The sequence below is a fragment of the Clytia hemisphaerica genome, unplaced genomic scaffold, assembly GCF_902728285.1.
Source record: "Clytia hemisphaerica strain Z4C2 unplaced genomic scaffold, Clytia hemisphaerica genome assembly, whole genome shotgun sequence".
Taxonomy (NCBI): Eukaryota; Metazoa; Cnidaria; class Hydrozoa; order Leptothecata; family Clytiidae; genus Clytia; species Clytia hemisphaerica.
Window position 1 is genome coordinate 449,851 of NW_027104615.1, and position 142,345 is coordinate 592,195.

Below are 142,345 nucleotides of genomic sequence, written 5' to 3' on the forward strand. Positions count from 1 at the left end.
AAATTTCTTGGAAGGGTAAGCCACATGACCAGTATGCAATGAATAGCTACTTTCCTCAGCTTAACCATCAAAGCAATCCTACGTGTAAGCCACATAATGATCTCAAGTTATGGTCAATTTAGTGACTGGCAATAAAAAGGTCACAAAAAGGGGTTTATTTTTTATTGGGATCCAACCCAAACGCTATTAAGGCTCCAATGACAAATAGACATAGGCGTTTCCCTCTAGTTTTTTAAGAATTTATGATTGTCATGAAGAGAAGGTGATCTATTTTCTCTGCCATTGTTGTAGCGGTACATCTTGGTGCTAAAACTGAAAATTGAGATTGCAGAGATTGTCGGTACTCTAATAGAAATTAGATCTGGTATAGAGGGATCCTCAAGTTGTGAATTATTTTTCTCGAGCAAGGAATGAGTAGTAGAAAGAGGTAGATATGAATTCTTGAGTGTTGAAGTGTGTTAGGAGTAGAGATTATTATACTCAATGAAATACGTGACTTTAAAGATTGGAAGGATTCATAAAAAGTCTAGTCATGTGGGTTTGTGTTGGAACGTTGGAACAGTGTTATAGTGATAATAGCATACGAAATGATAGAATTGTTTTAAATTTAGCTGGAATGTTGTTATTATAATTTAGTGTTTCAAGTGTTAAACTTTTTAAAATATATATTAAACTTTTTAAAGTTTTTTAAATAGTCACGTAGCAAAATGTTGTATGCTGCTTGATTTAATTTGTGTCAGTTTGTGTTGTATTATCTTGTTGATGTATTTTAGAGAATCATTGCGTTCTTTCAGCTTGTTAAAAAAAGGTGAGGGAGTGGTCGTCAGATTTTCTTTGGAGGTAGATTGTGGTGTGTAAATGTTGGATTTGGTATTGGTCGTTGGCTGACTGGAGGTTGCCATAGTATCTATTTCTGGTGTTCGCTGGTCAATGGGGGTTTGGACTGTCATTTTCTAGGATTGTTGCAATTTGAGATAGTGGGTTCTTGTATAGTGTTTTGGATTTCGTCTTTTGCGTGTTGGTTGTTGAGTTGTGGCTGAGGGTTGCTATATTGAGCCATGTATTGTCGATTTTTGTTTTTTTCTGAGGATTGTGTGGTATGGATCTTCGTTTAAGTGGGTATTGTCATGGCTCCCTTCTCCTTTCTTTTGAGGTAGATTGTGGTTGTGGTAGATTGTGGATGTATTGGTTCTTTATGTGGCTGTCTCCTCTTCATTTTGAATTGAATTTGGATTTGGATTTGATCCTGGTCAAAAATAGTGTGACATTTTTTTTATTTATAAAAAGTGTCAAATTTCAAGTTTTGCCAATATCTTTTTTTCTACCGCTTCTTTTGTCTTGATATTTTAGGAGGCTGTAGGGCTTGGGGCTGGGAACCCGTCAATATAACTATTTGTGTTATATGAGCCATATTTGAGGTTGACAGGGCAAAAATGACTCTTTTCAGAAAATGTCATCCTCAAAAATAGGACTTAACAAGAGAAAGCGGAAAATGCTGAAAAAAAGCCGCCGAAAGGTTGCTCCTAGTAAAAAGTGTTAAAGGTACAAGGTTCACTTGTTATATGAACCTGTTTTGAGGTTGACAAATTGACGATATTTCAAAATGAATTTTGCAGTTTCTTGTCCTGTTAACCTCATAAATGCCTTTTTATACTTTCAAAATGGGATTCTATGTTTGCTATGTAATTTCGAAGGGTTACAAATCTGCGTAGCAGGTTAAAGGAGCCAATTTTGAGGTTGACATTGCTCTAAAATCAGAAAACATATCATGTGGGCAAAAGTAATTACAAATCGATGATGATTGGTTTTCATATTGCACAGAAAGATTCTTTAACTAATAATAAGATATAATTAAATGTTAACAAAACATTTTTGAGGTTGACATCCTCAAAATAACCTAAAAATGATCAAGTATCTCCAAAACATTGACATATATAATGAAAATGCACTATCAAAATATTATGAAATAACATACTTAGGAACAGAGTGCAAGTACAAAATGAACTTGAAAACTTATGCTAGTAAAAACTATTGAACTTAGGAATTAAACTTTCAAGACTAGTCACCATAAAGTTTTTGAGGTTGACAAGATCAGTAACAAATAGCAGCGTCTGATGTCCTTAAACTGGCAACAAATATTTTCACTACTATTGAAAAAATGCGGAAAATTATCCAAAATAAACAAAATGTTTTAACTATTGGAAAATAAGATAAAGCAGTAGGAACTATTGGTCTGTAATCTAAAACAAATCAAAGACTAAAAAGCAGAACATACTATCTGGAAATACCCCAAAAACACTAAATGAAATATTGCTACAGTACAGATTTTTAAGTTGTTTTAATCCGATCCATATAGTACAAGATATCTGTCAAGTCTTTGTTTTCCAATCTAAAGCCTTTCTTTGTCTCCTGAAATGGAACAAATGGATAGACAACACTCTCTCGATAAAAGTATGTTATTGTTTTGGAAAGTTTAAACAACTGACAGTTTTTATTTGTAAATTGACGTTCAAGGAAATGTCCCTGGAGATGTTCCATACCAGCAGGAATTGTATTTCCATAGTTGTCAGAAATATTATAATCAGTTACTGCACTTTCAACAACCTTGATGAACCAGACAATGTCATCAGACTTCTCACTAGCAGCAACTGCAACAACTGAACCCTCTGGCATAAAATCTTCCAAATCTTCTCCGTCCCCGTCACCACCATCATCATCATCTTCTTCAGCTCTCTCATCATCAAGATCATCATCTACTATTTCAGGAGCATTTTTTGATCGAAGAATTCGCGGATAGATTTCACTTGCAGATATAGTAAATTCTCGAAAGAGAGCACATGATCCAATCTCAAGCTCACATTCCTTGCAAATACAAAGCCTGTCAGCTGCTTTGAAATATCCAAGACCTTAGGATCAACTTCTTCAATCATGTAAGGAACTGATGTGGAATCATCGAACTTCTCATGCAAAAAATTGATAATATCATTTGTGTCAAGGATAACTCGTCCAGCTGCTATTTCCCTTCTAACTGCAACCTTCACGATCCCACCGACATGGTCCACTTCCCCCTTGCCGTGTCCCGAAACGCTATAGATTCTGATGACCATAGTGTTTAGTTTTGTTGCTAGCTGCTGCAGGTCATAGACATGTTTATTCGATTTGTATTGACAACGACAATTATCACTCTCGATGATGATTACTTTGTTTCTTAGATCTATCCCATCGATCATTTTGTCAATGCAAAGTTTGACAAAAACTTGATCATGTTTGCGGTTGTCGGAAAAGTATGGATGGTATGTCTTTTCTCCTTCAGCCCAAACAATTCCAGAATGGACTGTTACCTGCGTATAGGACCAGTGCAGGGATTGTGCTTGGTATTTCACAGGGAGTGTCAGATTTTCACTAAAATCGATGTCAAGGTCAACTGAGTCGAACATACTGTAAAAATCTTTAATTGTTGACCGGTAATTTTTCAGTTGATTTCTATGATGTATAAAATGAATAAGCATTTTATCCATAAACTTTATCAAGTATTCTGCATTGGAAGGTGTCTGGACAGTTTTTAAATGCTCTTTTATCTCCCCACGTTTGTTTTTAACCTCAACCTTCTGAAAATGCATGAAGGGAATCGTTGTATCAAGATCACAATCCTTGAAGCAGGCTTTGATACCATTCCATTTGTTGAGGATTTCAGCACACACAGATTTTTCATTCGGAGTACAGTCCCAGGATATGTATGTTGTGGTCTCCTTTTTGCAATCAGCATAAAGGTGTTCAAAAAAAGAATCGTAACCATCAAATGGAACTGAAATTTTCAATTTACCAGCCAAATCAGCAATAGCTTTCACACACCACCTACCATGCAAATGGTATTTACAACAGCACATTTGGAGATCCTTGCTTGTGGTGTGTCTTACATAGAAAGGTTTTAAAGCAAAGAAGGTCCCATAGGACACCGTTGGGTTACCTTCCCTGAGGTATTTGAGGTATAGATCTTTGAATGGCTTTTCTGCAATACGATGAATGCACTGGTAAAAGTTTCGATTTCTCTGCTGGATTATGATGACACTGGACGGAAGCTTCTTATCAAAGGAGAAAATGGACTAACAGCAGACCCAAAGGAACAAAGTGAAATAATAGCTACATACTTCAAAGGAATTTTCTTCAAAAATCAAGAACAACCAACAATCGTACCACCAGCACCTATGCTAGCACCGTTCACGTCAGTCGAAATCAACAAAGCTGTTAAGAAAATGAAACGAAACAGAAGCCCAGGATGAAATACCAATTGAACTGATAAAATTTGCTCCAGAAACTATCCACCAACAGATAGCCAACATCTATAACAACATAGCCGAAACAGGGAACATACCAAAAGAGATCACGTACGGTATCCTTAAACCCCTGCAAAAACCCAACAAAGCAAAAGGACCACCATCAAACTTACGACCAATCGTTCTACTTTCATCACTACGAAAAATCCTTGCAGCTTGCATTATCAACCGAATCAGAGACCGACTTGACGCAGAAATACCACTCTCTCAAGCAGCCTACCGAGCGAACAGATCCACAACCGAGCACGTCTTCGCGGCAAAACTTGTAATTGAACGGACTATAACATCAAAATGTGAAGCCGTTCACTTAATACTTCTTGATATGAGCAAAGCGTTCGACAGTCTTAATAGAAACAAACTGCTGCATGACTTGCAATCTACCATCTCACCAGACGAACTCCACATTATCGCAGTCCTCCTTAATGTATCGCTCAGCGTCAAATGCAACCAAACTCTAAGCTCTGAGTTCGCAACTGACACCAGAGCACCACAAGGAGACTGTGTAAGTGCTAACGAATTTACGTACTACCTAGCAAAAGCACTACACCCGATGAAAAACCACCAAATACCCAACCATCCTGATGCACTTCCTACTGTACCATCCATTCCTGTTGACCATCTAACAGACCACAATTACGCCATTGTCACAGAAAAAGAACAAATCGATATTGAAATGGAGTATGCTGACGATATCGGGAAAGTAACTTCAGACTATCGCGCACTGCAAAAGTTTAAGCAGACCGTCCCAACAGAACTAGAAAAACGAGATCTAGTAATAAATCAGGACAAAACGGAACAATTTACCATCACAAGAAATAACAACGAATGGAAAAAGTGCAAATATCTCGGCAGTATGCTTTATACATCAGAAGACATCAAAAGAAGAAAAGGAATATCGATTTCAGCTGCCAACAAATTACGAACGTTGTTCTGTCATAAAAAGTTGACTACACAAACAAAAATGTCAGCATTCACGACCTACATCGAACCGATATTTCTGTATAACTGCGAGCTGTGGAGTTTAACAACCTGCCAAGCCGAAAATTCCATTGATGCATTCCAAAGAAGATTGTTGCGAACTTTCGTGCTAAATGTGAGCTGGCCAGAAATCGTGAAGAATGCCGAAGTGTATCAAAAGACCAACGCGGTAAAGTGGAGCAAACGTATCAAAAGTAGAAGACTGAAGTGGCTGGGAACTGTATTACGAGCAAATAGTTCAACACCTATGAAAAAAGCACTCGAATATGCCAACACTAAGTACCAAAGACCGCGAGGGAAACCAACTACAACTTGGCTCAGTGTTGTCAAAAATGACCTTAAAACATTAAATATTGAATGGGACGACGCAATAGAAATTGCAAAAAACACTAAGGAGTGGAACATTATCATAAATCGTTGATAGTTATACAACTTTTTTCTACTGCTTCTTTTCGATAATTATCGACAAAGCTGATAATGCCTCAATTCCTTTCGTCGGGAGATATTTTATTATATATTTTTATTCTTTGTACCTACCGGTAATGTAATCGTTTTTTACGGAAAGACCGAATTGAATTGAATGAATTGGACGGAAATTCTAGACCATTTTGCACTCTTGGTTTCTCGTTTAATCTTAACTTTGAAGTTTGATTAGAGTTGGTGGATTGAATAGTATTCTCATGCCAAAATTTCCAAACATTTTCTCTGGTTTCTAATGGGAGAAGCTTTCTACCAGCTGATGTAGGTTTCCTTGTGAAACGAAATTGGTCAAGGATATTGAGTTTTCTCAAAGCAAGCTCAAGAACATCGACTTGATCACATTGCTCCAGTTCCATACTTTTGATGAATTCACTTACATCATCAGCCAGACGACTCTTTCTTTTTCGAGTTTTCGGGGTCATAGGGTCAGCAATAGTTGTATTGGAAGTATCTTTCGATGGTGTACCAGCGATGGATTGCTGTAGCAAAAGTTGAAATATGTCAGTGAGTATGGGTATTTAATTTAAAAAAGTAAGAGGTTTTATATTCTAGTGACCTTGGTTGAACGATACAAAAGCTGTGCGCCTCTCTTTAATTTTACTAATCAAATAAATGACAGCTAGTATATACTCCTGTAAAATCAAATTGTACCTTTTTTCTAAACCTGACTGGAGTTTCACAAGCTAACTCAACATCCTCAATGTTACTCGATTCCTCATCTGTTACATCCTGTAGAAATTAAAATTTGGTACTTAACTCAAAATACATGACAACGAAAATCTAGATAACTAGTGCCTTCTTAAATGTCTAAACATTTACCTGTCTTTCAAAATCGACTTGTTTGTTAGTATGCACGATAACACTCGACTCCTTGACTTGTTTATCCTGTAGAAATATGTAAAAAATTAGAGTTAAGCTGTAATGTAAAAAAGTACACTACTCTGAGTTTCGTGCTACCTGCATTTGTCAATTGTACAAAAAATTGATATCAAAATAACTATAGTGCCTATAATGAGTATAAATATTTACCTGACTTTCAAAATTGACTTGGTTCTCATTAGTTTGCTCAATAACACACGTCTCTTGAACTGATAAAACCTCATCCTAAAAATGAAAATATAAAGCTTTAACATACGGACAATTCTAAAAGATTGCTTACTAACGAGCTAACCAATAAATTACTTCACGATCATACCTCATTAACAGGAATAAATGCCATTGAAACATCTGCCAAAGAGTATTCTTCCTCAAGTTCGAGATTGTTCAAGTTGTTACCGTCTGTATAGTCTGTAATATTTATATTTAAGTTCGAAAATCCTTTCTTCTTGCATATCTTAACGTGTGCAATGAAATGATCAATACGCTGATATTTCTTGTTGCAAAACTGGCAAGAGTGGTCCATTTTCGCATGTGATTTTAGATGACGCTGGAGACCATTTTTCCTGTGGAATTCTTTGAAGCAAATATGACATATCAAACTTGTTTTTCGTACTTTCAATTCACAATTTCTAGTATGTCTATCATGGTTATCTTTCCTGCTACTCTCTTTTCCACAGTTTTCACAAATGAAGATCTTTTTGGAAATCCCACAAGAACTGTTAACATGTCTTGATTTGCTTGCCTTGTTTTAAAAGTTAATTTGCATTTGCCACATTTATACACTTTATTTTCTTCCTTTTTATTCATTTTACTGTATCTGAAAAAAGTAAAAAGATACCTCTGAAACAATACAAAATCTTAAAAATCAAAATCAGTCATTTCTGCAATAAAAGCAAAACTAGAATGATTGAATTGCTAAATCTTTTGAAAACATTTAAAAAGCTGCACTACAACGACTTCTATTGAAAAACACTGCAATGACCTCCAAAAAAGAAAAAAACTGCAAACAATCTGAAGTAAAATCAAACTAAAAATTTGGTCCAGTGATAGCAATCAAAAACTTGGAAAAACTTCTTCTTTTAGCCTGAAAACTATTTTACCTTAGTAATCTGATAAGTCTTTTGTAAACCTCAAAAGTTGCTCATACAATAAAAGTTACCCTACTTACAGTTCAGGCACAACCCATACTTACCTTTTGAATCGAGAAAAACAATAACTTAATTCAAAAAGTCATTATTACAACCAAAAACTTGTGTAAACCTCATTTTTGGGCCTCTTAACTAGAGTCAACCTCAAAATAGCACCTGTAATAGCAAACAGCAATCTTTCAATAATATTGATTGACTATTAGTAGTGTTTACTTTCAATCAAAACTTGACTCAAAGAATTATAAAAAACATTGTTATTATCAAGATTGGAGACCTTTTAATTGATATTGTCTTACCTACCTAATAAGTCTTGGTAAACCTCAAAAGTTGCTCCCATAATAAGTGTTACCCTATTTACAGTTCAGGAACAACCCATACTTACCTTTTAAATCAAAAAAAACAATAACTTAATTCAAAAAGTCAATATTGCAACCAAAAACTTGTGTAAACCTCATTTTTGGGCCTCTTAACTAGAGTCAACCTCAAAATAATATCCATAATCAAAAAATTTGATCTTTTAGGAGTATTTTAGGAGCTTTCAAAAATCCAAAAGTTCTACCCAAGCTTGACTTACAAGGCGCTGAAGAATCCTAGTAGTGTCAACCTCAAGCCATGTCAACCTCATATTTTGCTCCTACTTCAAAAATGGATATCTCAAGTTTGTGTAAACCTCAAAAAAAGATACTTATATCGGTGGAAAGGAAATTTACTCAGCCTAATCATAGCAAAATTTTAGTTGTAAACCTCAAATCTTGCACACTCTACGGAGCTAAGAGTAAACCTCAACAAAAATGTCACAAAACCCCCCTCTATTTTTGACCAGGATCATTTGGATTGGGGTTTGATTTGGGTTGGACAAGTTTGGCCTTCTTTATGCAAATAAAATTTTTAATTGCTTCTACTCCATTTTTAAGATTCAGTACCAGATGTTTGATCTCTTCGTTTGATTTCTTAAAAAAGAAGTTAGCTCGTTGGTCCCACCATGAAGTTAAAAACGACGCGGACTTCATGGTCGGATTTGTTTTCGATTTTATAGTACTCTCCTTCAAATATTCAAAGGGTTGCTAAATTGATTGAAGTAGCGTAGCGATCGTAAAAATGACTCAGTATGAAATTAAACATGTTACAAAGGTGAGGCTCTGACCTGCCAAACTTACCTGCATGGAAGTGCAAGTCTTCGACACAACAAGCAAAAGAGCTCAACAATACTAGTGTGAATGTAGGCTGGCCTAGGCCAGTGATCAAAGTTCTTCCGTCTCAGACGGATTTCCGTCTCACAGAAAATTTTGTAAAAGTTTTCCGTCTCAGTTATAGCAAGAAAAAGTGATTTTATTCTCTGGAATTATTCCATCAGAAAGAAAGAAAAAAGAGTTGTTTTTAATTAACAAATTTTAGTGGGGCCTGCGGGTGTCACTGTATACTAAAATATCTCTATCAAGAAATTTTCCGTCTCACAGAAAAAAACTGCTTTGACCACTGCTAGGCAAAATCACCTCATCGTCAAGCCCAAGCATGGCAGCAATCCTTAGCATATCCCTCTTTCGGAATCTGCAGTCCACCCAGCATTCTTTATCACTCCACAAGTCGAAATTGAAGTTTCCCCACCTAGCACCATAGTCCTTATCAACTGCACCTACAAAATTTACCTCTGTAACATCAGCCAGCATGAGGTATTCTTCATCAGAAATAACTCCATTTACATATGCATCTCTTCCAGCCATGATAACCTAATTAAAACTTTTCACTTACTGCTTTCAAAGTCGAAAGAATAAAGTCTCAAAGAAGAGGGAGGGAGGGTAAACAACTTGCTCTCAATGGGGTCACCCTGCGTGTTGCCTTCGGATCATAGAATTTCGACACCACCGAGGACGAAGAGTCTGGACGGCGTATTATAGCAATTCGAGGCAAGTGTTGCTATTGAGGGGCAGATGACTTTTACGTTGTGTAAGAATGCTTCACGGTTGAAATCCCGGTAAAATGTGTAAAATGGGAATAACTCGCGAAAAAAATAGATTGTCAAAAAAATGAAACTGAAGTTGAGAAATGTTTGAATGATCTTTTTTTGTGACTCTATCTCAAGAAATTATTTAAGGTCAAAGTATTAGGTTTGTGACACCTTGGCCAGGTGTTCTTCTTTAATTTTAACCCGTTATTCAAAAGTCTCTTAAAGGCGGAGATCTCTTAAAGGCGGAGATCTCTAATAAGCGGATACCTCTAATTAGCGGATACTAATATGACTCCCTGATGTTGTCCGTTGATTAGAGTCTCCACTGTAATTTATCTGCTACTTATTTCTTCTTTTTATCAGGCCTGCAAAAATTTGATCAAGAATTTTGAATGAAAATCATGGCATTCCTAATCTAAGGTCTAGCAAACTTCTTTCTAAATTGAAAAACCAGCTAAAGTGAATGAAACGGAACCAGTGCATTGTTTTGTTTAGCAAGTTGAAGAGTTTTCGTGGGGATTTATATTTTTGGAGTGACACCATAAATAAAGTTAAAATAAAATTATTTACTTATTTGATGATTTTTAGAAGTTTTCATTCCCTTAATTCCGTGGATGGGAAACGATGTCCATTCGGGAATTGATGATTTGAAGCGACGATCGTTTGACCATGATGATGGTTGTTAGTCTTTCTCAATATCTTTTCAACAAATTTTTGTTCGAGCAGAACATTTTCGTTGTTCAATTTTTGCAAATCTGCTTTTTGTCTTTTCATTAAAATATTGGCTTTGTTGATGTTATGTTCATCATATTGGTCTTTTCGTCGTTTGTTTCTTGGACAGAGGCCGGCATCTATGAGATAAAAATATATTATATATTTAGGAACAACTAGACGGTACCCGTCGTCGCAAACGCCGGTTAAGTGATTTAGATATCGTCTAGATCATTCGATATAGCTGACATTATAAGATGTTGACAAAAATAGATACCTCCACGTTGCTCTTCAACTATGTATGGCTGACATCAAATTTCATTTCCCAATTTCCATTGACGTTTCTGGTTATTTGAATATTTTTCTTATTATTTTTACTGAAAATGAAAATAGCATATAGAGTATGACATTAATTAAATCAACACAAATGTTTGTTCTTTTCTCGATCACTAGTCGTCATCCATTAATAATAGCAGTCACCATTATTTGTCATGAATTTCCGAAATTATAGAACGTGATGCCGAAAATTTTACCTAGTTCATCCAGCTTGCTCTATAAGTTTATACCTGGCCTAAATTTATGGAATCAGAAAATAACACAACATTGATTTAAGATTTTGATCATTTATTTTCTTTGTTCAATATTTACATCATACTGTAATCATTAATGCAGTAATCTAAAATAAATATCTTAAAATAACAGAACAGATTAAAAGACCAGATTTAAAGGTTTGTTTCCTCAGACAAAACTTTGTTATCACTGGAAATACTGAATAGAGTGGACTAAATTTTATGTGAAATATTCGAGAAAACCCCAGAAATCTTGTTCATCACTGGCTTCAGAGCTTTCTAATCTCAAAACGAATTAAATAAATTAAAAATCACAATGATAAATACACAAAATAAAAAATAATGTATACTTTTTCAAAGGGCCTTAAATTCTATAAGGCGATCGAAAAAGTGATTAAAAGACTGAATTGAACAAAGTGCTAAAAAAACTGAAACTTATGCTCACAAATCAAAGCTACTATCTTACGATTTTCTTCAAGAAATACACAATCATCACTAGGAAAATATAGTAGAGAGAAATGCTCTTACGTGGATAGGCGATTGTCGAATAATAAACAGTTGACGAGTGTGCAGCAACAGCAGCGAATAACGATATCAAAGAAAAATGTATAAAAACGACTGTATAAAAACGATTAGATTAGGTTATTTGTAAATGAATCAAATTTTTCCACTAGCTTTGGGTGCTCTTTGCAGGCTTTTTGATAAGCTGACTTTTTTGTTCGATTTTGAGCTTTTTCTCGTAAACTTCACCCTCGATCACCTTTTTTTCATCGTTCAGTGACAGTGAGTTTTGATGAATTGAACTATTACCTGTTCGCCATTCGCAAGGATTGAGTATATTTCAATAAGATATTATTATTATTATTAACATCTCTTTTATCACCATAAAGCTACGGTATATATATAAAGGTTTTTGAAGAAAAAAAAAAATATACATCGTTTTCGTTTTTCTTAGACAATATGTGATCCTTAATCAGTTTTGCACGCCGATCGTGCAGGGTAAGCTCCAAACGAGTCGCAATAAACTCAGTCTTTCTTTTTGCTTTTTGAGTTTCAATATGCTTTGAAAGCGAATGTTAATCTTCTCCAGCATGGAAATTTGGGAGATCAATCCCCAAAGATTTTTTGGATTTCTTCAGCATCAAGAAATAATAGTCAATAAATAATCTAGCCTAATTTAAATAATCTAGTTCACGCTGGATCATCTTCTTTTCATCTGTCAGATGGCTGACAGTGAGTTTTGAAGAATCGAGACACTCTAAACGCTTCCATAAGGTCTGTTTAAACCAGTTTGTTCTCTTCTCCGTCAAATCTTCGATGATAAAACTCGATACTGAAAGCTTCTGACGAAGGATATCGTGCGATAAATCTTCCATTGAAGTGTCATCAGAGCTTGCTTTGGGGAAGGTTCTTGGTGTTTGATTAGTCTCAAGGACACGATTGATGATCGAGTTTGTAGAAAGAAATTAAAGATTTTAGTTTGAAGGTTTTGCAAAGTTCATAGTTATGAATTTTTAGCCTTGAATCGTCCCTTTCAATAGAAGAATCAAGAAAGGATTCACCAACACAAAAAATATCAAACTTATGAACAATTTGATAAAGCCGTGATTTGAGGAATCTTATTTGATTCATCAACGCTATTAAGCTCTGCACAGTAAATTCAGAAAATCTTATTTTAAGAAGAAAAAAAATTTGTTTTGAGCCAAAAAATTCTAGCCAGAATAGTAAGAAATAGATGACTTGATAAGAATCTATTTTCTTAATTCAATTTTCTCGTTTCAAGAAATAAAAAGCTTGTTTTAAGATGTCGTTTTTATCTTTACACATAAAAGCTAAAAATATAAATCTAGGATAAAATATATACCGTTAAAATCTAGGATAAAATATGCTGCCGTTTTTAATGACATTTAAAAAAGAATGGTGTTAGCTAGCGGTACTCTCGGGTCCTTGATAAACATACAGGCGAGAAATCAGAGCTAAAATAAGTAAACGTACAGGCTAAAATAGGGGCCTGCCACACTTTTCAAAGCTTAAAACTTTGGAACTTTGATATGTTTTGATGAAGGCTCAAACGTTCGAGTTTATAGCAAATCGTTCAAATTTATATGTGTCTCATTTCGAAATCTCCCACAACACGTTTAAATGTAATTAATGGCCTTTCTGCACTCCTTGAATAAAAAATAACAATTTTTTCAGCAATAATATTGGGTCAAAATAGATTAACGTACAGGAGGGAATAAACGTAAAGGCGGGAAAATTCTTCAAAAAAAATTAGGCAACGTATAGACCCTAGTAAGGTGCGTACAGCAAGGGGGGGGGGATTTGACACGAAAAAAATAAACGTATACTTGTACGTTTATTAGGGACCCGAGACTATGTTGTTTGTAATATACAGTTTGTTACGAATGAAGTACACTCTTTTTTATTTATAAGCATAAAGTTTATAAGCACAATGAGGCTGAAAATTGGGTAAAAATGTGCTAAGCATACTACCAAAGCTAAGAATAAGAAATTTTGAACAACTTTAATTTCTTCCAGGGCACTTTCAAGTATAAAATTCCTGTATTTTGATTACCATTTTCAATGATATGGAAAACTTTGGGCAATTTTTTTTATTTTGATTAGATTTGCATCCACTTAAAATTCGAAATTTTCATGAAGTCTCCCTTAAGCATAAATTTAGGCTGAAAATAAATTTCTCTAATCATATTGAGCCTCGACCCAATTTTCCCGTATGCTTATAAATAAAAAAGACTGTAATCAGATTATACTTCTAAAAATAAAACAAAAGACGTTAACCAATCATACTAATTATTTCTCGCCCCAATGCGATTTAGTTTAAAGTGCGTGTATGCTTCCATAAATTTATCCAACTGACATTTAATTGCAGGGATGACCTTAGAGTCCCTGAAAATCGTGTAAGAGAGTAGGGAAAACGCCAGTTGCAATTGCGTGGGGTATTCAATGTCAAACAGATAGTAAAACCCTATTATTGTAATGATGGCTAATTCTAGGCGGCTCGACACACTTTCTGGAAAAGTGGCGAGCACTTTCCCATGCGCCAAAATTTGTGTCACAGTGTCACCATGGACTACGACTATTAAAGGATTGGAAGCCAACGACGATAGCTTTGCCTGGAAAATAAAACAAATACAAAGGATAAAGTAATGGTCGATGGTTTAACATATTTTCAGGTCACGTGGATTTTTTAATTTGAATACAGAATTTCTTTCATAAGATAGAAAAATTTTCAGCTTGATTTTAAGGGCTTTAGCAATACATTTATAAAAAATGTGTACCGAAAGAACGTTTTTCCTACCTTACTGCCTAAACTTATGTCGATTTTCTTTCTTCCACTGTTTGTAATTTGATTAAGTTTATTCATGGTGAATTTGATCTTCTCATCTGTAAAAATAAACAGAAATTTAAATATATTTAATAACCCAAATTTTCCAAAAAGGTTTTTAGGGTCTTACTCCTATGGGGCGCCGTTGTGGACAATATTAGGAACTGAAAATATTTATGCTAAACTTGAAAATATATATGCGGAGTTTATAAAGATATATGCTGAACTCCAATTTTTTCATGATAAGTTCAAAAAATATTTCTCGATTTTCAATTAGTATGGTGAACTCTAAAATACAGAAGCTCTTATAATTATTATATATGTTATATATATGCTCGCTTTCAAAAGGCTTAAAATATATATTACATAATGCATTGCGCGTGGTTATCCCCGATTTTCCCGACTTTCGCTCGGCCTACCGGGTACTTGTCCAAACAAAAAATGACGTAATCTTTGATTAACAACAAAATGGCGGAGGCAAATGCAGGAGATGCAGACCCACAGAACTTCTTTCAAAACCTCGTAAACTTTACACAGGAAATCATTAACCTTGATGACAATCTCGATTTGCTTGAGAATACTCTGTCGAAGTGTGAAGATTATTTTAAAGTATTGAACTTCATCAATGAAAATCTATTGCAAGCAGAAGATAATGAGGATCCTGAGGAACTACACCCAATTGCAGCAGGAGCGTTATTACAATGGACAAATCGAGCCAACGTCAATATTGTCACTTTTTTCACAGGATTTCTTCGCTTTTAAACGACCTCATTAACAATCATTTTGAAAGTGATGGGATGACTTGTCCTAAAGTATATACTGGAAACCCTGGTCAGCCAAAATACGAAATATCGAAAGAACAAATTGAATATCTCAGAGATCTTCATTTTTCTTGGACCAAGATAGCTGAGCTACTTGGTATTTCTCCTAAAACACTTTCAAGAAGAAGAAATGAACTTAGAATTCAAAATCACAGAGATTTTACTGATATAAATTATGAAAACCTTCGTGCTGAAATGGAAAGTATCAGAGAGCTTACACCTAATATTGGACAAACTAGAATGTTGGGGGCTTTAAGGGCGCGCGGTATTAATGTCCAAAGATGGAGAGTTCGAAATTTACTGAGAGACATTGACCCACAAGGAACAATAATGCGATGGAGGACTACAACTAAGAGGCGCAAGTATAACGTAAAATATCCAAATTCGCTGTGGCACATTGATGGCAACCACAAGATGATAAAATGGCGGTTTGTGGTACATGCTTGCATTGATGGTTTTTCCAGGTTGATACCATATTTGTATTGTGCAAATAACAACAAATCAGACACTGTATTAAATCTTTTCCAGGATGCATCTCAAAATTATGGGCTGCCGTCTAGAGTTCGAGCTGACTATGGTCTAGAAAACGTCGGTGTTGCAAGAATGATGGTGGAAACACGAGGCCCTAATAGAGGTAGTATGATCACTGGTAGCTCAGTTCATAACCAGAGAGTAGAACGTTTACATCGGGATGTAACTACTGGAGTTCTTCGAGCCTATATAAATTTGTTTCAAGATATGGAATCTGATGGAATTCTCGACCCACTAAATGAAATTCATATTTTTTGTTTACATTTGGTGTTTCACAATGAAATAAATAATAGATCATTGAGTGAATTTGTCCTTCAATGGAATCAGCATAGTCTTAGCACAGAACATAACAGTTCACCCTTGCAGCTCTGGACCGCCGGACTATTACGTAATTCCAGGGCTAGACATCAGATTTTGAATGACATTCCTGTTGAAGGTTTAATGCTATTTGGAACAGAAGGAGATGTTGATTCAGTCATTGAAGATGAAGATTATGAGGTTAATGTTCCAAGAATTAATTTGCCTTTGACTCATGATCAAATTCATCACATTATGGAAAATGTCCCGCAAAATATTCCAAGGAATGACAGGGTTCATGCTTACATTAACATTGTTCAAATGGTGGAAAATATGTTAATTTGAATTTTATCTTCTCTCAATTAAGTACTTTGATGTCAGTTTTCAGGCTTATTTCTTGGCAAAATTTAAATATAGTAGAAATGTCAATATCATAAGTCTTTAGTGCAAAATTGTATTTTATCAAAGGAGCGTTGTAGTAAAAATCACTTTTATACACCACAAATATATACATAATTTCCAGGTATTAAAAAAAATTAAAAATTCTAATATCTATTTGAAATTGCTGAGAATAGGAGTTTTTTAGAGATTGAAAGTTGATATTTGTTTTTCCATTTTTCCTGTAAAAAATGGTTTTGTATGACCAATGCTATATTGTCATTTTTGTGTGCTTTTACATTTTCATAGTAGTCCAGAAAAAACCAGAACAATCCATAATGGAGCTGTTTACTATCCTCTACATCTTTCAATAATAGATATGAAAGTCTCATTACTAATATTATGAAAGTCAGTAGCGTTCTCAGGGGTGCCGGAAAGAGTCTGAATGATCTACTTTTAGAAAAAAAAGCCAAGCGAGCGAAGAGAAAATTGTACCCGGCAAAGAATGGAACCGTCGACGCTAAAAGTGACACAGAGAGTGCAAGTACCGATAGTTCGAGCTCAAGCGAGTCTGAAGATGATAGCAAACTTGCCGAAAAGAGACATGGGGTTATACCGCCGACCCATTCTGTCAGCCAAAGAGAGGTGAGCGACCCGTTAATTGAAGATGGAATCGATGTCCAAGAGGTTGAGGTGGTAACGTCAAGCAACAAGAAGAAACGCAAGTCGAAGTCTAAAGAACCGTCCGTTGTCAGCAACAAGTCAAATGTTGAAGAATCTGGTGATATCGGGGAAAGCAAAGACGTCGAGGCTCTCATTAAGAAGAAAAAACGCCGGAAATCGAAGGCTGTTACGGTAGAAGACGAACCAGCTGCCGTGGAATCATCTAATGATGCCATCAATGCAACTGATAACAAAAAGAAGAAAAGAAAGTCGAAAAACTAACAATTGTTTATGAGACTCATCACAAGGTGACTACTCTTTATCGTCCATTTACGATTTAACAAACAGTCGCATTGCTAAAGTGAAAGAGAACGTAGAATACAGTTCTGTTTGATGAAGATGAAAGGAAAGTTTTTTGCCTGATAGACAGAACACTGTTCATAGATTGTACCACCGGGTGTCCTGTTTGCATTACACCCTTCTTTCGTTACGTATTTTTCATTTTTCTAGATTTATACGCGAGTGTAAGTTTAAACTTTTGTTTTATTTGTAGTTCTTTATTTAAGCAGGGATATGTTATAGCGTAGCTGGATAACGCACATTTGAAAAAGCCTTGTTCTATCTCTGTCCCTGACATTAACATTTGATATGGAATTAAACTTTTTTAATTACAAATTCGTGAAATTCGGATTTCTTTTTACCCAATGATTCTGCTGCCGTAATTATTGTTCACGATTAAAAACTTTTAATTATCAAGAGGGTCTGTAAAACATTGGTGAATGACAATTTAAAAAAATGAAAAACATTGTTTTCATTAGTAAAGTTATAAGAAATTTCTGCTGTAAGATTATAAATAGTACTTTTTCATTTGAAATACCGCGCTACACCGCGGGGTGCCTCACTTTCTAACTGATATTTTCAGATAGCAAGTCGGTATATCTGATTATGGAATAAAATTTAAGTCAATTGAAACAATATTTTTCAAAATATTTACATTCGAATTTTTTAAAGAGAAATCATGAAAGCTTCTCAAATTCATAACACACGCTGATAAAATTAGATTTCATTTACAAAGAAGCTTTTGGGGTATCTTTTGCAAATATTATTTTGATGAAAAGCGGAAACATCATAGCAAAATATATGCAAACGTACTGCATGAATACTTTGTCTGGTTCATTTTTCTTATAAAAACAGAACAGTTAAGGGGACAGAGATGGATTTCTATTATGAATAGTTTACAATAGAAAAGCAAAGGAGCAATCCGCTAAGGAATTCTCGTCCTTCATCCAGCTACGCTATAACATATCCCTGATTTAAGCACGCTCATTTCATTTAGTTGTCTTTAGCTGATCTTTTGTTCTCATTAAAGAAACTTACAGTTCTTCCGATGTTACAAACTTTCAATTAACTCTGCGACAAAAGATAAAATGCCCTCGTCTACCTCACAAATCCCCGAGAGCCCTACGAACACTTCGAACTTAGTGACCGAGTGGTCTAAGCGTCCGTGTAGCAAGCATGGGGTGCTGAGTTCGAGCCCATCCCATGGTTACATCATTTTTAACAATTTCACTATATTTCATGTTTTCGAGGGTGTAGAATGCAAAAATGGTGGTCTCCAGTCCTGAAAAAACTTTGAAAAGTTGCTAGAAGCCTTCCGAGGTCGAGTTTTAGGACTAACTGAGAAGGCGCCTGGCTATGGAGAAAAGGGTAGTTAGTTCAACCCCCCTCCCGGGCATAACTTTTTTCAATTTCGTTAAATTTTATGTTTTCGAGGATATTAAGTCCGAAAATAGTAATTCTGAGTAATGAAAAAGCCTGTAAAAACGTCTAGAAAAATCCATCAAACCAAATAAAGATGCAACTCTCTTATTTAAATTTTGGAACTGTTACAGCCTAGCTAGCAAACAATATTACTCATTGAGTGAGAATTTGGTATGCGTTTTCGGTTTTTATTTACAGATTTGAAAAAATATAAGATGTCTTTTTTTTATTTACAAACAGAAGAATTTTCTTTTGGGATCGTCATTCAAGTGGGAGTTAGAAGTCATCCACAAGATTAATGAAGTTGTCCAGCCAATCCTGGTTTTGTTCTTCCTGCATGGTTATTGTTTGGTGAAAAAAGTCTATAGTTATTATCGTCATCGTAATGATCGTGTTCACTTCCAAGCGTACAACATGTTCTGTAATCCACGTGACGGTGATCATAATTGAATTGGTTTATTAATTGCTAAATGATATAAACGAAGTTCAAATTAATCAATTGTAAAATCTGCACATATTTGGAGGTTTTGCTATGGACCATGGAAGGAATCTTTAGGCTGGATTTAAATATTTATCTGGTTATCCCTTTAATGTCAGAAATTTTCACGTCCAGAATAAAAAAAATTATCGAAGGTAATTGTTAAGCTTACCGAATCTAATCGAACTAATCGAATTTTCCAATTTTTTTTAAATCTCAATTAGATCGATTAGCCTTCGATTAGTTTGATTAATCGAAAACTAATTGCTTCAATTAAATTCGATGACTTCGGTAATCGAATTCTTCGATTACCCATAGTGTGCAGGGGGGTTCAAGGTCCCACCTAAAATTTCAGGTCCCACCACTCAAGAAATTCCCACCTGAAAGTTGACTTTCCGAGTCCCACCTAAAATAAGTATTAAGGATCGATTTTTTAATGAAAATATGAAATTTGGACACACGTCTTTTGCATCTTTCTCAGTTTGATTTCTTTTTAAAATATTAAAAAATAGATGCTTTTAATCACAATAAACCAAACAATGCAACAACTAATTAATTATCCACACACAAAATACATTATTTGCATTGCTTTCTGTCCAGGAGTTTGAATAATCAAAGTAAAAGATAAACTCAGGGTCAACCCCCTAAAGGATAGACCTGGGATCAACCCCTACTAAATAACTTTCAAAAAAATAATAACCCACCAAATAAACCTAACATAAGCATGCTTCCATTCTATGCACATGCCTTTTTCAGAGGAGAAAGAGTATTATTAATAAAATAGCTAGCAATTGGTTTGCAATTTCAAGTCTTTAGATGCACTTCATAGGAAGGGAATAAAAAGATAGCGCCGCAGGCGAAAATTTTTGATATATTGAAAGGCACCTTGATGATTTTGGAAGAAACAAGCCACATGCTGAATGGACCTACCTGACGATGAGAGTCAGATAAAAATAGAAAAAGTGCCAGAGAGTAAGAAAATGCAGTGAGCAGCTTGAATAGATGTAGGCATGAACATTTCAAGTCATAAACAGTTAGATAAAAAGTGAAAAGTAAAATTGTTCATTAAAAGTGTTAAGAAAAAAAAATAACCAATGAACGAACGAACGAGCAAAACTTCATGAATAAATATTGCGCTCAACTCGAGAAATTCAAGAAAACTCATTTTTCCGGGCATAATCGGCTGCTTCAGCGAATTTTAGAAGGTATTAGGAATTGAGAAAAAAGGCCAAAAATCCGGTTTTTCCGGCATTTTCGGCCGGAAAAATATGCTTTTCGAAAATCGGGTTCCGTCACATTTTAGGTATTGCCATTTTGCATCAGTGTGCAAAATTTCATGAAAAAATATAAAGTACAGCTCGAGAAATTCAAGAAATACCGTTTTTCCGGCGAAAATCGGCTGTTCCGGCGATTTTTAGAAAGTTCCGGCTTCAAAAAACAGTTTTATTGACAATTGAAACATGCTTGAAGGTGGGCATTTTTATTAATAGTATTTTTGTGTGAAAAAACAACGAAATATAAGGAAAAAGTCCAATAAAAATCTGCAAAAACGGCGATTTCCGGCATATTTCCCGCATTTTCGGCCGGAAAAAATTTTTTCTCAAAAATCGGACTCGGCCATGTTTTGGGCATTGTTAATACGCATCTTTGAGCAAAAAATCAGAAAAAACTAATGATGAAATCTCGAGAAAATCCAAAAAAACCGGTTTTTCCGGCATATTTTTTTTTCGAAAATCGGGCTCCGTCACATTTTGGGCATTGCCATTTTGCATCATTGTGCCAAAAATTAGAAAAAACTAATGAGCCAATCCTGAGAAAAGCTGGTAACAGACGGACGGACGAACGGACGAACGAACAGACGGACACCGGTTAATTTATAGGACCTCCGAGGTAGGTCCAAAAATGGAAACAGAAAAGTTTAGGAATATGAAATAATTCTTTCTTTGAAAAATCTCTGAAAGTCCCGCCTAAAGTTTTCTAGTCCCAGCTTAACCTATTTCCCCCACCTGAAAGTCCAAAATTTCGATGTCCCACACCTGATTGTTTTAGGCCCAAAAACCCCAAACCCCCCCCCCCCTGCAGAGTGGGGGGGGTGCACACTATGTACCTACGTCTGGATATTTTGACATGAACCAGGGTCTGTGAGAGCTGGTTTTTACATTTCCCCCCATTTTTGAAGGGATCCATAATTGGGGTCCATATTGGGGGGTCCAAGTTATGTATTCTCCCCCTGCCCTGAGGTGACACTTAGTCAAATGGGCTTACCAAGGGCCATCTTCAGGTTCCAGAAACCGAACAGAGAAGATTTTCAGATTTTTTCAATGTTTTTAACCCAGAAGAGGGTCGGCTTTTTACAGGTCGAGGGTCTGCTTTTTCTTGGGTCCGGGTCGAAGTCGAGTTTTTACAGACTGCTGTCCTTAACACCTGTTTGAGATGATGTGAACAGAACAATTTTTCGATGGTCATTTGAATAAAATTAAAAAAAGATATATAATTACCATCTTCTTCTTCACTTTGCGAAGTCTCTTCTTCATTCATTGACAGAAGTGGATTTTTTTCCAATGCACGGACATATAGAGCACCCTGTCCACTTAGATCAAGAACACATCTGGCATCATAAACTTCACCCATTGCTAAGTTTGGAACAATAATTCGACTGTAACAAGCCTTGACGTATTGGAAAGATGTCAAGTTCTTGTCTTTGAAAAGCGCAAGAATTGCCACTTTCATTTGCTGCTCATCCCATTGCCTTTCAACAGGATAACGGTGTACAACCATGGCTTGATTTTCCAGATTGATTCTGGCTTGATGTGTAGGGACAGCTTCACAACCATGTGGCAATAATACCACATCTTTGTGGGTTGTTATGATTTTTTCCTTTTTGCTAATTTTCTTCTTTTTACCTTTGGCTTTGTTTGCTCTTTCTGCGGTATTCACTAGGGTAGGGAAGAGGCTTTGCACTTCACGTGCTGCTGATGCTGAACCAGATCTGGCTGAACTTGTTGATGGTATTGACGGTCTCGTGCTTGTTGCTATGCTGGTTTGTGAATCTACTGGTGGTGGGGCCAACGACCTTGAAAGTTCGTTGGCCGAATTGGCCAATGCAGTCAAGTTTCTTCTGGTATTAGTATTCATCCTGAACACGATACTTCTTTATACTTAATAGCTGTTATCCGCTCTGTGTCCAAGCACGTTTTAAAAAATTTTTGGCGGGCAAGTCAGCCTTTGGCATCTTTTGCCTGAGCCAAAATTACGGGAACGAAGAAGATTTCATCAAAATCGGGAAAATCGGGGATATTTCCCGCGTATTTCCAGCGCAAAGCATTATGGAATATATACTTTGTCAAAAATAGGGCATAAAATATTTTTCAAAATCGCCATAAATAAAACAAAAAGTTTAGCATATATATTTCAAACTTAGCATATATATTTCAAACTTAGCATATATATTTCAAACTTAGCATATATATTTTGAAATTCAGCATATATATCTGAAAAAAGAGCATACATAATTATATTAGCATAAATATTTTCAGTTCCTAATATTGTCCACAACGGCGCCCCATATACTCCCATTTGCCAAAATTTATGCAAAAACATCCTCCCAGTAGAAAGGAAACTATAAAGGCCGGTGTTCAATTTCGTGCGAAGCGCGCAGCCATTGATTGGCTGTTGATGATGTAATGTTATCTTTGGTTGTCACAACTTTTTAATAGTTGTTGACAAAAGAGTCTTTATATGTTTTACGATGCTGCTTTCTGCGTCTTTGATATTTGAATTGAATTGATACGGTTAGAAAATTTATACGGCTTTGTAATTTTATTCCGTGGGGGCACTGGCCTTGACGAGCGACTGGACGTGCCACTGGAGGTTTAAAATGGACCCTAATTTTTGTCAAGATCTTTGCCAATTTCCTTAATTTTTGGACCCTGTCAGAGTCAAAATATCGAAAATATCAACCCTGCCAGAGCCATATCTTGAAATTTTGTGATTTTGGGACCCTGTCAGAGATTTCGAAAGGTTGAAGAAGAAGGGACCCTGCTCAGCAGCACGTCCATGTACCCATTTTTGCCTAAGTTCCTCCCCCCCCTTCCTGGGATTATATTCTGGAAACAAGGTTTTGAAAGAAATGTTAACCTCCGTTTTTTATACTCTAGAATGTAAAATTTTGAAATAAACATTTACCTGTTCGATCGGATGGTGGTAATACTTTGTAATTTGCAACACCATACATTGACAAATTTCCGAGTTCTTGCGTTAGCCTCGAGATTATTTCATCCAGAACAATTCCAGTAGAATTCGTTTGTCGCACAACTTCATCAATAACCTGCAATTATGATTTAAACATTTAAATAAGATAAAAGTCAAAATATGAACGTCCTTTTCAAAATTAAATTAATTAAAATCAATCGTAAAAGGGGTTACGCACGGAGAACGAGTCTCGTGTTCGCAAAGCGAAAGGGATTCATAGAGAGAGCCCACTGCATTAGTTATGTAAGAAGAGGTAAAGGCTATCAATCCGCTGCTCATAGGAATATCATACTTTTTTTTCTCGAAAATCCCAGATCCCAAAGAAATTCCGAAAATCTAAAATTCCATAAATCTAAATCTAAAAATTACAACTTCAAACGGATCAAAACTCAAAATACTGCGAATGTTGTGATGATGACGTCATTTTGGCCCTAAATGACGTCACCAGAAATTTTACGAGGCGAGCCTTTTTATTAGGCCAATCAGTGTAACGTAAAATTTAATAGATTTAATCTATTTACAGAAAGTTAATTAAATGAAGCCAAAATTCCCGAATTCAAAAAATAAAAATAACTCGGATAGTTAAAGGAAGCACAATTTCCCGAGTTAGAAAATCAACAATAACTCGGAAAGCTAAAGGAAGCAAAAATTCCAAAGTTATAAAAAATGAAAAATAACTTCCGGGTCTCTTTAATTTCGAATGTTTTTGTTCGAAAATCTTGCTAGATTCGAATTTTAAATTCGAACAAAAACATTCGACCGAAGTTCCCGCCGAGATTATGCACATCAAAATAAAGAAAGATTTTGTCAACCCAGAAGCTTCAAAATAAATGCAGCAGCTTTTTCAGAGATGTGAAATTATTATACATTACAGTATACACTGAAAAAGAAGATGTATTGTAGTTTTTCGATTGAGAAGAAATTTTTCATTATTGCGTTTCTCTATCAGATTGATAACACTTTTCGATGTTTTTGTTTTGATGCATAGATGAGAAAATGCATACTGGTTTAAGCTATGAATAGTCTGCTGAAACAACATTTTTGCAACAAAAACTAATTTGGGCGAATTTCTCAACTTTACAACTATCGTCAAGCTGTAAACGTGTCGAATTTTCGAAGTAAGAAGTGTTGATTGTTGAAGAATTGATGCTGAAAAGTCAAAGAGACAGTTTTGTGGAGGATTGGGAGAGACACAAGAGACTTTTTACAAAAACCCCTCGTTATCTGGTTTCATGCCTGGTTTAATCAAAAACATTGAAATTCCCTCGTTTTGTTATGGAAAATATTCTTGACAAGTATTAAAGAATTTCAAGTTTTTATACATGCATTGATAAAAAAACTGTTTGGTTTTCACGAACGTAAGTACCGATAGCTGAATTTATTTGCTATGGGTCGTGTCACGTGTGTGTCGAGTAGTTTTGTAATAATTTCTATATATTTCATCAGATTTAATTTCACTCACCTTTTGGAAAGAATGGAGTAAGAGCTCATCAAAAAATAGTTTTTTTTACGTTTTTCCATTATTTATTCCGAGAGTTCAGTTCTTTTCGGCTGTTTAGTTTTGACTTTCTCACGCTGCTTACCCAAATGTTAACCAATTTTTATTTAAAGTCGTCCTAAGGCCTCATAACACCCCTCTCTCATTGCATTCTCGATAAATTTTCCGATCCAAAGAGGGGTTAGCCATTTCCAAACTCCTTTCCAATCTCGAGTTATCGCATTTTTTTTGTTTTGATGACGTCATCAACTGAAAATGGCTAAAGATTCAGCCAAATTTGAAAATCGTGCTCAAGCGTTATAAACTCTTCAATCTCATTCACCATAAAATTCCCGATAGAATGAGGGGTCAACTACCTCCCAACTCCTTTCCAATCTCACGTTATCGCATTTTTTTGTTTTGATGACGTCATCAACTGAAAATGGCTAAAAATTCAGCCGAATTTCAAAGTCCTACTTAAGCCTTATAAACCTTCCCATCTCATTCCCCATAAAGTTATTGATCTAATGAGGGGTCAACGACCTCTCAACTCTTCTTCAGACTCGAGATATCGCATGTTTTCTATTTTGATGACGTCATCAACTGAAAATGGCCAAAATTCAGCCAAATTTGAAACTCCTACTCCAGCCTTATAAACCCTCCCATCTCATTCCCCATAAAATTCCCGATAGAATGAGGGGTCAACGACCTCCCAACTCCTCTTCAAACTCGAGATATCGCATTTTGAAGTTTTTCCCAAACCCGTGACGTCATTGGATCCCTTTACCCCTAATGTTATCAACGGTCAATTCGCAAATTTTGGAATTTTTGCGGTCAACAGGTACCTTGTGCCCCAAGGGTCCCAAAAAAACAAAAAACGTCAATTTTTTCCAAGGGAAAGTGGGTTTTTAAATTTGCGAAAGATTGACACTGCAACGACTTCTTCTCAAAAATCGCTAATTTTCACGAAATTTTCAAAGTTGAAACATTCCAGAGGCTAAACATGGTGGAATAGCGGCTAGACGAAAAAAAAGGTGAATTTCCATTTTTAGCGCCCGCATATCATTGAAATTTTGTAAATTTTGCTTACGCGCATGCGTTTGCCAAAAGAGTCGCACTCCGCTCGCTAACGCTCGCTCCGTGCGTAATGATTCTATAGACGCCTCAAGCCCACACTAGTTATGTAAGAAGAGGTGAAGGCTATCAATCCGCTGCTCAAAAGAATATCGTACGTACTCTTTTTCCGAAAATCCCAAACCCCAAACAAATTCCGAAAATCCAAAATTTCATAAATCTAAAAATTACAACTTGAAACGGATCAAATCAAAACTCAAAATACTGTGAATCTTGTGACGAGGACGTCATTTTGGCCCTAAATGTCGTCACCGCGAAAGGGTAATAAATTTTTAACTTTACTGAAATAAAATCGATTTCTAATTGATCCGATAGATTCTATCTATCGATGATTACCAATCCAATGAAGACTCAATAAGTAATAGTTATCGCATGACTTTGAGTGCAATACGAGAAATAATTTACGAGCGAGGCGAGCCTTTTTATTCAACGTAAAGTTTAATAGATTTAGTCTATTTACAGAAAGTTAAAAAAAGAAAAATAACTCGGATAGTTAAAGGAAGCACAATTTCCCGAGTTAGAAAATCAAAAATAACTCGGAAAGCTAAAGAAAGCAAAAATTCCAAAGTTAAAAAATGAAAAATCGAGTGAAAAATAACTCCCGGGTCTCTATAATTTCGAATGTTTATTTTGTTCGAAAATCTTGTTAGATTCGAATTTAAGCCTTAAGATTCGAACAAAAACATTCGACTGAAGTTCCCGCTGAAATTATGCACATCAAAATAAAGAAAAAGTTTGTCATCCAGAAGCTTCAAAATAAATGCAGCAGCTTTTTCAGAGATGTGAAATGATTATACATTACTATACACAGAAAAAGAAGATGTATTGTATTTTTTCGATTGAGAAGAAATTCTTCATTATTGCGTTTCTCTATCAGATTGATAACACTTTTCGATGTTTTTGTTTCGATGCATAGATGAGAAAATGCATACTGGTTTAAGCCATTAATAGTCTGAAACAACATTTTTGCAACAGAAACTAATTGGGGCGAACTTTTCGACTTTCAACTATCGTCAAGCTGTAAACGTGTCGAATTTTCGAAGTAATGAAGTGTTGATTGTTGAAGAATTGATGCTGAAAAGTCAAAGACACAGCTTCGTGGAGGATTGAGAGAGACACAAGGGATTTTTTACAAAAATCCTTCGTTGGTTACCTGGTTTAATCAAAGACATTGAAATTCCCTTATTTTGTTAAGGAAAATATTCTTGACAAGTATTAAAGAATTTCAAGTTTTTATGGCATGCATTGATAAAAAGAACTGTTTGGTTTTCACGAAACGAACGAAAGTGGCGAAAGCTGAATTTATTTGCTTTGGATCGTGTCACGCGTGTGTCGAGTAGTTTTGTAATAATTTCTATGTATTTCATCAGTTTTAATTTCACTGACTGTGACTTTTTGGAAAGAATGGAGTAAGAGCTCATCAAAAAATAGTTTTTTACGTTTTTCCATTATTTATTCCGAGAGTTCAGTTCTTTTCGGCTGTTTTGTTTTGATTTTTTCACGCTGCTTACCCAAATGTTAACCAATTTTTATTTAAAGTCGTCCTAAGGCCTCATAACACCCCTCTTTCATTGCATTCTTGATAAATTTTTCGATCCAAAGAGGGGTTAGCCATTTCCAAACTCCTTTCCAATCTCGAGTTATCGCATTTTTTTGTTTTGATGACGTCATCAACTGAAAATGGCTAAAGATTCAGCCAAATTTAAAAATCGTACTCAAGCCTTATAAACCCTCCCATCTTATTCACCATAAAATCCCCGATAGAATGAGGGGTCAACGACCTCCCAATTCCTTTCCAATCTCGAGTCATCGCATTTTTTTGTTTTGATGACGTCATCAGGTGAAAATGGCTAAAAATTCAGCCAAATTTTAGAATCCTACTTATGCCTTATAAACCTTTCGATTTCATTCCCCATAAAGTTCTCGATCTAACGAGGGGTCAACGACCTCCCAACTCCGTTTCAAACTCGAGATATCGCATGTTTTCTATTTTGATTACGTCATCAGCTGAAAATGGCTAAAAATTCAGCCAAATTTAAAAGTCCTACTCAAGCCTTATAAACCCTCTCATCTCATTCCCCATAAAATTCCCGATAGAATGAGGGGTCAACGAGCTCTCCACTCTTCTTCAAACTCGAGATATCGCATTTTGAAGTTTTTCCCAAACCCGTGACGTCATTGGGTCCCTTTACCCCTAATGTTGTCAACGGTCAATTCGCAAATTTTGAAAATTTTGCGGTCAACAGGTACCTTATGCCCCAAGGGTCCCAAAAAACTAAAAAACGTCAATTTTTTCCAAGGGAAAGTGGGTTTTTAAATTTGCGAAAGATTGACACTGCAACGACTTCTTCTTAAAAAACGCTAATTTTCACGAAATTTTTAAAGCTGAAACATTCCAGAGGCTAAACATGGTGGAATAGCGGCTAGACGAAAAAAATCGTGAAAAAAAACTGAATTTCCATTTTTAGTACCCGCATATCATTGAAATTTTGTAAATTTTGCTTACGCGCATGCGTTTGCCAAAAGAGTCGCACTCCGCTCGCTTACGCTCGCTCCGTGCGTAATTAATTTTTTCTCATAGGACCTAGCTCTTCAATGATTTACCAGACCTTTTGGAAAGGTTAAAAATACTCCTTTTTGTCAGCAACCCCAATTTTCAGTTCTGGGCTCGAATTTATTTTAAGCATTTATTGAAATAGGGCTTACATTGCTTGTAAGGTTGCTTATATAATTTTAGACAATGAAGCAAGGATATTTTGATAAAATTTCATCTTGTCTGTCACTTTGTTTTCTTTTTTCTTGGTTGAGTGCTACTATCCAGTCTTTTCTTGCCTGGAACTCCTGATCAAGCAAATCCTTTATGGCTTCATAGTTTGGTTTCGGTTTTGAGGATAGCTGTTGAATGGATTTTAACAACTTCTCGTTTATTGCTGAAAGATAAAACATAATTCAGAATAAAACAGTCCTTTGGCCAATACATATAATTTGCCGAGAATTAATTTTGGTGAACGACTAGAATATGGAAGAAAAGTGCAAATTTGGGGAGAATAACTTTGATGTGAGAAAAATTGGCAAAAATTTATTTCTTGGAAGAACAATTGTTGCTATCATTCAGTAGCTTGAAATTGTTTAAATGTATAAATGAAATGTTACCTTTGCTCAAAGCAACAGCTTGAGTACCTTAAAAGAAAAATTATCTCATTAAAAAATCACCTTATTAAAAGGTGCAAAAATATCAAAATGACCTTATTATTAAAAATCAACTTCCTCACTAACTTTCTTGGTATTGCCTCCCATCCCTCGTGTGCAAACAAATGGTAGAGACAATTTTTCAAATCACTCTGATATTCTTATAAAAGGTCTTGACCAATCTTATTTTGAGAAAAGGGATTTTGATTTCAAATCAAATTTTCTTGAATTAAACTTTAAATTTCTAATAGTTAAAGTTCCTTTCTTAAACAATCTTAAATTGAGAAAAACAGGGGAAAATTTTTCTCATTTCAAGAAAAAGATCTCTCAAATCTAGAAAATTTCAGCTTCTTAAGATTTTCTGAATTTGCTGTGTGGTTTAGTCGGCCCACTTTTCGCCCTGCCTATTTTAATTGCGAATTAAAGTTGGCAGAAAGTGGGCTGAAGGTGGGCTGTCTAAAATGAAATGTTATGTAAAGTCGACACGGTGCCGTCTTTTGATTCGCATCGAGTGGTTTTGCCGATCATAATCAAGAAAATAGGCAGAAAGCGGGCTCTCTTTAGACAGCCGTTTTTTGATCCACTTTTAGCCAACTTTTGTACGATTTCTTGTAAAAGTACACGAAACTTAAGTTGCTGCGCATGCTCAAATTGAATTTCCTATCATTGCATCTTTGGAAAGTATCTCATGACTGAGTCCTCCCATAATACTGTGACAATAGCATCACAAACTTCATTAATGATGACACACACAGTGGCCTCCCCATGTCCAACCATCTCCGATATAGTGAAGAGGTAATCCCCCTCTGGTTGGATTGGCTCCTCGGTCACGAACTGTTTTTGAAGTCTATCCCTAATTGCTTCCAAAATGTATAAAAATGTGGCCCTTGATATACGGAAAATTTGTTTAAAGCTTTTATCAGAATATGTAGATGACACTTTTTGCCACCACCCAGTGTTTCGCACGAAACGTTTGCAAGAACGAATTTGGGGTGGTGGCTCCTGAGACAATATAAATTGTACAAGGTTTCCAAGTAAAGTTTACCGTTGACATTATAATTTGACGTTTTTTCCTTAAATATTCTGTTAACGATCTCAAAAAAATCAGCCTTTTCTTGATTGTCTTCTTTTTAATAAAGTAAGGAGTAGAGCAGTATTATTCGGTCTCATACTTTCTGATGCCTCACGTGTACCGATTGATTAAAAAATGAATAAAAAATGAATGTCCCACTCTTTGTTGTTGTGTTGTGCGTACGTTGTCCTTGAATTATTTAAAAAAATGTCCAATGAAATAATGTAGAAGTTAATTTTTAGAAAAATGTCCAGGTGAGTATGTACGTTGAATTGTTGCCGTTTGACTGAGTTTAGATCAGGGGGGGCACGCAGTTACTACAAGACATTATGACACTTACTACCGTGGTGGTACTGTATTCAGAAGTTATGAAAACAGTTACTACACAGTGTAGTAACTGCTGTTTGGGGGTGGTGCCAAACACTAAAACTGGCACTTTTGGTGTAGTAAGTGCTTATATTTTAATTCTTTTTAAAGAACTTTCAAAATTTTTCACAAAAAATGAATTTTTTTGTGAAAAGATTCTTTGTTAAAAAAAATATTTTTTTTATAAATGGACGACCCATCTTTGAAATTATGCTTTCCCTAATTATCATTAAAATGTTCTTAACAGCTGTTAACCAAGTAAAATAAAAGAAAATCTAGCACAAAAATGGCTTTAGGTTGAAAAATAATCGCAATTTAGGGTAATTTAGAGCATGTTTTTGATGATATCACTCAAAAACAAGGGTGGTACTTGGAAATCTTTTCTGAAAACAGTTACTACCAAGGTGTAGTAACTGCAAAGGGTGGTGGTCCTGAAAAAAAGTGTTGAAAAAGCACTTACTACACATCATGTCTTGTAGTAACTGTGTGCCCCCCCCCCCTGTTTAGATTAGAAATTCCCTAACTCGCACAGCCTACAAAAATTATATAAAACCTTCTTGGCAATGATATCATCTACACGATGTGCGAAAATGCAGATTAGAGGTTAGTTGCCACATATGGTTGACATTTGAGTTTTCATGTTCTTCTCCTTCCTCTAATATCATATCTTCATTTTCATTTTCATCAATCTTATGAATCGTATATTATAATAGCAATTTGGCTTTACCGCACTCAACACATTCATATCACATTATCTTCTTTATTGAACTTGCGAAAGCAGAAGTGTGGTTTCTTGGAAAATAATGGGATTAGCTTTTTGAGTCTCATTATTTTCAGAATACTTTTGGTACTTAAGAAAAAATCATTTTCAAACATTGTCAATTGAGATGAAAAGATACCAGCTTGTGCTTCATAGTTTTTTTATCGAATTTTGTTGAACCACGTGCTGAAGGTTGTTTCGTCTCTACTAGAAAGGGACTTGCCATTGACATAAGTGACTTGCCATTGACATAAGTGACAGTTTTTAAACCAGATACGAACGTTTGGATAAGTAGCTTAGAAAACTCGTTTGAAGGTTAAATTTAAATTTTAAGATGATACACGGACCTTTATCCCATACACTCTTAAATTGTTGCGTCTGTTACGGTCTTTCAATGTTCTTGTTTTATTTTTGAAATAATCTCTTTCTTGTTTGGCAGAGTAGAGTACAATCTCTAAAGTTATTTACTTGTTGTTGGAGGTTGTTGGACCATTGCTTATCGAGGTCAGATACTTTCTTGTCGATTAAGTCTTGCGTAAATTCCAAAGACTGTTCAATTTCTGTGATTCTCAAACCCTGACTCCACGTTTGTAATTCTCTTTCCAATATCTTCGATAGATTGATTTATGCTATCAAGTCTTTTCTGGAGAACAATATCCATCGTCGACGTCAGAGTCATCTGACGTCATCGTCAGAGACAATGTCCATTGCCATCTCGTCTACCATATTGTCTATTATGATGTTGTTAATAATTACATTTTCTACCAACTCTTCATAAATAAGTTTTGAATTTGACGAAATAAATTTTTGTATGTTTTTATCATGCTCCTTCAGCGCCTCTTTAATAAAATTTTGCATTTCTCTTTTGACATTAGAATCCATAATCCAAGAACAAGACAAATTAACAGTAAACAAACAATAAACCATAATAAACAGCAACAAAATAAACTTTGCTTCACATACAGTCATGGACAAAAGGTTGTAGACAAATGAAATTTCAGTGAAAAATGATGAGAAATAGAGCAAAATGACTCTTCAATGTGTCTGAAAGGGGAGGGGAGTTAAGAAAAACACTTTTGAAGTCGTTGCATTGCTTTTGAATTGCTTTTGAGGGAACCACAAGCAAAAAATCAGCGTTTTGATACTGGTGTAAGCCAGTTAATCTAGCCCTTGTGGTTAGCCTGCAGTGGGTGACTTTGACGGACTTTGAACAGCTTTGGATGGGTTTGGAAAGCACCCAGAACCTCTTGAGAACTTGTTTTTGATCGATATTGAAGTATTTTGCAAATATTGCAGAAGTCTACAAACCTTTTGTCCATGATTGTAAATTGAATTGTCATACTTCAAATGAGAATGTTTGTATCATTTATGTACGTTCAAATGGTCATTCTTCATATAAATTTTTATTTTAAATAATATTTCGAGAGGCTCGGAAAACACGAGTTAAAAAACACGAGTTACAAAAAACACGAGTTACGTTAAATGTGACGTCATCGATGGGAAATTATGACGTCACAAGTAGATAATTTAACTCGTCAATTTATGGTGCACCTTAATCTTACGAGTTAATTAACTCGTCAATTTATGGTGCACCTTAAATTGACGAGTTAAATTTTCATGAAACCAAGTTGGTCAAAAATTCTAAAATGGTGGTTAAATCATTTTTTGTGCCTATTTTTAGTTTAAAACTATTGGAATGGTAATTTTCTCTCATAATATTCTATAGTCTTTAACTGAGACAGAAGTTGACAAAAAGTATTTAGGCTGGCTCAAATGCTAAGGGAGGGGTATATGTATAGAGTTTTGTTTCCTGTAGAGATTTAAAAATAAAATTACGAATTTTGAAGCTTAAAAAGAAAAATGTTATTTTTACTGATTTTTGGTCGACTTTAAATCTGGATCTAAGTGCCCATCTCCATTCCCCCATAAAAAACGGTCAATTTGAGCCGAATTACAGACGTGATTCTAAAAAGTTACTTTCAGGTGCCAAATAAACAGGGGGGGGTCGGAAAAATTTAATAAACAGGAGGGCCTAGTTACCGGGGGTTTGAAAATGTACCTCTAAAAACCCTAAGAAAGGATAAAAATAGACTAAATTTAGGCTTTTTATAGCAAAATGAGGAACTTTTCTTTTGGTAGCTGTGAATTTTTTGAAAAATCAATAAACGGGGGGGTCCTAATAAGGTCCGGGGGTTGGAAAAAAATCGAAGAATTTACAAGCGGGGGGGGGCGTTTACTCGGCACTAAATATTTGACAAATAAGACAATCATCGTATATAATTGAAAGGCCTTGAAATTCTTGTTTCAATGTGTTATATTTATAATACAAACACTAGATATGTATATAATGTTAAATGATTTCCTGAATAATACACGCTTAAATAGCACTAAAAGTGTCTAATGTTTACCTGCAGCAAGTTTCTGCAGTAGGTACAAAAGTTAAAACTAAATACTTCAAAATGACTCCAAAATTTGGCGATCATTAGATGAGGCCCCCTAGCTGAACCGCAATTCACGCATTCAGGCAACTTTCGAAATTCACGCATTCACGCAGATTTTTTTCCCAAATTCACGCAATTCCAATTTTTCTAGAAATCGGGAAAAATTTCGGGGAAAATCTGGTAAATAACTCAAAATCGGGGAAAAATGCCAATTTCACGCAAAGAATTTGGCGAATTCACGCATTCACGCAATGAAAAGATGGATTTTCACGTTTACGCAAAAATTTTAAATTCACGCATCTACGCAAGTAAAAAAGCCCATTCACGCATTTACGCAAACCCCTGGGGGCCTTAGATTTATGTAGGTATAGGTCCATAATTAAACATTCGTTAAAAACCCTTTCCGTGCCGATAATACTATCACGTAATATCAAGCAAAGTTCTCATCAAGATCACAAAAAGCGCAATATTTGATTCATCACCCAAATTTTAATTTTCTGGAGTAACCTACAAAGCAGCCTTACCTTCCCGCCAAAAAAATGCAAAATGTTTGGCCCGGAGGTATATATAAGCCTTTTACCGAAATGATAATCTTTTGTGCTGGCATGGAGCTACCACAGGCGCAACATTTCGCAATTTTCCTTTCCAATAATTTGCTAATATGCCATTCTTGAGACATTGCAAGTGGTTTTAATGCGTTTTTCGGATTGAAAATATGGGCAAGAACATGTTGGCGGGGTTTTGATGGTCACGATGTATTGTAAACTTTCGGTTGTTGTTATTGTATAAGCACCATCTCCACACTTCTCCCAAACAAAAAAACTCGATTTTGCCTTTGCCAAAATACTCTTAATACTAATAATTTTCAATTCAATAATATATTGAATGTATGCCTATTTTAATCTGAATTTTAGAATTTTTGACCAACTTGGTTTCATGAAAATTTAACTCGTCAATTTAAGGTGCACCATAAACTCGTTTAAAGTAACAGTTTCTAATTTCCAGGACGGCTTCGTTATTATCGCGCTCAGCTTAACCCGTTTCGGCGGGTGTGATGCCGGGTGATGGCGAAATTATAACTGTATCTACTTTTAAATAACTCAAATTCGATGGCAAGGAAGGATAAAAGAAAATCTACACACCACATCCTGTCAACTTCATCACAAACGTTGATATAGGCATAATGAGGCGAGAGTTCTTTGATGGATGATAAATTTTATTTTACTTACCATTAAGGGTCTTTTTTCGTCCATCAACTTTACTGGAAGGTCTTTAGCTGGTTTGGTTGATTTCAGTGGTTCGATTTCAACATTTTTCTTTTTCTCATCGACCTAAAAATGAGCTTTCTTCTAATTTGAACTTATGTAAAAATTGGGAGGTTATGAAAAACAAAAAAATCAATGAAATCCTATTAAGTGAGGCATGAAGAATTCTCTTCCAATGCAAATTTTGATCTATGATATTGAGTCTGTAATACGACTTAATAAAGGTATAATCAGATTCTTTGAGAGTTTTCATCTGTAAAATTCTGCTATAATTTTGAGTAAAAAGTAGTATTTTGGTACAATCTTTGTAGTAGTTGCGGTGATTGAAATAGTGAGTTCTTACACGGCTCTGACGTTAAAATTATTGTTATTTTACTTAAGTGAAAAATATGATAACTAACTGTATTAATTGAACATTTCGGCTTTTGAAAACTAATGAGAACATTTTTTCAAGGTTTCAATAGAAATAGAGTTTGGAGTTTACGAATACTTCAAAGAACTTCTTTACCTCTTCCAGTTTTAGCCAGGGATGCTTCAATATTTCTTGAAGAGAAGCTCTGGAATTATCCATAAAGTTGACATTTAACCCTGTGTCTGTTCTACCAACTCGTTTAGCTGTTTTAACAAGCCTCTCTTTAAAAACCCACTTTTCCCACGATAAAACCCAACGTTTTCAAGCCCTTCTTATTCATACTGGAAAACGGCGTGTAAAGATCGTCTTTAGTTGAAGTGTATGCGCTGTGTATATTCACTTGGTCTAGAGGCTTTGTCATGTCTGTTTCCACCTACAGATTTTCAATTTCAGCTTCAAAGGCTGCAGAAAATAATTTCAAGTGGTTTTCATTGTTGGTGTCAGTGTCAATTTTTTAGCATCAAAAGTGTGACAGCGAACAAAAAAACTCTTAACCTACAGATTTTCAATTTCAGCTTCAAAAGCAGGATGAGCCGTCCTTCTTCTATACCGTCGCATAATTCTAACTATCCTGCCAGACACATATTTGTTATCTTGCCAAAAACATCATAGGTCATTAACCTTGACGCTAGTCTTTGAGAAGGTGTTTGGGTATTACATTTCAAAATCAAATTACTCTCCAGCCGTAAATAAAGCCTTCTTTGCAAAAAAATAGTTTAACTTTCTGAGATTATATGTCCATATCCATAGACACGGTCTACTTTCAGTCAAATTTATACCCACGTCTCCGATTTTTCGATATGGAAGTCGATGTTAACAAAGTTCTTGTTTCTACATAAACTTCCAATGAGGAAAGCAGGGTAAATGATTCATAAATTCTCTGTACATTGTAGTTTTCAACATCGTCCACATAGTACATTTTTGGTTCGTCTGGCATGCTTTCATCTATGTCTTCACTTCTCATTCCAAAGAAGAACGAAACATTCTTTAATATCAACTACTTACCAATGTATTCGAGGACGAAACCCTCAATGAGAGAATCAACGATTCCAAGCTCTCGCATGCTGCTAACAACTTCGGTAATGTTTTTTGAAGATTATGTTGGCTGCAAAGGCATTAATTTTAGTTTGGACGAATAGATCCATTATTTTGGAGAGGGTTGTATGATAGTTGTAGCGGGTGTTGTGGCTTTCAACAGTCGAACAAAATATCTTGGACCGTTCATCAAAACTAATGATTAATTTGTGGTCGGATTCATCTTTGAATTTGCGACGCATCGCTTTTACGATTTCTTTTGTTTGTTTCAATTCTAGCCCAAATCGTTAAATTAGTGTTGATACCATCAAACTCTGAATCTACACATTTCCAAACTTTAGCCAAGTTTGCTGCTGCTTGCTTTGCACCTTTCTTTGTCTTGATCAATGTTACCCAAGTTATTCTTTTGTGAATTTTGTAAATGTTTTGAGAACCGTTCCACGCATATGTTGCATTTTTACAAACTTAAGGAAAGATTAAGTTTATTTTACAGTTTATATAATATTAATATGGTTTAAGTTTATTTTTCAGCAGATCATTTTTAGTTTATCGATCTCTTTCCTGTCTTCAATTACTTGTAGAGTTTAGAATGTTTGTCAAAAACATAGTCTGGACCTGATGGTGATAATCTTGAAAATAAGATCCCAGTGTTAAACCCTTTTCTCCATTAGTGATTGGGTTTCAAGATTTAGACGGTTTGAAATTAATAATTATCGGTTCAGTAATATTTTTCAAGCGTTCAATCTTTGTAACAACAGCATCATTATTTTAAATATTAGACGTCTCCTACTTTTGTTGGATTTTTCCCCATTTGCAACGTCAACATAATTATTAAGAAAAAATATAGGGTGGGTGTTAGTTTTCGTCGACATAACATCTGGAAAATGGATAAAGCAAATTCTGTACTGTTTGTGCATAATGACTATATTGCTTGGTTCTCTTCGATTAATCAATGCTTGCCGAATCACTCTTAATTCAAAATTTTCTCGTTCAGTAAGAAATGGAAACAACCTGTGGAGAAAACATGCATTTGGCCCGCAGTTGTTTCAAGGAAACAAAAGAGGCACTTTCATCCTGATTTAGTTTGTTCTGGGGTCACCAAACTGATAACCGTTAGGTTACTAAGTAAGCAAGGTAAATACAGATTACATCAGCCATTTTGTTTAAGTAACAGATCTCTTTTTTCGTGACTCCCCTCTCTCTTGAGAAAGCATCCTTCATTATTTATATTGGTCTTGTTGAAAAGATACCTCTGACAATCCACATATTCGTTACATCTCTATAAAATGCAATTTGTAACAAAAGAATTTGACACTTATCCTTATTTTCGTTAATGGAAACAGTTTCGACTTCCTGTTTCTGTTAGCTATGCCCTGCTTGAATTAGATTGTTAACTGCAAAGGCTTTCATTGGTGATAACCGTTTGATTTAGGGATGTTGGACTTGGAGATTTGGTTACCATCCGGATTTTTGTTGGCAATTTTTGGTGCTATTTTCTCTTTCATTTCAATCTTTTTGTTTTTGTTCCAACCTTTCTTAGAAATTAAAGCGTTTTTTTTACTCTGCATATTTGCCTTTCAAGGTGTCAAAGTCTTCATCAACCTTTTTGAAGATTTATTCAAAAACTTTTTCCTCGTGAATATCCTCAGGTGTAAAAGTGCTTTCTGGATGCATCCTTGCAAGCTTTGACAAATGTTTTAAATGAGAATTAAGAAAGTCTCTCAAATAATATTTTAAAGGTATGAATGATTTATTTCTTTGTCTTTTTATTAATATGATAAACGTTAAAATCAACCAAATCGTCCCTGCATCTTATAACTTCTTCGTGATTTAATTTTAATTGTGTCACTTCATATGACTGAATGAAACATATCATTGAATTCAAGTGTATGGAATATTTCAAGCTCAAAATATACCAAGTCAGAGATGACAAATATTTTCCTGATTTCGCCAAATACTGGTTCTTTGTTCGGTGTGACGTCAAATATAACGATAGCATGTTTTGAGTACCTTGTTCCGTGCAATTGGACCCAGTTAGCAGAGTGGAAAACTTCAATGTTGGTACCTGGAAGAATTCCCTTCCTTTTGATCTTTTGAATTTGCTCTTCCTTTTTAACAGAGGTTAAACGTTGTTGTGCGCAGATATGTAATTTTTGCGCAGATATGTAATTTCTGCGCAAATATGTAATTATTTTGCGCAGATATGTAATTTCTGCGCAAATATGTAATTATTTTGCGCAACTATGTAATTTTGAGCTGCGCAGATATGTAATTAAATTTCTGCGCAGATATGTAAAACACGATCTTTAAAATCAATGGTACCCTTGATAGCTTTTACCATCACTTTTACCTTTTTTCGAATTAAGGTATTTTAGCTAATTCCTATCAGATACAAGAAGTAATATCTTATAAGCATAAACTTTATAAGAAAATGATCTATAACTTTTCAACCACTAAGTTTTAGCTTTCGGTGATTGGTTCTTTCAAAGGAAACATGGAATAGCGCCTAAAATGAAAGTAATTATTTTTCTTATAAGAATCATCTTTATAAGAAAATGATCTATAACTTTTTAAGGACTAAGTTTTAGCTTTCGGTGATTGGTTCTTTTGAAGCAAACATGGATTAGCGCCTAAAATGAAAGTAATTATTTTTCTTATAAGAATCATCTTTATAAGAAAATTCTCTATAACTTTTCAACCTCTAAGTTTTAGCTTTCGGTAATTGGTTCTTTCAAAGGAAACATGGAATAGCGCCTAAAATGAAAGTAATTATTTTTCTTATAAGAATCATCTTTATAAGAAAATGATCCATAACTTTTCAACCTCTAAGTTTTAGCTTTCGGTGATTGGTTCTTTTGAAGCAAACATGGAATAGCGCCTAAAATGAAAGTAATTATTTTTCTTATAAGAATCATCGTTATAAGAAAATTCTCTATAACTTTTCAACCTCTAAGTTTTAGCTTTCGGTAATTGGTTCTTTCAAAGGAAACATGGAATAGCGCCTAAAATGAAAGTAATTATTTTTCTTATAAGAATCATCTTTATAAGAAAATTCTCTATAACTTTTTAACGACTATGTTTTAGCTTTCGGTGATTGGTTCTTTCAGAGGAAACATAGAATAGGGCCTTAAATGGATGTGACTATTTTTGTTATAAGCATCAGCTATATAAGAATTAAATCAATAACTCTAGATAGACGGTCATATACCTTTCGGTAATTAGTTCTTACAAAGTAAATAAGGGACTGCGCATAGTATGATCATATTTATTTTTCTTATAAGCAACTACTTTATAAGAATCAAATCAATAACTCTTGATAGACGGTGATATACCCTTCGGCTATTAGTTATTACAAAGTAAACAAGGGACGGCGCACAATATGAGCATATTAATTTTTCCTAAAAACAACTCTTGGTAGAATAGTATATACTTTTCCGTAATCACCGTATTCCTACGAATACACGCTCCTTCTCTAAGAAAAAAGACTCCCCTCAATGGTAGGTTTTAAAATTTTTAATTAACACCCTTTTCTTTAACACCCCTCCTGAAAGTCTTAAAATTACGCCCAAGGCGTTTATTCGAAGAAATACGGTAGTTTTTACAACCTAATAGAAAAGTACAAATGAGATCTTCGATAGAACCTCGACTCGAGATAGTCACACCTATGTAAACTTTATTGATTTTGTAGATATGGGTTGTATTTCTTTACATTACAGTGAGATAAAGTAAAATTCTATTGGTTGTCTTTACCAATACATGGACTATTTTATGATAAAAATCTCCCTTTTCCTTTTCATGGCTCGATCTACGAGCAAAGTCATTATATTTGATTGAATTATCCAATGAAATAGAGTGGGATTATCAAAGTTGTGATTTTCGCTCGAACTTTAAATGATGTAGAATGTTATACACTTCAGGGATATTTTGACACTGATTGTTAAAGATATCTAAAAAAATTAAATGTCTTTCTTATTTTCCCCTTACAAATTAAACTAAGGCAAAATATTTGACTTTAAGCCATCTAAAAGGAGACGAATTTAATTTTTTTAAAGTGGAATTGGCATTCACAATGACACAATGGCTATATCGAAAGAAATAGGGAATTTTGCCAAATCTAACATTAGTTTATTAGAATTTTATAAGAACAAGGTTTTTTTCTAAGTGGAATAGGCTTTCAGAGATTTGATTTATCAAACAAAAGCTAACAGTATTGTTTAGGAGTTATGAATTGTGTTCTTTTAAAGTTGATGCTTATAAGAAAAACAAAAATTCCTAGCTTAAGCACTATCCTATGTTTGCTTTGAAAGAACCGATCACCAAAAGCTAATATCTATTGGTTTGGGAGTTATGAATTGTGTTCTTATAAAGTTAATGCTTATAAGTAAAACAAAATTTTCTAGCGTAAGCACTATCCTATGTTTGCTTTGAAAGAACCGATCACCAAAAGCTAATATCTATTGGTTTGGGAGTTATGAATTGCGTTCTTATAAAGTTAATGCTTATAAGTAAAACAAAATTTTCTAGCGTAAGCACTATCCTATGTTTGCTTTGAAAGAACCGATCACCGAAAGCTAATATCTATTAATTTGAGAGTTATGAATTGTGTTCTTATAAAGTTGATGCTTATAAAAAAAAACTTTCTAGCTTAAGCACAATCCTATATATGCTTTGAAAAAATCAAACGCCGAAAGCTCATAATCATTGGTTTAAGAGTTATGAATTGTGTTCTTATAAAGTTGATGCTTATAAGAAAAACAAAATTTTCCAGCTTAAGCACTATCCTATGTTTGCTTTGAAAGAACCGATCACCAAAAGCTAATATCTATTGGTTTGGGAGTTATGAATTGTGTTCTTATAAAGTTAATGCTTATAAGAAAAATAAAATTTTCTAGCGTAAGCACTATCCTATGTTTGCTTTGAAAGAACCGATCACCAAAAGCTAATATCTATTGGTTTGGGAGTTATGAATTGTGTTCTTATAAAGTTAATGCTTATAAGTAAAACAAAATTTTCTAGCGTAAGCACTATCCTATGTTTGCTTTGAAAGAACCGATCACCAAAAGCTAATATCTATTGGTTTGGGAGTTATGAATTGTGTTCTTATAAAGTTAATGCTTATAAGTAAAACAAAATTTTCTAGCGTAAGCACTATCCTATTTGCTTTGAAAGAACCGATCACCGAAAGCTAATATCTATTAATTTGAGAGTTATGAATTGTGTTCTTATAAAGTTGATGCTTATAAAAAAAAACTTTCTAGCTTAAGCACAATCCTATATATGCTTTGAAAAAATCAAACGCCAAAAGCTCATAATCATTGGTTTAAGAGTTATGAATTGTGTTCTTATAAAGTTGATGCTTATAAGAAAAACAAAATTTTCCAGCTTAAGCACTATCCTATGTTTGCTTTGAAAGAACCGATCACCAAAAGCTAATATCTATTGGTTTGGGAGTTATGAATTGTGTTCTTATAAAGTTAATGCTTATAAGAAAAATAAATTTTTCTAGCTTAAGCACAATCCTATATTTGCTTTGAAAAAGCCAAACGCCGAAAGCTAATAATCATTGGTTTAAGAGTTATGAATTGTGTTCTTATAAAGTTGATGCTTACAAGAAAAATAAAAATTTCCTCATTAGCACAGTCCCCTAGTTGCTTTGATAGAACCAAACGCCGAAAGCCAATATCACTTTGATAAAAAGATATTGACTTGTTTCTTATAAAGATGATGCTTATAATAAAAACAACAATCGCCAAAAGTTTGCCTTAGTCCAAGAACAATGTTCAATGTTCAAAATTAATGTTAAAATCGAGCCAGTTTTTCAAAAAATAACCAAGTCCAAAAGGTCGTGTTTTACATATCTGCGCAGAAATTTAATTACATATCTGCGCAGCTCAAAATTACATAGTTGCGCAAAATAATTACATATTTGCGCAGAAATTACATATCTGCGCAAAATAATTACATATCTGCGCAGAAATTACATATCTGCGCAAAAATTACATATCTGCGCATAACAAACGTCCCAACTTCTATTGGATGCCCTTTTGGATTTTCTTCCGTTTCCGCGAAATTACATGTCTGTAAAAATTGGCTCTGTTTAGCTAGTGACTGTGAAATGTTTTTAAAGGCCACAATACCTCTACGATAAATCAATAACTTTTAGTCAGTTGTAGCAACTTCAAAAATACGAAAATTAAAACTAATCTTCATTCACTGTTGGTTGGAGGAACCAGATATATTAATTGAATTTGTTGTAGGTACATTAGATGAAATTTTTACGACGTGTTGTCCGGTAGCACAGTATCGGTATCGGTTATAATGGTGGTTATAGCTGGCCCCTTCTGTGTCTCGTTCACCTGTTGCACAGGGGAAGAACACCCTTGATCTGCTAACTACCCAAGCAGACTCTTTAGATGAAAGAACAATTCCGCGTAAGCGTTCGTGATTTCGTCATTTGATAATGTTCTTTTTGCCGTCAAGCTTTTCTTGTATTGATTAGAAAAGCGATCCAAATCACCACACAGTATTTTTGAGCAAAAAGGAACTCGGTCTAATAATCTGCGAAGATAAAGGAAAAATTTAGGTCTGTACTATTTATTTTGAGACGCTGTCGTGGATGTTAAGTTTTTGGTGGTTTTATTTGAATTGAATTGTGCGATTCCAATGTTCATGCCAATTTCCAGAATGGCCTGTTTCAGTCGAAAACCAGATTGTCGCTTTTTCGCTTAATGTTTTCCATTGTGATTCTATCATGTTGATTGTAGTGAGAGTTATTAGGTAAGCATTTGGTAATTATAATTGCATACTCGGTTTCGATACCGCTTGATTCGGGATCGAAATAGTCTTTCTTAATCCTTGATCGTATCTTTCAGAGGAATACGTCTTGCTTCAACTGTAAAAGCCACATTTTATATTTTGGTCAACAAATCGTAATTACATTGAAATGTCATGATGAAAATCAGCCATTTTACATTTGATTAATAAATCAAAAATGACCTGATCAACACAGTTTTCTATTGTCTTTCTATTGCTTTTTTTGAACAAGTTCACCAAAAATAATCCTTTCGCAGCAGATTTTTGCTTTACCAATGCAGTTTGTCATAAAAGCCTCATCATAGTATACCCTTTCTAAAAAGGTGTCTTCTGCAAATACCACGTAAAATTTTCTCCATGTGCACTTCATGATGATAATAAGCATGGTTTTTTTACCAGGACAACTTTCTCAGATCCCTCTCTTGTTGTCAAATATGTACCAGGTTATGAAATCAAGGCATCAGTACTTCCAGGTACAGACTACAGAAAATATGGTATACTTTGACTTATTTTTTTTCAATAGAAAGATCGCAAAGCAACACTCATTATCAATGCCCCAGGCTAGAGCTACACTCGAGACGTTTGTCTTTTGCAGGCTAACATTTTATGATAAGCGGTTTGCACTTATTCAGGTTGCTCAACTTTCCGTTAACATCAACTTTAATAACAGCATCCCGGAATTTAAATGCAGTAATTCGATGCTGCCTGTAATCAAACCAAGCTGGATTTTCAGAATGTGACCTGGTGGCCGTTCAATTGCAGCCTGAGCTTTTTGGTGACAATTAGCTGATCGAGAAAAACCTTCAAATGATTCATTAGTCCTCAGTTCACTCGTTACTTTGTTAACTGTGAACGGTAAATTTGTTGATGTAGTCTCTTCCTCTTCATATATAATGGGCTCCGATACGGTTGATTCATTACGTTCATGTAGGGGCCACATTTCCCATTCGTTATGTCAGAAAGGATATCGATATCATTCATTGTTAATGGCAATACTTTATGTTGCTGGGGATTGTGATTTAGTTGACTTTTATTTGCTGGCAAAGAAGCTCGACCAAGTGTTCTTTTAGCCTTTGGCTTTGCTGTGTCGTATCTTTGAGATGATTCGATAGGAGTAGAACTTTTTCCCTCTCTGTATGCTTTGCCAGAATCATTGTCTTTCAAATATTTCTCGACATTGGAGACGGTGGTTTTAGTGAAGTTTGCTGGAGCAAAATACAATTCATCTTTTAAGGCTTTAGTGTCTTACTTGATTTGTTCGAGTTCCTGTTGAAGGTATTCGGCAGCTTTTGTATGTAAGCCTCATAAACATTGTCAACAAATGTTCGATAAAATGTTTCCATTGCTATTTTTGTTAGACACTGAGGGCATGATTCCAAATTTTCGTAAAATCGTCTTCGCTAAGTGCCACGACCATTTTATGTCAAACGCGCACTTTCTTCTTCTTCGATGTAAACATTACATTACCATTTATAAAGTGTAGGTTGAGCTGCGCATTTCAATATCTTTGGTGATTTCACGATTGAGATTGAAAAAAAACGATATCTTTTCAGATTGACATTTTGATTTAATGATTTAAGTACGGACCCTGCCACCACTTTATACATCTTTATTTATAAACCATAATTCTTGGTCCGAGCGTTGTTCTCTCTGTAGAAAAGGCTTCCGTTTTCCTCTTGAAGGAGTTCGACTTCTAAGCACTTCTTCTTCGCAGCCTTAACAAACTTATCTTATTCAATTCTACACAGTTTCTTATAAGAACTGTATTTATCGAAGCGAGCCTCGTTATTCTCATAGTCTTCAAATATTCTTGACTCTAAAAAAAGCAAGGAAATATTTTACGGATATCTTATTCATTAATTAACGGTTGAAATAAATTTCCCCTTCGAATATTTATATATCAAACGTACGAAAAAGCATAGGGAAACGAAAACTAATAGTTAAGGCTTATTTATTTTTAACAAAATTTGCGATTTTTTTTATTCGTGAAAATGAATCCGATCAAATCTGAAAAGTCCAACTTGTAGTTCTTCTTTCATCTTGAATTAAGTAGAATCTCGCGCACAGATAATATTCATTTTGGTCAGATTTTTTTCCATTTTTGATTCAAAAATTTATAGGGATGATTTTACATTAAAAAACTAAAATTGTTGAATTTTTTTAAAAAGTTTTTTCAAAATTTTTAAAGGTTTGTAAATAGATACAGTGTCATTTGGTTTTTTTTTAATTTTTCGAAATAGAATTTCATTTTCACAAAGAAAATTTTTTGTGTTGAAGAATTTCTTATATATATCCTCTTGAAATGACTTTAAAATTATATTTTTCGAAGTTTGTGCAATTTCTTAAATTTTCTTGAAACTGCATGTATTTTTTAAATAGGCAAGTGTCAACCCCTATATCAGGTTCGCATCATGCTTAAGCTATGTCTAGGTACCAAAAACGTTATGCTTATAGAAAAGATTGAAAACAATGAATTCTGAATTCTGACTTCGTCATTTCGACTGTTGAAATTGCATTAAAATAAAATTTGTCGACCGTTTTTCCTGTTGTACCACTCTTGTTGTCACTGTATTTTCAATATAGCAACATGATGTTACACGCTTTTTTTTTTATAAGAATGGTGTAAATCCATTTCATCATGGATATTCTTAACTTTTTTGGGAAAATCATCCTAAAATATTCTTACAGCATTCTTATTACTTGTGGGTAATTGGCAATTTATAATTTAGAATGCTCTAAAAATGACATTCTTTGCTTGAATAGCAAAATTCCATGATGGTGATATTCTTAGCAGATTCTTAATTTTTTGGCCATTTTCATCATGGACATTCTTATAAAGTGTATTCTTATAAAAAAAAAAGCGTGTACACAATTTGCTTGATGATCCGAAGATCCGACGTAAGAGAAAGCCATGGTAAGTTTGATCATGGTTTGATCCATTATCTTTCGTTGTTTCTGAGTTTGAGACATATAGCTTTTTCTTGGATTCTTGATAAATTTGTTTACTGTTTATTTCATACAAAATATGACGTCGTACTTACTTATCTGCGTGTCTTAATATTTTCTGCTAATTACTTCATAATTATGTCATTTCCATTAGGGGTTTTACATTGGCTGTCCTTTTAATTGTCACTAATTATTTTACCGTAGTGAAGTGTGTAATTTTTCCTTAGGCTTATTATTATGAAAATAGTACTCTATGAGTGAAGTCACTCTGTGTGTCTGATTTTTAACACTACCTACCTTATCGGCCATAACTTAGTCGGCTTTAATTATTAGTCGGCCCTAATTTTAGTCACCAAGCCAGAATTTAGTCACTTAGTGTCGACTAAGTTTTGGCCGATAAGGTACCTAGTTTTGATATTACTGTAAATTTTTTTCATGGTTTGATCTATTATCTACGGTGGCCGAGAAGGGACAAACAAAATAAAAAAATAAATAAAAAAAGGAGAAAACAAAATAAAAAAGGAGAAAACAAAATAAAAAAAGAAAAACAAAATGAAAAAGACAAAGCAAAAATTAAAAAGTTATTTTGTGCATGTGCGCCTGCGTGTTCCTCGAAGAAACCAAAAGTGGCGATCTAGTTGTTTATGCTTATTCTAGAAACAAGATGGCAACAAGATTGCCTCGTGTGTATGGCCATTGTTAACGTATCTCGTTATGAGAGATTGCTCATCTTTTTCTCCCTCCTCGTCTCTATTCGTTGGGCGAAAGGGAGTCCCACAATCATTACAGAATAGATTTGCATTTCTTCTTGGCGTCCCACAAGATTCACAGAACATTCTAGATGAACAAGAAAATTTACTTTCTTCTACTACTCACGCTCAACAACAATCCGCATTTCATCATCTTTCATTCTCTACTCTATGTTTTTTTATTTGCTGATTTTTTATTTTGGTTTTCTTTTTTTATTTTGTTTTCTCCTTTTTTATTTTCTTTTTTTATTTTGTTTTTTGATTTTTTTATTTCGTTTGATTTTTTTATTTTGTTCTTTGATTTTTTTATTTCGTTTTGATTTTTTTATTTTGTTTGTCCCTCCTCGGCCACCGTAATTATTTGTTATCTTTCGTTGTTTCTGAGTTTGAGAGACAAAGCTTTTTCTTTGATAAATTTGTTTGCTGTTTGCTTCATACAAACTACCTACAGTACCTATTTTTGATATTCCTGCAACTGTAAATTTCTTTTCTTTTCAAATTCAATCTGTTATATAATTTTATAAACTTATTTGGTTTGAAATTTCAGACGAAAATTTTTTCATCTATTACGTTATGTATTGTGAGACTTGATCTATATATGAACTTTGCCCATCAATTGACAGAGTTTTGAATGTTTTAGTTTCGATATATATTTCCATGTTTAGGTGTTGTAATTTATATCATGTTCAAAGTTCAAAGTTGAATTTATATTTCCTTGCCTTGTTTTTGGCAGTAGATCAAATACTTATGACCCAGATAAACTCATTAAAAGCTAATTTTTCAAAAACAAATGAATCTTCAAAAAGCTAGCACTCTCATGCGATGTCATATATATTCTATGAGTATTGAACACGTCTACTTTGATCAATAGTAATTTGAAAAGTTTTTGGAAGACTGCTGTGAGACAACTTTCTCAGTCTGTGACCTATGTTCTAAAGATGATAAACTTTAAAAACATTCCAAGCGATGGAGAGTAATTTAATCCTTCTATAGTTAGATTACACTCCATCTTAGTTTATCATTTGATATTTTACTGTTATACAACACCATGAACATATTTGATATCGATCCCACGTGACCTTTATTCAAACATATAAAAACATTTAAAAGCTTGTAGATGGCTTAACTTTTGATACATATGTACTTTTCATAATTTCTCTTTACTTTATAACCTCTCATATGGAGCATATTTTATATAACGCGATGATATTCAAATTTGTCCGAGATGTTATCAATTCTGGTTATAACGCTGCTAAAATTGTGATCGGCTACCAGTCTATATTAGTGCTGGTTTTCGGATTTTTGTTACCATTTTCCCCACTTCTGCTGTTATTGCATGCTTTGAAAACGATCGAGAGTCTAATCTACACAAACTATTACAATGCTTGTCTTTTGGAGAAAGAAGATTCGCTGGATTCGGATGACCGGATTGTCTTGATTACGGTCAATGGCAAAATTTTGTTACCGGAACTGAAGGAACTTTTCATACGGAATGTCTTGGATTCGCATACTGTAGATGGAGATTTCAGTTTTCCAAATGTAACCAAAACCTTACAATGTGGATGGTGCAATAAGTATTGGTTGGATGAAAAATGTTTCAATATATCTGATCACATCAAAATGGTCGGCGAGACGGATGAGATTTACACGATCCACGATATACCGAAATTACTGAATACTGTTCAAAAGGAACCATTTGAGAATATCAGTGGAATGAAACTCTCCCCGTGGTTAATCAACCTTGCCTATGTAACAGAAAATCGAACCGCTCTTATCTTCAAAATAAACCAATCGCTGAAAGATATAGAAATCATTCGCGCCCTGTTATCCGATTCGAACTACGAAGTCAAAACGGATGCTATGAAAACAATCAAAAAGCGTGAGAACATTCTCAGTGATTATGGGTATGTTAACTTGTTCCGTAATATCGGATTATCGGGATGGCTTATGTTCCGATTTATATCCCAGCTTCCAAAACGAAAAAGGGGTAGCAAAGATCACAAGGATGAGAAAAGAGTTTATTTCTGTTCTAAGAGTATGGACACTACAATTTTTCAACAGATAGGCTACCATACTGGAGTGAGTGCACGTTACGTCATTTTATCATGCGTTTCCATGGCAATCGAGGAAAATATTTCAAAGACTGGTACCTACTGTTTATCAAATTTTGAATTTGGAGCGCAGAGTATTTGTCAGGACTCGATAGCCTTACCAGCGAAGTTACCTTCTAAACCTAATAAACTTGATATCAAAAAATACATGCAAACATTGAAACAGAGCATCAGTCTCGATCCAGCCCCCTGTGATGTCATCTTCAATACATGCTTAAATCGATTCGCATATATTTTCATACCTGTTTCACTGCAATCTTTGTTATCGAGTTGCCATAGTTTCAAAATCAAAGTTGATTTGAATTCGTTAGATATGGAGCAATATGATCATTTAGTTGGAAATCGCATTCAAAGTTTTTCAGTTTGGAATGAAGGGTTTGTGAGCGAACATTTGAGGATCATTGTGACAGACAGTATGAACTCTGTGGTTGTCAGCACTGTCTCGCATTATTCCAAAGAAGATGCTGCATTGAAATTCTTGAAGAAATTTCATATGATTCGAAATCAAATCGCTAAAGAAATGGGTGTCATTGAATACATACGCCCGAAGTAAGCGAACTGTCTTGCATGTCCACACATTCCATCGTGCTTGAGTGGACCTAAAGGGCTACAAACACTACATACACAGTATATTGTCGGGCAATATATTAATAACATATTGCTGAATGCCGGCAATATATTGAAAAGGTGTCTACAATATAATTACCAACAATATAGGAGCATTGTTTACAGAAAGAAAATTCGATTTTATAATAGAGCACCTGTTGTTTACGCCCTACATTACGGTCCAAAAACTATTAGTCGAATATTGCTCACCAATAAATTATGTAGTCTAAGTAGCCCTTAAAGTAGTAAATATGTGCCATTTAATTTTCATCATAATTTAACTTTTAAATGTTAAATATAATTTCGTACCCACATCAACTTACACTACTGTACATTGATTTTGCTCATAGAAAAAAAAATTCAAAATGCAAAATGTGAAATGTAGATCCTCTGTCATCTTGACCGTAGCACAAAGGAATAATGTTTTTTCTAGTTAAAGAGATAATCAGATGGTTTGAGATATTTACAGATTACAGAAACCTTCTGTGGTCCTTGGTAAAACGTATTTTTGGGTAATAATTTTCCAATATCTAGATATCAAAATTTGAAATTTTTGAAAATGGGTTCGGTTCTTACACGGTTCTTACGTTGAGATTCTATTGTTTTCATTACACTTGTAAATCAAATATCTTGATTTTGGAAAATACAGCACCTGACCCCGAGAATGTAGTAAACCCCGAAAATGAAGGTTTCTCATTTTTTAGCATTGTAGCCCTACTAGTAACGATAGTTCAGTTTCATAAAAAATTGTTTCAGAGCATACTGTTACTAGTAGTAGTACCTTTTATTTATAGACATAGAATTTTAGCGTAAATTAATTTTTTCCAAAGAAAATTGGATACTACCCGAATTGAGACATTTTTTAAATAAATCTTCTCTAAATCGAAATCTATTGGAATTAAGTTATGATGTAAAACTTGTTTGTTGTACTTTCATGAAATGAAAGTACTACCTGAGAGATGATTGATGTTGACATTTTGAGCTTTTACGATGTGTTCAAGACCCGCTGGGACCCCAGCCCAATCAGAAAATTTGCCTAAGTTTGGAACAATAGAATTTCTATCCCCATTGGGACCTTAGTAGAAATTTTTGTCCCCGCTGTGGGAGAAAGTTCCACCGGGGCTGGGGTGTTGTTAGATTACTCACATATTTTAACACAAAATTTTCAACCAAGAAAACTTTCTTGTTTCAACCTACAAAATAAAACAACTTTCTTGTCTCTTCTTTTCATCCTTTAATTTGTAGCTCGATCAGGTACGATAAGATTAATATCTTTGTTAAATTTTTGTCAAAGTATATTTGCCCCCGCAACGAGCGCAGCGAGTGAGGAGGCCTTCATAGCTTCACGCAAGGATATTGGACAGGAATCTCAAATTTTTGCGCGCGCGCGTTTGTTCGTATTGTATGTTCCGGCTAATATTATGCTCCGTAAAGTTTGTTGCCCGGTTAGCTTTAATATAGTGGTTCTTTTTTGGCATGCGCGGCGGACATTTTTTCATGTTTCTTGAGAGGATCTTTTACAGCTTTTAGAACGCCATGTAATGACGGTAAAAAATCACTGATCTCTATAATAATTAGGCGAAAATAGCGTGATTTGATTGGTCTCTTAATATTTTATTGACAAATCAAATTACGTTAAACGCCGCCATGTTTGAGTACCCGCAATCTGATTGGTTCTTGGAAATTGATCAAGTGTATTGTGTAAATATCAGTGTGAAGTCACGTTTCTGGCTTTTGGCAGACATGTTGGATTTTCAAAAGCACTTGGTTCTCTAATTTAAAGGTCTCTTGCAGTCAAATTGCATTACTTTTTTCAAAAATTGACATATAAACCAGTGAATTTGCTGACAGTCAAATTATACAATCTGTCTCCTGTCTTTGACATTCAGATTGACTAATTTTTTGGCCGAACAGTTTGATCGAAGCACGGTCAACTGCCAGCTGTGAGTAAGCACCTCCAGTTGGGTTAAACACTGTCAAACCCAGTTTGAGTAAGCACCTCAAACTGATTGAAAGTACAAGGAATTAAAGTTAAAGAAATGGAAGAGGAGGACTTTTTAATTGATTTAGACACTGCATTGAATGTTGTGCATTTCCGAAATTCTAGCAGATCAACTGGTGGACGTACTTTTTCTTGTGCTGTTGACTGTTTTCTTGAAATTTGTTATCGCTTGTTTCTCCCAGAAATAAAAGCCAAAATATCATTTGAAGAATCAAGTGACTTTTTTAATTTGCTTCAAATAAGTGGATCAATGGAAATTCCATTTGAAAATGACGATGTTAAAAGTAATGCTTTTCGACTGCTGGATGAAATTAGAGAACCATTATGGTCAAGGATCATTGAAAATTGTAGTACGTTTACAAAAAGAAATAGTGACGCAGAGTTTCAAGAGATTTTTGGAAGTAACATTTTCAAGAACTTATCAGAAAGAGAGAAACATGTTTTTGAAGTGAGCTCCGTAATTCAAGGTACATGTAATAGAGAGAAACATGTTTTTGAAGTGAGCTCCGTAATTCAAGGTACATGTAATGGTTGCGGTTGTGAAAAAGAACGTAGAGAAACAGGTAACATTGTTAGTATCCTTTCAGAAATTATGTATCCAGAGATAATGATTGATGCAAGTTCATGGCCAAACTGTGTATTTGAATTCTCTTCTTAATCCAAGTTCAGTAATAAATTGCGATACTTGCTCTGTCAATATACCGGCACAGGTTCAAGCTTTTGATCTTCCAAGTTTTCTCTTGATAGAATTTTCCACTCCATTATGCCTAAACAATTGCAGATTTTTTGAGCAGATTTCAGTGAAAGAAATTAACTATAAATTACATGCCATCGTAAGGAGTTGCGGTTTCCATTTTGCGTGTGCAATTTTTATTGAAAACAAATGGGTTTACATTGATGATTTAAATCCTGACAAAATATTATATCAAAATATAAATGAATTGTTCGCAGAAAATACAGGAGGATGGTTCTTTGCTTTTTACAAAAAACTTAATTCAGAAGAAATTGATTTTGCAATTGATACTGATATTCTTCAATCAGCTAAAACTAATGACAAAAAAGCTGACGCTTCAACGAAAGTCAGTGAGAATATTGAGACCAAAAAAGAATATCCTAGCCGAAAACGAAATATAACCAGTTATGCAGGTCTTTGCGATCAAAGCAATAAAAAAAGCTAACTTGATGATATGGGCTGCGTTTAGACCAACTGGCATTTGTAATTTGGCATTTGCTTATGAGGGATTCGATTTTAATAGCTTTTCCATTGTATTTTCTGTCATGGCATTTAAGGAATCGTCTTTTTAGAGTCATTACTGAAAAGGTGATTCCCTCAAGTTCAACTTTGACAGATCAAACAATGAAAAGCATGGAATTTCTCAAAAACTGCAGTCATTAAGACTGAAACTTTTTGCCGTAGGGCTAGGCTATGGCAAATCTTGCAAATTTTACAATCTATAGAAAGAACTGAATAAAAAACGTGCAAATACTTTAAAAAATCAAAAAATTCATTTTTTCTCTTTGTTTTGGTTCCTTTGTTTGATTTGAAATGCCAGAAAAGGGGATTCCTTTGCTCAAAATGGCATTTCAAATGCCAACGAAATGCCAACACGCTGGCATCATTAGGCATTTGACAAACCGAACAATTGCGCGGAACAATAGAATTCAAAAGAATACTGCAAGCAATTACAAATGTCAGGCTGGTCTAAACGCAGCCATGGTTTCCACATGATAGCAAAAATGAATGCCAATTTAAGTGGAATAAACTTTAGCTTGCAAAACATAAGGGTCATTTCTTTTTAATTAGATTTTTTCATGTCTTCGTCGAAACCTTAATTATAACTAAAGTCTGTCTCGAAATAATTTGCAGCTGGAGAAAAAAATGGCTGTAACTTTTGATAGAATTCGAATCAAGTTGCAGTTTTGTGCTCGTTAAAAAGATATTTGTGAGTGGAATATTATCAAGTAAAAAAATTGAGAAAAAAAAGGAAAATGAAAATGAAAAATGAAGAAGAAAAAAATCAACTTCTTGTAGAAATGTGGTATAATTATCATTTTCACAGGAGTGATTTTTCAATCTTAGATCATTATCACTGTTAAAGATTTTTTCAAAAATATTCATTCAACCAAAAGATATCAAACAAAATTTATTGCTGGTTGACTCTATAAGTACTAAAAAAAACGACAAAAAAAACGAAAAAACCTGCCTTTTGTCGATCAACCAGCAATAAACTTTGTTTGATATCTTTTGATTAAATGAATATTTTTGAAAAATTTTTTCACAGTGATGATGAATAAAGATTGAAGAGTCACTCCTGGGAAAATGATAATTATACCACATTTCTACAAGAAGTTAATTTTTTTCTTCTTCATTTTTCATTTTCATTTTCCTTTTTTTTCTCAATTTTTTTACTTGATAATATTCCACTCACGAATATCTTTTTAACGAGCACAAAACCGTAACTTGATTCGAATTCTATCAAAAGTTACAGCTATTTATTTCTCCAGCTGCAAATTATTTCGAGACAGACTTTAGGCCATCGTTTTTATTTATTTAGATGGAGTGTTATTGGTCAGCCTAAGCTGAGCATTCAAATAGGTAAAATTTTCTTCCAGTTCCATCATCATCATCGATTTTCCGATCTCACTTTGATTTCTAAACTTTCTTCCGATCGGGTTAACTTTTTGGGTACTTTTAGCGTACGTTGTTTTTACAGATCATAATGTGCTCACTTTGATTTCTCAACTTTCTTCCGATCGGGTTAACTTTTTGGGTACTTTTAGCGTACGTTGTTTTAACAGATCATAATGTGGTGTTTCAAGATGGCGGCTCAAGCGATAGTCAGATGTGATAAAAGTCAGTGTTATTTCCAGTATAAATCTGTTGCAAGCTTCAATTTCTGTCATTTATTTTTTAACTCGGCAAATCAAACACATGATTTTCATCAAGGGGACTCTTTTTCTATATCTTTTGAAGCTTTAAGCCGTTTGCTCAAGTTTTTGTTTATGTTGAATTTTCTGATACTTTTTATTGCCGTTTTTGCAATAAAAACATATTTTTCTTGTTTGCCTCTAGGTGGGATTGATGGTGTTATAATGTTATTGGAATTTGATAAAGTTTACAAAAGTACAGCTACTGTCTAAATTTGATAAAGACTGGATGCAATTGTGCTTTTTTGGACTAAAAGGCGAATCGCAAAAAATTGTTTGGTTCCCGTCATTTCTACTTTTAAAAAGTGGGGGTCGTTCGGTCATGCGGTTGAAAATATTTTTCTTTTAAGAAGCAGCTACATCTTGTTGAAAGGGAATCCGTCGTGTGGACTGATCCGAATTAAGAAATTGAGAAACCGTGGATAAACTGGTTTTCGGTTTACTCTCCATTAGCATGTGGGTCGCTACTTCGATTTGAAAACTTGTAAACACAGAGCGTGCAGAGGTCGACAGTGGAAATCCAGCAAAGCAGCGGAAAAGCTTTCCGACTCTCCAACTCTACCTGCTGACCGTAAATCAGGGTCGGTCAGATGACGGGAACCAAATGATGACATCACATCTCCTATTATTGGACTTGCAAAATTATGACAAATGGTCTTTGGAATTTGATCAATTATATTAATATTGATATATACAGTTCTTGTTGAAATTGATCAAACTATTTTTCATGCAGTTCCGGACGCAGATTGTGTTTTTCTAACCTTTTCTAACTTTGGCGCACGTTTTGACCGAATAATGGAATGGAATGAATGGCGATAACAGTTTATACATATCTCTTATCAGACTTGCAGAAAGCGGACTGCAGAAAGTTATAAAAAATGGTTTCTAGAATTTAATGAATTATATCGCCAAGTTACACAACAACAGATCCATCTGGTCTTCATTTAACATTGTTTTAAAGTTTAAAAAACACTGCCAGTGCTTGGCACAGAAGAGAGGACTCCCAGTTGAAATTAATTGCTACTTCGCTGCCTTGTTGAATTTTATTTATTATGGTCGTGTGTTTATTCCGCTAAGGCGGTAAGGCGATCGCCCAAATTCATAGACCAATCAAAAGGGAGTTTAAAGCAAAACGGGGGAAAAATGAGCTTCCCCGCATAGTTATGAATTTTAAGTTTTGCTTTCGATTATCATTTGCGACTAAACTACAAAATTTATTTACGCAGACTGGATGCAAATTATGTTTTTCTGACCTTGCCAAATTTTGGCTTTGACTGAATAGCAGTCAGTATTTACGTACCTCATTGCCCTTGCAGACAACTGATAAATGGTTTCTGTAATTTGACCAAGTCTACCAAAATACAGTTCCTGTTGAAATGTTATAAATATGAACTACGTTTTGTAAAGTTTTTGATGCAAATTGTGTTTTTCTGGAGTTTGCGCTTTGTGACTTAAAGTTTGTAGCTTGTTAGTTTAAAGTGAAATTTGAGTTTTATCAAGTAAAACAAAAAGTACAGTTTCTGACGTTTTGGCAATTTTCTTATTTATTTCTAGTATAACACTTCGGTCAGATATGGATATTGTCTACATCGAACAGAAAAAATGTATCATAACTGACTGGAATGAAATTAACAAAAAGTTTAATTACACTATGTTTCTCTTTTATTTTATAGTAATGAACTATAGCTTAATTGTTTGATGTCATAAAAACAGTGCTACAATGCTAAAGAGAAGTATACTTTGAGTTTCTCGTGGGGGGGGGGAGGTGTGAAGGAGCTCTCAGGCTTGTTATCAAAGGTTTCACATTTTGTACATTACACGCTTTTTTTTATAAGAATAGTGTACTTTGGTTGAGGGTAAGCATTATTCTTATTTTTCTATTGTTCTAAACAATAGGCCTATTGTTTTAAACCCGAAATCTCACCCTGATATTCTTATAGAAGTTATTCTTATAAAAGAAAAAGCGTGTATTCAACATTTTTAGTCTACTCTGTTTCAGTACATCTCTTACATCTGTTAACCCACTTATTAAAGCTATCTAGCTAAGCTCTATTGGCTGACCTTCCAGCCTCGGCTGGTTTATTGTTATTATTTTCAGGAAAAAAGAAAATCTTTTATTTCTTCGTTTAACCAAACGTGTAGTTACTTACTATTTTTTTGTCCCCATGCATTTCTTATAATCTTGCAATTGACATTGTTATGATTATACAATTTATTATAGAATTCTTTAAATATTATATTGCTGCGGTGGCATGTTAGTGTAAGCTATGTACTAGTTTTAAAGTAAATGAATTTTACTTAGAGAACAATAATTTCCGATGAATACTGAAATTCCGTCCTCAACAACCGAATCTTTTCACCTACATTCTGGGGGTTAAAAATCCAGATTTTAGAATATCAAAATGCTCTTTAGAATATTGTTTTGGCACAAAGCATTTCTAAAATTTGCTGTTAAAATTAATCCATTTGAAAAAATATCAAAATTTTTTAATCCTAGAAGAGCATCAATGTGAAAAAAATGTTTAAAAAAAAATTCTTTTGAAAGATATACTCCAAAGTTTGTCATAATGATTGACTTTGAAAACCATCAAAGATCTTTTTCAAGTCAACCAGGAAAAGTTTTGAGCTGTATGGATTTTGAAATATTTTTTGAATTTTTTCTCTCGCAATTATGACATTCTAAGATCGAAGAATTTTGATAAAAAATGAAGATCATAACATTATTCTACAAGAAGTTGATTTTCAAAAAAATTCATTTAATGTACATACCCACCATGGTAATTGTTTGAATATGAGGCAAGTGATGTTCGTGACGTAATTTATGAAAAGGTCTATTCGAATTCTATCAAAGCTCGCAGTCTTTTTTGTCCCCGCTACATATTATATTGAGACAGACTTAAAAGTTCAAGCTCAAAGGTGATAGAAACACCAAAAAGTCGAAAATATCACGTTGTTTTTTATTCTAACATTTTTAATCAGATTTATCTGGCCCAAACAAAAATTTTTAAAGTTCGACCATGGAGGTATAAAGAAAAATAGGAGTTGAATTTGTTGGTAATTGGTCGTTAAAGTCTTTTGATTTATTTTATAAAATTTCTAAGGCTCACCCGATGAAATACGACTTCTTAGTAGAACTTATAAGTTTGCTCTGAATATTCTACTATCAGTATTGAAAATTTCTAGCCTCCTTCTAAAATATACGAAAATTCAGATAAAACTTCGTCCACGAAACAAGTTTGTGTTCCATTTCGTTATCCGTTAAATTTTGTTTTGAAAAGATATTTTCTTAAGCCAGAAATGAAAGCTTTCATTGATCGAAAAATCTTGCCAAGTTTACAGGTTTTTTTTAGTCTAAATAATTTCTTACAACGATGTCAGATGTCAATGAATCTCTTCTCATCTAATTTCTAACACTTGCTCTTAGGTTCCGAATAAACGGGGCCCCGCTTGTTAATGTTCTGAAAATTTTCCAAGCTCATCAAAAATGTACGATATATAAGATTATGAGCATTCATACCTTGTAACTTCTTTAATCGTAGGGCCAGGTTGGCTACAATAACATACATTTCTCCTATTTTTATCGGGTCAAGGCTCAATATGTCTAGCAAAATCTCATTTTTAGCCTTAATTTATGCTTATTTATATGCTTAGATTTTGATTTGTTGATTATCTATGGTGCAAGAAAATTTTGTGTTTTTAAGTCGGAACGTTAAATTCGGCTCAAAGAATGAAAGTTTTCTTTGTAATTTGGCGCCGCAGGTGAAAATCTTTAGTCTAAGAAAGCTCAAACAGCTTTAAAAGCAACCCTAAAAAGGTCAGCGTTTTAGAAAAGCTGTACAATTGTTTTTGCATTTCAGCTTGGAGGTATGCTTAGCATTATGTTTATTTTTTTTATCTAATTTGAGCCTAAGTATGCTTATAAAAGATGATAGTGTATTTGTACATATTAAACCAATCCTGTTTAAAATTCGATGGTGCCCCCTCTTCGCCGAAAATCATGGTGGTAAAGATAAGAACGATAAATGACCTTAACTCTCATCCCTTTAAAAGCCAATCTGCGTGAGTGAAATGATTACTAATGAGGAATCTTCAATTATTTTTAACTAAGTGAAAATGTATTTCATTCAATCTTTGTCGGATCTTTGTCGCTTATATTCTTTGAATGGTCACTTTCAACAAATTTTAGCTGATCAAATCCACGCACAATCTTTTAAATGGTGTGCTGATTCCCGAAAGTAAATCCTGAAAATTTCACCATCTAGTTGGCTCGTGAGATTAAATCTCTTGAAATTTGATCCAATGGGATCTTTCAGAAAATGTTCATACATTAGGGGGAGGGGGTTGAGAATATAGTGTCCGGGGGATAGTGAAAAATCTTGTCCGGGGGGTAAACTTGCTGTTTGGGAAAAATTTTGCTCTGTTTGAGGGTAATTTTGAGTGTCCAGGGGGTCAACTAATTCTTGTCCGGGGGGTTAGAGCTGCTGTCTGGGGGTCAAAAGTCACAATGACCGGGGGGGGGGGGTAAATTTCCAAAAAATGTAAAAGCCCAATTAACGTTTTATTTAACCCTATCCAATAACGGATTCGTGATCTTTATATATGCTACAGTACCTGCAGTTTTGTAGAGGTCTGCGACTAATTTAACCCATGAATACAAAACCATATCAAAATGAGAAATCCTGAAAAATCCAGTTGCATACTAAAGTTTTTGTCTATTTTTAAATTAATATATTTTCGTTTTTGACCAAAATATAAAATACAATATGTTTGGTAAAATAAATATTTCATAAATAATGAAATTATAAGTATCGTTAACATCATTACAATTCAATTAAAGAAATTAAGATAAAAAGGATAAAATAAAGTTTAAAAATGTGTAATAAACCTTCATAAACTTAAATCTGACGAAAAATAAAAAGCAACCAACTCTGTTAACCAAAATTACCAAGGACAAAATTATTGAAATAAATATGGAATACAAATTAGGGGCAAAACTAGGCAATAATTATTACAGTAATAGTGTCGCATCTTGTAAGCTTTGTGTACTTTTTTCATGTTAGATATAAACTCCTCCCTTTTTTACAAAACAAAAGAGCCTGGGTACAAACCTGTCAATCCAGTGAAATGTAATCTTTGACCGACATCGAGAAGTTCCCGACATGCAATTCGTCGGCAGCCTCGTCCTCAGACGACGACGACTCCATCGATAGCGGTATAAATCCGTCCGATATCCGTCGTGTCGGTTTTTCAGTCTTCACTTGTCGCTCATCCGAATCGCTCATTTCTATATCACTTGTTGCGGATGACGTAAAGCAGCCTAGTGATCGAACTTCAGAGAAATTGATGGCACGTGCAGCTTCATGGCTAGATTAATAAAGAAACGAAAAAGCAGAAAGAGGAATTTGTTATTCATTTGTGAAGTTTTACTGATACCCTCAACCCTAACATTACAAACTTAACCTTTCGTGGATACATTTGATGTCAAAATGTGAGATGCCTTGGAGTTTTTACAAGATACTTCACTAATTGGTCATTTAAAGTGATAGAGATGACGCGTTCTTTAGAAAAAGTAATAAGATTCTTTTATTACATCTTAACGACCAAAGATATCTAAACTATAGACCTTTAAATTAGTCCTGAGACAGACAGATAGACAGACAGACAGACAGACAGACAGAAAGACAGACAGAAAGACATACAGACAGACAGACAGACAGACAGACAGGGGCATAATAAAAATACAACAGAAGACTTACGCGTCTTTTTTGAGTTTATCGCTGATAAATTTCGGCAGCAGATTAGAATTAGCTGAAAAAACAGTAAGGGTAGAAGTACAGTACGGTTCACATTAGATAATAAAAAGTCAAAAACAAATCAAAGTTAACAGCATGTTTGTGATTCGAAGGAGACGTAATAAAAACAGGCATCGTTTCCAATGTATACGAACAAAGAGCGAACAAAAAGCGAATCAAAGGGACGGGCACAAAAAAGCAGCAAACCTTTATTTTTTAAGGGAGACATCGTATCAGTGCCAGATGAACAATGACCATCGGTAGCCATTTCCTCTGCAACTTTAGCGGTAAATCCTTTCGGTTTGCGAAAACCTGATGTAGAGCTTCTCCGTTTCCTCAAGGGACGCTTTCGCGTGCGATGATAGAGTTTGCATGTTTTTCCTTTCGAACATTTCCCGGAATTCATGAATTCTTGGCATTCAAGGACGTGTTTTTTCTTGCACTAAAAGAGAATAATCAAAGACTATTAACTTTTTCTTACGTAAACGTCCCATACATCCGACTGAAAAAAGTCAATGGCCACTGATAAAAACATTAGATTTTAGACAGTAAAGTTTAGAACAAAGAGACTCAGCAAGGATCTAAAACTGAATCGCTTTCGAAAACACTTGAATGCATACCGAGGCTCAGAGCAGGTCTCGAAACAATAGCGCTATCAATCTTGAATTTGTTGAGTCTGACCAAAGGACTAAATCAAAACCAATCAAAACATAATATACCTTATCATCCAATGCACAGTAGCCGTTCAAGAAATCCTGGCAAACATCAGCATCCTCGCTCACGTTAACGTGACGATATGGACAATCATCTTTTGTACATTTACCCAACAGAAAATAAGAACAAACCGGCATCTAAAGAAGAAGTGGTTGTTTAGATCTAAATTCTCGTAGAAACATGGTTTGGCTGGAAAGGAGAGTTCGAAATGTCAATAAAACAAAGCGACTCTGTAATATAGGGTGGCCACTTGAATAGATCATATTATTTGTTAGGCGTTTGAACAAAAGCACCACAAGTTTTTCCCATTCTGCTCCATAGTCTAATAGATTTGTTAATTCCGTTAAGTCCAGTTTGTGTCAGGTCTATATCAATCAGTCTTTTTGGATTTACAAGCAGTTGGCTAAAAGATGACCCACCTTACTCGGGTCCACCTTGTGAGAAAATGGACACTGTTCATCTTTGCAAGTACCACGTAAAAACCTAAAGAGATAATTCACAATTTCTCTAAAATTAAATATAAGTCAATGAATAAGATTGATTAAGCTACCGAAACCACTCATTAAATAAACCGGCCTGGGTGGAAAAGGAAAAGGACCCACGATTAAGAGACATTAAAGGGACAATCTCAGAGAATTGACGCGACTCAAAGATTTTCTTCGACATACCTCGTACAAACAGCCACTTTTGAAGGGTCGTGAATGAAAGGACACTCCTCGCCTCGTTTGCATTTACCTGAGAATTAAAGGATAATAATACATACATAGTGTTTCAAAAACGTAGTTTAAGAAAGTACGTCCCAACCCGAAGGCTTCCTTTTCTTTAGTTGTTTGCCCGAAGACACTCCCCTGGTTTTCTTCAAACACCCTTAAGATAGTCCATTTGTATTTTTGTATCAAGAAATAGGCTTCATATAGACAAAATAATTCTTTTGAATTGACAAAGATTTAGCTTACCGAACCGGTTATAAAACAAGCAGTATTTAGTTTTGTTGGTCTTCTTGCGTTGTGACTGTGTGAGAATGCGACTCCTCTTCAAGACATGGCTGAAAATAAAGTAAGAATTCGTAGAGGGATAGATTAGGATTTATACAAATTTGAAAATTCTCATGGGCGTGCTAAAAATGATCAATCACGATGACGTACACCCTGGTACACCCCTAACTGATATAATTGATAGACCACAAATTTGAGGTGCTCCACTAAATAATGGGAAAATTGTGTGGAAAATTGTGTAGAAAAACGCCTTGCATACCTTGCTACAATTTGTTTGGAAGACACTTTTCTGTTTTTATTCACTGAGTTCATTCTGTTGAATTTAAATTTGTTAGCGTTGTTGTGAACGGGTACTTTTCGCCTCTTTGCTGTCATTTTCTCTGAATCTAAAAGTTTCAAAAATAATAACATTTTTCAAAATGGCACCCAACTTTTTTTTTTGGACAAACCCATCTCGAAAGTTTTTTCAAGAGAAATTTCATTTAAAAAACCGTGACCTACTGTACCTAGCTTTCAGGATAGTTAGCCGTACGATCCCTCAAATCTCAACTAAAACACACCATCACTGAGAAGGGAAAAATTCAGGAAGAGGGATAATTTTGAAAATGAGTTTAGTTCGGGGCGGAGTAAACATCGGCGGAGGTGTTTACGTTTGTTCCTAACTCTACCGCCACTATTTTTCCCGTAAACCGCCCTGACACGCTTACTCTGAGCATATATATTTTTCCGCGTTTACGAACCCTCTAAACGGACGATAGCAACGTCGAGTAAAGATTCGGCATCAAATTCGAGTAACCACCACCCCCTCCCCAACCCGCAAAAAAATACTAATTCGATAGTGAAATTTGTCAAATAATATGTCATTAGAATTTCGAATAAGATAACATACTTCATTCTACAGTTGCAGACAAAAACAAAACATACCTATTGATTTTCTCAGTCTCCGTAACGATTTCATATTACCAGACACTAAATATTTCGAACCATGTCTTGATAATAACATTTCATTTGATGACGAATCGGTTGAGGGAGTTTGGTAATGTTTTGATGGTTTCGGCTGCAAATATAAACAGGAAAGATGAAAGAAAGTGTCAGACTTTTGCCTCATACGTGCTACCTTTATTACTGCCTACATAACAAGATTTCGTTCATATTATAGGGTTTTTTTTGGGGGTCTATTAGACATTATTTAGTACTGATAGGACCATTTTTGACGTCACTTTCGTATTTGTATAAAAAAATTACCTTTGTTTTGATGGTTTGTTTCAAATAGGAGGAGCGCCTGAAAAAACAACGATAGCAGCAGAATTGTTAATTTGTTAACTAGTTAATTTTTCAGAATAAAACTATTTCGAGATGTTGAAATCGGGAAATACAATTAAGAAGGCTCTAGAATGCATATTTAATCTCACTGTCAACGTACCTTAAGTAAAATGAGTTACTTTGTGCATCTGTAATTTTGCGAATCAGCTTGTTCCGTGACACCTGAAAGCGGGGAGAAAATATCAGTCTTACAGTAAAGTAAAAACTAAGTGAAATGGCCACCGGGCCACAAAATAAAAAACAAAGACAATTTGACTGGTTTCTTCATTTAGAGATAAATTTGAAAAAAACGAACAATATACAAAATAGAATTGCGTTACGGTTCGTCTGAGGGCCCGACTTACAGAAACGAGCGGTATTTTGGAGATCTTAAAACGATTTTCATTGGACTTTCTCCTGGTGACGACAGTTCGTGGATATGATTGAGCGTGCCATTTGTTCTGCGTATTTTCCGACCATTTGTTGGATAATGAAGCAACGTGAGCATTGTTTACTTTGTAACGACTTTTTGTTCTTTTAGTACGACCAACAACGGGTTTAGAGATTACTTTATTTACGAAGCTATATTTCTTAACGAGTTGAGTTTGAGCAGGTTTTATGGTAGAGGAGAAATCAATATTTGCTGAATTGTTTACAAAATGAGTCCTTCGGAAGGCGTCGTCTGAGTCTCTTTCCAATTCTGGTTTCAAGCGAGTACTTAGAAATTTGTTTCCGGCATATTCAGTTCGTTTGGCTTTGTTAAAAATGTAATTAGAGCGGCTTGGGACCGGAGCGACCGAAGCAATACTACCCGGTTGAGTGTTTTTCCTAACAAATTTATGTTTTGATGATGTGCGTGTCAGATCACTAGAAGGGTGTGTTATTGTTTTCACAAGCGTTTTTGAAACTATTGGTAATGAAGGGCGAGTGGATATACTTGATACATTGCTATTTTTTGTGATGGTGTTAATCTGTGTAAACGTGTCTGATACGGTGGGTAAGATTGGTCTTGTGGGTAGTTTTGATGCATTGCTTATAGGTTGTTTAGTTAACTTTGTGAATGACCCTGAAACTGTTGGTAAGATGGGGCGTCCATTGTTGCTGGTTGGATTAGGATTGGTCATTTTTGTTAGATCTGTTGATACAGTGGGTAGAATTGGTTGTATCGGTCGACTCCATGTTTTGCTTGAATTTACTGACGATCCAAAATTAGGTCTTGTTTGCACTGAAAATTTAGACTTGACGTATTTATGTCTGTTGGGATGTAGGGAGTATTGGTCGGTTTTGTGATGTGGATTGTTTTTGTGGGTTGTTGTTGTGGTATTATTCGAGAGATAAGTTGAACCAGCTTGACTTTTATTGGGGACAGCTTTTATTGTTCTTGGAGAAGTGACTTGTTTGCTAGAAACGGAACAAAAGATGAGGTCTTATTTGATACGAACTGGATGTATAGAGATGGTGGCAGAAATCTGCTCACAATAATCCTAAACTATATCATAAGAATAGTTTAACGTGCGCAGCGCTCAATTTAAGTATTTTCCCAACGATTCGGAGCTATATTAAAAAATTCCAACGAAGACCCCTAAAATCAAAAGTTTAGAAAATTGAAATACAGTAATCAAACCTAGTGCAGCTCAAAGTTATTGTAAAAATTAACTATAAGAAATAATCACCTCGAAACAGGGGAAGGAGATTTTGTCTTTTTTCTTTCAAGCTTTCCAACCATCGCTTTATAAATGAATGAAAAAAACATTTAAGAACGTTGACGTTTGATTTCTTAAAGGGATCATCAGATGGTTTGAGATATTTGGCCCGTAGTAACCTTCTACGGTCCTGAGTAAAACTTCCAAGTATTTTGTCTAACCAGTGTTGCAACTAGTTTTTGTGAATATGGACGGAAACCTTAGGATTAGATGGTATTTGAACCAAAAACCCTCTCTTACTGGCAAGACAGAAATGATATATTTGTTTCTCAACTGGACGGATATCCGTCTACAGACGGAAAAGTTGCAACACTGTCTAACTATCTCCCAAAGTCGAGATATCACTATTTGAAATTACTGAAAATGGGTTCTTACACGCTTCTTTCGTTGTTATTCTTTATAAAAGTAAAAAATTACTTGTAGCTAACTCAACTTAGGAAGATAGTTAGGCAAAAATATTTTGAGGTTTTGTTCCTAAAAATAAAAGGAGCCCACATGCCAGGAAAATGAAGAGTTCTAGAAGTGGAGAAAAAAAAAGAGTATGTCATTTACTTTTTAAGGTTTCTAAGCGCATTCTCATCAGTTCCTTGTCTTCTTCTGTTTCCATGGTGATTTTGTGATGCAATTTCAAAACAAATATTTCTATGAATCATTTTTTAATATTGTTTTTTAGTCATTTCTAAACGAGAAAAGAACTAAATATATTTTCATGTAATGTTTAGGTGACAAGGTAGCATAAGGCAAAACAATTTAGGATTGAAGCATAATAATATTACATGTTATAGAATGGAGATCATGACTCATAAAATATAACATCATTCTCTGCATAAAAAAGAGTTTGTCAGAATCAACACGATTGAAAATATAGCAGGAGAAGTATTGACTCATACAGTCATGTTTATTTATCTTAGTAATTAGCATTTAGAAAATAACTAAAGAGACTCAATGACAGTTTTTCTCTACAATAATAAGTGTATCACACGAGTGTATTGCATACACACAGTAGACAGAACAATCAAGATTATATGAATAATTTCTATGACAATCAGATCATAATCAATAAGAATAACATTTGATTGCTTTTACATCAGAGAGAGATCTGAGAAGCAATTGAAACACACCTTGAATGAAGGGGAGATTTTTTACATAAGTAAAAATATTTGAAATTCTTTTAAATGAGCTTCAAATTTCTAGAAGTTTTTTGTAGCAATATATTGCCATTCATTTATTGAGGGAAAATATATTCATTTTTCAATATTTGTATCAAAAAAAATTCTAACACCTTTTTACCAAAATTCAAGAACATGGAAAGCTCCTTCCAAAGAGGTGCTTGCATAATTGCATAATGATTATAAATTTATGAAAAAAAATCAAATTATTACGTAAAAATATTTTCCAACATTTAAAATAAATTATCTTACATTTTTCTATTTACTTTTTACCAAAAAACATCCAAAATCAGCCTCTTTCTCTAAAGGAAAAGACCAAAGAGAGAACAAAAGCTCCCATCTGCCTTTTTAAAAAAGTCACAGGAGATGCAATTTTTTTGGTGAAAAAATCAACCATCTACCTAGTCTTATATCTAAAGTTTTAAAAACTGACTATTAAGTATTATACATGGACGACTCCATCTTCAGAAACTAACGGACCTTCCTCCTCATCAGAATCAACAATTGGTTCCATATGGGCGGCTACTACTCCCATTTTCTCTTTGATTGGTTGACGTTTGCCAGTAGATGCTCTATATTCCATACCACTGCGAGTCTTTTCTTCTGGAGGTGCCTGACCAACTGGCTTAACAGTAACAATTAAATTTTGACTATTAGCAACCATCATTTCTGTCACTTGATCCAAACTTTTATTTGCAACTTCAATACCGTTAACTTCTAATACCTCATCGTTCACTGATAGCAGACCAGTGCTTTCAGCTAATCCACCAGGGACAAGACGGGATACAAAAATACCAGGTACTTTTTCTAGTCCTTCAGGTGTTACTCTGATACTTGTACCATCACGAATATAAAATCCCAAAGGCTTATCTGAATTATATTTACAAAGACGCACCCTTCGTATACTTTCTGGTAAAATATCAACATCAATAATAGCGGATACGCGTCGAAAGTCTTGCGGTACACTAATTTGTAAACGTTTATTAACAACTGCTGTAGGGTTACTTTGCACATGTCTCCTGGTCACTCCATTTACAGGTTCTGGCATATCACCTAGGAAAAAAATATCAAAAGAGTATGTTATGTATAGCGCCCTTCAAAATTTACAAGATTGACAAGATTTACATTTTCTGAAATTAAGGTCACTTGTTTGATATTTTGCAACTCGAGACATCAGAATGACAAAAGCTAACCTATACTTCCTACAATAGTAACATCAATGAAGTCAGCTCAGCTGAGGTTGCTTGTTAATGTCAAGTTTTTATTCAAGATATGGAAGCCTGAAATACCCTCTTTAGCTTGTAAAAATTAGTAAGATTTTAAATGAAAAACAAATTGTTACCTCTTTGAATAAACAGTCGTAATAGAGGGGTAGCTGTCCCCAGTGCATGCATAAAATTTTCTTTATTATTGATGGGTAGCAAGTCTCCATCTTGAGGGTGTCGATAATATATAGAAAATGTTGTCTTCTCAAGACAGTGTGTCTGCTCCAGAAGATCGTAGAACTCAGAAAAAGATTCCAGTTGGTCCCTCTTCAAGGAAAATCTTCGAAACTCTGCTTCAAACTATAAAAAACAAAGTTATATGAATAGTTTCTAGTTTTGGGCCCTGGAATGTTAGCGTGAAATATTGGTTTTAAAATAAAATGTAAGATTTATAGCACTTTTTAGTCTGTTGACACCTCATAAGTTTCCGAAAAAAGTTTCAATTCAATTCAAGAAGTATTTGTCCCTCTAAAGCCATTTTTATGTGAAATTTCTTTTTTGTTTTGATTTGTGAAATTTTATAATCACTAACGTTTTTTTACTTGTCATATTTGCGAAAGTAAATGGCGTAAATTTCATGATTTTCCAACGAATTAGTTAAGAACCGGCGTTTTGAATGAAATTAACAACTAACATAACCTAAATTTTGTGTCATAGATGAAAAGATTTGAACCGAGCAAACCTGAAAACTAATTTGAAGAACAACTTCCCAAGAAACTGCAAGAAAAAGATCTACAGGTGAGAATGAGCGTGGTGGGTCGACAAAAATTTTGGTTGGTTGATTAGTTGGGTGTTGTGTGTTAGCAATCAGTCATTTTGGGTAGTTTAAGTTTTCAATATTTATTTTATATTTAATTGCCTCTGGATCATAAACTTGATTCAGGTAACTCTCATTGCTCATTCTTATTGTTGAAAGTACATCATCAATCTAGCCCTAACTCTCCAAAAAAACGCCATATAGAAGATCTTTCAAATTCAAATTTAGTATTTTTCCTTTTTTTTGCAAAACTTCCAGAAATGAGAATAAAGGGATAATGATAATTATTAAAAAATTAGATAAAATTTTCACAGAGTTGGGGTGTTCTGGGGGGTTGGCTCAATCCTCTAACCGCGCAAAATGGTAGATCTTAGCTGCAGTAAATCATTTCGATGGAAGTTGTTGGAATGTTTACAAGATTCTTGACAGAAAATCCTTCATTTGACTGTCAAATGATGACAGTGCCGTTATTAATTTTGTTAGATCTGACAAATTGATGTTTGTGCACTGTATAGTTTTGCTTCCCATTGAAGAATCATATTATGGTTTTTATCTTGTAACTAGATGCTGTTTTAGATCTTTAAAGCCAGCCTGATTAAGTAGATGATTAATGTTATTTTTCTGAAACCTTAAAACTTCCTAGTGTGACTAACACTGACCCCTTTTAAAATTGATGTAAATAAATTCTTATTATCCCTCTTCTAACTCTGTTATAGCAATATCTGGTCTGCAAAGTATGGTGATTTTTTATGGTATTTTTCAAACAGCTAACTCAGAAGGTTTTATACATAAACATTTAGAAGATCAGATAGTTGCTATGACAGAATTTTAAAAACAAGGTTTGTTGGCATTACATAAAGTTACCGTACATGATGACATTATGCCTAAAAAGTCTATTATTGCTTATGTTCCAGAAATAAAAATAAGCCTTAAAGCTAAGCTGTTTATACATCAAAATCCTCCCAGCCTGAAATATACATTTTTTATGAAAAGAACACATTACACTTTTGTCGATAACGAGGTAAAAATATATGGACTAACGGGCTAGGATTATACTCAAGTTAAGAGAATACCCAGAGGATAACCTTTTTTAGGAGATTTTTATTGTCCTACAAGAGAACCATGCCTAAACTAGGAGAATTTGGCATAATTTGACAGATTTGCATTAAGGTTAATTATTTGCGCAATATGAAAATATGAAGACATGAAAGATCACGTTTCACTGATGCCAATAACCCAAAAACGAAAAACAACTTTTATTTCGCTACCTTAATTCAAAAGGGGCCTAAGTCCTGTGAGCCTTAATTCAAAAGGGGCCTAAGTCCATTTGGGTCATTTTGAGAAAATTGCAATTAAAGTTTTTCCTTGATTCTGAAACCATTTTTGATGGTAAAGCTTTGATGTAAGTGTTTTCTGAAAGCCATGGCTATAAGTTGTTTTTCCAATGAAAAGGCATTCGTTTGAAAGGAATGTATTTTTGTATGTAACAGGTGCAACTTAGTAAATCTGGCAGAGTGGACTTAGGCCTTTTTTGAATTAAACATGAATTTTGAAAAACGTGTGAGGGTTAATTTCTGCCTTTTAGAGTTCAAAACCTGCACATATGACACTCCAAAATAAAACCACTTACACCTAGATTCAAGATAAGAGAAAAGACAATCTCAGTAAAATAAAGAAAAACTCAATTAAACTTTTTAGGATGCATGGACTTAGGCCCATTTGCAATTCAATTGGACTTAGGCCTCTTCAAAACTTAACAAACTTATTTTGGTGGACTTAGGCCTTTTTATTGTAAAAAGTTGATGGACTTAGGCCCTTAATTGTAAAAAGATGATGGACTTAGGCCTCTTTTGAATTAAACATCACTTTTATCAGAGCTTCAGTATGAAGTTTTGAACCTTTTTAACTTTAAAAACTACTTGTTATGTACATCAAAAGAGAGCAAATGAGCCAGAGATTGAGAAAAACTAAAGATCTCAAATTTCATAAAAATGGACTTAGGCCCCTTTTGAACTGGGGGGTACCTGGACTTAGGCCCCTTTTGAATTAAGGTAGCGATTTGTTTTCAATTGTCGAAAAAACACAAAATTAGCCTTAGTATTACTGCTGACGAAACCAAATCAAAATGAAAGATAATGACCTTCACAACACCTTTTTCTAAACATAAGCAGAATCCAACCAATTTTTGTCAGAAGGAAGAAAATGACAAACTAAGTCGATCTATAGAGTTAAAAACTTGCGCAATATGATTGGAAGGCCAAAAATAAGCAGAGTAAAAAAAATCTCCTAACTAAGGTAAAGATATCTCCTAATGACCAGGGGATGTCAACCCAACTCTATCAAGCCAATTTTCTTAATTGAACCATCAAACTCAATCAAACTTAATTGAACGATAGATGTTCGATTACCTAACTTAAAAATCGAACAATAGGTGTTAGATTACTGCCAACGCACCGGACTTTACTGACAACAGACAAGCAAAGTCCGGTGTCGGACAAAGATACTTTTTAACACCTGACAATCTCAACACCAGACTCGAGTTTTGGAAAACATGTGTCCGGTGTCCAGAAGTTGAAAAAATTAACAACTGGACGAAAGATTTCCGGTGTGACTGAGGGATACTTTTGGCACCGGACTGTCTGGTGCGTCGGCAGGATCGTGAACCAAATCGGACAGTAATCGTACTTTACCACAGAAATATATTGATTAGTTCAATTAGTTTGATTAAAATTATAGTTCAATGTTGTTGATGCATGTTCGAGTTGTTTGACGAGTGTTCGAGTTGTTCGACGAGTGTTCGAGTATTATGGTGCTTTTCCGGAATCATTTGGCTACTTTTCTCAGGTATACTAAAGTCTGTCTCAAAATAATTTGCAGCTGGAGACAAAAATGGCTGTAACTTTTGATAGAATTTGAATCAAGTTGAGATTTTGTGCTTGTTGAAAATATATTTGTGAGTGGAATATTATCAAGTAAAAATTTTGGAAAAAGAAAAAAAAAATGAAAATGAAAAATGAAGAAGAAAAAAAATCAAGTTCTTGTAGAAATGTGGTATGATTACCGTTTTCACAGAAGCTTGGTCACAGACATTTTGGATTTTTTCTTTATTTTTGAACATTTAACCATATCAAAATATCCAGCTCTTGACATTATCGAATTCTGATCAAACCTATCGAACTATAATCGAATTGCTATCAAACTTTAAAAGATCAATTGAACAGCCATCAAACTTTACGGAAATTTCTTGGTTCGATTACTGTCAGTCAGGCACATCCTGGCAAATTAACGGAGTATTTTTCACTTGTGATTGGTGGTAAATGCAAGGGGTCGAAAACAAAAGTGATGTAATAGTGCTGAATACCCCACGCAATTGAACCGGGTTTGAAATATTTTGCTTCATTTTGAAGAACTGCATAGATGAAATTTTTTTCCATGGGTCAATTTTTTCTTTTTGAAGATTGAGATAGCGACTCCAGAAGTCATGCAACTTTTGTTGACGTCATACCAAATGTTTCATTTTTCCGTGAACTTTGAACCCTTGGAACTTTTTTTCTATGTATGCTAAAGCGTTCCGGTTTTTACTAAATGAAAGCCCGTGATCTTAGCTTTCCAGCGGTATATAACACTGTGGACACGGGCTGGACGGCAAATTGGTAAAATGCCGAACGTTTTGCAACATTTTGAAAATTGTTTGCCGACGGGAGAAAAAATATTTGCAACTATCGAAGAACAAATGTGTCTGGAAACGGAGGAAAATGTATTTGGAGGCTGAAACTTTATATGTTTATCAGAAAAAGGGTGAGGAATTCAAAAATCACAATCGCTAATTCTAGTTCTTTCATTTTCATGTAGTTTTTTTAACTTTTTTGCTTCTTTAGCATGGATTTTCTTTTCATTTGGGGTTTCTCCTTTCAGAAAAACTTATTCTTTACTCATAAGTTTTTGTTCCTCCATTTCCAGAGGCCCCTTGAAAATGGGTCCTACCACCTTTTTTGACTCATTTCAACCTTTTTCCCAAGCTATTTTTCTTCAAAAACAAAAAAATAAAACAATGCAATGTCTTATTTTTTCAAAAAAAGATATATCTTTCGTTATTTTGATAATTATACTAAATATTTTACAAATATTTTTATATAATAATATTTTAACACCATCAAAGAATTCTCTCTCCAAATTTGAGGTCTCTAGCTACACTTGAAAAAGAGACGTGCAAAATTTAAGAAGCATGACTGGAAAATTTCTTTTTTTTCTTTTTTGACACATTTTTCGAATTTTTCCAAGCTATTTTCCTAACCTTTTTTTTGACATTTTTAGTCAAATTTTTGACACTAAAATTTGAATATCTTTACAGCCACTAATCCTCTGGAGGCCTATGACCCCTCATTTTCTTTCTTTTTCGAAGCTCTACAAGATAGGATAGATTTTGAAAAAAAAATTAAAACTTGAAAAATCTTCTGGAGTTGCTAATTGAGAAGAAACTTTTAACAAAAAAAATAAAGTTCCCACCTTTCTACCGTTTTCAGTTTGAAGTTCATTTTTATTCATTTTCACACTTTTAGCCTGAGACGTCCTATCTCATTTGCAGTGGGTGACGGAAACCCCATGCAAATGATGCTAGCCCCGTTCATTTGCCAGATGTGCCTGACTGACTGTTTGATTTGGTTTGGTAATCAAACACCTACTGTTGGATTAAGTTCTATTAGTTCAGTAATCGAGCAGTTTGATTGACATCCCCTGGTAATAAAGAGAGCTTCCCTTGGATAGAGTTTATCTCTTATCTAGAGTATAATCCCTGCCTGCCTGACTAAACACTAAAACAACTTGAAGTTTTATACCTTCGATTTCACTTCAACCAGAGAAAGATCAGCTTGACCTTGGGCTATCTTCTTCCTGTGGGACATCTTTGAAAGCTAATGATAAGTATAAATTTTAGTGTTTTAATAAAGGCGGTGACATTTTGTTGTCTTGACTTACCACTTCAACATTGCTAGAAATTTTATTGTATCCTGTTGTGATTCATTTTCCGAGCCAAGTTCGCATCGTACTATTTTGATTGAAGGCTCACTGCTCACGATAAGCTAAGGAGGTAATGTTATCTCCATCATCTTACACATACATGAAAGCGTTATCGTTCGCAGGCTAGAGCAAAATCAAAACAAATACCTAGCTCGTGAGCGTCTTAAAAGAACAACATCAAAGATGGCGGCGAAAAAGGGGAAAAAATTTTTTTAAAGTTCTTTTATTTATCAAAGATTAGGTTTCAAAATTCAATTTAACTATTTATTGTCAACTGTTCTCCTTTGTATACAAATATTCTTACAATGTTCAGAATGTAAGTAAGAACATGTTTTTTTAATTCTATCAACTGTTGACTGTTACACAGTAGGGTGGTCAGTCAAAATTTCAAAACTCATTTGTCATTTGCAAAATGTCAAACCAAGTTTAATGAAAAGCCCTTATCCTCAGAAAAAAAAGGGGGGTCTCATCTTTAAACCTATAGTAGTTTTCCAGATATTTCATTTTGAAGCTCCATTTTTTGAAGATTTGTGTGCAAAAACCTCCTGCCATCTTGTAACCTCTTCACACAGTGTAGACCTAAAGCTCTAAAACAGCATCTAATAACATGAAAACCAGAATATGATTCTTCAATGGGAATCAAAACTATAAAGTGCACTTACAAACATCAATTTGTCAGATCTAACAAAATTAATAACCGCACTGTCATCATTGACAAAAAAACAAACGATTTTCTGTCAAGAGCCTTGACCCTTGTAAACATTCCAACAACTTCCATCGAAATGATCTATCACAGCTCAGTCTACCATTTTTAGCGCGGTCCAAGAGATTGAGCCGAGAACGCACGCAGAGCGCCCGAGCTCCCGCGCGGCGCGCACTGCGGGGATGAAAAACTTCAATCTGTCAATCATTTTCTCAAGCGAAGACTACGCGAAGCGATTCTAGCTTTACGATAGTGCCGCGGATCATCAATGGATAGTATTCAATTATCATTATCCCTTTATTTTCATTCCTAGAACTTTTGCAAAAAAAAGGAAAAATAGAAAAGTTGTATTTTTTACTGCTCTATTCACATACTGAATTTGAAAGATCTTCTATNGTGAGTAAGGGCGAGAGATTTAACAAAAACTGAAATCAGATGAGCTCAGGGTAATATTTGGATAAGATCGCTGCACTGCTGTCCCAATGTGTTATGCAAAACTTAGAGAAAGATTTGTTCCCAAAGGTAATGGTGTGAACCCGGGGAACAAAAAGTAGTTTCAAACATGCTCCTCTGGTACTTTGAGTGTTTTCGTCTTCAGCATCGAGCTGAATAAAGTTAAAAAACCAGAAGGTCAAAGTGTAATTTGTTATTTAGGAATCTGTGGACAAAAGATATATTAAGGCATTTGACAAGGTCAAAAATCTTGAGAATTTTGAGATCAGAAAAGAGTGGAGAAGAAGGGCATCGAGAGTTGTTAAAAGTAATAAGACGTAAGGCTTTCTTTTGAAGGATAAATATAGGCTTGGAGGTGGTATTGTCAGTAAGACCCCAGAGTTGGCAACCATACTGAAGATGAGAATGAAAAAGAGCATAATAAATGTTAACTAAGGTTTTTGTTGAAACATAGTGCCTGAGCTTAGATTATACTACATTTGCTCTGGCAAGTTTAGCTGATAAAGATTAGTGTGGGCTTTCCAGTTGAGGTGCATGTCAATCAAAACGCCAAGATATTTGATATTTAAACTTTGAAAAATTTTCTTACCTCCAATTTTAAGAAAAGGAACAAAAGGAAGAATTTTTCGACAGTGTCTGAAAATTAAAAATTCAGTTTTTCCAGCGTTAAGGGATATTTTATTGGCTTTGAGCCAAGTTTGGAGGGATCTTAGGGTCACGATTGACTCTGTTGCAAAGGGAAAGAAGATCATCATTAAAATGTAAAATATGGGTATCATCGGCGAAATGAAAAGTTTCACTTGAAAAGATTGCATTGTGAAGATCATTAATATAGATTAAAAATAAGAGAGGTCCTAGAACAGAGCCTTGTGGAACACATGAGGGATTATTTTAATAGAAGATTTATTGGATGAAATAGAAACAAACTGGGATCTGTTAGATAAATATGATCTGAACCAGTCATTAGCCTTTCCTCTAACCCCATAATGGTCCAGTTTTGAAATTAGAATAGAATGATCAACAGTGTCAAAAGCCTTTTGCAAATCAACAAAAACACCACACACAAAGTTACCATCATCAAGAGATTTCCGAATACGTTCAACAATAGTAAGTAGGTATGGATGGTTGAGTGAGATCTACGAAAACCAAACTGGCGCTCAAAAAATACTCGATGAGAATCTAAGAAAGTAATAAGACGAGAGTACATAAGTTTCTCAAGAATTTTCTCTATGTTGGAAAGAAGAGATATAGGGCGATAATTGGATATTTCAAGTGGAGAGCCTTTGTTTTTGAAAACGGGAATAACTTTCGAGAGTTTAAGCATTGAGGGAAAACAACCAGATTCAAATGAATACAAATGGGTACAAAGTCCAAACATGCGTTTCCCGTAATTTTTGTGTGAAGAGTTAGGTCTATACTGTCACAGCACTCCAGAGTCACTCCAGGCCAGTTTTCAGATCATGGCAGATTTCGTTGAGATCGGGGGCAGCATCTTTCCTTTTCCAAAGGGCAGGGGCAGAAATGCTTCTTACCATAGACCTTTTCGCCTTTCCATCCGCCATATTGAATTGTATGCAAAAATTATGGTGGCCAAATTGCCGTGGAGAAATTCCCTTAGAAAGTATGCAAAACATATGCAAAAAGAAAGTATGAATTAAAAACTTACATGCATAATTGGCATTATATTAAAGTGTAATCTTGTAGAAGAAAGATTAAATTTGCTTCTCTTGAAAACTAAAAACAATTATATTCACTCATCTCTTAGAACAAGCACTTCAAAAGACCATAACATTAGACAGAAACTCAAACTGAAAAATCACCCGCGAAGGTAAAAAACAATCCTTATTCGGCTGACGGCAAATTATTCTCATGGGAATAGAGCCGCCAAATGATCAAATCAAAACATTGAGAAAGTGTCACGTCATAATTACTGCTTTCAGTTTGCGTGTTTTGAAAGTTTGATGTGTGTACTCCGTCTTGGTGGAATTTCTTAATGGCATGAAAACAGAATATGCTATGTCTTTAAGAACAAATTCCTAAAAGGCTTTTGTTGTTCTGTAAATATTTCCTTTTGGATTAAGAAATTCCATCTTTTATTGTTCTAATGATTATAATATTCATTTATAAGATGCCTTGTTGTCTTTTTAATCTTTTTGTAAACTTGCATATGTTTTGCATACATTCCAACTAAATCCAACCACGGCATTTTCGTTCCTGTATTTTTGCATACAATTCAAGATGGCGGACGGAAAGGCGAAAAGGTCTATGGATAGAAAGTGCAATCTACAAACCACCGCCAACTAGGGGAGTTAGTCAAATTTTCAAACTTAATCAGAAGAAACAAAAGTAGGCTCATTTGATAGCCCTAAGGCTGATGGAAATTAATGATATGTTTACCGTAATGACAATTTTCAGAATTCGATGCGGCCAAGTTTTCATTATTCATTATTCATTATTTTCCCATAAACATTTATTTTTACCTGATTTTTCGTTTTCCTTATAGATACACAATCCTCGTGTTTTTATTGATTCTTTTGGTTCCCGTTTGTACGAGCTTAAAGAGATAAATCTTTTTCTTCCCCCTAGAGAATTTGTTGTTTGTAGTTCTGACAGGAGAAAACATTTTATTTTTTCATACTATATATATATCCACAATATGACAAAATTAAATTCACATGGTAAAGACTACTAGAGGGCCGTTCGGGTTGTTAACAATCTAAAAAAGCCACGGGCCGTTTGTTTTGATATCAACTTCGAAAATTTTTGTTCTCTGCTCAAGTGGGAGGAAAAATAATGACAACTTTTCGAGAAAATGGCAAATAATGACAACTTGATGCGGCAGGTTTTTGAACATGCGGGCGGCTTACGGTAAACATAACATTAAATTCCATCAGCCTAAGCATAAGAAAAAAAATTAGGGGTCACCTTTGAGAAATGAAAAAGTACTTCAAAAGATATAAGAAAAATAGATTGTGAAGAATTCACTGTTTTGGTCAAAATGCATCCAACCTCTTCCAAGCCAAATCGAAAGTGCTGTGCGCACCAAAATATTCCAAAATGGGGGGCAGAAGCAGACTACAAAGATGACGTCACACACACGCGGTCTGCTGGGGCAAGGTTAAAAACTTCTCAACCATCACGTTTTGAATAGCAATCGCTATTAAAGCAATTCATTTGAAAAAAAAACAAATGTTACCAACAGAAAGCCTAAGCTTTAAGGATTCTTTTGATGCCTGCTGATAATGTGAAAAGTTAAAGAAAAGTATAAAAAATCTTAAAAATCTTCTTTACTTTGACTTTTCTCTGTCACCTTCCAACTAAACCATGCATCAGCAGACTTGAAAAGAAAGCTTAAAACTTTCCGTGTTCAGTAAAAAAAAAATGAGAACGAACGGACCATCGCTTCAATAGCGACGGCCGTTTGTTTACATCTCAATCAAAAAAATTTTTGGTGCCTTGACATTTTCTTTCTCAAGATGGCGACACGTTATGGGGAAATGAATGTATTCCATAGAAAAAAAGATATCGAAGTGATTTTTTTTTATTCTCATCTCTGATAAATTCTCTACCATTTGGAAAAGAGTTCGGATGTAAAACTCAAAGTATTGGGTAAGTTATGGGTCAATAAAGTCACTCGAAGACTCTTTTTTCTTTCCTTTTTTTTTTCGCGCCAAAAATACTCGCGAGATGACCTCCCTACGCCAACGTCCGCCATCTTTTCTTCTGAACTTTTCCGAAAATGATTTTGACAAGATTACAGCGGCCGAAATTAAAAGTTTATGCACAATCGACCACCCTTTTTAACAAAACGCGGCCTTCTGTCCTGAAAAATAACGCCTTTGACACTATTGAACATCTCAATCGCGGTACCAAAACAAAGATAATAAATTTCGCATAAAATACCCCTAAAAATTTCGCGTCTGCAGCGCCCTTTTTGCGCCTTCGGCGCACAGCACTATCTCAGGGGCAGCATTTTAAAAATCAAAAATCATCTCGGGGCAGCTACGCCGCCTTCTGAAAACTGGACGGCACTGAAATCGAAAGTGTTTCACAAAAAAAATCCTTGCGAGAAGTTTGGGGCAAGTGGGTTTTTCCGTAGCGCAAGCTACAGACGGGGGTCACCATATCATAAACTTTCCCTTAGCGCTTTCCACCCGAATCTATTTGATTAAAGATTTTTTCAGATTTGGAAAGAAAAAACATTTATCTTGTTAAAATAATAACGTTGGTTGAAAAATATTGGGCCACTCCAGAATTTGTCTGTAACAGGAGGGCGGACGACACAGGATTTCTGAGGGTAAAAGTTTTCACTAAAATTCGAAATTTCCAAGGCGAGAGAAGAAAATGTATGAATTTCCAAGGCAATTGAGTGAAAAAAGGCAAAAAAAGAGTGGAATTTCCGATGCATTTTGCAAAAGTACATGAATTTTTATCGGAATTTCCGACCACCACTGGAAAAGAGAAATTATATCTGAGGCTAGAAAAAATTAAAAAATGCACGTCGTCCGACGGGGGGTAACAAAAATTTTCTGGAATGACCCATTGTAAATTTAAAGGAAATATTTGCAGTTTAAGTGCTTATTTTAACTTCCTGAAAAAAGTAAAACGCTCTAGTCAGCCAACGTGGTACGTTTCAAAAGCTAAACTATTACAGGGAAAATGCAAAAAAATTCAAGCCGATAGCTGTCTCCGATGGGCAGCGCTTTTGATTTTAGTAACCCCTGGTAAAAGAATTTCCTGTGCTGTGAACAAGAAGTTTGAAAAAGCGCAACCGTGAGTACTCATTTTTAAATTTTGAAAGAACGAAAAGACATATCTTGATAATTTCTTTTGCAAAAGAAAGCTGAATAAATTCTCTTGAAGTTGGAAAAAGAATTTGTGCTAGAAAACTTTTCCTTCCTGAATTTACCGTCAACTGCTCCAACTTGGGACGAGTGTACGCAACATGGGCGGGAACATGGGACTTGTTGATATCTGGCCTGTATTTTCACTTACTGTTAAATCTCTTTGACAACAAATTTGTTTTGATAACTCCACCAAATTTATCAATCATACTTTCTGTCATAACATGTCATGATAACTTTCACTGATAGAGCGCCCTTTTTAACTTTTGTTTTTATTCAAAATGACTGGACTAGAGAATTAGAGAATTGGCCTACAAAAAGGTTGAACCGTTAAGTCGGGTAACTTGCATCAGTGAGTGGAGGGAAAAGTGAAACTTGTATCATGGAGGGAAACTTGCATAGCCATCAAATGCCTGACCATTCAAAGCAACAAAATTTTAAAACAAATGAACTACACAGCTTCGTTTGCAGCTCTACTCTACCATTTTTGTTTTGATTTAACTGTGTTAGATAATGTATTTTAATGACCAGCCAGGTCATTCATTTGAATTCGATTACCGAACCTTATCAAACAGCAATCGAACTTTACCAGAAAATCTTCAGTTCGATTAAAGTTCCATTACTTATCGCAGTTCGATTAAGTTCAATCAGTGTTTTTGTAGCTCAAATGGTTCCAGTTATTGCTAGTGCAACAGCTCTAGCCTAAACGATCCTCAACAATCATTGGATTAGCAGAAAAGAGTTGTTCATGCGCGCCAAGAATGATTTGTGAACGAAAATTGTAAATCGAACAAAAATCGATGAAACTCTCTCCTTCACTTTCATCGTTGTTTCGTCAGCCATCTTTAACTTCGCTACGGCTTGCTCTGTTTAAATTTTAAAAATAATAGAGATAACTTTTTTTTGGAAAGTTGCTGGAATTATTTATCTCTGTAACCATAATCAACAGAATAGCGTTATTTCACAAAAAAAAGACCGACCATCGGCGAAATTTAAGGGCCGCGCAGACTTCTAAACAAAAGGAACACGTGACATAAACATCAGACTGTTTGTTTTGGTTAAAATTGTTCTATTAAAATAGCAAAGCAAACAAAGGAAAAGAAATATGGAAAGTAACATTTGTGACAGAATAAACGTCTCAAAAATCGATATTTATGGTGAAATTTCTTAGCGTCACAGACTCCTAACCCCCCACCCCTTCACGTCAATTTGACGTTAGTTGTGGGAAGAATCGATATGTGAGTGACCCCTAATTAAACTTTACCTGAGTTTCTCGGTGCAATGACTGTTTGATTTGGTTCGGTAATCGGACAACTATCGTTGGATTTAGTTCAATTGAGTTTGATTAGTTCGGTAATCGAACAGCTCAATTGACATTGCCTGGATATAGCAACGAGAAATTTTTAGATCCGATTTACATTACAAAAATATTGGATTTGAGACTCAAGTAAAAGTACATGTAATACATTTCTAATATCTGAGTCACTAAAAGAAGAATATGGCGGCTTGAATTTGAAAATCAGGGAAGTTTGGGGCAGATCTTTATTTATACAAGCTAATTATATATAGCACATTTTTTAATTAAACGTTTCAGGACGGTCCCGAATTGACCTGCGAAAAGGTTGAATTCGGGACTCAAGTAAAAGTATATATAGCAACGAGAAATTTCTAGTCTCAATTTTCCTTGCTTTTTCCAAATTTCTAGAAAGAAGGAATAATATGTTGGGACAATAAATCCACATGGTGTATTCCGCCTTTAAGATTGATATGCTTTTGAAAGAAGGCAAAAGACACTATATGGATTTATTGCCCCAACATAGTATTCCACTTTCTTTAAAAAAAACACTTTCGAATTTTTATAATGATTAATGAAGGCAGAAAACTATGGTGGGGTAAAGAATCTACATAGTGTATTCTGCGCTTTGGAATGTTTCTTAAGAAGGCAGAATACACTATATGGATTTCAATTCTTGAATTGTCATATTTCAGATGAGAATGTTTTTAATCATTTATGTATGTTCAAGTGGTCATTCTTCATATAAATTTTATTTTAAACATATTTCGACCTCCTTAGTGGAGGTCTTCATTACTAGGTTTACAAACGTTCAGTTAAGGTTATTGTTTTGACGTCAGATGACATCAATGCAATGACCTCAACCTGATATTCGAAAGCATTGGTTTCCAGAACCTATACATCACATACTGACCATCGTCTAGATTTAGACCATGTTCAATATGTGGCGCCGTTTCACGGAACTGGATCTCCAATGCTTCTCGCACCTTCCTATCAAATTTATTTTCCTCTCTTTTAATGAGAGACATCATCCCATTTCAGTCCCTCTTTACATATCCTCGCATGATTCATAATACCAGATAAATCCCACTTTTCGTCCTCAACGTTTTTCTTATGTTGATTCACTCTATATGGATTTATTGCCCCAACATTGTATTCCGCCTTCTTTAAAAAATATGCTTTCAAATGTTTCTAAAAAACGCAGAATACACTGTATGGATTTATTGCCCCCACCTAATATTCTGCCTTCTTTAGAAAAATACCCTTTTGAATGTTTTTAAAGAAGGCGGAATACAATATATGGATTTATTGTCCCAATATAGTATTTCTTTAAAAGATATGTTTTACAGTATTTCTAAAAAATATGTTGGGACAATAAATCCACATAAATAATGTTCCAATATAAAATAAAATTCCCAATTTAGCGCACGAAAAGGTTTGATTTGGGCTGAATTGATATGGGTAGTATTATATCTCCGTAGTTACTTATTACAAACACAGACAATCATTTCCAGAATTTTAACTCGGTATATAGTACTTTTCCGGGCGTGTTACAATGAGGTTGAAATTGGGTTCCGGCAAATTAGAATGGGCTTAAATGCATAATGGCGTCCTGGACGTTACTACCTTTTTTAAAGAAGAGAAGAAAATTGAATCCAAAGAAAATCCAAAAAACCTAAAGACATGAATGAGTTGTGGCTAAGTATAAAATGGACGAAAATCCTTTGTCTGAAAAGTCAAATCGCACTCCTGGGACTCAAGTTAAATTAGGCCATTTACATATTCTGATGATTAATTCTTTATCATTAATTTTTGTAATTAATAATAATCAATTAGTAATTGTGTGTACTATAATCAATTTTAAAAGAGGTTATGCACAAACGAGTCTCATGTTCGCAAAGTCCAAACCTTCTTATTAAACCAGACCCACTAGACCCGATCAATCTAACTATTTTGTCAAACCAATCATACTAATCGAACTCCATCAAATAATTAAAGCTCAATTTAAAAAATTAAACCAACTCTAAAATTTTTTTAAAAATTGTGAGTGTTCGATTAAGTTCGAATAATGGGTTGCGGTTCGATCAGTTTGATAACCAATTTTGTTTGACAAGTTTCTATCGCTCCGTCACCATATTTTAAATTATTTTCAAAGGCAAATTCTGAATGTAAATCTGGAAATTACTTCCAATTACGGATTACACACTTTCTGTATCCTTCTAATACCAAGGCAGTTTGTTTGGGCATAGTATTTCACGTCGCAGTCACGGGCGAAATCGCAATAGAGGGGCTACAGACTTTTTCAGCAAAATACTGAAAACTGTCACTTTCAAGACTTTGAGATTATTCCAGATAGACAAATATCCGGGTACAATAAGTCCAGGAACTATTGAAATGGCAATCGCCTGCCATGATAAAGTGAGGGGAGATATGAGGATTTTTAGTATCATCAAACTTATCAAACTTTTTACTGACCAAACTAATCGAACTCCTATTACATAAAAAATTCTGAGTATTCGATTAGGTTTGATTAATTTTTGGACCTACCGTAAAATCGTCTAATACCGACACCCTTCCTTCAAAGTCAACACCGGCTCTTTAAAATGATCCAAACAAACCTTGAATGAAATTTTTGGTAGACCTGGTTTCTCCGACCTTATTATTCATTGCAAGCACATGCTTTAGGTGCTAAAAGGCCGCGTTAAACTTCTAGGCGCCACCGTGGAAATCCGGTCCCTTTTTAACATATATTATAGTGAAATTTCAGCTCTCCTGCCTCCCTGTCCCACAATGAAGAGAATACACATTACATCTCTGTCTCATTACTTGCTTTTTCCTTTATTACACCCCCTTATCACAGACTCGGTAGGATTCTTTTAGCCAGTAGGGATAAAAATAATGGACTGTTAAGCACACTGGGGATAGATATTCCCATGGTTTTTATGGCAAGGGATTTCAATTATTTTGTTTTCAAGTCAAAATTTAAAAAAGAAAATTCAGTGGGGATGAGAAAATAGGTGTCAAAAGGGCTAGATTATCAGTGTAGTCCGCATTGGTGATCTTTTAGGCTGTAGCCTCTTTATGGAGGGTGAAACTAAGGTCTAGCTTCTTGTCAATGGATAGATTTTCTCAATACATAATCAAAGCAGATGATGAAGATAAAAGGGACCAAGGGACCAATATGTGTTGCCTTGAGTGAGTACTCATGCTGTGATGTCGAAGATAGATGTATCTCTGTCTGGAGATCTTACTAGAGATCGAGTGTCTTTGCATAACATCATAATGTAGTTGACTGTTTCATGTGGTAGTTAATTCATATGAAAGCAGCCATCCTTTCACCTGGTTGCAAAAATCAACAAGATGACTTTGAAATTCAGATTGTTTCCATACTTTGGCTGGCATTTCGTCAAGACCACATCATTTATGATTTTTAGTCTGTTGAAGTACTTTTGTCAATTCTTAACAATGGTAAAATTGTCTTTCTAGATATTGAGTTCTTCGTTAAGTTCTTCTATTGGCCTCAGATTTCATTAAAGAATTAAAAGAAGGCCCTCTATTCCTTTAATTGTAATGTAAGTCCATCAAGTAGTTTGTGCAGGACACTTTCTATTAAAAATGTGCATTCACAAATAAGTTTTGTAGCAAATAAGTTAGGTTCTTTTTGACCTCTTGAAGTAATCTTCACAATTTCAGTTTGAGTTTTTATGCCAGAAATATTTAGTAGAACTAATCTCAAACTCTTGGAAGTGTTTTCCTTTTCATCTCGGAAATAGCTTTGTCTTCTGATGGTATAATATAGAGAACTCTTGCACTTGGACAGTGATTGATTTGAAAATTTTGGGTCTGAAACTAAATTTCTGTTCCTGGGTGTAAAAGGGTCCTAAAAGGCCACCACTAAATGAAAAAAATTTCAAACAGTGTATTTCATGGTGCCCAAAATCCAAAGCAGAAGCATGGAAAATATCTCATGGATTCAATCCAACTATAATTTACGAATTTTACCAAATATTACTGCCTTTAAACAGGGGGGGGGCACGCAGTTACTACAAGACAGTATGACACTTACTACCGTGGTGGTACTGTATTCAGAAGTTATGAAAACAGTTACTACACAGTGTAGTAACTGCTGTTTGGGGGTGGTGCCAAACACTAAAACTAGCACTTTTGGTGTAGTAAGTTCTTATATTTTAATTCTTTTTAAAGAACTTTCAAAATTTTTTACAAAAAATGAATTTTTTTGTGAAAAAATTCTTTGTTAAAAAAAATATTTTTGTTATAAATGGACGAAAAAAAATTTGAAATTTTTCTCAGACCCAACTTTGAAATTATGCTTTCACTAATTATCATTAAAATGTTCTCAACAGCTGTTAACCAAGTAAATTAAAAGAAAATCTAGCACAAAAATGGCTTTAGGTTGAAAAATAATCGCAATTTAGGGTAATTTCGAGCAAGTTTTTGATGATATCACTCAAAAACAGGGGTGGTACCTGGAAATCTTTTCTGAAAACAGTTACTACCAAGGTGTAGTAACTGCAAAGGGTGGTGGTCCTGAAAAAAAGTGTTGAAAAAGCACTTACTACACATCATGTCTTGTAGTAACTGCGTGCCCCCCCTGCTTTAAACAGCTTCCAATTAAACTAATCAATTTATTTTCCCAGTCACCCAAAACCACAAAAATTAGTTTAAAAAGCTGCATTATTGTAATGTAAAGAATACCATTCTACCTCCTTAAATTTAGTTCTACTGTAAATCTCTTGGAGATAACTATGATCGTGTTCAAAAAAGAATGACATAATTCAACTTTTTTAGTGATGATTTTAAAAAGCCTATAAAATGTGATGTTTTGTGGCTACAGTTAAAAAATTCAGAAAGTGAAAATTTGATCATCAAGCTATAGTCTCATACGATTCAGGTCTTTGGAATTCTTTTGTGAATGGGTGTGGCTACCATTTAAAATAAGGACCTTTTTTCAAAAAAGTGTGAATATTAGCCGCATGATTTCACAAATTAGTAAGTAAATACTTCAAATATGTTCTATTTTTTACTAATTTTTCAAGAACACCAGATTCATTATTTTCATCACTAGTATTTATTTGCTATATTGTTTTTTTAATTAATCAAAAAAATATCAATACAGCGAGTTTGAGCCACAATTTTTCACATTTATCACTTGAAATTCTTTCACATAAGTATATCTTAGAAAAATTCAATCTGTGATCTTCAACTTTGAACCAGTTCCAAATGTGGATATTCAATATGTGCTTAATTGAGGCTATTTCAAAAAATGATAGAAAAAGGGTAATATTAGCCTCAAAACTACACATTTTGATAAAAAAGAAATTCCAGTGAATTCCTAGAGTCCTAATCCACAATCCTGTATTTTCCCCTCTCTCATGAAACATTTGCTAAGAAGTTACAAGACATTATCCAAAATCAACAAAAATTGCATTTTTCCAATGTGTCATTCTTTTTTGAACAGAATCCTATTTACGAGTTATTCATGCAGATTCTGCAAAAAAACTCTGTGATTTCCTTCAAATTAGATTTTATGTGGTTATTTTAAGTAAATCTACTCCTTTTGGACTGTAGAATACCAGGGAATCTTCTGTGTGTAATTCCTGTGTCATTGTTGCACAATTAACTTAACATGAAAGAAAGATCTTTCCCTGAGATTATGTAAAAATAGTATGTAAAATTGATATCGTTACTACCATGATCATTTTATCATCCACATATTATAATAACAATCAACAACTTGATAAAGATCTGTAAAGATCGAAATATTGTTTAAAGAAATTGTGTTTTACGTTTTGATCGAGTTAATCTTGGCTTTTTAAGTTTGATTTAATATAATAACAAATGTCTATAGTCTTATTTAATGATTTCTTTTTCAGGGTTATGGTACGACAGTTCAGCCTGGTCCAGCTAAGAAAGGTGACTTGATAATGACGAAATGTAAACCAGCATGGACTGTGATTGAGCTCTATGACCTACCAGACCTACCTGCATCAATAACAAAACCTTTTCTAAAGGGAAAATGCTGTGTTGGCAAGAGGTAAGGTCTTATTTTGTTGTAATAAATTATAAACTGATTGGCAAACTGAAAACAAAAATTAAACACATTCAAAGTATTTCCCAAATCAAGGCAAAATGAATCTACTTATATACTTCATTCACATTTCTAGATATTGGAATCATTACATTTTTAATTTGCTTCTTTGATTCTTATAACATACAACCCCTTTCTACGAATTAATAAGTCTGGAGCTCGGACTCTCTTCAAAGAGAGGGTAATTAAAAAAACTGAGAAACTTTTTAATGATTAGAAAAATGATCATCAATACAATAAAAAGAGAGGATTATGTCTCTCAACTGCACGATATAAACGAATGAATTAATGACTGAAACTAGTGAGAGAGAGAAATGTGTATATGATATGCTATTATATGATTTGCTAAGATTATATAAAAACGTGGTTTTACTGCAATATTCTGTCTGATATTCAATATTGGAGTTTGAAGCACTTTTAACTACTTTTGAATTTTATATTATGTATATCCTTGAATGAAATACTGTAATTTTTTTGTGTAGAGAAATTTAATCGTCATGTGTTTAACCCATATATTCTTGTTGGCGATATACTTTTTCTACTAAATTCAACATTGAAAACCAATTAGAATTTGTTAGACACACCTCCTTTTTTCGGTGACTAAACGTAAGGGAGGGATTGATTGATCTATCTTTTTATATCTACTCGTGTCATAACCCTAGGTTAAGTATTTTGTCAGTAGCTTGCTAAAACTCCTGCTGGTTTGCTAATTGAAAAAGCTAACAGAACTTTTCTTTTAAGTTTTGATGAACATTTCCAATACTTCTTTATACTTTGGTTTAACTTTTCTATTTTCCTTGTTTTAGAACTAACAAACTTACTCACAAGATCAACACTCACACACATACACACATTTAATACTGTACAAAAAGATTGGACTCTAATTAGACTGAACTCAAATTATTAGTTTGTTTTTTGAGAGGATTGCAAGGCTAGAAATAATGCAAGTCAGAGCATCGTTAGAAAGATATTTGTTAGATCTTTTACAAGAAAAGTTTTAAACACTGGATATTATATCGAAATCACTTATTGGTTTTTGTTGATTCATTATAGCAAAATCATAAAATCTACCAAATTGGGATTCAAAACCTTTAGATTTTTCCTCTCAAATAATTTAAGTATTTTGGTGTCATAGTTAGGGTTTTCAGTTGATAGCAATTACTAAAATTCGAGCCAGCATATTGTAGACTCTTAATTCTTAAATTTAGTATATTCTCAGAAATGTGTATAGTTATAAACAAACATAGTTTGACCTTAGCAAGAGGGGCTTGTACTAAAAAAGAATTCTGTAACATAAAACCACACACACAAAGGGTTTAACAGATTGGTGACAAAATATAAAATCTATTTATTATTGTTGAACACTTTTACATATCTAAAACCCTAATCCATTTTCCACCATTTCGTATGTTTTTGATCGATTTTCTCTGATGATATAAAGTTCATTCATGAAATTTTTGTGTTCGTAACTATAATATGAAATAGCTTTACAGACTCTTATAGATTTCAGAGAGTTCTATATGGAGGCTTTTATTGTTGCAAACGTTATTTAAAGCTAAACATACTATTTGACCAAATTTGAACTCATTCAAGTGGAAAAATTTGATATACCAAATAGAATGAAGCATCTATAAACAGAAAGTTAGAACAGCCATGAGCAAAATAAAAGGATTACATTTTTAAAAGGCAACAACAAGTTTTAGTAGTTAAAAGACATTTCAAAAACCTAGTTATTGTATCAAGGCATAGTCTCACTTGGCAAGCACAATCAGGAATCAGCATATATTTTCTGTAATATTGTTGTCCAAAAAAAGATATTGTGAGAGCTCGTATGCAAGTTTTGTTGTTATAACGTGACTCGAAGTAAAGGAGTTTAATCATTTATAACGAATAGAAACAAAGGAAACAAAGAGAACCACTCTTGATTCTTGGTTTAGGCTTGCTTTACCTACATAGGTTACCACAAAGCTGCGAAATCTGCCATTATCTTTAGAACAGGGAGCATTGTGGTCCACTGACGGAACTTAGTTTTATTGAAACAGTACAACTATTGCTGCTATTATGATATTATAGTTTCGTTCAAGTTGTTCAAGTTTGTAACACTTCTTCCATTCTCGTTTTGATATTGGTAGCTTAGAAGAAATATCACTTTAGAAGTTTAGTGTTATCTTATATAAAAGTGAAATTTGAGCCTCTATTTTAATTGGAGTGTTGCTGTGAAATTGAGATTATTGAATTTTTGGATATATAAATGAAGAAAATGTTTTCAATATATTTTCATAAGTTTTCGTCTGAAGTATTTTCATAAAAAGTCTAGATTATAAGATATGCAATTGCAGTTGAGATGATCAGACGTCGAACCGTATTTTTTAATGCTTTACATCTTTTCTTGTTGTTTTGATTACTAACTAGTACCTGGTACCAGGTGCATTATAATCTGATATTTTATAAATAACATCTCTACATTTGGAAGCAAAATATTGGTTCCTTTTTTGTTGTTTCAAATACCAAACTCTTTAACACCGATTCTTACTTTCTTACAGTGAAATATCATGAAACATTAAAACAACATCAAACGCCACCCAAACCACTCTACGATGGAGATCATCACTCACATTGATCAAGTTCTCCCCCTCATTGGTGAAATTGGATTATTCCAAATCTTGTACATTTGTATATTATGTCTTATCACGATTCCAGCGACTTTCCAAACACTCATTATCTACTTCGTGGCTGATAATCCAGGCTGGCACTGTGTGGCCAACAGCACAACGTGCACGTTAAAAGAGCCAGTCATCACGTCCACAATGACGGACCTGTACAAAACGAGGTGTAGTTTTTTGAGATCAGAGTGGGAGTACGTGGAAGAAGACCTTTATTCTGTTGTAACTGAGGTAAGAATACAAGCTGTTAACCGGATAAAGCTAAGAACAATCTGAGCCTCGGGTTTCAGAGTTTTATAAGAGAAGAGTACAGTTTTTATACGCCTTTATATCAAGAAATTTTGTAAGTTTTTGGTTGGTTAGTCTATCTCAACATAGCCTTGAAACTTTTATGTTAATTTGGGCAAATACTTTATGGGCAGTAAGACAAGACTTATGTAAAGATTACGCAGTACTATTTTATACAAATTATTATATAACTTAACCCAATATGTTCACTTTGCAAGAAAGACCATTGTATCCCTTTCTTTTTTTCAGTTTGATTTATCATGCAAACGTGAGCATTTGATTTATGTTTCCAAGTCCATGTTCTTCGCTGGAATGGCCGTTGGTGCTGTTGCTATGGGGTTCCTTGGTGATAAGTGAGTTTGCATTATGGTGTTTTTAGAGGAATAGACGATAAGGACACGCCTATGAATTCAATTATTTTACTCTCCAACTAATGGACTTTTAACATTCGTGATTTGATTGCGTTCGATTGAAATCATAGTGTCCTCCAGGGTTTGTTCCCCCCATCAAATTCTTGATTTTTTTAAATCTCCCCCCTCTTTTTTTCCCCCTATGACTTTTCAGTTTTTTAGTTTCCCCCCTCTTTTTTGCTTTCCCCCAGAAAATTCTGAAAATATCAGTTCCCCCCATATACCCGTATAAATTTCTCAAATTTCAACCTAACACAAACGTAAAATTTTGCTTCAAAAGGAATACTAGACAAAATAGAACGAAAAATTGGTTAATCTTTCAATCATGATCTAATCACATGATATCATGTGGACTGACCTTTGTTGCTGAGATAAAATTGAAGTGATTTCACACTTCCCCCCACCAAATTTGCCAACTTTCGATGTTTTCCCCCCTCTTTTTTTCCCCCCCTTTACTTTTCAAATTTTTATTTTTTCCCCTCACCCTTTCAAAATTGGAACATTGGTTCCCCCCCCCCCCTTAAGGGGGGAGGACACTATGGAAATTCCCTGGCTTTAACAATAAAATCCAAAAACGCTTGAAATAGTGTCTTTCAATTCAAAACCTTTGAGGGGTTTACACAGATATAAGCTTCATAAAATAAACCCTGTAGAAAGTCAAAATCTTCGACCCGATTTTTCTGAAATTTGGTATCCTAATGAGACCGGTACTATATCCACCGCGTACCACTTAAAAACTCCCATTAAAAAATGGCAAATATAATTGAGTTTCAGATTTCAAATACAACTCATTGGATAGTGAACGTATATTAGTTCTCTTTGCTTGTTTCAGGAGTGCAATATGTTTTTACTTCAAAAATATTATTAGCGTTCAAATATAACTTTTGTTTTCAAGGTATGGTCGAAGTAAAGTAATGAAGCCTGCTACGATCATCTCCCTCCTCATTGCTTTCCTAAGTGCGTTTTCACCAAACTTCTGGGTCTTCGCTATCGGCCGCTTCCTACTCGGCCTCTTAGCGCCAGGTACCGTGGTCATGTTTTTCGTTGTAACATCAGAGATGACAGGACCGCGTTATCGGCCCCTTGCTGGTATCATTCTATGGTTTTTCTTCACGATTGGGTTGGTGATTCTCGGTCTTGTGGCGATGAGTGTTCCAACGTGGAAAATGTTGATGGTTTATTCGACAGCTCCTTATTTTGTTTTGCTCATTTTCATCTTGTAAGTTGCCTTCTTGTTTGTAAGTTTAGATTGCCTAACAATTCTACTAGTGGGGCTTTTAGAAGTATTTTGATTGTTTTTACCTATATTATTTACCTGTCTTCTTTCTGACTTAGCTCTCTTTGAACTGAACGGATTTTAAGGAGGATCGAATCGAAAGCCACTGCTTTGCGGCACCGTTGCCTTAGGCCACTCTTTCTTTACATAAAGCCCAAGAAATTAATACTCCGGATAGTGACAAGATATTGAAATTCTTTCCTTTCTTTCAGTTTTCTTCCCGAGTCTTTGCGCTGGTTATACGTCAACAACCAGGTGCAAGAAGCCACCAAACTCATCAATAAGATTGCTCGCATTAATGGCAAACCTAAACCAAAGATTTATCTGACACCGCCCAAACCTCTACACGACAAAGTCAGCCCTCTCTTGTTGTTCAGTTCAGCAGAAATGTGTTTGAAATCACTAAATATCGGGTTTGCTTGGTGAGTTTGTATTATAATTCCGAAAAGTAAACAGGAGAATTCACGTTTGTATTGTAATTTCAAAAACAAAAAAGGGGAATGCTGATTCATATCATCCACAAATATCTCTTTTAATGAATTTCATAAAGCCGACACTTATCGTGTTACTTTGAATAAACGCCCCCTTCTTTTAAACACCCCCTCGAACAAACGGCCCTCCTAAAATCCAAAAATCCAAAAAAATTAATAAGCGTCCGGGGCGTTTATTTGAAATAATAAGGTACATCACCCGGTAAACTCGAGTGTAGAGAGTTAATCTTCGTGACTGAAAAGTTGTATTATTATTTTTTTTTTAAGTATGGTTAAAAGTGGAAAAATTGAATTGTTTCTTCTTTCAATTTTGAAGGTTGGTCAATGGTCTTGTTTACTATGGAGTATCATTATCAGCTAAAGATTTTACTGGAAATTTCCATCGCGATTTCATTTTGTCGAGTCTTGTAGAATTTCCTGCTGCTGTCATCGCTGTTTTGGCTTCAATGTAGTAAGAAATCTTTTTCTTGATAGAAACTTGTTTTGATGACATCGGTGGATGCGCTTCTAGCTGTGGGAGAGACTTTTGCAGTTCTTAGAGAATTGAATTTACACGACAAAAACTTGATTTTTAGGAAAATTATATTTTTTGTGAGATTAAACTTTTGCGAATTAGGTTTTCAGAATATTTCGCGGAAATTGCTTTTGCGAAAGTTTCTTCCCCTAATGTACCTAAGCTAAGTTATTTAAAGGAATGAACAGGATTTTCTTAATCTTTAAGTCACGTGATCGAGAGTCAACTGTTGTATGTATTCACGTTTGACCATTTATAACTTTGTGAATTTTACCATGGTTTTTAGTCTTGGTCGTAAGAGAACGACACAGATCCCCATGATATTGGGTGGATTGTGTTGTGCTTTGGTGGTCGCTATTGATGAAAAGACTGAAGACAAACGTAAGTCACAATCTTCTAATATCTACAGCCGGACAGAGCTGTGGACAAAGATTACAGTTTGGAATCGAACTAGAATCAGGATATGCCTTGGAAATTTTAGTCACTATTTTATCCTACCAAATCAATTTGTTTTAGATGATCGAACAGATACGTAGAACGCCTGATAAGTAAATTACAATATTACAATTCTTTTTTCTCAGATTTGATCAATGTGCGATTAACGTTAGGCCTGTTTGGTAAATTTTTCATCACACTTGCTTATGACGTCATTTATACATGGACTGTTGAGCTTTACCCTACGCAAATCAGGTGAGAAATAAACTTAACAGAAGAAAAGATTGCATTAGAGGTGTTGAGGAGTTCAACTGTTTGAATCTAGAGGACAACAAAGACCCCCGCTCGTTCAAAGTCATCCTCAATTTAATACTCTTTTGTACCAAATAGGGCATACAAACCATTTCTAGGATATCCAATCAAGCTTTCTGAAAGTTAACCAGGATTTGTCTGTCTGACTCAAGTTTCTTCGAATCTGATAGCGTTAAGACAGGTTCTACCTAAACGTCCCCTTTTCAATTATTTGAGAACTTCTAAAAGACATTAAACGTTAAATTATTCCTTTATCGATGTTTCTAAACCAATCAAAATACGAAGGCAGAAATACGCGCTCCCTTTGCCCTAGGCTGATTGCATCCACTAACGGATTTGTGCTCTTTAATATTCTATACTACCTGCGGTTTTGTAGAGGTCTGCGATTCAGACTACCTTTGCCCTGGCGATAAGGGCATTTTGCTGAATCAATCAATCAATCAATCAATCAATCAATCAATCGTCAGTCAAATTTTAATAAAATTATAATAATGGTAACTCCAATTACCATCAATTGATATCTTAAAAAAATGAAAACTTTTTACATATACAGGACTGAAGCTATGGGTTTTGTTCAGATTACAAGCCGGCTGGGCGCCATGTTGTCACCTTGGGTGGTTGATGGTTTAGGAACAGTCAAAGTATGGGCGCCATTTGTACTGATGGGCGTTCTTTCAGTTCTTGTGGGCGTCTTCTTACATTTCCTCCCTGAAACGAAAGATAAAAAGACAGCGGAATTTCTTGAGAATGATGTAAAACAAGAACAAGGGAAGTTCGGACTCCCTTCTTCTTCTTCGAAAAGGAAAAAGAGACCTGATGCACAGAAATTATCCTTGGTCAGAGAAGAAGACGAAGAAGATATCGAAGCTTGAAAAGTTTGCTAAAGTAGGAAGCTAATAGCTTCATAGTTCAATGTTTGCTAGAAATCCATCGGTTGAAAAGATGAGACAATATTTCAATCTTTGTCGGTTCTATTTAAGAGAATAAGATTGATATACGTTATCCAAAATCGATCTTCAGGGACAGTGATAGTTTCCTCGCTACTGCGTTAGCAATAACAGTAAAATACTAAAAGTTAAAGTAGCCTGTCATCTAGTACTCACCTTTTCGTTATGTCATACATTCATATCGATTTTCAACACCAACTGACTTGTTAACAAAAGTCAAAAACTGAGCCAAAAATTGTTTATGATTTGCTATTCGAACAATACCGGGTCTTGTGTTCTTATAAAAATGCACATTTTTCTTAAATGCTTTGTATATTATTTTTCTAATCAATCTAGGTGTGTCAGATGATGTTGAAGAGACTTATTTTTCACGTGTTGTTAGTTTTATATTTGAATCTGAGAGATTTTAAAAGGGGCATATTTAAAGTTTGTCCAAAAATCATTTCAGATGATTTCTTAGGTACTGTTTATACAATTAGGATGATGATAAAATATTATTTTATATTTAAATATTTCAACATTTTGACATTTTTAGCTGAAAAAAACTTTTATTATTTTAATATGTCTACACGATTTTATATCTATTTTTCTTTTTTTTTGTAGCAGGAAAATTTAGAGTTGTATATTTTTGTTCGATTTGATTATAATTGCTTATACATAGTTTTTTTTGAGCTTCTGAGAGTGCTTTGGCTTTTATCTTTTACTTTTTCTGGGAACGATTGCTTCACATGATTTCCAGGCATAGTACTTGTAATCAAATTTCTCCAGCTATTGAGAGCTGAAAGCTTTCCTTGACGGCATCGACCCCACCCTCGTTCTTATTCTTAGCATAGTGAGATTACTTTAGTGTATTTTCCTTATCGAAGCCTTATGTTCTCATATACTTTGTTATATTAAAAAACGTGTATTCTTGTGTCATACAGTATTGATAATTTATTTTCCTATTTACTCATTATATCACTTCTTTTTCAGCAACTAAAAAACTAATAAATAACAAGAAAAACGAAAATATAATGGACAAATGAATTGAAAAACAAAATAAAACCCTCGAACGAACTAATTTCCAAATTGATAATCAATTGATTGAATAATTATTACAAACATTACAATACAATGGAGCTGATGAAAGGTCGTATTTTCCTGGCTCAAACCGTCATATTTTCGCTCTCAGCGTTATTGTTTTGTATTGCTTACGGTGCTGGTATTTGGTGGTCGATGGAGTTGAGAGGATTGTCTGTATCCATGACCTTATGGAGAATATGTTCATCTTATGGAGATAACGAAGCATGCAGTACATTGTCCAACAATTATATGGAAGAGGGTAAGAATTTTCTTTTCTTGATATAAGATATAAGAAAAATGTTGATGACGTTGTGACGGTTCTAGTTAACGTCATTTCCCAGCTTGCACACAACGTTGTTTCAACGTTCATCTAATGTTCACAACGTCCATATAACGTTAGATGAACGTTGTAACAACGTTGTGTGCCAACTGGGTTGACTTGAGGTATCTTCCCCTACCATTTGCTTACACAGCATTTTTAAACAAAAGAAAGAACAACTTTCTCCCTCCCGCGCTGTGCGATTCCTAATTTAAAAAAATTGTTTTCTTCTTAAATGTGCTGTATCAGCATAAAAGGTGCGCCTCCTTTCTATATATTATGAACAAAAATATCTTTAAACGTAGTATCAGTTAAATTTAGTTGTTTAAATGAAGTATTGTATATGCTCCTAAAAAGCTACTTTCATCAAGTTTAATAGCCAAATGTACAGGAGGAAATCTTCGGAATAACTAGCTGTGTGCTCTCGGGTACCTAATAAATGGGGGTTTTAGAATAAGTGGGGTGGATTAAAAAATTCTCAAAACTTAATAAGCAGGGGTGCTAGAATAAGAATGTTTTAGGTGGAAAATTTTCAAAAAATTAATTAGCAGGGACACGCTTATTAGGTACCTGAGAGTAAGAAGTATTCTTTGTGGCGTCAATCAACTAAATCATTCTTACTTTTCTTCATTTTTCAGTCATTTTGACGACACGAGCTTGCGGTGGCATAGTCGTTCTGATGTACGTTGTACTCATTATTCTCATTGCTATTTGGTGGTTCAAACAACGAAGGAGCGCGGGCGACGCGGACGATCATTTCTTGTACGCGCGCACATTGCTCTTCCTATTTCTTGGTAAGTTGCTACACCTCTGTCTCACTGAAATGTTCGAGTCAGGAAAAGCTTTATATCTGTTTCCACCTCTGTTCCGTTTATAATTTCTCAGCCGGTAAAGAAAAATGTTGTTTTAACCAGGATGGCCAATAAGTACACGTTTTTTTTTTTTTTAAGAAACACACTTTTAAGAAACATGAGGCTCAGAATGCCTAAAAACTAAGAAACATATAAGAAACATGCTGAGGCTGAGAATGAGAAAATAACTATTTTTAATTCGGTTTCTTTTAAGAACCTTCCAATCCAGCCTTCCATGAGACTGATGTCAAAAAGTTTAGAAACATGGAAGAAACATTTAAGGCTCAAAAGGCCGATTTCTTAAGAAACATTGAGGCTGCTTGGTAAAACTAGTTTCTTAAAAAAAAAACGTGTATTGGTTTGCATTCAAAAGTACTGTTTTACTTATTTGGAGATCTATATTCACGCACTAAGGTGAACTTCATCCAATTAAAACACTCGGCTTCTGCTCATCCGTTACTGGAAAGATTTCTTATAGATTTGCCTATGGGTTTCTTCTTATTTCTGATAGAAAGTATATCTATAGAGGTCTAAGCTAGGTACTGCGTACTGGCGAAATAAAAAGGTTCAACAAAGGTCATGTATGTAAAGGGTTGCTAAGATGTCTGATTATCAATTATAAATTTTTTTCGTTTCAGTATTATTTTTGCTCATCACTGTCACCCATTCAGAGAATTGTCCTCCCAAATACATGTTCGGTCATCAGAAGATGCCATCCAGTGTTGCTTACGGTTGGGTGTTATCGCTCATTGCTCTCATCATGGTTTCGGTACCGTTCGTTTGTCATGCGTTCGATTCAACGATGTTGTATCGATCGAACTTGGATAAGAGATAACTGGATAAAGTTTGACGATGTTTTTGGATGTGTTGTGATGAATAGTTAGACTGTCTATCAATGTTTTTGATTTGGGCCTGAAGCTAGAGGTAGCATGTAGTATTTCGTATGTGGTAGGGGTATCAAATGTATTAGGATTTCATAGATGGATGTAATTTACACTGTTCGCTTTGGCTGTAATGACAGAATATTATTTTTAAGGACATGTGCTTATTCCAGGGTTTCCCAAGAATTTTGCAATCGCACTGAATCGCATGGTATGGCATGTTCATCAGTGAGAAAGAAGGGCTTGAACGGTTTGTAAATTGTGGATTGTAGATTTAAAAAAAGGAAGTTTTATCCTTTTTATATTACTAGTACTGGGGCCTCCCTTAAATCTGATTGGTCTACGTCTACAGCAAGTTTTTCTTTTTTTATTTACCTTTAAAACTTAGTAACTGTTCACATTGGGAATTAGTTAAGAAAATTTCCCTCAAGTTTAACCTCCGCAATGAGCTTCTATCTAATTTTCAACTCCCAATCCAATTATTGATGCTCTTTGTTTATGCAACGGATTAGAATAGGTGGATTAACTTCTCTCGTTGCTCCCAAGAGAGATCCATTGTCTTCTCATTGTTACAAGAAAAATCTGTAAATGACTCTGCGCACTCCTCGTTTAGTTTTTTCATTGTTTTTAAAAGAACAATTTTCCAATTTATACAGTTTCGAAAACGAATTTGTCCTATGATTCGATCAATTTTGATGATTTTGCAAATATTTTAAATCCTGCACTTAAGTTTTAGCATCAACAAACGCTAGACCAGTTTTAATGTAAATTTTTAATCTTTTGTCAATGGCAATCTTCAGATAAGTGGAAATTAACGTATGGTCTATAACTAAGAAACTATCGATGGGTCACGAATGGGTTGCATACTGGTGAAAGAAGACTGTATTTAGAATTAGGAAAATAAATTTCAAATTATTTGGCTAATTTCTGCATTGGATAGAAAGGGCTAAAAAAGTGCATTTTCTTATTTAAAATGTACCACGTGATACGTAATGACCAATGAAAATGTTGAAAGTAATGATTTTTTACAACTTTTTTACAACTTATCAAGTTTTAATTGCTAGCAAACTCGTAAAAAAGTTTGATAACCTAACGAGGAGTGTTTTCTATGAGTTCTTAATCCACCTATTCTAATCCGTTGGTTTATGTTTAGGATTTTACTAACTGGCTGATATGTATGAAAGTATGTTTTTAGTTTGTAGATTTTCGTATTTATTTTTTGCTACTTTTTACGGTTTTTTGAATCTGTGAATTTGCATTTTCTTTTTATCTTTTTACTTTCACATTTTTGTACTTTCTCCATTGGGCTTTTCCAGAAAAAGGTTTTACCCCCACTGTTGAGGATATTGATTTTTCGAAGTATCGAACCCCCTGGATATCCTTCTTTATTAGTAAAGACCCCCTGGATATCCACTCTTAAAAATATGCTGAATCCGCTGGATATCCTCTCTTATAAAGATTACCTTACCTCTGGATATCGGATTTTTTACTTGAATAACATTTTACCCTGGATATCCGCTCCCTTGTAGATATTTAACTCCCTGGATATCCACTCCCTTGTAGATATTTAACTCCCTGGATATCCGATATCCTCAACAGGAGGCACGGACTATTTCTGGAAAAGTTTATATAGAGATACCATATTCACATCCGTTTATAATGGACGATAATCATTCAATGCTACTTTTTTTCCGCTTTTTGATGTCAGAGTCAATTTTTAGCTTCGGCATCATTGCCTTGTTTAAAGATATCTATGATATAAATAACAGGTGCAATCCTTACGCCAACGAAGCAGAAAGAATTTTCCATGTTTTTGATTGCGCAACTTGGCAAGGACGCGAAAGTCGTTCTTCCTTTTGTGTAGAGAAGAAACGTTGAATAACGCGCTAAGTTCGAGTAGTTTACCTAAAATTTACCGAATCTTTATCTTTTTATTGAAATGTATTTTGTAAATAGACTGAATTTTAGAGTGAAAGACAAATTAACAGAACAAACTGGATATAATGATTTCTATCATTCATACCTTATCGGGGAAAAAAATGTCGGAGTTTTATTTAGTCGCGGTTTTTTTCGTCGGGGATAAGTTTCGTCACCTAGAGGCATTTTCGTCACTTTTCCCCGACCAAAATTTCAAATTCGTCACTTTTCCCCGATAAGAATTTCAAATTCGTCACTTTCACCCAACTAAACTGTCCAAAAGAAATGATTTCCTTCACTAGCTCGAAAATAGATCTTGTAATTCGACGTTTAAAGCAATAATTGGATCCGGTATAAAATTTCGGGTAAATGTTAGTCTAGCAAGCTAGACGACTAATTCAGACATATTAGAAATAAAGCAATAAAGTAAATTTTAGTCTTCTAGAAACCTTTGTGCACTAACTCCAAACAAAAAAAAAGTGTCAATATCGCAATTAAAATTTTTTCCTGCTCAAAAAAAATTCTTGAAAATAAAATGTGTGTGGATTTGTGTGTTAAAAATGTTTCATTTGAGTTGATTTTATTTTGAGAGTTTGTTGTTGCTTAATAAATTGTTTTCTCGCTACGCAAGTTTCTGCGTAGCTAGGCCCGGTATCTATAAGGCTGGAACACCAGATTCTTCCAGTCGTTTATACAAACTAAATCCCGTATCATTATTTGTGTTTATTATTAGTATTACATGCATTATAAACGACTCCAGTCTAGGTAAATGTTTTCGTCGGGGATAAAAAAATCAGGTACAAGTTTTGGTCGGGTGATAAAATGTCGGGGAAACATTTTGTTGGGGAAAATTTTCGTCACTTTCCCCCGACATTTTTTCCCCGATAAAGGTATAACTCTTAGGCTATCTATTGAGTTCCACATTTTTAAGTCAATCTTTACCCCTTTCTAGGACCTTGAAAACGATTTGGAAATATTGTAATTTTCTTGGTAATTTCCTTTTCGTTCCCACTTCGATCGAAAACGAAAAACCTGGTTACGAAAAAACATAAATTTTGAAGCTGGTAGATGAAATTCTATAAACACCTTGCCCGGCGGCAAAAGTGTTTGACCCCTTAGGAGTATAGGTTTATAAAGCCCTAAGGGCGAGATGGAGTGCTTTAAGCTCTTCCAAGCAAAAAAAAGTGAATATCGCAAAAAAGATATGCTGCTATTGTTTTCGAAAACCCGCAAAGCTTCTGATTGGTAAAGCGCCGAAATTTATTGGCGCATTGGCTAAAAAAATTGTCCAAAAATATAAGCACACCCATGCTCAACCTGGCACAACCCAAATTAAGACGTTTCTCAATTTACGCATTCACGCATTTCCTTTATCAAATGCCACGCATCCATGCAACCAAAAAAGCCCATCCACGTAAACCGCTAGGGGGAGGTTTTAATGAACTTTCTTCTTCTTCCTTTCTTTCATCTACAGTACCACTTAATAAAGAAATGTAGCAAAACCTCAAATTAACGAACGATTCTATTTTCCCCGGCCATTTCCTAGTCAAATCATCATAAAAAAGTTTCCAAAAGGCGGACAAAGGCTTTTGCACGGAATGGCCAAAACTCTACTTTTTCTCTCTAATTTGCGAACATCGACGGTCAAACTGGTCACACTTTGAAAAATTAGACAGGATTGATTTATCCAATCTATTTATTTCTTAAATACGTCTTCAACGACGACGACTTTATCCAGTCGGTGAATTTACTTACGTCATAAAAATTATAAATTTCAAGGACATCAAGGCGACTATTATTCATAAAAACTAAATTGAATAACCATTCTCCCATGTCCTAGTGTCTCTAGAAAAGCACATCGGACAAAAACTTTACATACTTAACCCCTTAATAGTACCTTATACCTAAATTAGAGCACAGGATTGAAAGGTTTCTAAAAGGCATTAACAATATCTCTATATTTGTGTACACTAACAGCCTTACTTGTTGATTCTTAAATAACTAAGCAACATTACTAGGGTGATATTTTATGAGATACTGCAAACAATGATGTTTAAATCTTCTAAACCCATTTAGTTGATGTAACCTGCTTATATTTAAGAATAATATTCACCAAACTGTGAAAGGTTGAGGCTTTTCCTGAAAATATAAGCCCTGGAAGGGTAGGAAAGGCCAGATGTCAGTCTCATTTTTTTACATATTCTGTACTTAAAAATAAAGAAACATTCATAAAATGTCATCTGTTGATGGAAATGACCTGAAATCTTTTACAGTTGTTCCCTTAATGCCAATGATTAGTTGGCTAGAGAAGATCAACCAATATTTTGACAAAAATTAACCTTTAGAGCCCTTAAGTGGGCCTGATTTAACATTTTAAGAGGGAAAAAACAACGAAGTTAAGCAAATTTTCTATCGACCATATCTTTAAGAGACTTCAAAAACCCACTGAGATTTTTTGAGGCTATAAACTAGACCTACTAAGGAAGCCTTGCTGAAAGTTTCAAAAAAAATTGGTGTTGCCACAAAAAGATACGCCATCTTGAATTTTGCTCCAGATCTGCCAAAATAGCAATTTTTCGGCCATTTTTGACGGTTACGCAATGATGGATATCCTGAAAATGTTATTTTTGTGGCCAAAACCCAGCAGTAAACCACTCCAGGTCAAAAGTTTGCTTCAAAAAAGTCTCAAGGACCATCAGCAGAATCAGCAGACAGCTAAAAGTGCTTCCAAACCCAGATTACACAAAGTTTGAAGCCCTCTACAGGAGGTGCTAAAGATTTTCGGGGAAAATTTTGGAGACTCAATTTGATTTTACCTGATTCCCTACAAAAAGTTCTTGAAATCCACTGTAAATCAGCTTTCTAATGTCCTTGAATAAAAATTCATTGGCTTTCAAAATCTGCTCCCCACCAGAGTTCATGTTCATGATTTTTAGGGGTCAATTTTTGCTTAGTAGCCTATCTTTGAGACGCTATATCTGCAAAACTACTTGAGATATCAAAGTGAAATTTTCAGAGTCTTATTTTCTTGTGTGATAGATCATTTGGTCAAAAGTTCATCAAAATCTAAGAGGGTGAGATATCACACTTTCTTTATTCTGAAGATTTAAAAAAAAATGGCTCTTAACCGTTCGATTGAATTGGTCAACCAAATAACCAGCTCTAACGTACATAAAATCATAAGACTATTGGTTCCATTGAGTTAACAGAAATAGCTACTTGGGCCTTCAAGTTATTATGCAAAGCAAATACTTCATGAAACAGATTACAATTTTCTGATATTTTAAGCAATAAAAGGCAGTTGGATCTGTAAGGAGAAGAAAAAGGTTGGAAATTCCTGTCAGAAAAGTAAAACTATTTTGTCATTTCCCCTCGTTTGAATATTTCATCTTATAGGTAACGGTACAACGATAATATAAATCATAAACTCTCTAAAGTTGAGCAGGTGTCATTGGCATCAAGTTTCCGAAAAGGAAATGTTGTACAACTGGAAACTTTGACAATACTTCCACTTTATACATTTTAATCAACCCCTGGTTCACTTTCGTCCAATGAGGAACGGCAGAAATGCCCCAAAGTACATTGGAATGTTCTGCGAAAGGGCCTGTCTTCACTTGGTTAATGTACTGTATACACTTGATAAACATGTAATCGGATGAATAATTCTCAATGATTTTATCATCCACAAATTTAGCAGGTGTGATACTTTGATGACCTATCAGTTGAGAGCTGCCCCAGATGAAGGGAACGAATTGGAAATCATCTAGCCCCCATACTCCCTGACTTCCAGCAGGTTCCATGCGGTACACAGTCTGTAATTTTCGAGACACCTCTAGATAGCGTTTCAAAACAACATGTGCTAACGTCACATTGTCACTTTCCACTAAAACTTTCAATTTATATAAACAACAAATGAAAAACAAGAAATTCGCTTCATGTCCAGTCCCATAATCGATTCGAGTTGAATTACCAAATGCATCGTGTAGATAGGCCTTTAGTTCGATTACAGCGCCTTTTTGTTCATCCGGCAAAAGAGATAAAATTAGTTTTTCAGAATCCTTCAAAAGTCTAGCATGCCAATCACGAAAAGACTTATTTCCGAATCTTTGGGGTTGTTCGCATGGCGGATATTCTTCAGTCCAGTTGGCAACTGTGTCTAATAATTCAACAAGTTTCAATATGGTTGTCGATGATTGAGGATTTTCACTCAAACTTTTACTTTTAACAGCATCATTAACGGAAAGAATGAGTCCCAAGAGATCTTTGTAGGCTTCCGATTGACTCCACTTACCAAGGCTCTGTAATGTTTTGATTTCACGTTGTGGCTCTTTGAATTCCATCTGATAATGGTTCTTTGTCTATTTGATATTGAGAATTTTGTTTTTATCTGAAAGAAGAAATAGACAGTATGGAAATCTGTTCATGTAATACGTCTATGATGAGAGTTGGCTAAATTCTTATTTCAAGTTTCATGGCACTTCCACGCCAATAGACCTTTTCATAAATTACGTCACGAACATCATTTGTCTTGTATTCAAACAATATTACCATGGTGATTATGTCCCTTGAGACATTGAATGATTTTTTTTATAAATAGAAAGTAGTTTTAATAAAATCCGCTGGGAGTTAATCACCTTGGCAATAATTTCAAAACGAGGCAAGTGATGTTCGTGACGTAATTTCTGAAAAGGTCTATCTTCAGTGAAATACCTTAAAACAAACCAAAAAAACTTCATCTTATTCTTCTTAAGGACTTATCGTCTAAAATATGAAAACTGAAGAAAAAATACTAGAGAACTAGCATATCTTTTCAAAATGTGAAAAGTGACTCTTAAGGGCTACATACACTACACAATATATTGTCAGGAAATATATTGATGATATATTGCTGAATGTCGACAATATATTGAAAAGGTGTCCGCAATATATTGTCAGCTCGATTTGCAATATTCCAACAATAAAGGGGAATTGTTTACAGAAAGAAAATTCCTTTATATAATAGAGTACCAGTTGTTTACTTCGTACATTACGGTCCGCAAACCATATTGTCGAATATTGTTCGTCAATATATTGTGTAAATAACAAAATAATTACCAATAATATAAATTTACTAAAATTCAAATTTGAAATAATACACCGATCAATTCCATCGAAAAAATTCAATAGAAGTCTAATACAATAGTATAAGCATTATGTACGTATTGTACAGAAGGAATTGTGAAGTGACGTGAGGCTCAAAAAGAGTCTAAAATTCTTTCTAAAATTTCTTTGTCGCTAAAGTTAAAGGACTCCTTTTCTTAGGACATTTTCAACGTCCACCTTGGTTAGTTAAAGAAATTTTAAAATCTTTTAACTATAATAGCTAAAAAGTAAAAGCAAAATATTAAATCCTCTATGATTAAATATACCATTTGACAAAACAAAAAGCAAAAAACTAAACCTAAATAATGAACCAAATACATTAAAAGTTAATTGAGCAACGACTCTGTTTCGGCAATGAACTTTCGTTCAAAAGTCTCTTCAGAAAATCGCTTACTAACTGAACTTCTTGCATTCTGACATAAACGATATCGTTGTTTGGTGGTCATTGAAAAGATCTCATTCAAAGCTTTCACATATGAATCACAAGAATCAGCTAAGAAACCTGTTCTTTCTCCATTATGTTCTGTTACAATATCCATTTTAGGACCAGCAGAATCGTAAGCCAAAGTCACCAAACCACCAGCTAGAAATTCGACAACTCCGATCCCGAAATGTTCATCTTTCATTGTGTGTATACCAACAGTTGATTGTGCTAAATGTTCAAGTAGGTTCTCATAAGAGACATTCAAAAAGAACTGAACACAACTTGCAATTTGAAGCTCTTCTGCATACTCTCTTAACATTGCAACTCGACTTCTATCACCGTCATTCCTACAACTCCCAACAAGCAACAACCTATAATTTTCACTTTGATCAAATGCTAGATTTTTGTGAAATTTAGCAAAAACTTCTAACTGTAAACGATGATTTTTCTCAGGACGAAATTGAGAAACAGAGATTATTTGTCGTGGAAAGTTCTTTCCATTTTCATTCTCATCCAAATAGAGTTGTTCAAGCCTTCTTGTATCGCATGGTGGATAGACAATAGACAGCGTTGGAGCTTCCAGTTTCCAAATACTTTTAATATGGTTACTGGTCCATGTGGAGTTGACCATGACCTTATCACTGCATCGTCCACAACAACCGTAGGTCCAGGCAAATAATTTATAGTAAATAATTTTGATACTTGATAAAATCGGATTTTTGGCAATGTAGTTAGCATTGTTGAAATCAGCCTGTCGTTCATTAACTTTAGATAACATATCGGTGCTAATTGTTGGATAGTGAACATATGAACATGTTTTGGAGCCACCAAAATATTTAAAAATGGGCAATGTAAAAGCATAACCCATAGTATCAATATAAACATCAGGGTTGAACTTAAAGAGAGCTTCAAATCCGAGGATTATGGAGCCTAAACTTTGACCAAGGAGTGTTAGAATTGGATACCTTTGAGCAGTGACCCAAGCTCTTCCTCTCAAATAAATAAAATGAACTTGACCATTTATATCAATGTTGAATCTTTCTTTAGCTTTTTGGATGATTTCATCTGGAGAAGCATCTGTGTCACCAGTGTAAATTACAATTTTGACAAAATCATAACGTTTGTGTAACGCCCTAATGGCACACCACAATACTCGTTCACCACCCCCACCAGCGTTGCAGTATGGATGAAAAAACCCAATAGTTACCGATCGTCCGTATCTACTATCACTTTTTTGAGATTTGGATGGAAATGTTCTTGCTAATTCATTTGATTTGGTTTTCAAATATAATCGTGTTAATAAGATAAACAAAGTTAATCCAGTGATGAAGATTGTAACCAATAACCATAAGGGAGTATCCAAAACCAGCATGTACAAACTCCAAATAAAATGAAAAGGTAGAGTCAATGCACTCCACAAATCACCAGAGAAATATGAGACTTCAGAGTTCGTGCCTCTAATATTGGAATCGTCAAGAGTAGCATTTTCTACTCCATCCATTATTTTTCATTCCTATAAGAAAGGAGTAAATTTGTAAGAAGGTAAAAAAATACCAAGTACCTAACAACCTTTAAACTGACTTATTATTTCAGAAGGGGCCTAACTGGCATATTATCAAAAAGAAAAGATAGAAAAATATCTGAAAATGAAGATTGAAAAAAAGAGGAAAAAATCAACTTCTTCAATAAAGTACTATGATTATCATTTCCACGCTAAGCAATTCTTTTGAACATAGAACATTATTGACGTTAAAAAAATTTTCCAAAAAAAAACTCGAAAGATATAGCCACCCGTTTATTGCTGATTGACTTCTAAAACCATCAAAAAACGACAAAAAAGAGCCTTTTTTCAAGTCAACTAGGGAAAAGTTTTGAGCTGTATTTTCAGTCCTGGCAATTCAGTTATTATTTTGCTTCAGCAATTTTTTGCCGCGGCAAAATGCTCTTTAAAAAGATAGTATTAATATAAAACTCACATGTATAATTGGGATTAATTAAAGTGTAATCTTGTAGGAGAAAGATTAATTTAGCTTTTCTTAAAAACCAGAAATCATTAAATTATTTTATCTCTTAAAACAAACCCTTCAAAAAACCATAACATTAGACATAAACGCATGCTGAACAAGCTAGATGCTAAATGGACCTACCTGATGATGAAAGCTAGCGTAATAACTAAAACGTGAAACGTCAGAGAAACGGGTGGAAACGATATGGAAACGGGGGGGATCGCCCTGGAAACGGGGAGAAACGACAGGGAAACTGGTGGAAACGACATGGAAACGGGGAGAAACGATTGGAAACGGGTAAACGACCAACAGTACAGTGAACAAAGCTTCTGTTGTATCATTAGTCGGTTCCGGTCGTCGCATACGCCGGTTTAGCAAAGCCCTTAGGATGATAAAGATGGTATTGTTGATGCTCTCAAACTTTATTTTTAAGGGGAATTCGAATAAGTTTTCATCAACCACGGGAGTACATTTCATATCGTAAATATCTTTTTATGCTTCAAATGGAATAAGACATAGAATGGGACTTCTTCACCAGAAATAGTAAATAAATAGTAAATAATAAATCTTCAATTGTGAGAGTTTCTTCAGTAATTTTAAGAGCGATTTCAATTTAATTTTAATCGAAAACGGGAACTTATTGAATTGAGCACTAAAACGTCAAATTGAGAGCGTCTATATATCATCAGTGTGTAAGAATGGAAAATATATAAAAAAATGTTGCTTGCTGTATTTACGAATTTGAGGTCGACATGACGCGCCTTAGAAGACCAAATAATAACTGCATTTTCGAAAAACAATAAGATTTCTTGTTTTAAAACTGCACGAAATCCCTCTTTCATACTCGAATCAACCCCTTGGCAAAATTTGAGAAATTTTTCATAAACTCGCCAAGGAGTAGATAAGCTGAACGCATCATAAGCCCTTTTGATAGTAAAGGGGAAACGTTAGACTGAATTAATCCCAAAGAACGAAAAATTACCACTTAAAATGGTTTAAAACTAAAGATATGACAAATTTTATGTTTTGTTACGTCATTTGGGCTCTAAATGATGTCATCGAATGTGTAATAAACTTTTCACTCTACTGTAACTATTTCTTCATTGACCAAATATATGCTCATGATGATTTCCGATCCAATAAGGGGCCAATCATTGCTTAAATCATTCTCAAACTCTAGATATTGTATTTTATTTTAGGTATTTTTCAAAGGAGTTTTGAAAACGAAGATTCCAAATGCTCATTAAGATGATCTGCTAAGATACGTTCAAAAATCTTGGAGACGACAGGAAGTAAACTTATGGGTCTGTAATTTGACTTATCAGTTGAGGAGTCTTTTTAAAAACTCGGAATGATGTCAGCGAGTTTAAGCCTATCAGGAAATGTTCCTGATGAAAGACAGTCACTGAAGCAAAGAGTTAGAAATGGGACACACGACCTGGCATCAATTTTAAGCACTCAAGTCGGTATATTTCCACTCACAGATTTCTTTGGCTTAAGGCTCAAAATAGCTTTGAGCATGTCTTGCTCTCCAATTTGAGAAAACTCAAACTTAGCCTCAGAAGTTTCTTGTTTAAGAATTTCCTTAATACTTGGATGATTTTCAAATTTTGAAGTTAAGGAATTATCAGATTCAAAGGCAAGTTTTTGCAATCCCAGCTTGGAATATTCTCAGTTATCCTATTGAAATAATAAAAAACGTCCACAGAATTCTAATGGGAAAGAGGTGTACTCGGTGTACTTCAAAAAAAATAAGAATTTAGAATGTTCCATAATATATCAACCATAAACAGCCTTAAGTCCTAAATTTTAGTGCAAATTTTATTTTCTATGAAGCATTGACATGAAATGTGTAGCCTTAAGTCCAACACATCTCAACCTTTGAAGTCAATTATCTCAAAATGGAAAAAATGGACTTAAGGCTGTCTTGAATTGACATGGCGAATATGAATTGAAAATATCTGCAATATCATTATCAGATGAAAACAAAATATCATTCTCAAGCAAATGAATTCTTCCATCATTAGCACAACTTTGTTTGAGAATTTAGGTTTTATCGCATCCCAAAAATGTTTTGGTTTATTAGTTGTACTCATGAAGTAAGCTTTCCTTGCTTTTCTGTTCAATTTGACAACCAAATTTCTTTGACGCTTATAACAATCCTTGTCCTCAGGTTTCTTTGTCTTTTGAGCCAAGGCTTTGAGATGTGATCTCAGCATGATTGCTTTTCTGAGATTCTTGGTAACATAAGGTTTGTTATTTGCTCTAAGATATTTGGTTTTCAAAGGTGCATGTCCATCTAAAATATTTGTAAAAATATTTTCAAAATTATCATAATTGCTTAGTGCATTGTTGAATATACAAGTGTTTAAGCTCATAGAGAAATTTATCTTTGTTAAAGTTTTTATAATCTTGATATTTTATAATTTTGGGTGGTAATTTTTCATACTTTGTTTTAAGCATAAAATAAATCAGATTGTGGAAATCGCTAAACCCTGTCACTACTGTTCCTGGTTTTTTTATGGTGCTTGGTGTATTTGTTAAAATTAGGTCAATGCAAGTGCCTTGGGCTGATTTAAAGCATGTTTTAGATTTCATGATATTGGTAAATTCACAAAATTCAAGAAAATTTCTCAAGGATCAGTAGGTTCAAGATTAAAATCACCACAGACATAAACATTATCATACGCTGGTTCATAATGATAAATAGCTTCAGATAAAGTATTAAAAAACAAATCAACGAGTATTCTATCAGGTCTATAGATATTAAATCTTTTTTAATTAATCTTTTTGTTTTTCAGGTATACCGCCAAACATTGACGTCATCGTGTATGGATTTAGCATGAACAATAGGACCGACAGACTTGACAAAAGGAACAAACAATAAGAGGACCCGAGAATCTTACGATGAGGGCGTTTTGTCTCCGCCTGAGTTGAATTGAATTGAATATATTTTCGCTGCAACACAGCAGGATAACCCCTTACAAAAAAAAATAGATTTCTCTAATACAATGGGGAACCTAGAAGAAACTGAAAAATTATTACAGAACTAAAGAAAAAATGAATAAACGATTATCATAATATTAGTAGTGACAACAAATAATGAATATAAGAAATATTTTTACTTTTATTTTATGACAATTTCTTTGAGTAGATTTATCTATAAAGTTCTTCCACCACCCACCCCTCCCACCCTGGGAAAACACACTAAGTTCTCGCACACACAATACACGTACACACGTACACACACACACAAAGATTATTCGTCTTCAGCTTTGTATTTGTCTAAATAGAATTTTGTAGCTAAAGATTTTAGTTCATCAGTATCAAGGTTGTGAAAATCAGTGTCAGGATGATTTATTAGTAACTCATTCCATTGTTTTGACGAAAGACGAGAGAAAGAGTTAAGTCCAAGATTTGTGGTTTTGACCGTTGAAAGTTTTAGTAGTTTTTAATAGCTTTGCCCCTGGTGCCAGTTTTGTGATCAATTTCATCAAAATTAAGTGTTGATAGGACATCAGATGGAAGATTACCCTGGAGGTATTTTTGAATAAATAAGATATTCATTACTTTCACCTGATCAAAGATTTTGAGTAATTTAAGCTCAGCAAACAGGGGAGTGGCAGAAGTTCTTGGCTCACTAAAGGTCATGAGTCTTACTTAGTGCAGTGTTTTGAAGAGTAAGAATCCTATGTGTGACAGTATTGTCACACAGTCCCCTGAGTTGACTAGCATAGCGAACATGAGAAGCAAAAATTGCATGATAAATGTTTAGAAGGATGTGAATTGGAACATAGTGACGAAGTTTGGATATTGCCCCATTTGCCCTTCATGGGAACGAAAAATAACAAACTCAGTTTTGCTAGCATTCAAAGAAATTTTGTTGGCATTAAGCCAGCTGACTAAAATTCTGAGATCAGCATTAACCCTCCCACAAAGACTCCATACAGTTTTTGAAAAATTTAGTAAATGAGTATCATCAGCAAAATGATATGTTTCAGAGGTTCTTATACAGCGGTGAAGATCGTTTATATACCGGGTGGCCCAAAAAAAACTTAACATGATTTCAAATTCTAATATTTTGACGTCCTTCCTTTCAAACTTCTTACGATTTCAGACAGATAAACTTTAAAGCATTTTGCTTTATTTGTGAAAATTTCAGACAGATATCTCAACTAGATATGGTTTTATGCACAAAAGACTATGAAAGGTAATTTAAAAAACCCGCAGAAAATTGGGATTTTACAATTCTATCATGTTCGCTTTGCTCTCTACGCTCTATGTCTTTTCCCTTCTTGTTCTTTATCGAAAAGAAGATGTTGCAGTGTTGGAAGCCCTTGCAATGTAAAATTGACGTTAACACTGGTTGATTTTCATTTCAAAAATCATTCCAATTCTGCATCAAGGAGAAAAGACAGTGAAGTAAAAAATGGTTCTGACAGAAAAGCAAAAAGCCGTCATTGAGAACGATTTCATCGAGAAAGGTTGGAATGCTCATAAGATTTGGCAGGAGCATCCATCGTTTGAATGCTCACGGATAGCTATCCACAACCTTATCAAAAAGATTAAAGAGACTGGATCAACTGACCGAAAGAAGGGAAGTGGTCGGCCCGTGACTGCTACCACCGAGGAAAATGGTGATCTGGTGGAAGAGCTAATTTGCTCACAAGAAGAAAACCCCGGTACTCACAGCTCCGCTAGAAAGATTGCTCCTCAGATTTCGATCAGTAGATCTTCTGTACAACGCCTTGTTGTGAAAAGGAAACTACGGTGTTACAAACGAATGACAACACCTCAATTGACTGATGGTTGCCGTAAAAGAAGAACTGAACGAGCGTCAAAACTGTTTCGGCGATTCACCATGCATTCAATCCCTCGATTAGTTTTCCAAGACGAAAAGGACTTCAGCTTACAGGTAAAGACAAACCGCCAAAACAACAGAGTCTATCACAATGGTCCAAAGACAGACGTGGAGCCAAAACGGCTTTTTAGTGAGCGAAACAAGCAATCGGTAAAGGTGATGGTTTCCGCGATTTTTTCTTGGAAAGGAGTGAGCCAGCCTTTTTTGTTGGTGGTAGCAAAATCAAAGTGAACGCCGAATCTTATCTAAAACATCTGAAAGACAAGTTAATCCCTGCTGCCGAGACAATGTACCCACACAACGATTTCACGTTTGTTCAAGATAGCGCACCGTCTCATCGTGCAAACAAGATTCAAAAATTCCTTAAAGAGAAGTTAAAGTCACGCTTTGTGAAAAACACGGACTGGCCGCCGAGTTCGCCTGATTGCAACCCCTTAGACTTTTATTTTTGGGATCGAGTTCAAGAAAGAGTCTTTGAAGGTCGGCATTGCACCCCATTTCAGTCAGTAGAGGAGTTGGAAGCTCGCATCAAAGAAGTTTGGGGTGAATGTGCGACCGACCTGAAAGAAATCAGAAAGGCTTTAAAGCAATTCCTTCCTCGTCTCCAAGCTGTAGAATCGAAGGATGGTGGTTCAATCAAAACCCTTTTCGGATAAAGAAATGACTATCTGAATATTTATGCTCGTGTAAATTAATTGTGTTATCTTTCTTTTCAACTTGTATTAGATTTTCGCGATGAAATGAAAAACATCTTTTCATAAAAAGAAATAAAAACAAAAAACTGACGTCAATTTTTTATTTTTCTGCTGGTTTGGTTTTAGACCTTCCAATACTCCTTAAAGCATAACTCTTTCTTGGCATCTCATATCTTCAAGAAATTTTACACAAAGATCTAAATTAGAATTGTAAAGACATCCTGAAAGTTTCGCACTCTTACGGCTAACATACGTCAAATAAATCACTTTCGAAATCATGTTAAGTTTTTTTTGGGCCACAACAAGAATAGCAGAGGACCCAAGACTGAACCCTAAGGAACTCCATGATTAATAGATTTTAAAAGGGAATTTGAGCCTGCAAGAGAAACATACTGGGAGTGGATAGTGAGGTAAGATCGGAACCGGTCGTTAACAATGCCTCTGACTCCGTAGTGATCGAGTTTTTCAAGTAAAATTTTGTGATCAACTGTGTCGAAAGCCTTTTGTAGATCGACAAATACACCACAGGCAAACCCACCATTATCAAGATAGTTTCGGATACGTTCGACAATATTAATGAGTGTATGCTCAGTAGAGTGAGCCTTACGAAAACCAAATTGTCGAGAGTAGATTTGATTATGGTTTTCAAGAAAGTCAGAGAGACGTGAATACATCACTTTCTCAAAAAAATTTTCAATGTTAGATAAAAGTGAAATTGGCCTATAATTAGAGACTTCAAGGGGAGAACCTTTGTGTTTGAAGACAGGCACAACTTTAGATATTTTGAGAGTAGAGGGAAAAATACCACTGAGAAAGGAGTAGTTTATCAGCGCCGATATTGGCACAGAAATATCAAGTCTTAAAAGTTTAAGGATTTTAATAGGAATACTATGAGGACCACTTGCTTTATTTATTGAGAAAGAGCCAATCACCTTCACAATTTCTTGATAAGTGGTTGGTGCTAAGAGGATGGAATGCAGATTTGGATCTTTCATGAAACTGCTGAAGTGATTGTAAGAAGGCAGCATTTTTTCATGAATAGAATCAGCTATAGTAGTGAAAAAATCATTGAAGGAATTGGCTACTTTTTCAGGATCTGATGTCAAAGAGTCACCTGTGATGATTGAAATGGATGATTCTGAGTTAGCCCTTGTTGAGATTATATCACGAACACCAGACCAGACTTTTCGAGAGTTTTTAGAATGGAAATCAAAATATCTGATGTAGTGGTTTTTTTTATTACGCCTAGTCAAAGTGACTATCATATTTCGATATATACGATATAATTCATAGAGTCGATCTTTGGACTCCTTAGTTTTAGCCTTAGCGTGTTTTGTCTGGTAGTGGTCACGTTTTTTGATTGACTTCAAAATTCCTGGCGTTATCCATGGTTTTGTTTTTGATCTAACTTGACGTTTGGTAAGTTTGACTGTGGGTAGTTGTCTCTCCACAAGTACTTTCATTTTGTCATTAAAAATATTGAAACAGGAGTCTGGATTATGACCAAATCTGAGCCCGCAGAAGATACTGTTTAAAAAGCGGGGGTGAAAATATTAAGTAATCTTTTTGTACAGTAAGTGTTTATTTTGCGAAATATATACTGTCAACTGCTCTAACTTGGGACTATCTGACAAAACATGGGACAGCAATTCGGCCACCATTTCAGCAAACCTCCAAAGTAATTTTATTTGAGTTAATGAACAACGTATTAAAAAATACACGATTTCTCTTTCGATTTTACAGTAAGTGAAAATATAGACCAGATATGCAACAGTTCCATGTTTCGACCAATCGTCCCAAGTTAGACCAGTTGATGGTAAACATTTTCTAATATGGTCTACAAATTAGCATTTCTAGAATTTTGATAATGGAAACTTAAATACATAATGAAGAAAAAAAAAAAACCGTTTCAATTTTTTCAACACAAGGTATTATTTCCCAAGCTGTCTGACGACTGTATGGGTTGTTGTTGTATGTTAGGCCTTGGGGATGGTGCCGTGGTATTAGTCAACCTTGGCTTCTGTGCAGGAGGCCAGGGTTCGATTCCCACTCACGGCAGTTCACTTGGCAAGTGAACGTTCCTTCGCCCGGGTCAACCCATGCCATGTGAGGGGAATTGGGTAGTCAGTTCAAGGTGCTGACGAGACGCTCATTAGTAAGCGTCTATAGTTACGAGAATAGGCCTCTAAAGCCTCCTGCAACTCAACCAAATAGAAATAGAAAGGATGCGAAAAATGATATATTTGGAAAAACAGTCAAATACCGTAACTTGACTTGGTCTAATGTTGACATCCCTCCTCTAATCAGTCCATCACAAAGTGCCATATAAACAAAACTCAACATTCTCACAAAAGTTGTCTTTTTTATATTCCCAAACATTTGTGTAAAGCGTTCACTTCAACAATAATTTATGTAATTGCAATTTTGGTCAGTCCACAGTTGGCTTCAACATATACACGTGTTTTTATTTACGTGACCGAAGTGCCTACTAAAACAATCCGGGGGAAAGTGGCAAAGCAACACAGCAGATTATTCGTAAAGTAAAGAATCTTTTGGCATTTACAATCAAATCATTTTTGATTTTTGAATTTAGGAAATATAATATAATATATTATATATTATATTTCCTAAATTCAAAAATCAAAAATTCATTTTTCATCAGTTTTATGCATATATTAATTTGCGAGATATTCTATTCGCCGCGCGATTGCACTTTTTCGTAGACTAGGCAATACTTTTTTTTACTCGCGGAATTGTTGGTAACTTTTCATCTTCGTTATTTCTAAAATGAAGCACAACCGAATAAAAACGAAACTTCAGAAAGTTGCATATTTCCAGTGAGTAAACGATTCTGACAATCAAAAAAATTGACGATGATGATTTTTTTTCGGTCAGGCAAATGTCTCGAATAGACCTTTTTTTAAAGAGGCAGCCATGTTGAATAATTATATACTCCAGCATAAAAACAATGATACAGCCATGCATAATTTTTAAATATGCATGATACAGTAATTATGCATGGCTGTATCATTGTTTTTATGCTGGAGTACATAATTATTCAACATGGCTGCCTCTTTAAAAAAGGTCTATTGGGGGTTCTAGTCTAGTCTAGCCTTCGCAAGATTGAAGCGTTTGGGTAAACGAGACAAAACTCCAAAAAAACCTGGTGTTTTGAAGCCCTTCGATCGAAATATCGCTGTTCCTGTTTGTGACGCATTGCTAATTTCCACACCCTTTTTTAAAGCTGAAAATAATAAAAAGGTCGAAACTATTTATCTTTGCATATACCTAAGAGAGGAAAAATCTTTTTTCAATCAGTTATTCCATCTTCCATCAGTGCGTCACAAACAGCGATATTTCGATCGCACAGAAGCGCTTCAAAAGACCAGCTTTTTTGGAGTTTTGTCTCGTTTACCCAAACGCTTCAATCTCGCATAAGCTTAGGGGTCAAGACTAAAACCCCCAATACGAGACATTTGCCTGACCAAAAAAAAATCATCATCATCAATTTTGTTAATTGTCAGAATCGTTTACTCACTGGAAATACACAACTTTCTGAAGTTTCGTTTTTTTTCGGTTGTGCTTCATTTAAAAAATAACGAAGATGAAAAGTTACCATCAATCCCGCTAGTAAAAGAAAGTATTCCGACTAGTCTACGCAAAGTGCGCTCGCGCGGCGAATAGAATATCTCCCAAATTAATATATGCATAAAACTGACGAAATCCTTTCTTTTTTTATGTTTAGGTGACGTCACCATCGATGCTGACTTGACAATGGAGAACCAAATTTGGCAATGCATAATTATTACGAGCGGCCGAGAAAGTTTGTGTGACGCAAAAATTGCGCGATCAACAAAGCGCTACTGTAGAAAAACGCCCGCTGAAAATTGAAACTTGGAATTTATTGAATATTTCACTAATGAAGTATCAATTTTTTTGTTTTTGTAATTATTATAAATTCGTAATTTTTAAATACTATTTTTTGAAAGTCAAAGGACAATTAAAGTGAATTTAAGCTGATTGGGTGGATATTGGGCGGGGACGGGCGTTTTGCACCTTCCGAGATCGGAAATTAAACAAGAGTAAAAGACGGGGGCGTCTTAGTATGTAATATTAATTCATTATTTTCTTATTTTTATTTTTCACGAATGAAAAATGAATTTTTGATTTTTGAATTGGGGCCATTCAAAAAGTACGTTTGTCGCCGAGGGGGGGGGGAGGGGGTCAGCAAAAAAGCAAACGAAAACGAACGGGGGGAGGGGGTCAAGTCGATCTGTGTACGTTTGCTTTTGCGGGGGGTGCTTGTCACAAGCGTGACTTTTAACTTAGTCTATGAAAAATCTTTTTCTATCTATCTCCTAATTACATTTTTTCTTTGAATCGATAACCGAAGATAATTGTTAATCCCCTAAACAATTGTGTATGTTATAATTGTTTAGCAATTATTAGATAATTAGAGAGCAAAAACTTAAGGTGCGATAAGATTAAAGAATAACGCTAAAATCATACTCTTTGAACTTACCTTGTCTAAATTCTCCAATTATCGGGGGTGGGGGTAAACATTTTGAGATAAAAACGAACGTACAAAGGGTACTTCAAAACGAACGCTGACGAACAAGGGGGAGGGGGAGTATGAAAATAGGGAAATTTGGACGAAGGTATTTTTTGAATGGCCCCATTAGGGAAATATAATATAATATATTATATTTGATTGTCAATACCAAAAGATATTTCTTTACTTTACAAATAATCTGCTGTGTTCCTTCGCCACTGACTCCCGGATTGTTACACTAGGCACTTCGGTTACGTAAATAAAAACACGTGTGCATGTTGAAGCCGACTGTGGACTGACCGAAATTGCAATTACATAAATTTTTGTGGAAGTGAACGCTTTAGACGAATGTTTGGGAAGTCAAAAAGACAACTTTTGTGAGAATGTTGAGTTTTGTTTATATGGCAGTTTGTGATGGACTGTCCATATTATTCCTATCTCTAATTAGGAGGGTGTCGGAATAGACCTTTTCGCCTTTCCATCCGCCATCTTGAATTGTATGCAAAAATATAGGAACGAAAAAGCTGTGGTTGGATTTAGTTGGAAAATATGCAAAACATATGCAAGTTTACACAAAGATTAAAAAGACAACAAAGCATCTTATAAATAAATTTTATAATCATTAGAACAATAAAAGATGGAATTTCTTAATCCAAAAAGAAATATTTACCGAACAACAAAAGCCTTTTAGGAATTTGTTCTTAAAGACATTGCATATTCTGTTTTCATGCCATTAAAAAATTCCACGAAGACGGAGTACACACATCAACTTTCAAAACACGCAAACTATATTAATACTTTCTTTTTGCATATGTTTTGCATACTTTCTAAGGGAATTTCACCACGGCAATTTGGCCACCATAATTTTTGCATACAATTCAATATGGCGGATGGTAAGTAAGTAAGTAAGTAAGTATTTATTGCTCCGGCCTAGGAGCCTTTAATTCTCTCTTCCGACAAGAAGGGTCGTCAAGACATTTTTTGTTTGTTTATCTAATCCGATAATCTATTCCGATTTAATAAAAACGGATTATCTGGATTTCGATAATATTGCGAAAGTATTTAGAAAAAGATGGCTGCCGAAAGTGGGCTTAGCTGCAAATCTCAGTGAAAGATAGTGATCATTTTCATCATTATTCATGATGTTTTGGACATGATTTATGAGAATTCTGATGCATACTGGTCTATAACAATGTGGAAAGACTTTGGAGAAATTTTGGCCATGAATTAAATCTTGCATATGGCTAACTTCTCTAGTTTTATGGACGCCACAAAACAACCACAAAACCATAAAACTCTGTGAAACTTTCAAACACACATCCATTGGAATTCGAAAGACAATACTAAAATTACAACATTACAGTGCAAATTTGAAAACGATCTGAGCAGTTTTTGTGGTGTTATGTGTATGGCTGAAAATGATCCTGTTTTGTATTCATCATTTTTTGACTGGGCGACCGTTCCTTTTGATTTTTCAAACCCGACACAGATATTTTACAAACATATCACTATGAGAATTCAATAAAGGATACTAAAACACAATTCCTGTGTGAATTTGAACAAGATTGGAAAAAAATTCACAGTATTATGGCTGAAAATGATCGTTTTTGGACTTTGTCGTAATTTCATCGCGGCTGGCGACCGTTCCTTTTGATTTTTCAAACCCGACACAGATATTTTACAAACATATCACTATGAGAATTCAATAACGGATACTAAAACACAATTCCTGTGTAAACTTGAACAAGATTGGAGAAATTTTCACAGTATTATGGCTGAAAATGATCGTTTTTGGACTTTGTCGTAATTTCATCGCGGCTGGCGACCGTTCCTTTTGATTTTTCAAACCCAGCACAGATTTTATACAAACATATCACTATGAGAATTCAATAAAGGATACTAAAACAAAATTCCTGTGTAAATTTGAACAAGATTGGAGAAATTTTCACAGTGTTATGGCTGAAAATGATCGTTTTTGGACTTTATCGTAATTTCATTGCGGCTGGCGACTGTTCCTTTAATTTTTCAAACCCGACACAGATTTTTTACAAACATATCACTATGAGAATTCAGTAAAGGATACTAAAACACAATTCCTGTGTAAATTTGAACAAGATCGGAGAAATTTTCACAGTGTTATAACTGAAAATGATATTTTTTGGACTTTGTCGTAATTTCATTGGCTGGGGCGACCGTTCCTTTTGAAGATTTTTCAAACCCAAAACAGGTTTTTTCCAAATATACCACTATTTATTACATACACACTATTGTACCATTTTATTTGGTTTATCCTACTCTCCCCCAAGTATTATCCCAACAGAAAAAATAATGCTTAGCTAAAAGCCCGTGGCCTCTAATTTAGGCTATTTTTCTCCCCGAAATTTTATCTGGACAATCAAATCAAGAACTTGGAAATATTGACTTCTAAATGTTTATCTCATTTAGCTCCAATTTTGAGCTTTTTAGTCGAGGATGAGTGGGTGGGGAGTGGGGTTGGTTCTTTAGGCAAGAAAGTGCATGTGTAATCACTTAGAAGAGCTAAACTCCCAGCTGGTTTATTTATTCGTTAAGATTATTTCTCATACTCGCTCTGCAATAGAATTATTACTTTGCTTTCTGATCTGTTCTGATTAGCAGTTTGTGGGCAACGTTGTAACACAACTAACTCAACAAGCTCATCTTTCACATCTTTTAATCTCTTAAGCCGGAGCTTCCAGCGCAGCTGGTTTATTTACCATTTAACACTACAAAAAGATACAAGTGATGATATGCACAAAAAAATATATGGAGGGAGACCGCCTTATAGTCTAGCTTATCAAAAAGATGCGGCCACCTAAGTACAGATTGCGTTTATAACACTTTGTAAAATTATTTATAAATATTTATATTTTTTAAGAATTTTTATCTAATGAAGAATAAATTAAAATAAAGTTTTCTAAACTTTCTTGGTAGGGGAGGGGTGTGCTCAGTATCTCCCAAGACAGTGAGTAAGGGCGAGAGATTTAACAAAACTGAAATCAGATGAGCTCAGGGTAATATTTGGGTAAGATCGCTGGATGCTGTTCCAATGTGTTATGCAAAACTTAGAGAAAGATTTGTTCCCAAAGGTAATGGTGTTGTAGGAGGGAACAAAAAGTAATTTCGAACATGCTCCTCTGGTACTTTGAGTGTTTTCGTCTTCAGCATCGAGCTGAATAAAGTTAAAAAACTCCAGAAGGTCAAAGGGTAATTTGTTATTTAGGAATCTGTGGACAAAAGATATATTAAGGCATTTGACAAGGTCAAAAATCTTGAGAATTTTGAGGTCAGAAAAGAGTGGGGAAGAAGGGCATCGAAACTTGTTAAAAGTAATAAGACGTAAGGCTTTCTTTTGAAGGATAAATATAGGCTTAGAAGTGGTATTGTCAGTGAGACCCCAGAGTTGGCAACCATATTGAAGATGGGAATGAAAAAGAGCATAATAAATGTTAACTAAGGTTTTTGTTGAAACATAGTGCCTGAGCTTAGATATAATACCATTTGCTCTGGCAAGTTTAGCTGATAAAGATGTGGTGTGGGCTTTCCAGTTGAGGTGCATGTCAATCAAAACGCCAAGATACTTGATATTTGAACTTTGAAAAATCTTTTTACCTCCAATTTTAAGAAAAGGGACAAAAGGAAGAATTTTTCGACAGTGTCTGAAAATTAAAAATTCTGTTTTTCCAGCATTAAGGGATATTTTATTGGCTTTGAGCCAAGTTTGGAGGGATCTTAGGTCACGATTGACTCTGTTGCAAAGGGAAAGAAGATCATCATTAAAATGTAAAATATGGGTATCATCAGCGAAATGAAAAGTTTCACTTGAAAAGATTGCATTGTGAAGATCATTAATATAGATTAAAAATAAGAGAGGTCCTAGAACAGAGCCTTGTGGAACACCATGAGGGATTATTTTAATAGAAGATTTTATTAGATGAAATAGAGACAAACTGGGATCTGTTAGATAAATATGATCTGAACCAGTCATTAGCCTTTCCTCTAACCCCATAGTGGTCGAGTTTTGAAATTAGAATAGAATGATCAACAGTATCGAAAGCCTTTTGCAAATCAACAAAAACACCACACACAAAGTTACCATCATCAAGAGATTTCCGAATACGTTCAATAATATTAAGTAAGGTATGGATGGTTGAGTGAGATCTACGAAAACCAAACTGGCGCTAAAAAAATACTCGATGAGAGTCTAAGAAAGTAATAAGACGAGAGTACATAAGTTTCTCAAGAATTTTCTCTATGTTGGAAAGGAGAGATATAGGGCGATAATTGGATATTTCAAGAGCCTTTGTTTTTGAAAACGGGAATAACTTTTGAGAGTTTAAGCATTGTGGGAAAACAACCAGATTCAAATGAAAGGTTAAAAAGAAAAGAAAGGGGTCCAGAGAGATCAAACTTTAGAAGACGAAGAATTTTTGGGGAAATGCTATGAGGGCCAGATGATTTGTTAAAGGATAAAGAATTAATTGTTAGTAAAACTTCAGCAGGGTTAACACGATCAAGAAAAATAGAGTTCCTAATGCGATTTTTGAGATAGTGAGAGAAGTGACGATTGGTTGGACCAATTTTGGAACCGACAGTATCTGCAATAGATGTAAAAAAGTCATTGAAGCCATTGGCAACAATGTTTGGATCAGAGCTGAGATGGCCATTGACACGAATAGATGAAGGAGAAGATTTGGAATCAGATCCTATGATATCTCTGATCCCTTCCCAGACTTTCAAAATATTTGTAGCATGAACAGAGAAAAAACTGGAATAATAATTATTCTTACTTTTACGTGTAAGAGTAACTATGAGATTTTTGTATGTTTTATATCTTTGGTAGTAAAAAGATTTCATAATAGGGTCCTTGGTTTGAATATATTTCCTAGAATAAAATTGACGTTGTGAGATTGACTTAATAATTCCGGGGGTGATCCATGGTTTAGCCCGAGTTTTTTGTTGGCGTTTGGTCACAATAACAGTTGGGACATGTTGATCAATAAGGTCTTGGATAAAAAGTTTTGAAAGCTTGATCAACATCTGTTATATGGGGGGGTTTCATGGTTGGCGGAGGAGCGGAATCGGCCCTTTTTTCGGACGGAGTGGCGGAATTTGGCGAAAATTTAGACGGAATTACGGAAATTGGGTTCTCTGACGGAGACGGAAAATTAGACAATTTTAGTGCGGAAAAACGGAATTTAGCAAAAAAATTTGCGGAATTTCGGAATTGGTAAAAGATTTTCAAAATTTGCGGAATTTTCGACAAAAATATTGAATTTCAAAGGAATTTTCGGTGACGGAATTTTGGTTCAATTTAAGACGGTGTGAAGGAAATTGGAGAAAAAATTGGCGGAATTACGGAATCGGGTACCCCCTGAAACCCCCCCCCCTTATATGATATAATTTATTTACCCAATCAATATTAAGAAAATCAAAAATAAAATCTTGTTGTTTAAAGTTTTTCCAGTCCTTTCGAAAGATTTTTTCATTCTTTGGTTTTACAGAGGGACCACAGACAAGATGAAATTGAGGAAGATGATCAGAGATAGAATAAAGCAAATTTCCTGAAAAGGTACGCTTTTCAGAAATTGAAGAAAAAATATTGTCAATACCGTGAGTGGTCCTAAATCCGACAGCCCTGCCTAAATCCGACGTGGTCTTTCAAAGATACAAACTAAAATTAAAAAAACCTTTTGCTGTGACGCAACGAAAATACCAAAGTGTCAACTAAACTGGAAAATTTGATACAGTATTTAAACCAGTTGAACCAAATAATTAACAATAATTGCTTCTTATACGAAACATAATTTTTTTTGCAATATGTCAAACATCATAAATGATAATAAAAGGTAATTACATTCAGACTTTTACAACTCACACTTTTTAATTACATTATTGACATTTTGACATTATAGCCATCTTGTTAGATGTTTTGAATTTGTTTTGAGAATTCTTGCAATAGTTTTTCGTTCAACTTGGAGAAGGAGTGTTTGTAAACATAGAATTTTTTTTCATAACCTTTATTTGGGGGGTCGGAATTAGGCAGGGCTGTCGGATTTAGGACCACTCACGGTAAGTGTCATGGAGTGGTCAGTAATTCGAGTCGGAAGAAAAATATTAGGTATAAGAAAGTGTGATCTAAGGTTGTTCAAATAAGAGATAAGATATTGGGATCAGAAGAAGTATTCAAAAGATTAATGTTGAAATCACCTAGCAAAAGAATTTATTTATTTTCTTTGTTGATTTTATTCAAAAAAAATGGAAAGGCGAAAAGGTCTATTAGAGGAGGGATGTCGACATTAGATGCCGACAAGTTACGGTAGCCACCTAGATTCAAATACAGTATTTTTGAATTTGAATTGAATTGAATAGACCTTTTTTCAAAGAGGCCATTCTGTTGAATAATTTTATTTAGTCCCCAGCAGCAGAAAAACAATGATAAAACCATGCATAATTATTACAATATGCATGATACAGTCTACCGTAGAGTCGTTTAATATCGACATACGTCTTGCAATCTCGACATAGCTGTAGGCTGGTCTTCGAAATAAAAAATCAAACATAAACAAATACATACCAAAGTTATCAATCAATCACTAAATTGTTCTCTCTCTCTATCCACGTCACAGATTGTTAATATAATATGAGAAATGTGAACTGTTATTACTTATATTTGAAAAGAACACTTTAACGATGTAGTAATCACTAAAAAACTAATTAGCATGCTTTAAACAAAGATGCCCAAATCACAATAACATTTTGCACGCGAGGAATTTTTTAGTAGACCTTTTTACCGTGAACCGAAAATAATTAAAAGAACCCGGTTTCCTTATGAATTTGAAAAGGGACCGGGTGTGCTAGGTGCGGCGCCTAAAAGTTTAACGCGGCCTCCTAGCGCCTACAGCGTGTGCTTGCAATAAATAATAAGGAAATGGAAACCAGGTCGACTAAGCGCGCGAATTATTTTTATCACGTGACTTGAAGCGTAATAAAGTTGTAAAATTTTGATGATGGACACGAGAAAGTTTGCATGCGTTTCGTGTGTTGTGTAAAACTGCTTATAATTTGGCTGTTTTTTTTTAATTGAAAGGATTGCAATGTTTACTGAACTTCTAGTTTGATGGATGAACTTGTTCGATAAGAATGATACCAAGAATTTCATTCAAGGTTTGTTTTGATTAATTTACAGATCCGGTGTCGAGATTGCAAGACGTATGTCGAGATTAGACGATCCTACGGTATTGAATTGAATTGAATATATTTTCGCTGCAACGCAGCAGGATAAACCACAGATATCTGTAAAGCCCGAAGGGCTAGATTTGCGGCTTTTATCAAAAAGTGAAGCTCATCTTTGGAAGGATTTCCTACCAGAGTCACGTGACTAAAATATGCAATTTCACCGGTTTGAGAGATGGGAAATAGCGTTTGTCGCCTACGTTTTTTGATCTCGCGTTCCGAAAACAATTAAAATGCTAGATCCTATCCATCGGCACGAAATTTAAAAAGTCAAATTTTTGCTTCACTTTTTTTTGCTGGAGAAAGTTTAAAGTTGCAAATCTAGCCCTTCGGGCTTAGATATCTGTGGGATAAACCCTTTCAAAAAATAGATTACTCTAATACAATAATGGGGGGAACCTACTAAAGAAGAAAACGTAGAAGAAACTGAAAAATTGTTACAGAACTAAAGAAAGTAAGCAGTATAGTAAACAGAAAAGTTCTTCGAATTGAAAAAAAATATAAGATAAATACTTAATCAGCAGACAATGGTAAAACCAATAGCCCAGCACCCAGCAATAGAATGTCGAGAGTGTCGTGAGAAGTGATGAAGTTCAGCGTTTTTGGAATAACAGTCGGGTGTTTAAAATAAAAACTGCAATTATTACTCTTTTCGGAAATTATTGCCGAAAACGGCAATTTTTTTCAACGATGAGATGCTGAATCAGCAAAATGTGTTGTCCTTTTAAGGGCAAAGATGTCAGAGGTGTTTGAAAATAGTAAAATTGCATCGAGAAAAAGGTTTTTCGGATTTTTAAAAGTGATTTTTTCAATTTTTCGTTGCTCAATAACATGAAAAGTTCTAAAATAATATGTTAAAAGATCCTGCATCGATGCCGAAACACAGCCAGAAAGAGATAACAAAACCCCCGTTGTAAATTTGTTTACATATGACTCGATTTTGCTATCTGCATTTCCAACAAAAACCAGTTGAAAACAAAACTAAACGAGGCACAGTGGGCCTACTTATCGAGACTGTTCATCTAATGTTTCCAGATCATGTAAAAAGAACGACAAATAACTATGAAAAAGCGACAAAAAGAACGACAAATTTTTAAAGAACAACAAATTTCATATTTCGCCATCCACAACCCCGACCAAAAGTGACTGTTCCACCCCTAGAGATTCATTCCTCTTTGATTGTCACGGGAATTAACTGCTTGTGGTTGAAAAGAACGGCAAATTACGCATGCGTATTAGTGTCTATTTGGGTGAGCTGGAAACATTACATGAACTGTCAAATACCACGTGTTCAATCATAAAATCAACTTTTATTTCCAAAAACGGCAATAATACACGGGTTTCGAATTAAATCTGGCGCGAGAGAAAAAATCAAGTAAATAAAAGGAGCGATAAGGGGAAATGCCTTATAAAAGGTTGATAGATTTCCTTTCTTCTCTTTTGAAAGCCAGGTGTTCATTCAAAAGATGTTTTTACGCGCGCAGCGCGTCTCCTTTGGTATAATGTGCGCGCGGTCGACTAAGTTCCTGTATATCACTCAACCACTTTCAAAATTCAAGGTTCGTGTATGACTACATGACATCAATTTTCGTATCAATTTTTAAATCCTCAGATCACTCCTATCGCAAGTGAAGGATCCTCAGTGCTTTATATTTTAAATAATGAGATTGCTCAAAAATGCTCATCCGTTACCATTAGTTACGTAAAGATGACTGGTTGCGGACCGATGACCAATGACCGAAGGATTGGAACGACATTGATTTGGATCACCCTGGCATGTTGCTCTTTTGCAATTTTTCTTTGGTTTTTATGCTTAGTAAAAGAGTTGAATTGGATCATGACTTTTGTGTGATTGTCACTAGAAATGGTTGATGATGATCATGGTTAGATTTTATATCCACAAATATTCCTGAAAAAGAAACACTGTCCGACTGTCAGTATCAGAAAAAGTTTGAACTTTTTTTGTTGTGGACACGATCAATAATATGAGACCAATTTTGGCCTACTTGTGGACATTGATACCATGTGTTAAACTTTTATCAATTATTTGAACATAGTGAATATTGACAAATATCAGTGGATATGTTATCTTCAAAAATTGATAAATCTTTAACACTGTTGAGATCCTGTGTCACAATGATCAAATCAAGACAACTTATTAACACCTAAAGTGATGACAAAAAAATGATAAAAAATTAACAAGGTCTATTTTTTGGAAATGATAAAAAATAGTCTAAAACTTTAATTTGACCTTGAAATTGAAAATCCTTTGGACCGACCAAAAATATGATAATTTTTTATCAAATTTGACAGGTTTCAGGCTCAAAAACAATGAAATGGATAATTTTTTAACAGATTGAAGTTCAAAACTTGGTAATATTTTTATCATAAATTTGTTGGAAACTGCCAAAATTTGGGTCGTTTATTTTTAACTCTTTGTTTTGATACATATCTCCTTAAACTATACGCAGAACTACAATTTCGAATAACTTGAACAAAAATAGATAAAAACTTAACCAAAACTAGTATGTACTTGTAAATATTACAGTAATTAAGTTTAAGTAGTGTGTTAAATATTATCAAAATTGACATAAATGGTTAAAAAATGACCAATTGTTTGCATATTAACAAAATCTTGAGTATCAATGGAGCGAAATCAGAAAAAGATAGAATTCAAATGATAAAATGTTAACAGACAATAGAAGAGAAGATAATATTTTAACAATATACTTTCTGTTATTATAGTTTTATTAGTCTTTGCCACTTAAGGATACTTAATTAAGACTTTCAAAATGCTCTTGAAAGAAGCTGATCTACAACCAAATTAAAAACACCCTAGAATAAATCAAACACCGATATTAACAAAAATACTGATAAAATATTAACAAAATACTAAACAGAACTAACTTGAAACACTATACCAGCGTTTTCTCCGAATCTAGAGTACTTACAAATTACAAATTTTCATATTCTATTATCCTGAAACGTTGCATCCGCATATCTTATAAAATAGATTTCTGCAATTTAGTTTCACTAATTTAAAGTTTTGGAACCCTGATTTGAAACCTAAAAATTGCCCCAAATTGACTTAAAACTTGATATCTTATATTTTTTCCTTGCTAAGATTAAGTTCAATTTTTGCCAAAATTGTTAAAAATTTATCATTTTTGTGTCCAAAATGCATGCAACAATCGTTATTTCTATCTGATAAATTCACTTTCTCATGAAATTGTCTAAAATCTAATTTACTAGGTTCCAACAGCAGCAAACCATTTTCGTAATTTCCTGAATGTAGTGTTACAAATTTATCAATATCTTGTTAACGCTCTGATAAATTTTGTAAATATTTAATATATGGCTAAATTAAAGATAGCAATAAATTATTTTTCATTTTGGGGGATTTTAGACTTTTTAGACTTTCATTGAATTGATAAAATGTTAACAATGTTAATTTTTTATCATATCCTTGTCAAAAATGAAGTTTTTAATTTTTTGAAAAAAAATATTTAAAGAACGTATTAATATCTAACTTCTGTTAAATTTTCGACCCATGACAATTAAAATTCAGAAACTTATTAACAAAACAAATTTTTGGACAATTTTATGATGTCCACAATGGTGTCTCATATTATTGATCGTGTCCTTGTGGTTTGTTTGGAGGTATAAAAATATGAACCTGGAGCAAAATTGACTGAATGATGATCAATATTGAATTTTACTTTATGCTTCTTCTACAACAATAATGGCACTCATCTGGTAAGTGAAACCTCTTTGTGAGGGAAATTATATAGCAGCCAATTTCCAATTTTTGAAGTGGTGCGACAACCCTGTACATAAGCTCGTAGAACAAAAATAAACTTGAAACTTGAACTTGAATATACATCACGCTCACAGCACAGGCCATGACCAACGAAGAACGTTAACTTCTGAAAAAGTTAGCTAATAATCCCATTGAATATGGATGTAGACAATTAGAAATCACCGCACATACACCAAAATTTTATTGCAAACTATAGACTTTTCCTTCACATGCGTTTAAATGTGGAAAACTTTTGTCGCGAACTATTAACTTTTCCTTCGCATGAGTTTAAAATGGGGAAAACTTTTGTCGTGAACTATGAACTTTTCCTTTGCATGCGTTTAAAATGGGGAACAATTTTTGTCGTGAACTATGAACTTTTCCTTTGCATGCGTTTAAAATGGGGAAAACTTTTGTCGTAACTATTAACTTTTATTTTGCATGCGCATGCGTTTAAAATGGGGAAAACTTTTGTTGTAACTATTAACTTTTATTTTGCATGCGTTTTAAATGGGGAAAACTTTTGTCATGAACTATGAACTTTCCTTCGCATGCGTTTAAAATGGGGAAAACTTTTGTCATGAATTTGGTGATTTCTTTCAACGTGCGTTTAAAACTTGGAAAACTTTTGTCGTGAATTATGACTTAGGCGTAGATCACAAATAAGTTGTGTTTGCGTTGTCCGACCGACTCACTTTCTATCTTAAAAATCCGACACTTTTCAGTCGGAAAGTGGGAAATCTATCGGATTTTTTACCAATATTTTTCAAGGCATTTTATACATTCATCGTTAGTCGCCGATTGGATCATCCAGTGTTAGTTCAAAGAAGCTTTCCGTCCGTAATTTTTCAAAGATTGTTTGCGTTAAAAAGCGCTATGCGACTGTTTTTTGCAACCGTGATATGTAACAAATAGTGTGGTCGTGTTACAAAAGTACAGGCTGTTTGTAGGAAAAAAATAATGTATAGCTGAAACTTTCTCCAGACCTTCTCTATTATAGGATGCTTATGCCTCAGGAAAAAATCCCCTAAAATCCCACTGGTGGAACATCCCTTTTTTGGGCAATTTCTTTTTTCCCCAGGCAAAACCCTAAGGTCAAAAATTTTTGAAAATTTCAAACTCTTTTTGAGACAACATCATGTATACCATTCGAAAGCTCTCAAAAAATTCACGCAGAAGATGCAATTTTTGGTCAATTTTAGACCAAAATGTGGCGAAAAGTGGAACTTGCGCATGAAATATCTTGAGTTAGGTAATGAAATCGGCCATACCCGTTTAAAAGTCTTCTGTATAGTTTTTTGAGAGCTTTCGAATGGTATACATGATATTGTCTGAAAATGAGTTTGAAATTTTCAAAACATTTCGCCCTTAGGGTTTTGCCTGGGGAAAAAATAATGTGATTGACGCCTTATGACCTTTCCTTCGCATGCATCTAAAATGTGGTTTACTGTAATACTTTTGTCATGAATTTTCCTTTTTTGCATTTTTTTGGAAGAATGAAATCGTTTCCCTGGTTTGAAAGTTTTTTTCTTTTTGGCATTAGGTGAGACCAAATTAGTTGTTCTGCAGGCCTGACCGACTCTATTTTTTCAAAATAGAAAAGTAATAATATTGAATTTGCAACTGAACAAGTTGGAAATTTTAAAATGTATTTGTAAATTCATCTCAAAACTTAAATGAATTCAAAATATCACAATGAAAATGACACAAATATCATTTATCCAGATTTATCAATAAAGAGGAAAAAGTCTGGTGCTTTAAAATGTCACAAATTTTTTAGATCTTGACCTTCTGATCCTAGATTTTCAGAGATTTAGTTTTATTATATACTGACTTGCTGACCAGGTATGACCCATATTCTTCAGAAGGCTTTCCTGTATTTGTGGTCCCTTATTTAAAATAATTATATTTTGGAAATAGACCTTTTGCTATTTACGATTTCATATTAAATAATTAAAAACTCAACATTAAAACATTAAGTCACTAATGTATAATTAGTTAAAGTGGATTTTAAATATTATCATAAGTCTGCTTGAGTTTTTTATTCATTCAGACATGACATTGTGGATAGCAAAAGGTCTGTACTAAACTTTTCTTCCTTTTTTCAGCATTTTTACACATGATAAGTATTCAAAAAAATTCATCTCTCAGAAATTTTGATATTTTCCTTGGTTTATTGTAAAACTTTCACCATTTTGTAAAGTAAAGGTGTAAGGTGAAGCATGACGCTACAGATCAAATCTGTGTTTTGACTGGACTCACCAACCTTTATGATTATAAGGGTACAGTCTGTTTATTGCGACAACTCTTTAAATTCAAGATCCTCTGAGAGTGTCTAGTGTTTTCATCTTACTTTAATATACGGCGTTTGTTTGTCATTCAATTTTTTTGTTTGCAACTTGCAAATCGAGGAGGTTCTGGGTCGCTTCGCAACTTAAATTCGTGACATTTACGGCTTGTTTTTGTCACTCTCACATGTCTTTGCTATGCAAACAGAGTAGAGGAACGTACTTAAGCGTTCTGGAGCGCGCGTAACCCCTTTTTCTAAACATTGATTCTATTTTAAATTCAATAAAAGAAATATGATTAAACGATTGACTTTTTATTTTAATGTTTTTTGTTTTCATAATGACCCATAAAGTCTGTCAAAATGGAAAAATGAGCTAAAATTGCTTGATACACGGCCAATTTTCGTTCTGTTTACTTGATATTTTTCGTGCAAATTTACATGGGATCAAAGCTAAAGCTAAGCAAAAATTTAATTCGAAACCCGTGTATTGCCGAAAACGGCAATTTTCATTTATTTACTTTTTTATTTTTCTGCTGATTCAGCATTTCATCGTTGAAAAAATTGCCGTTTTCGGCAATAATTGCCGAAAAGAGCAATAATTGCAGTTTTTATCTTAAACACCCGACTGAATAAGATCAGCCAAGTTGAAATATTTCCAAGTGGAAGTCGAATGACTAAAGATTATACTTCAAAGCCTCAAAACAAAGCGTACCAAGCTCAGTCAGAAAACTGAAATCAGTGAAAACTAAATATTCACATGTATTGGCTTTTTTCGTAGGATTGCCAACTCGAATCTCCAGAGTAAATTTCAAAGATAAAAATGGTAGCCTTCTTTAGTGAAACAGCGTAAGCTGAAAGAAGGTGAGATTAAACTGTGGTTGAAGATTGATACTTTTACCTATGCCTATCTTAGCAATCTTTCAACAATAATTGAAGAAATATGGATGATTCAATTCTTGAATGTTCTAATTATGTTATTTTCAGGGGAGATGAGTGCAGATCTTTGTTGGTCGATTGTTCGCAAGAACTCTTGCTTCCTTGTCAAAAGTCTTGGAAAGACATTGACTAAAGTAGGTAAAACATTTAAATTGTGTAATTTTGGTTTGGAAATGTTCAATGATGTCTGTTTCAAGACGGGACTGACAATGATGATACCTTATTTTACTGAGAACATAATTTTTTTCTCCATTTTCACGAGTTTTTGTAGTTTGATAACTAGATATGACAGCAAAACTTTAATATTGTTTTAGGAACCTAACAATTTGTCTGGAGTCAATAACTTTGCCTCAAATGGATACATCAACAAAAAGGTATAAATTCAACTTTTTGTGTTTATGGAGTGACTTGCTCATTTCACTGCGCTGTTATGCTAGTTCTTACTAGGCATCCAGGATGGGATTCCTGTTCTTTTATAACTGAAGATTCTCTGTTGGATGCAAAGATTAAGTTTGACACTAGTTTGATGCTGTTTCACATCTATTGACTCAGCAATAGGGTTTCAAGACATTCAAGATCTTATCTTTTAGATTTAGTTTGTGTTTTCTCTTTGAGTTCAGTAACACCTGTTCTGTCTTAAAGTTATAAATTATAATGTAAAACAAGAACCTTAAGTCCTAAAGAATGTTCAAAAATTTTAGAACAGCACAGCCTTAGGCAAAATTTTCTGTGGTTCTTACGAAAAATCTTTTTTCTGTCAATGATGTTGATTCAAGACGGGACTGATTATGATGATCCTTTTTTAAACTGAGAAAAAAACTTTCACCTTTCCCAGAAATTATTGTGTCATGCAGCTCTGGAAGAATTAGGAAAATTCTGGAATAAAACATTTAAAAAGAAAATGATCGCAATGATGATGATTAGTTTTTCTTACTCCAATATTTATGGTGATACAACTTTTATTTCACCTCTGACAAACTGAATTGCATAATATATCTTCTGAATGTTAGAACATTTGACAAATATTGATTTCATCTTAGAAAATCATTATTTGCATCCAGGATGGGATTCCTGTTCTTTTATAACTGAAGATTCTCTGTCGGATGCAAAGATTAAGTTTGACACTAGTTTGATGCTGTTTCACATCTATTGGCTCAGCAATAGGGTTTCAAGACATTCAAGAAGATCTTATAGATTTAGTTTGTTTTCTCTTTGAGTTCAGTAACACCTGTTCTGTCTTAAAGTTATACGATGGCAGAAGGCAAAGTTGTCGATTGCATCTATTTTGATTTTGCAAAAGCGTTTGACACCGTCCCTCACAGGAGGTTAAAGAAAAAACTGGAATGTTACGGGGTAGGTGGAAGTCTACTAAACTGGATAACATCGTTTTTGTCAGATCGCAAGCAGCTGGTCAAAGTCAACTCAGCCAAATCAACAACTAACCCTGTCGTAAGTGGGATTCCTCAAGGAAGTGTACTTGGACCTCTGCTATTTGTCATTTACATCAATGATTTGCCAGACAAAGTAGTTTCGGATGCATTTCTCTTTGCTGATGACACGAAAATAGTGAAGACTATAGATTCGGTAGAAGACTCTATCGTTGTACAAAGAGATATCGATGAAATGGAAAAGTGGTCTCAGGATTGGTTACTCACGTTCCATCCTGATAAATGTCATGTCTTAACAATAGGTAAATTCGCCAACATCAAGCATGCACACAGATACCAGCTTGGAGGTAATGAACTTGAACATGTTTTTGAAGAAAAAGACCTCGGCATCTTGATCGATTCGGAACTAACTTTCGAGGAGCATATATCCAAACAGGTTAACAAAGCAAATTCAATCCTTGGAGTTATCAAAAGAAGTTTTAACGACTTGAGTCCTTCGGCACTTTGTACTCTGTACACCACCTTTGTCAGACCTCACTTGGAATATGCACAATCAGTATGGCAGCCAAAATTACGTCGTAGTATAAACTTGATTGAAGGTGTTCAAAGACGGGCGACAAGACTGATTCCTCAATATCGTAATCTCCACTACGAAGAACGTTTAAAAAGACTCAAGCTTCCATCTCTTGAGTTCAGAAGGCTTTTCAGTGATATGGTGCAAATATATAAGCATATTCATTTTTACGACCCACAGACAACTCAGAACAAGTTTGTTAAAAAATCCCGTCCAACCAGATTCCATGATCATGAATTTGTTCCAAACTTTGCTGATGATGGTTTTCGTGGGGCTCAGACGAAATCTTTCTACTATAGATCGATCCCAACATGGAATGCACTACCGCGATTTGTCATCAAGTCGACCTCAATCAAATTGTTTAAAGAAAGCCTAAACAAAGCGTGGGAAAAACACCAACTAAGATACTTGACATATTAACATTGTAATTAGAAATCGGTTCGTAGAGGTCCACCTCGGGCCTGTGAGCTTGTATACATCATAATAATAATAATAATAATAAATTATAATGTAAAACAAGAACATCAAGACTAAAAAATGTTCAAAAATTTTAGAACCGGCCGTGCGGCCTTAGCCAAAATTTTCTGTGGTTCTTACGAAAAATCTTTTTTTGTTCAATGATGTTGTTTCAAGACGGGACTGATTATGATGATCCTTTTTTAAACTGAGAACAAAACTTTCACCTTTCCCAGAAATTATTGTGTCATGCAGCTCTGGAAGAATTAGGCAAATTCTGGAATAGTACATTTAAAAAGAAAATGATCGCAATGATGATGATTAGTTTCTCTTACTTAAAATATGGTGATACAACTTTTATTTCACCTCTGACAAACTGAATTGCTTGATCAGAGTATTTTGCCCTGTCCATGTATCCCGACTGTAACTTCAAACTCTCACTATCACTTCTTTCATATTTTATATTTCGAACACCTTTAACCATATTTTTTCCTGAAAAAATTATACTGGCTCAGCATTTATTGTAGAAAATTTGCACAACTAAATTTTGGATCATTCTGAAATTAGGCATAGCTAGTTTTGATATGCAATAATGATGATTAGTTCTTCTTACACAAATCATGGTGATGCAACTTTATATTTCACCTCTGACAAACTGAATTGCAGAAGTCTGACAGCTAACTTGTTACACATTTTTTTCTTCCATTTGAGCTCCTTAAATTTTGGCTGAGCCAGGGAGTGGTACTAAAATCCAAGACACATGAGTACTAAAAGGATTTTTGACATACCCCCACCTAATTTTTGAAAAAGGAATTTTAGTACACATGAACTAAATTTTTTTTGACATTTTAGCATAGTGGCCACCTAAGTTAGCCTTATTTTGGAATTCGGTTCAAAGAATGGGTCTTTTGACCTTCAAAAAAATGCCAACTCTGGTTATTTAAGCTGTCCATGAACCTGATCTATCTATTCTACTCTAGATAAAGACTCAGAAACAGCCAAGACACTTTTGCTCTGCTCTACTTTAGTTATTGCAAAGCTTGATTGGTTATTATTCACCTCTAGTTTACAGCTTGCCATTCCTTTTCTATTCAGTTAATCATGGTTCTTTACATAAACAAAGCATTCAACTTTGAAAACATTTTTTATTCCTTAGTATATAAATGCAGAACATTAAATACACCCCTGTTTCACAGCCCAGGTGGAACCTTTTTCCTCAGTGGGGATAAAAATTCCTATTGAAATGCTAATGGGGATAGAAATTCTATTGATCCAAGGTTAAAAATCCCATTGGGGATGGTTTTTGAGTGCAATTTTTAAACATAGTATTTCGAGTGGGGATGAAATCAAATTTAATTTCCTAGTGGGGATGAAATTCAAGGGTATTTTCCCACCTGGAAGGAAATTTTTGCTTAATTTGTGACACAGGGGTGTTTAAATCTTATGTAGAAAGTTGTTATTTTTTCATTTTGCCTAAAATGCTCGTTCAATAGTTAAATTTCCTAAAATTTGGTAAATTTTAGTACCGTACACATGGTACTAAAATGCTTAGTACACATGGTACTAAAATGCGCTAAGGCTTTTTTTGTAATACCACCACATGACTAAAGGTCATGATGTTTGAAATTTTAGTATTCCCCCCCCCTGGCTGAGCCTAGATGTGCTTGTACTTATGTTCTTATAAACTGTGTTCAAATAAAAAACATATTCAATTCATTTTGATATTTCAGCCCTTTTAAGTTGAGTGTTTAAAAATAAAGTCTCTCTCAAAAGAGGTATGGTGATATGCAATAATGATGATTAGTTTTTCTTACTCCAATATTTATGGTGATACAACTTTTATTTCACCTCTGACAAACTGAATTGCATAATATATCATCTGAATGTTAGAACATTTGAAAAGTATTGATTTCTTCTTAGAAAATCATTGTTTGCATCCAGGATGGGATTCCTGTTCTTTTATAACTGAAGATTCTCTGTCGGATGCAAAAATTAAGTTTGACACTAGTTTGATGCTGTTTCACATCTATTGACTCAGCAATAGGGTTTCAAGACATTCAAGACCTTATAGATTTGTTGTTTTTTCTTTGAGTACAGTAACAGCTAAAAAGATTGTTTTGGCTTGAATGTAAAGGCCTGGAAGCCGACTATTCTCATTATAGTATGATTGTAGCGTGCAAACCATGCCGAAAGTGACATGAGTGTTTTCTGATTTGGAAATTTTTACTATAATTGTTCAGATCCTGGACACTCATAACAGCTTTTGTCAGCATAATAGGTTTTTATTGTTGAACCTGTCTGAAAAGAAAATTTAAAACTGGCAATCTCTGCTGAAAGTTTCTTATATAGTGGGGCTTTTCATTCACAAATTGCCAAGATATAGAATCAACAGCCAATTTTCAATGAAGTTCTTTAAATTGTAGCCTTCTACTGGTGCTGTTGATTCAACAATCTTTTGCATCATTCCTTATTTTCTTGCTAAAGCTCACTCACAGTGATGTGCTAATTAGTAACGAAATGATTTTTCTACACAACGTCCTCTTTTTTAGACAGTTGGTGTAGATGCTGACCCAAGTGGCAAAGGAGTCGTCCTTTCTATTCGCAAATCAAAAAGTAAGTGGCACTGCATCCTTTAATTATTTTGCTTCTATCATGGAGAGGTAAGTTCTGACTTAAACTTCAGTGAATTATCGATCATCTTTGACCATCAGTCATTGGGGCATGGAGTCCTGTAAAGCCTGAAGAGCTAGATGGAGTGATCAAGCTATTCCAAGCAAAAAATGAATTATAAAATTGTTGGTATTGTTTTCAAAAAGCAGCCAGACTTCCAATTGGTTGAGTGCTAGAATTCTATTTTAACGTTCCGTGGCCTTCGGGAGGATTTCCTACTTAACAGCACATTTTTTCGGCGGAAGCATGCTAGATCTATGGCTATAGGTAGCAACTTCTCAAATTAATAGAAAATATTTTCCTTTTTCAGATGGTAACAAACCAGCCAAATCTGTTAGCCGAACCACTGTCCGTGGAAGCCGACACTCCATTAAAGTTATCCGAGATACTTTAAACAAGAGCGAGTACCGCAAAGATCTGTCTGACGTATGTGTTTTATCTTGTGTGCACAACATGGTTCGGGGTTCTGACGGATATGACTAGAGTACTTGGAGGTGTCTTTTCTTTGGAATATTTCTCCTTGAGGCTTCGGGCCCTTGTAATGGAGACATCAAATAAAAATAGTGAATTTTCTTTAGATACTCATCACAATTTATATCATTTACTCAATAAATTTAATGTTTTTTTTCACAGAAGCTACAAAGGCTTGGAAGCCGACTATCTTTACTTTAGTGTAATTGTAGCGTGCAAACCAACGCCGAAAGTGATCTCTTGTGTTTTCTGATTTCATCACTAATTCAATAGGGATTGAAATCCTGGACACTTGAAACAGATTTCAATTTCACGAAAGGTTGTATTTTTAAAGTCGTTCCTGTTCCAAGAATTTTTCAAAATCAGTTTGTTTCCTCCCTTAGATTGCCATTCGACGTGCATCGGCCATCATCCGAAGCCAAAACACTTCCGCCGCAAAAAAGCAAAGATCCCGAAGAAAGAAGAACTAATTTATTCTCACGAAATAAATCCCCCTCCTGTAAATCACTTCTCTTTTTTGTTTCGTTGTATCCTTGTTCTGTTAGTCTGAATCGCAGACCTCTACTAAACCCCAGGTAGTATAGGTCTGCTTAATGATCTACCAACCGCTTTCCGGTTCGGTTTTTTTATTCGATGTATTTTACAGAATCTTGGCGAGTTTGATTGACATTGATATGCGAACAAAAACGATCGTTTCGAACGTTTTCAATAGAATGTTTACATTCGAAATTCGAATCCCAGACAAGAAAAACAAAAAAGATATAAAACAATCTGATGCGCGCATTTTGTACAGTCCGTAATTTAATTTTTTACTTTTGCTTTTATGAGATATCTGGTCTGTAAATTTATCAAAATTTTTCCTTCAGCTCTTCGGTTAGCCTAAGAAGAGTTTTTTGTTTGTTTTAATTTAACATTTAACAAGGGAACAACAACACTCCCTTTGTTTTGTAGAATCATAAAGAAGTATTGTCAGAAATATTTAATATAACCCCAAATGTACTGTATATACATTACTAAAATATCTTGAAATAATCTGCAACATATCTGTAGAACTGATAAACCAATTATCTGGAGCCAAAGTGATCAACGAATCCAGTGTGGTAAAAATTATACACTCATACAAGTCCAAATTCAAGCATCAAAATGTAGTTCTCAACTTCAGTTGAGCTACAATCTGACAATGTCTGTCTGTGTGTGTGTGTCTGTCTGTCTGTCACAAAAACTTTAGGGCAGCCTGTAGACTTCAAAAATGCTTAGATTTTAGTGAAATTTTTCACACTTGTTCCTTGGGTGAATATCTGGGGGTGTTTTTTTCTTTTTTTGAAAATTTTGATTTTTGGGGCCTGGGGACGAGTTTTTCGCCAAAACGAGGCTAAAACTTTAGGGCAGACCGGAGACTTCAAAAATGCTTGGATTTGGCTGAAATTTTGCACACTTGTTCCTTGGGTGAATATCTGGGGGTATTTTTTTCTTTTTTTGAAAATTTTGATTTTTGGGGCCTGGAGACGAGTTTTTCGCCAAAACAGGGCTAAAAGTTTAGGGCAGCCTGGAGACTTCAAAAATGCTTGGATTTGGCTGAAATTTTGCACACTTGTTCCTTTGATGAATATCTTGGGGTCTACAATTGGGCCTATAAATAACTTGAAGCTACTGAAGTTGAGCCCAGTGCGTTGCGCACGTTCGACTATTTTATGAAGCAAAATGGTGTTGGCGCACACAGAAGATACATCAGGGCACTTAAATTCAATAAATCTAATTTCTAATCGTTTACAAAATTTCCACATTAAACAAGGAAAAGAAGCAAACTTCCTTCCGCCTACTGTTTTTTCGAAATCCAAATATATTTTCCAATCTATGATTTGGTGCTTCACAGAAAATGTAAACATTACGTAATGTTATATTTGCAGACACTCGCCAGCTAAAAATGTCTTTAGCCGTATATCTCTGGACAAAGGAAATATCGCTTATTAAGCATCCTCTATTATATAATAGTTGGGGAGCAGAATCCAAAAATGGCATTTTTGCTTAACCCTAAAAAAGAATGGGGTTGTTATATACCGTTGGAACGGAAATTTTATGCTGATTATGGAAACCCAGGTCTTAAAAAGTCTATCCTGGACGATTTTGAAAACGAGGCTCGAGTTTGCACTCCTCCGTGGTGTTTTTTCGATTTTACCTGTTTTAGAAAAGTGCTGACTGTCAGCAAAGTAAAGGTTTTTAGAATTTAATTTTTTTTGAAAATTGCTACCAATAGAATTGCCTTTTAGCAAAAAATTCAAAATTTTTGAAAAAAACATTTTTTGCACTCCTTCTTGGAGGTTTTTTGCAAAAATCAGCGTTTTTACAAAAATATACTGCTAAAACAAGTCTGCTGGCAACTGAAATCCGGTTCAAATGACCCCTTTAATTGTTTTGACGGAAGAACTATATCTTACCACGACAAAAAACCGAAAACTGCTATCAAAAAACAATTATTTGGCTTTTTGCTCTCCTTCTTTGGTGTTTTTTGACAAAAATCGATTTTAGCCGTTTTTAACCAAAATTTGACTTTTACAAACTATTCCCTTAATTTTGCAGGGCTCGAAATAACGGTCGGACATCGGACATTGTCCGACCCAATTGCTGAAATGTCTGACCCAAATCGATTCTAGTCGGACATCATGTCCGACCCAATTACTTTCGGTGCCTTCAAAAAATTTGTCAGATGCGTTGTGAAATTTCCAAAAGAAATTATAATTTACATAGAATTAGTAACTTCTTTATTTACACACAAAAACTCTCAAAGCTGCTATCATTAGTGTTAGATATTCATTTTGTGTGATGCTTTTTCTCAACAAATGAAAGCATGCTTCAAGTAAAATCATGGGCTTCTGACCATTAATTGGCATTTGTTTAGCTTCTTCATGATCAATGTAAAATTCTATCAGAAGCTTGTATTAGTACTACCTTAAAGGAAGAAATTTTGGCGGGAATTTAATTTGGCGGATGGCCGAAAAAGTTTTTTAGAGGGAATTTAATTTGGCAGATGGACGAAAAAACTAAATTTGGCGGGAATTTAATTTGGCGTTTGCTGAAAAATTTATCCTTAAATGGCGTTAAACAGCAAAAAAAAATGCAAAAACCCTTTAAAAGAGATCATATTTTCAAAAAGTTTAATTTGGCGGGAACTTAATTTGGCGGATTCTGGCCAAATCCGCCAAATTTACTTTCCGCCAAAATTTCCTCCTTTAAGGTAGTAATAACATGGTTTAGAGGGTGATTTGGGATTAATAACGATGGGTTATTAATCCAAAATCACCCAAGAATACCATGTTATTCCGCGTTAATTATATGGTCAAAAAAGAATTGAAGAACACTCAATCGCTATTCTTTTCGAAACTTATAAAAACATTCGAAACTATAAAAAACATTCGAAACTATAAAAAAACATTCGACTGATACTCTTATTTTTATTGGTTTAAAAATTTTGTACGATATTTTGTTAACCAATCAAAATATCCTACGATACTTTTCTTTCAACCAATAGAAATTTTTGGTTACATCAGGGCGATTACAAAAAAGCGGGGCTATTACGGATTTATCACCCCGCTCGTCCTTTACAAATCAAAGCTAAATGTAATCAACCATATAATTATACTTGAAATATACCCCACATAAAAATCAATCGGACATGTCCGACCCATTTTACTTTAAAAGCCTTAGAACATGTCCGACCCAAATCAAATTTTGATCGGACAATGTGTCCGACCACCTAAATATCGTTATTTCGAGCCCTGTTTTGGAAACTGAATGCCTTCGTATATCCTAAAGTTATTCTCCATTATGTAAAATGATGAAAAAAATCAAAAATTGATCTCCTCTGTTGATGCTTTTTGACCAAAAAGTTATGTTTTTGAACGAATTTCTGCCTAATGGTCCAGGGGAATTTCAGGCTTAATTTAGGGAACCCAAAATTTGCGTACACGTGAAATTTTTTGATTGAAATGTGTTCATTAGGTCCTTAGGAGTGAAAAACCATCGAGTGACACTTTTCACCCTTGGGCATTTTCCATAATGGTGGAAATTTCAAAATGGCGGATTTTTTTTGAAATTTTGATGTCTCTGAACATGGACATATTATATACCGTTGGAAAGGGTTTTTCATCCTGAACAACTTTTTTGCTTACAAAAAAGGCATAAAATGTACTCAATGTGAGTAAAAGTACAAAAGGTGTTAAAATGATGTCATCATCACCACCAAAAATTTGACATTTGCTTCAAATTATTGAAAAGAGAGTGACTACAGGACCTTGAAAAGCTTATGAAGAAACTTTAAAATAGACCAAACAACCTTGGAGTGTACATGATCTAAAGGAATTCCTTGAAAACCTTGAAAAAGAGCATTTTGTCTTGTGTTTCGATTTGTGTTTTCCCGAAGTCTCTTTCTATACAAGCAATATTTCCAAAAAAATTGCATGCTTGCTTCTCTCGTTTCTCTCGTAATCTCGAGAATACTACGAAATAATCTTTTATACACACCTCGTTCAAGAGTATTGTACCACCAGTCAAAATCAAATGGAGCCCCGAGAAACCTTAAAGATACTCAATAAATGAACCGAAAACCGTGAAAAAGGCCTAAAATTTGACCCTACAAAACTTAAAACCTTGCAACTAATGAGAACAATTCTGTAGACACCCCGGAAAAGGATTTTTCGAGCTGAACATTCTTTCGCTTAATACTAAAAAGTCTGAAATTTTACTGAGTAATGTGTTATGTAGGATGTAATGTAGAGTATAAAGCAATAGCAATGAAATATAAGCCGATTTAGGCTAGAAGTCATGCTCTGAAATACTGATTGAAAGTGGAAGAGATTCCAATGGTTTTAACTCTCTAGACCACCTTTTCTTTGTTCGCTTGACCCACAAGGGTAATCTAGTTCATTACAGATTCGCTTCATCTAGTTCGCTTACGTAGCAGGCTGCTACAAAGAAACCATCGGTGTCATCAAGCAAAACTAAATAATCGTCATTTTTATTTTTACACCCCTGTAGCATCAATAAACCGTTGAGAATTTCTTAGCAGGTGGGGACCTTGAAGGGGCTAAGTGCTAACGGGAATGGCAAATCTCTTTTTTTATCATCGAGATGGTTTTTTAGTCCACTTTTTTCAATTGATATGAGTCCTGGGGTTATACGTTTGTGTGTTTTTACAATACCTTGCATCTGTGGTACATCACATCACATCCTGTCTGTAGAACTGGCGCTTAAACCCTTTAGGTAGATCTCCTATTTGACGATGGATTAGGTTAAAAGGTTTGATTACCAGGTCAAACTAAAAGGCCCCCAGCGGACGGAAAATACACGCATTCACGCAAGTTTTTCTCAAATTCATGCAAACCCGATTTTTTGGGAAATCGGGGAAATTTTCGGAAAAAATCAGGGAAATTGTCAAAGATAGGGGAAATTTGCACAAATGGGTGAGAAGAAAAA

At 34.6% G+C, this 142,345-nt stretch overlaps 7 protein-coding genes across 7 annotated transcripts; 3 read left to right on the forward strand and 4 right to left on the reverse strand.

Annotated features, from left to right (window-relative positions):
- Positions 1 to 59,563: 59,563 nt before the first annotated feature.
- LOC136824572 (probable serine/threonine-protein kinase nek3) lies at positions 59,564 to 66,060 on the reverse strand. Its single transcript, XM_067080555.1, has 14 exons — positions 65,935 to 66,060; positions 65,353 to 65,407; positions 64,045 to 65,080; positions 63,801 to 63,862; positions 63,623 to 63,659; positions 63,302 to 63,434; positions 62,637 to 62,763; positions 62,339 to 62,427; positions 62,051 to 62,117; positions 61,802 to 61,865; positions 61,388 to 61,519; positions 60,876 to 61,110; positions 60,633 to 60,684; positions 59,564 to 60,240 (listed from the first exon to the last, which is right to left on the reverse strand). Exons 1-14 carry the CDS (start codon positions 65,987 to 65,989, stop codon positions 59,988 to 59,990), a joined length of 2,397 nt encoding a protein of 798 aa, XP_066936656.1. The 5' UTR covers positions 65,990 to 66,060; the 3' UTR covers positions 59,564 to 59,987.
- Positions 66,061 to 66,602: 542 nt separating this feature from the next.
- LOC136824621 (partitioning defective 6 homolog beta-like) lies at positions 66,603 to 73,611 on the reverse strand. The gene is made up of 3 exons (XM_067080611.1): positions 73,409 to 73,611; positions 67,894 to 68,116; positions 66,603 to 67,604 (listed from the first exon to the last, which is right to left on the reverse strand). The coding sequence occupies exons 1-3, from the start codon at positions 73,472 to 73,474 to the stop codon at positions 66,994 to 66,996; spliced, it is 900 nt and encodes a 299-aa protein (XP_066936712.1). The 5' UTR covers positions 73,475 to 73,611; the 3' UTR covers positions 66,603 to 66,993.
- Positions 73,612 to 73,738: 127 nt separating this feature from the next.
- LOC136824622 (solute carrier family 22 member 15-like) lies at positions 73,739 to 95,009 on the forward strand. Its single transcript, XM_067080612.1, has 10 exons — positions 73,739 to 73,905; positions 86,778 to 86,938; positions 89,536 to 89,886; positions 90,193 to 90,296; positions 91,249 to 91,572; positions 91,842 to 92,051; positions 92,437 to 92,571; positions 92,921 to 93,015; positions 93,216 to 93,324; positions 93,935 to 95,009. Exons 3-10 carry the CDS (start codon positions 89,590 to 89,592, stop codon positions 94,251 to 94,253), a joined length of 1,593 nt encoding a protein of 530 aa, XP_066936713.1. The 5' UTR covers positions 73,739 to 73,905; positions 86,778 to 86,938; positions 89,536 to 89,589; the 3' UTR covers positions 94,254 to 95,009.
- A 349-nt stretch (positions 95,010 to 95,358) lies between these two features.
- LOC136824644 (uncharacterized) lies at positions 95,359 to 97,484 on the forward strand. The gene is made up of 3 exons (XM_067080634.1): positions 95,359 to 95,649; positions 96,348 to 96,503; positions 97,199 to 97,484. Exons 1-3 carry the CDS (start codon positions 95,442 to 95,444, stop codon positions 97,393 to 97,395), a joined length of 561 nt encoding a protein of 186 aa, XP_066936735.1. The 5' UTR covers positions 95,359 to 95,441; the 3' UTR covers positions 97,396 to 97,484.
- A 5,231-nt stretch (positions 97,485 to 102,715) lies between these two features.
- Positions 102,716 to 103,768, reverse strand: LOC136824571 (serine/threonine-protein phosphatase 2A activator-like). Its single transcript, XM_067080554.1, has one exon. The coding sequence runs from the start codon at positions 103,696 to 103,698 to the stop codon at positions 102,790 to 102,792; it is 909 nt and encodes a 302-aa protein (XP_066936655.1). The 5' UTR covers positions 103,699 to 103,768; the 3' UTR covers positions 102,716 to 102,789.
- A 1,019-nt stretch (positions 103,769 to 104,787) lies between these two features.
- Positions 104,788 to 106,470, reverse strand: LOC136824570 (GDP-Man:Man(3)GlcNAc(2)-PP-Dol alpha-1,2-mannosyltransferase-like). Its single transcript, XM_067080553.1, has one exon. The coding sequence runs from the start codon at positions 106,423 to 106,425 to the stop codon at positions 104,827 to 104,829; it is 1,599 nt and encodes a 532-aa protein (XP_066936654.1). The 5' UTR covers positions 106,426 to 106,470; the 3' UTR covers positions 104,788 to 104,826.
- Positions 106,471 to 131,153: 24,683 nt separating this feature from the next.
- LOC136824588 (large ribosomal subunit protein eL28-like) lies at positions 131,154 to 137,380 on the forward strand. Its single transcript, XM_067080574.1, has 6 exons — positions 131,154 to 131,242; positions 131,366 to 131,451; positions 131,632 to 131,691; positions 136,285 to 136,348; positions 136,716 to 136,831; positions 137,260 to 137,380. The coding sequence occupies exons 2-6, from the start codon at positions 131,371 to 131,373 to the stop codon at positions 137,344 to 137,346; spliced, it is 408 nt and encodes a 135-aa protein (XP_066936675.1). The 5' UTR covers positions 131,154 to 131,242; positions 131,366 to 131,370; the 3' UTR covers positions 137,347 to 137,380.
- Positions 137,381 to 142,345: the final 4,965 nt, after the last annotated feature.

Coding starts and splice junctions, on each gene's coding strand:
- LOC136824572 (XM_067080555.1), bottom strand. CDS start 65,989: ATGGAAACAGAAGAAGACAAGGAACTGATGAGAATGCGCTTAGAAACC. Junction 62,764..63,301: donor GAGACTGAGAAAATCAATAG/GTATGTTTTGTT, acceptor TGAAACTTTTAG/ATTCAGAGAAAATGACAGCA. Junction 60,241..60,632: donor GATAAACTCAAAAAAGACGC/GTAAGTCTTCTG, acceptor TTATTAATCTAG/CCATGAAGCTGCACGTGCCA.
- LOC136824621 (XM_067080611.1), bottom strand. CDS start 73,474: ATGTCCCACAGGAAGAAGATAGCCCAAGGTCAAGCTGATCTTTCTCTG. Junction 68,117..73,408: donor TGGTTGAAGTGAAATCGAAG/GTATAAAACTTC, acceptor TGTTTTTTATAG/TTTGAAGCAGAGTTTCGAAG. Junction 67,605..67,893: donor ACGACTGTTTATTCAAAGAG/GTAACAATTTGT, acceptor TTTTTTTCCTAG/GTGATATGCCAGAACCTGTA.
- LOC136824622 (XM_067080612.1), top strand. CDS start 89,590: ATGGAGATCATCACTCACATTGATCAAGTTCTCCCCCTCATTGGTGAA. Junction 90,297..91,248: donor ATGGGGTTCCTTGGTGATAA/GTGAGTTTGCAT, acceptor TTTGTTTTCAAG/GTATGGTCGAAGTAAAGTAA. Junction 93,016..93,215: donor TGAAAAGACTGAAGACAAAC/GTAAGTCACAAT, acceptor CTTTTTTCTCAG/ATTTGATCAATGTGCGATTA.
- LOC136824644 (XM_067080634.1), top strand. CDS start 95,442: ATGGAGCTGATGAAAGGTCGTATTTTCCTGGCTCAAACCGTCATATTT. Junction 95,650..96,347: donor CAACAATTATATGGAAGAGG/GTAAGAATTTTC, acceptor TTCATTTTTCAG/TCATTTTGACGACACGAGCT. Junction 96,504..97,198: donor ATTGCTCTTCCTATTTCTTG/GTAAGTTGCTAC, acceptor TTTTCGTTTCAG/TATTATTTTTGCTCATCACT.
- LOC136824571 (XM_067080554.1), bottom strand. CDS start 103,698: ATGGAATTCAAAGAGCCACAACGTGAAATCAAAACATTACAGAGCCTT.
- LOC136824570 (XM_067080553.1), bottom strand. CDS start 106,425: ATGGATGGAGTAGAAAATGCTACTCTTGACGATTCCAATATTAGAGGC.
- LOC136824588 (XM_067080574.1), top strand. CDS start 131,371: ATGAGTGCAGATCTTTGTTGGTCGATTGTTCGCAAGAACTCTTGCTTC. Junction 131,452..131,631: donor TTGGAAAGACATTGACTAAA/GTAGGTAAAACA, acceptor ATATTGTTTTAG/GAACCTAACAATTTGTCTGG. Junction 136,349..136,715: donor TTCTATTCGCAAATCAAAAA/GTAAGTGGCACT, acceptor TTCCTTTTTCAG/ATGGTAACAAACCAGCCAAA.